The 144179-nt window shown below is 40.6% G+C and overlaps 1 protein-coding gene across 1 annotated transcript; it reads right to left on the reverse strand.

Annotated features, from left to right (window-relative positions):
- Positions 1-549: 549 nt before the first annotated feature.
- On the reverse strand, positions 550-63169 carry tspan9a (tetraspanin 9a). The gene is made up of 7 exons (XM_053319212.1): positions 62801-63169; positions 15568-15759; positions 13227-13301; positions 5292-5393; positions 4879-5010; positions 3753-3836; positions 550-621 (listed from the first exon to the last, which is right to left on the reverse strand). The coding sequence occupies exons 1-7, from the start codon at positions 63167-63169 to the stop codon at positions 550-552; spliced, it is 1026 nt and encodes a 341-aa protein (XP_053175187.1).
- Between the last annotated feature and the right edge of the window lie 81010 nt (positions 63170-144179).

Consider the following 144179-nt stretch of genomic DNA (forward strand, 5'->3'; position numbering starts at 1 on the left):
AAGAAACAATAAACTTGAAACTGTGAAATTTCAATGAAAAAAAACTAAATCAGTGAAGTAGAAAACTAGCATGCCATGTCGGAACTTTTCTTTCATTTACAAGGGAAAATGAGTGGGGGGAAAAATCCACTAGAGGTGAAGGGAAATCAGTTTAACATGTTCTCTTTGCCTCTGAGTGGGGTTGTGTGGGCATTAGTAAAGTCTTTGTTGTCTCAGAGTCTGTCCTTCCCTCCAGCAAATTGTTAGTCCAAGCAAAAAAAAAAAAGAAAAAATGTAGAGGAGTGGCAACCAATGGGATTCTCTTCTGTGCCAAAAGTAGGTGTCCCTTCTCTTCCAGTTGTGTTACTCTTTGGCAAAAATGAAGGGTGAGAGGAGAGAGCAGAACAGAGCAGGGACACATCTGTACAGAATGTCTGGGGACAGGGGTAAATAAGTTGTAAAGTGAGGGTGGAAGTGGGAAGGTTGGGGGGGTGGGGGGTGGGGGTTAATCAGAGTCTTATCCCATCAGGCAGTGGGGCTCCTCTCCATGGGGCTGCTCCCCCCCCAAGGCTAAGCGTCGTACTTCTTCCCCGTTCTGTGGATGTGGTGGAACAGCGTCATGGAAAAGGCCATACCCAAAAGCTGCAGAGGAAAAGAGAGGGAGTTAGTGAATTTGTGTCTGCATGATAACTTCCTCTATGTGTGTGTTTATGTATGATGCATGTGTGCATGTGTGGTCGTGTTTTTTTGATGTCGATGCCGTTGGGCTGGAGTGTGTTTTGATGCACAATAAATCCTGTGGTGAGGCACTAGCACATTTTCGCTCACTCGCTTTTTTCATATGGCCTTCAAACACAAGCTCTGGAATCTTTGTGATGGCGGGAAAAAAAATAAAAAATGTACAGCGTGCACAAGCATTAAGTCAATGAAGTAAATTGAGATGCCACTGAATCAAAGTAGCCAGCTATCTCTTTGAAGTTTCCATTACCCCTGATACTTCTACATCAAACACAGTCACAAGGCTGATCCTAAAACCATTATCTGGCGAAGTTCAGATGGCAAGAAAACTGCAAAGTACTGTACGGCGCATAGTTTTTAAAAAAAAGAGGCCATGTGACGTTCCTGCAAACAGACTCGACTGGGGGATTCCTACAGAATATGATTAGCTTGGGAAAGCTGCTGATTCTCTTCCTTTAGTTTTACTCAAAACCTCAATTCTTGAAGCTGCTCCAGAGAAAACGCCACCTTTAATCTGCTGTCTATCAAAACACTAAATGGTATTTGAAGTAAACATCCAGCGAGAGGAACTTTAAAAAAAGTCTTGGTGCTTCAAAACCAACCCAATTTTTTACATGTGGTTGCTAATATAAGCGGCTCAACATGCATGGAAACTTCCTGCTGTCTACTTCATTCAACGTGAGCGAGACAGCCTGACAGTCCCTCCTACAGGACTTTTCAAAGCCCAATCATCTGTCTCCTCTTAAGAGTATATATATAAATATGCTGACATTAATGAAACCATTATGGATTAAGTTATAGACATGCTGTAGGCTTTTGCCAAAATCTGCCATACATGCTTGCCAGTTCTCAGGGCCTCTGGCTATTATGCAACAGTGCAGACTTATGGGACTTAAGCTTTCCATGATTCTCTTCACTGTCATGTCCTTCACCTTGCCTCTCAGCTTGCTTATCTGACAGCTCAAGGTCTGTTTCTCTACTCTCCCACCCCTCACCTGAATCCGAGTGCGTATGTGTATGGAGAGGGGGTATAGATCATTAAAATTAATGTCAGCTGAGGCGGTGTTGTGGAGTTTAATTCAGAACGAAGACTTTATCAGTCTCCAAACAGGGCTGATATTTGTCAGTGCTCCACATGTGAACGCTCTGTGTGTGTGTGTGTGTGTGTGTGTGTGTGTGTGTGTGTGTGTGTGTGTGTGTGTGTGTGTTTGTGTGTGTGTGTGTGTGTTCGAAGAAGAAATGAACAGAAGGGGAAAAGATAGTGTCAGACGTAGAGAGAAGAGTCGATCTGTTAAAAGTGTAGGAAGACTGTGTGATGTTGGCATGAATACATAGTGATCTAAAGTTGGCCAATATATAATGTTAACTTTCCTTCAGTGAGGCTGTGAACTTTGACTAAAGCTCAAGCACCATACTTCCCTGTGGGCAGTATAATTGTGCAGTGTCATAAAAGTTGCTTTGCATGAACCATGGATTGATTTATTACAAACTGAAGACTTCACAGCAAGAGCAGAGTCACTGACAGGTCAGAGAGGGCAGGAAACATAAAATAAGAAAGCATTGTAGAGAGCTATGTTATGTACACATCTCCATTGGGGCGTTATATGAACCTTAGAGTAGGGGGCACAGGAGTCCATATAGTATATATCCTCCTATAGTATAAATCCATTCAGTCGTGTAATAACGATTACAAGACTGAATGGAAAAACAGTGCAGATAGATATTATTAGACAGGTTGGTGAAGGTTTGGAGCAGTACATAAGGAGTGTTCAAACTGTACACCAAGGGATATTTAGATACTACTATAATACAAACAATGTTTATAGAAAGATGTAAGAGGGATTCAATAGACAGCAAGTCGTCCTAGGTGTTAATGCACATCTGTAAATTGAGCATGTTTCAACTTTTTTGCTTATGGAAATGCGAAAAATGGAGAGAGACCTCTGGAGTTCTGAGTAGAGGTGGAAATTATGAATCATAATTAAAATATCCACAGACTACATAGTTTCTTTATTTTTTCCCGAAGTAAGCAACCACCTCACAGTTCAAATGTGCTTCAGAACAGATATCAGTAATGATGAATGCATCACTGTTGGTAACGCTGAGATGTTCGGCACTGAATCTGTCTTCAGTTCAGCCTTAAGTTCAGTTTGACAAGCTGTAATTGTCAGTTTTGTACAACAGTAGGTCTGTTCTTAACATTATGATTGTGTAGGTGGCTTTCACTCTCTTTCAGTAAAGTTACAACCAGACAGTAAGATACTGTGCAGTCACCCGTGACCTGAGCTTCACTGCTAAAAGCTACTGATTCAGTCAGCGACAATGATCATTCACTATAATCAGTATAATCTGGTTTGTTTGTACTTGTTCTTATACTGTAGTTGTGAGACCAGTCAGAGTTTGAATTGTCACACAAACACAGCACAGTGGGTGTGTGTTTCTAGCTACGGTCAGTAGCCAGTACCAAACATCTGTACAGTTCATACTCTGGCTGTCTGGAACACATGCAAAATCTCAACCTCTAAGAAAATGAAAAAAGCTGCTGCAAGGACAGTGTGAATGAGACGTGGACTGCACAGAGGGACATAAAGCAGTTCATAATAAAAAAGGAAGCAGTGCCACAGGAGGAATATCTATCAACCCTCCCTACAGCGCCTTTAATCTATAACTCTATACCTGCTCCCCTATATTCAGTATCACAGCTCTCTTATCTTCTGATGGACCCTTATACATGGCTGCAGCCTGCTTGGCACAAAGCCAGGTAGCTTTGATTCTCCCAGACGGGATCAGGATGGAGAACACAGTGGCTGCAACATTTCAAGATGAGTGGGTGCCGTGAACGCCCACAGAGCACAGACCTCATAACTTTCTCGGAAGAAGACAGTGACACACTCGACTGGAGGCCACTGGATTCACACGCTTTATTTTTAAAACATGTTGCCACAAAGGCAGACACAAACAAATGCAACCAAAATAGGGATAGGGAGAGAAAAAAAATAAGAAAGAAAGAACAATATATCATTGAGCTTCCCTACCTGCACTACCAAGATGACCATGCCTATGGTTCCCAGCAGGTGCTTGTTGTCATCCAGCCATTCCTCCACTTTCTCGAAGCAGCCCTGAAATGGAACAAGAGCTTGTAAGGATACCACTTTCCTACCATTTTTAATGTGGCAGAGGATGTCACTTCAGTCTGATCACCTCGAAAAAACAGTTCACATTTTTAAGAATAAATGCATCTCCTGCGTCTGAAATGTTCCTTCGGATGAAAAAACTACGAGGTGAGGTGTTAAAACAAGTGAATTACCCATGAGTGACGACTTTTATATCCCGACTCCTGGCTCATATGGACAGACGTGTGCATTAACAATGCAGGTACATAATCCTGCGCTTTAAAATGTATTCGCACCTGGGTTCACTCAGAGGTCAGCCACTAGAGGAGTGGTGGGAGTAAATGCCTGTTGGTTGCAGCTGCAAAGTGATGTTCCTTCCTGAGTGCGGGTGCTGAGGCGACATGTAAGAATCAACTGTGGAGTGTGTGGTCGCTGTCTCCTCTGGGCAGGATTACACACAAGCCTTCAGAGCTGCGGCTTCCCAGTGGGCAGGCTCAATGTCTGCCTATTCTCATTTTGGCAATTATATTACAGCTTTTAATCCTGCTTTGGACCTAAGAAGCACATGCCAGACCAATAGCAGATTAAACTTGTAATGGTGGTGGTGGTGGTGGTTGGAGGGGAGGGTGATGTGACGGCGAATATTGTGCTTCAAGGTTTTTGAGGAAAGGAGCTGTTGTCTCATGCATAATGGAAAAAAATTCAGCGTGATCCGAATTAAGCAATAAGAGTAAAACTTTAAAGCTACTCTACTGTATACTAGTGGGTTGTATGAGGACACGATGTACTGAAGATTCAAATTTTATAGAAGATTTATGATTTTTATGTCCCCCGTGAAGCTTGTACTAATATCAGTCATGGTGTGTTATATCAACATAATTAATATTTTAAGCCACGTATACATACACAGCTTCAAACATAAATTGAAAAGAAGGACAAAGCTGTATGGATCTGGCTGATACATTACCACAACTAACATCTTATCATATCACTGTATGTACAACTAAAAAAAAAACAACACATCACATCACAGTCAATGTCAACTCACCCTGTTCCAGAACATGGTGGTGGAGTTACGCCCGCAGTCCTGGTAATGCTCCTGGCAGCAGCGGTCAGGAACAACCTTCTCCTTGAGGGCCTCGTGCCAGTCGGTGTATGCTATAACACCACAGCACTTCCACTGTGCATGAACAAACACACACACACACACACACACACACACACACACACCAGACATGAGATTGGTTTATGCTTCCAGTCTTTCCAGGAAGACCTCAAACTAACTTTAATGCAAGTATTAAATTCAGTCCTTTGCTATGGAGTGCTACAATAATGGAGCGAAGCACGCATTAAACAACCAGCCTCGACATTTAATGTTGCATTAATTCTACAGCTACAAGCCAAGAAACACATTAGCTGGAATATTTCAGTAAAACTTTGCATTGGTCTCTTTCAGCCTACCTCAGCCTGGATGATGTTCCAGGCATTTCTCAGACCTATGTTGTTTTCTGAGTTGTAAAGAGCCAGCCCATCTTTCAGGTCCTGCTTGGCATTCTCACTCACCTGGGAATGAAAAGACATCATGGTTAGTGCATTGTAGGATTAATTATAGTCTTTATATTGGAGCGGGGAGTCTAGTCTTGAGCGTCTTTTAAGAGTACATACACATCATTCCGCTCTTTTAAAGCTGTCAGTGTCTTATTTTGCACAGACAAGTGCTAATGGTGGTGCCTTTGGCGTATAGTAAAGTGCTTTTTAGTGTTTTTAGAGGGGTGATCAGGCATTCTTTCATGAACTGACTAATCCCGATGAAAACAGAACACAGACAGCTAACAGTTAGCGACAACTGACCAGTAAACAGCGACGTACACAGCTCAGTAACAGGTAACCTTTTTTCCCCCCTGTCATGTAAAAATAGCCCTGCTCCAGCACTGTAGTGGACTTTTACATGATGAGCAGCAGATCTGACAGGTCATGTGTCACTTCAACTCTACACACACTGCTTCAATATGCCCTTTAATAACATCAGCATATCATTTTCCTTTTGACTGAACCCCAGCGTTGTGCTCAGAGTTGTGCCATGTCTGATGGAGATTAATATCTCATTGGCTGTGTTAATGAGATACAAAATCAGAGCTTTAGTTCTCCTGCAGTTCACTTTGCCCACGAGGGATTTGCTAACTGCCAGGACAGATTGAGAGGCGCTTCAGACATGGGGGTAATTATTACTTGAAAAATGACATGAACTGCCAGAGCCATGCTGTATTTCATCTACACAGGCTGCTACTACTACAGCCTACGACATCTACTACATCTGTACACTACCTGCAATATGAGTTACAGCACAACAAAAGGAACGCACCTCGCTTTAATAGTTAAAGCTTAGTGTCTAAGACTGTGCCCGGGAAAATAAATAAATAAAATAAACCCGGCAAGACTATAAGAGAAGCAGCATCATGTTTATTACCGCCTGACACAACACAATGCTTTCATACTCTCCACTTTCTTCATTCAGAGGCTTCTGCTCGGCTAGACGCTGTTTAGAGTGGTGGGAGTAAATACCACCATCAGTAAATCCCTCAGTTAAAAAAACATAAGAGAAGCAGGAAAATTGAAGCAGGCTAGCAGATAGTCATGGTTTTACAAGAGAAATACAAGATTTAAAGTCACTTGATGAATTGCCTGTGTAGCTCAGCAAAAATCTGTATTCTATATACTGTACTGTAGGAGACAAATCAAGCCTTTCTTTGATCATACAGAAAACTAGATTAAGCTTTATATTAAGTGGTTCAGCAATTTATTGGCGGGAACAAAAAGCCTCAAACCCTTGTTTTTTGAGCTGCAAGGCATAATGAAACTATTTGCTGAATTAAACATAAAAGTCAAACTGATTTTTTACTGAGTAATTAAAGTTTCCCTAGCAATAAAGTGCTTTAGTAATCATTAATCATGCAAAACCCATTTAAAACATCCTCTAAAAACCTTTGAAATAAGATTAGTATCATTTCAAATCACATTCTTTTCTTTTTTTTTCTTCTTCTCCTTCTGTAACTTTGCTGATGCAGGGGAGCATATCTGTGCGTTGCACCTCAGGCTGCAGGCCCCACTATATCTGTCCTAGTACAGGAAAATGAGATGAAGAGCAGTATCATCAATCTCTGCCTCTTACTTTGTTTCTACCCTCCATCTTTCTCCTCTCCATGTGTGATGCTGCTCGCTCATTACTGACTCCTCGCAGTAACACAGTCACTAAAAGAGCAGGGGGCCTCAATACTACAATAAAAATCATCTCTTGAGTCTCCAATAAGTCTCTGCACATCTTCCATTTCATGTGTGGAAGTCTTTGTTATAGCCTGAAATGAAACCTAATGATCCAGATTTACCGCTAACGAGAGGCAGACAAATGACTGCAGAACAAACACAAATTTGATCATGCAACACTCTGACCCATTTTCTCCATGCAAAAGGAACAGATACATACACATTGTTGTTGCATTAGCCTATTTTTTTCTGATAAAGAAAACTAACGCCTTGACTGAGGCTTATGTTGCTGCTGGTACTGGAAATGGCACACAAACATCGTATGTCAGCAACATCTAACTCCTGGTAAGTCTTCTCTGAAAGTTGCCACAGATCATCAACGCAATATCTCGTGTAGCATATTGACAAGGCCTTGAGAGAAAGCTCACACTTCTCATACAGTAACATACAGTAGATGAGTTGGTGCTTTCCTCTGGGCTGACCAAGTTCACACTCAGCAATACAAGGCAGCACATTCATCACAGAAGTCTACATGGTTGAGTTCAGCTAGCCAAGAGAACACACAAGAGTCACAGAGGGGGAGAGAAAGGAGAGAAAAAGAAGAAACCGTGCAGATATACATGTTGACAGGAAGGAGGAAGGCGTGGGCTTTCTATCCAAATTGGTGTTTGTTTTCTGTCACTGCACAGCAGCAGGCAACAGAGCGTGGGTGGCGGATTGTCTGATAAACACCTGTCACTTAGACGCTGCAAAAATACAATACATGCAGTCAGTGCTGAAATTACCAAACGCCAACATATTGAAGCTATATCATTTTCTTTGTTTCATGTTTTGAACAATTTTTTTTTTTTTTTAAACTTTGTCAGATTTGGGCCCTAGATTTGGTGAAATGTAAACACCTGGGGGACAATGTACACTGGGACATGTTAGTGAGCTGACACACAGCCATGCTGCTAACTCATTAGCAGGCTACATAACCATGACGAAGCCGACTGCTCCAATTTAAAAAAAAAAGTGAAATCTTTTTTGTCAGTTATTTCATGTTAACAAAAAATCTTCCTGTTAAGACAGCAAAATTCACATCCTGCTCTGGAAGAACCAGTAAGAAATATATCAGTTTTATCCTAGAATTGACTCTTTTGTATTTATTCTGGTTCCTCTCATTAGTTTTGCCTCTGAGGGCAACTGGCTAACAACTGCTGTCTCAGATGCCAGTTTGTTGAATGCTGTGAAGCATTTAGTGTTTGTCGCACAACACAAGAAATGATTGCTTATTTACAGTAGGAGGTGTGATGGGTGGATAGAAGAGCAATTAGTGTATTGTGTGTATTTTATTTACTTACCCGACTGCTATTTATCACTTTGAGCAATTACAATCTTCAAATGATGTTACTGTGTTGAATTACAATGTCTCTGCAGTAAAGTCTCACACCTAAAACCCCCTCAACAGATTACGCAGGTGGTTCAGTTAATATATTACCCCTATGAGAAAGAAGCTAACTAAACAAAAAAAGCAGCCCATCTGTGAAATTAGACAAGCGTAAAGATATAGCCAGATACAAATTGTTAGTAGGTTACCACCTTCTGTGCACACTGACAGGAGAACAGAGCTTACAGCTATATACTGAACTGAAAGACAACTGAGGCTTTGGTGAAAATGTGAAGAACAGTAAGTTCTCACTGAAAGATGACTGGAATTAAACACATACTATTTAATTTGCACATTTGCCTTCCTACAGTACAAGGGACAGATTCTTCTATACTACAGCTGCAACTAATGATTATTTTCATTATCGATTCATACTGTATGCAGATTATTTTCTCGATTAACTATTAGTCTATTCAATGTCAGATAATAATGAAAAACTTCCTACAACCCAAGGTGATCTTCCTCAAATGTCTTGCCTTTTCTGAACAAAAATCAAAAACACAAAGAGAATCTGTATTCATTATATGAAAGCACGTCTGCTTAAAAATGAATAATAAAATTGTATTCAGAATAGTCAAATCAAAATGATTGCTGATCAATTTTTGATTAATTGTTCCAACTCTATACTGTGCACATAATAACACATACAGTACTAACCATACATACTCTAAGAACCTAGTGCATTCCCATGATGATTCATGTGAGATCATATGGAAAGAAGTTTTTAAAATATGAACCTATTAAAGACTGTGACTTATTTTGACCACAGCACCACATCTGAAGTGTAAATATGCTTATATTGAATTAAAGTTGACACAATATTTTAATATATGATCATGAATATTATACAAATTAAGATTTTTCATAACTATAACTTGTAATTTTCCATTAAAGTAGACTCCACAATCAACATGATATTAAAACTATGGCTCTAGGGCTAGTTTAGCATCTGCACACAACAGACTTGCCAAGTAACAACATGGCAGTATCAGATATTTGCTGTTGTGGACGACGCATTACAGCAAGACTAAAACTGTACTTTTCTATGTGATCATGTGTCAGCTGGTTGAAAAATGTAGAGTATACATGGAAAGATGAACAAATAAAGTGCCAAATTATTATCAAAAACACGTTTGCTGACCTGTTGACTCGCTTGGAGCAGGCAGGCAAAGCACTGTGTGATATAATCTCAGTACACCCTAGGAAACTGTGATCCCACCGGCATGGACCTGTACTACTCCCCATTAGAGAGCTGAAAGGAGATTTTAAAATCGAGGATAAATAAATAAAGAGGCCATATTTCCACTTCGCAGGACTACTCTCCAAATTTTTTATTCCATGCTCTATTTTCCTCATGTCACCCCTCTTATCTTCAATCTTTAAACATGACTCATTCTGTGAAGTCTTTAAAAACTACACAATCCAGAACAAATTGTCACTTGTCTTACGGGTTTCTTCCAATGAAAGTAAGCAAGCCTTTCCTTCTTTGTCATGTGTTGTCAGATCTCGGAGACACTGTTGGCTTTCCTCCAGTCAGCTGCAACAGTATGGAGAGTGTTGCTTCACAACCACGTACTAAAAGTGATATCCTGCTGTCAGAACAGACAGTCACGCCCTGTCTTCCATCATTAGCTGTACCCTCTTCAAGGATAAACTCCAGATACTACACTTAATCTTTCTTTTTTCACATCAGATTTGTTACATTCACTCTCTGCTATACCTCTTTCCCCATGTTAAGTACTTTTGGACTCTTACAAGCTCATTTTTCACATGTATACTCTCAGGGCACATTGGTTCTAATCATCAAATTCTTTCACTCCCTAAGAACTGTGGCTAACAATATTATACTGTTGCTCCCATTGCATAGTCTGGGTAAGAGCTTGAGCTAACTGCCCTGAAAGCGTAATAAATGATGTGGAGAGAAGCAGCATCAGAGCCCGAGGTCCCCAACAGCACATCATTAAATGCAATATTTAATTCCCTTGGTTGCTCTGCAAGCCTGTGCTGCGTAGCCTGAGGTCAGGGCACTCGACAGTGCAAGGGGAAGACCCCTGCTACTACTCTGTAATTGGTACTGATATATGAAGCATGGTCAGGGATTGAACATATCTGTGCCTGTACACAAATTGCACAAGGCTTTGGGTTTGTGTGATAGCCTTACCTACTTTCCCAACCAGTATTTTATTTGTCTAACCTTCTTGACATCTTGATTCACAGTGACACCGCACGACACTTTCGGTGCATATGTTCTTTTTTTTAATCCTCCTGGTATACTATTTTTATATGCTTCTCCCCCCCTTTAACTTACCGCCCTAACACATTCCTCCTCCTTTCCTTTCATGCCTTAAATATCTCACGTCCTTTTCCCTCTCTTCACCTGCTTTCTCTCCATACCTTCCTCACTCCTGCATTGTCTTTGTTTCCCTTCCTCCCTACATCCCTGTGCACACGCTCCGGTGCTTCCCCATCTCTGCTTGCCAGGTTCTGTTTCCACGTTCTGAGCTAATAAACCTTCACCGCTGTTTGGCTTGGTGTGTTGGGTCGACGGAGGCACAATGAGGTCACTGCGTTAAAGACGGATCACTGTAATCTGGTTTGTGGCCCAGCCATCTGCTGTAGTCAGCTGGTTACTAACTGCAGGGCCAACCTTTATTATACTACGGCCTGTACATGGCATTTAATCAGAGTGCTTAACTCCACTGGGCTGTGGAGGGAAAGAAGGAGCACCTTCACATAAGCCATACCTGGAGGCGAAACAACTGGGGTGAGGAATAGAAGAGAAATTCTCCATTAAGGAGAATGAGGAGTGCTTCTTAAGCAGGATTAAACTGGTGGAAATGCAGAAATGGGGGTGAGACAGGCTAACTAAATGAAAGCAGCAAAATATGTTTTCCTCCAACAAAACTGAATGTTCACTCCTTCCGCACATCTCGTCGACAGCTTGTCACCCGCAAGGAGCACAGTTTGCAGAGGCGTCACTCATGACTTAAAGATGACCTATTTGAAAGACTAAAATATCTGTTTTGCAGGCCTCTGTCGATACACGTTTAAAAGCTGCCAACTACTGTCTTCCAGACTTGTTAATAAATGCTTTGTGATTAGAAGATCAAATAGGAGAAGTGAATTAGTGATTCCTCTGATCACAGCCTGTAGCAGAGGACGGGGAGCCTCACACAGCATACTAGATCTCACTGGAGAGAGGCAAGCCGAAAGAAGAGAGAAAAAAAAACAGCAATATCTGAAGTCGTTGTAGACACCGATTGTCCTTCAATTCATCTTGACATTCCATGACATATAATGCCATCTGTGTAATGGCACCACACAATTTCCTCAATTTTGCAGGACATCTTATTTGGAGGGCGGTTTGAAAATGCCATCTCCAATAACACATAATTTGCTGTAATGGCTTTGCTTCCCAATGACATCTGAGCACCAATAAAGGAAAATATATTTGGTAGTGATCAGCATTATTGTGGTTTCACATCCCATTAGGTCGAAGCCGAGATAAACACCCTGTAATTCAGGAAGATGGGAGAAACATAAAATTTGGTTGCTATTTACCGGATCTGGCGTCAATGACACATAAATCCTATCCCTTGCTAATGGAGACTCATTTCAGTTTTTGAAGAAATCCTCAGCCACTTGGGCTACCTTTTCCTGATATCACAGGTGATGTCAAGTAACTGCTGTGAATTCAAGAGGTACGCTATTTAAATTCCACTAGAGAGATCAGGGTTTGAATTTTTTCTTTTTTTTTCTCTCAAAGTTAAGCCGGTAATATTTTGGAGATAAGGCAAAAGACATATTTACTCCTGACAGGGTGTGCCTTGGAGACCTGATCCAAATCTAAGAATGGGGAGGCTGCTAAATGAATTCTTTTATCTGCCTGAGAGACTTAGTTTGAGCAATAACCTCAGAACAAAAAGGGAGAATTAACTGACAGCCCCTGGTGCCTGCGACATAGACACTTTGAATATATAAATAAACAGATCTATCAATGACATGTCCTTGAAAAAAGATAGAAGTCTTCTTTGCTTGTCCTGCTCAAGACATTTGTCTTCTTCAGGCTGAAATATTTGTGGAGCAACTTGATTAAGCATTGACAATGATGCAGTCTACCCGTGGATAGCAATAATCTCCAGAGATTTACATATCGTCATCTGTTGTCACCACACACACACACACACACACACACACACACACACACACACACACACACACACCCCTAACCTGAGACCAAGCCAGGGTCATGGGAAATGTGCTCGGGACCAATTACAGGGAGCCAACTGGTAGGGATTGGGCTGCATTTTAGGCCTAACCTTTGACTGCTGGGTTAATGGCAGAATGAAGACATTCAACCTCCTGCCTGAGGAACGACCAAATATAAAAGAGGAAACTCGGACACCCGGAAACAACTGGCATATAGATACATTTGTCACACTAACACCTTTTATTATTACTTTGTGCATTTGTGAGTACTCCTGTGTGTGTGTGTGTGTGTGTGTCTTCAGCCTTAAAAAACATAAACTGCCCAAGACTACAAACTGCAATGTACTCCTCACTGCCTTGGCAACATGAGTTCGTACTATGGATTCGCTGTGACGGCGAGCTAGATTGTATAAAGAAAATGTCATGAAGCTAACTGGAATGATAACAGATGTAAGCTTTAACATTCAGACACAACATGGAGAATAAAATGAACTTACCTTATCTGAGTACACAAAGAAGAGGATGAGTAGTATGAGCTCTGCCAGGAGAATAATCAGCAGGACAATGAAGAACTGTCAGAGAGAGGGAGAGAGAGTCTTGTTTTAACAATTGCTTCAGCAGTATTGTAAAATCTACCTTGTCATGCCAATGAAAACATGCTGCACATAAATCTGAGACTCTTGCTCATTCAAGGGAATACAGTGACTGGTACTGCATATGCCAGTGTTTGTGCATCTCATTAGATACTCTGCAACTGAGATTTAAAATGCATTTGATTCCTTCTGAGTAATACATGGAAAGCAACATAATCAGTCAATTTGGGTTAAGGCTACAGTTACTGATTTCAGTTTGTGCGTAGAATATAGAGCAACCTAGATTCCTCAATAATAAAATAAAACAACACGTACTGGGGAAAAAAGCATTGAAATGAGAAAAGGAAAGACAGAAAAGGGAGAGATGAGAGTGGAGGAGTGACAGAAGGAGGGAAATAGAAGAATCTAAAGTGCCGGAGGGCCTACGAACATGTGAGAGGATGAAGAAAAGGTTTGAAGACCTCCTAAGATTAATTTACAACACAGCCTCGCATCTCATCTACTATTCTCTTCTCCCTTCTTAATGCTGCTTCAGCTCAATATTTACCAAGCTCTTCTACACAGCATGGGAGGAGGCATGAAAACCTAGATTTTTAGAAAACACCATTAATAACAAACTCATTTTGGGAGGAAGGGGCAGGCTATTATTTTTGTCAAGGCCCAATTGACAGTTTTTTGGTTGGATATCTGGCTTGTCAGTTTAGCGTATCACTGTTGTGTGTGCCTTCACAGTCGGTTTGTCACATATTTTCCTGGTGCTGAAAGTTAAAGGAACAGCTTCTGTTGGCGCTCTGCTGGCAGTGAAAATATGAAAATATGAAAATATGTGTGAGTGCGGTCACATGCATGCACTGCTTTGTGGGCATATGTTCTCATATGCTAGCAATTCACACGTTCAAGGACCCAAGGCTTGTCGTTCCAGTTGGGTATTTTAGTGTTTTCCATCCCACTTTTTTTTCCTTCTTCTTTATTGTGTCAGTAAAGATTTTTTGGCAAAGAAAAAGACAGACTGGAAATTTACTACAAAGGATTAATCCGGAGAGAGTTGACCGCAGAGTAACTTCAGAGATAATATGTCAAGGTGGAGGCTCAGATCTGTTTGCTCCAAGAGATCTAAACCCACTCTGATGTTTTCAGGTCTTGCGAACTCACCTGCCCCCACCTTTGGGTGTGCTGGGCTGGAAAGATAGACCAAGAAAAAAACAAAAAACAAACCAAAAAAAAAAAAACAGACCCCGGCTCAGAAAGGAAATATTGTGGTCGATATGAAACGCTGCCATCCACAGATGTGGCAAGTGACCTAATGAGAAACATCAGAATTTTTAGATTTTCCATTGGGTCCCTCTTTTTCTCATTCCAGCCTTCTTTCTCACCCCCCTGCCCCTAGCTCTCACCCTCTCTCTGCTTCACAGTTGTTAGGCAGGTGAAGGAAGCCATGTCCAACACTGAGGATTTGGTGGGGCTTTTGACTGATGCAAGAGCTTCAAGGGATTGGGCTGTTTGTGATGTTAAGTACCCAGAACCCCAACTCCAGTTCTCATTTAAAGTTTTCATACATGAAAGTTTTTTTTTTTTTTCAGCAGATCCAAGCAAGCTCATTCCATTGGGTGAACTTTTGTAATTAACTTGTGCTTAAGATAAAACACTTATACAGCTTTGGGCAAACAGTGCAATGTCAAGGCAGAGTATTCTTTGTAATGAATAATAGAATATTCTCAACTATTGAGAACAAAAATTATCTAGTGCCTTTAGTGTGCTAATTCAACAACATTGGTAACACAAAGGCCTCCTGACTGGCAGCGCTTTCACTGGGCTGTGACCAAAGCAATAGAAATGGCATGAATGCCTCTGCGTTAATTTGCAGACAGGGAGATTCCCACCTCTCAGCCCTAATTTTCCTGTGTGAGCCCCTGAGGTTTGATACAATGCAGACTGAACTCCTCCTGTCAGTCTACGTCCCCCCGTGGTTCCATTTGGAAGAAAAATACAAATATGCTGCAGAGTTCTCGCTGGACTGTGACCAGTGCGTGTAGGTGTATAAACACAATGTGAGAGTCTCTGCAAGACATTTCTGTCAATATTTCCATGAGTGATGTGTGGGAATGTGGAAACAAAATCCAAGCAGGAGAGATAGTGTTAGAGGGAGAGTTAGTGTGTGCATTTATGTTTGAATAGTTGTCTGTGTGTGTGTGTGTGTGTGTGTGTTAATATAATGGACACTGTGTAGGTATGCAGATAAACTCACGCTCAGAAGCAGGCACTTGTTCTCCTTGATGGCACCCAGGCAACCGAGGAAGCCTGTTACCATGACGATGGCGCCGATGGCGATGACCATGTTGGCAGCCGACAGGGAGGGGAATGAGGGCGAGAAGGTGGCGAAGCTGCCTTGCGACACAGAGAGCCAGATGCCCACGCCGAGCAGCCCGCAGCCACATAACTGCAAGGAAAAAGATAAGGCAGACAACAAGGTGAGACAACAAACAGAGAGGTAAGTTGCTCTCCTTAGGGTTAGCTACAGAAATCATTAACAGCCAAGTTTAGTTTTAGCTCTCCCCTGGCAGAACAATATAGTAATATACAAAGTAATGTTAGCTCTAAATGAACACAAATCCCAACTCAAAAAGCCCAGTGCAACAGGCTCAATTTCCCTGGCTGCCCGGGGAATTGTCCATGCAATCATCCATGACCAAACACCCCTCAAAAAACAAGGGGTTTTACACCAATTACAACTATGATAAGCCAATAACTGCTCTGCAAGAGATTAGAGCAAAAAATTGGACTTGGGCCGTGCTGGTTCTGCACGTTTGAGCTGATTACATTAAATCCAAAACAAACAGAGATGTAATTACCGCCACCCCCATCCCCAAAATGAAAACTTCTTAGCTCCAAAATCCCCTGCAGTGGATTTGAACTTCACCTAGAGGGAGCAATTCCCTAATCTCTTCCTGTCACTTTGCCAAGCTCCCACTGATGTGTGTATGCTCTGCAATCTGAGTCCATTAATGCAAGGAAGTGTTTATGGAGGGCTTTGATTGGTGGAGTGAGGCATCCCGCCTGCTGACGTGTTGCTCCATCTATCACAGATAACAGCCACACAGCATGCCCCCCCCCACCCCTCCACTCTGTGAAATATAGGCTAGGATAAAAAGTGGTGACATTTTTGCCTGCACCTAATAGAATGAAATACCCAGGGCAATCTTACCATGGATTAAAAAAAAAAATCTCAAATGATGTAAAATATGGAAAGGCGCCATGGTAAATCATTGCACTGCCACCTTTTCTTTCCCTCCTTTATTCGCAGAGCTCCTCTCTTCCTTTCTCATCTTCGCGCCGCTGCTTCACATCACCTAAATGCCTGTCAGCAATATGTACAACAAACCTGCTGTGCACGCAAACAAACACACACCGTGCCGCTCACAAAAAAGACAGTATACACACATCATCATCATCATCACGTAGGAATCGTGGATAAATCTCAACTGCTTTCTTCTCTTTCTGAACACAATCATGAATCCACCACATACTGTGCTAATTTTATTGAGTTGACAAAGTTGAACTGACAAACAGCACAGCTGATAATAGACCTGGAAATGTGCCGCAGCACTTAAAGAATAAACAAGTGTAGCATAAGCCTGACAAACAAAGCACCTAACAAGTCTGCTGAGTGGCTTTCAGCGATGTTAGGTGACGATGTAAAAGAGTAACACTTAGGCTTCAGATGCAGGCCTCATGAAGTGATGAGAGAAGCTTCGGGTCTAATGAGTCCTATAGGATCTATAGATACATAAACTGAATCCGAATAACCCCATCTCAAGTGTCTGAGGAGTGTAGTTTCACTCTCATTAACCTATGACCTTTCAGCAGTGAGGTTTGACTTTGTGCAGGTTGACCTCATTGGATGAGCGTGCTTCAGCACAGGAAGATGAGTGATACACGAGCTCTCCTGAGAACCAAGAAATGACTAGGCAATTAAAAGCGAGGACAAAGAGAGAAAGAATCAGGGCTGCACGTAAATAGCTCAGGGTAGATAAAAGTGCCGCTTGAGAGTGCTCAAATTCCTGCAGATATTGAATGTGCTGCCCAAGGTATGATTTTATAAAAGATTGTAGCTGGTGTGAATAAAGTCTGAGCACTGCTGTCAGGGTTGGGGGGCTGCCAACAGAGCCCGACACTTGTTTAGTCACGTATAGATGGTGGTAAAGTTGCATATTGAACGTGTTCTGAGTAAGACCACACCTGAGACAGAAAGAAAGAGAGGTGCGATGGACTTTCAATCATCCAATGTCTAAATAATTCAAGCGCATCTGAATTCGCTGGGAGGCACCCGCTGGCCCTTTGTGCTTCCCTGATTAAAAACGGGAGAATGAAAACGTCAATTGAAAAAGCTGGTAAAGGTCATGTCCCTATGCAGAGCAGCTAATATAGGGGATCACAGCTGACACTCCTCAGAAGGCCAGATTATATAGAGCATGAGTAAAGGTTCGAGGAAACGGGAGGAATAGTACATTTAAGAGGCCGGCTATATAGATTGGATTTACAGCCTGGTGGGGGTAGCACCGGGAGATTTAAGCGTCCAGGTGGGTAGGGATACAGTGCCTTCACTTAATTGTGTTTAATGCCCGGTGAAGGGAGCTCGTCCAACTGTGTCGCTCTCTTAAGCGACTGTGAAACCACCTAGTCCCCCCCCCCCCCCTCCTCCTCCACACACATTCAATCTGTCTGATTTGTCTTTTAAAGTCTACCACAAGCACAGTCTAATCTCCATTCTGCTTCTACTACTACTACTACTAATACTACTACTACTACTACAACAACATGCTGTCAACAGACGCCTGAGTCAATGCCAAAGGAAATACCTAACAGTGTAATCTCCAATCCCATTGGTCATCTGACCTTGGCGTGTGTGATCTTGATCCCAAGCCTCACTGCTGAGCTCCTGATCCTCTTTTAATTGTGGGATGGTCATGTTTTATTATCCTATCTGCAGGTAAGGATCAAGGACTCCCCAAATGCTGAGGAGGCTTGTAAACAGTCATGGAGAAGATTTACTATTAAGGCAGTGCTGCAGTGTCATTGTTATTGTATCAGTGTGAGTGTAGATGCTGCAGGGATATGATTAAAATTTGGGCTGGATGAATACATCGTCCTATTACCATATTTTCTAGGGATGTGCGAATACAGAAATAAAAGTTTACATAATAATGTCCCAATGTGTTTGTGATCTGGGCATTGTGATGCAAGTCAATACAACGACTGACGCAATGACTTTTCTCAACTAAGACCACTGCCCACGCTTCTTATCACACACAGTTATCATCTGCCAATCACCCAGTGAGAATGTCCCACAGCACTACCAACCTTACCACTGTTTACATAAGATTATTTGCTGGTTGGTGTGGTCCCTCGTCTGCCAGTTTATCTCTGGAACTTGACGCAGAGGGACTCTATACCAATTATCTGTGCAGATAGAAACAACCAGCGCAGGAGCTTGGGGCTATTACTCTGCTTTCACTGTCCCTTCACTCCATGTGTGCAGCTCTACAGGGCACGGACCCATCATTAAGTAACTAAGGGTGATGCTTGACAGCCAGCATAGTCCACTACTAGTTCAACTTTAACGAGCTTCAACACAGGATTGACCTTTTTTAGAACTCTAGGTTTTCAAATATGCATTTCTGCTTTAGTTAGACACTGTCAAAACAACTTGGCTGCTTTGTCTTGTTGATGTTCCCATGCATACATGGAGTGCAGAGACGCTTACTTCATATTTATCATGTTGAAGGTTTCATTCATATTTGAGGCTGATAGGAACACATCTTCCAGCTGTGATAATGAAAATTCTTTGCAGTCTGGAATACAAACTGACTGCTCTTAACATTGAACTGAGTTTGGAAAGTTAATAACACTTCTACTAGGAGGGAGGTTATATTGGGTGAATGTAATTGTATTTAATACAAGGTCTTTTTTAAAAAGAAAAATCAACAAATAAGACTCAGACGAGGTGACCTTTTCATACATTTTGAGAACACCTCTGTGGTAAGCTAGAATGTAGTCCAATGTTTAAATGTCATTTGTGGGAGAAGTGACAACAGGAGCCCTGCAGAGGAGCGAAGTAGAGGATAACATTCACTTTTTGGTGGCGGAAATTGGAGGACATGCAATGAGACTCTATCTAGCTGGATGAATGAGACCCTGCTGTTCGGACCCTGTAACAAGCTCAGGGTGAAAATAATTGCAATAACACTGTGCGAAGATACTGTGAGCCAACTTTCCAAGCAGGAAGACGAGGTGAGAAGGGTCAACCATAAGGTGTGTGTAGCAGGGATAGAAGGCATTAAAGCCAGAAAGATTGGATGGACACGTGAGATGTGTATAAAAGAAATAGATATTGAGCTTTGAGGGAGAGAATAAGAAGAAAATAGAAGCTGACCCTTCATCCGAGTGGCTGGCTTGGAGAATTATCAGTTGCCGCAGTAACTGGCTCAGTGACACAGAGTCACCTGACACAGGACCCCACTTCAATCTCCCAGAGAAGAAGGGGGTCCGAGGGTTGGATGGGTGTTATGTGTGTTTATGTGGAAGCTGGAGGACTTTGACCTTTTCATACTCTGAACACTCAGAAAGGTCGCCATGGGAGCACGTCCTGTCGTAAAGAATGACAGCTTTTGTCAAATTACTGCTGTCCTCTGTGACTAGTCCCATCACAAGGGCTGAATGCCCCTGTGAATGAGTTTGTGAAGTTTTGAGTGAGTGACTGAGCGAGGTGTGTGTGTGTGTGTGTGTGTGTGGCTGTGAGTATGTGTGCTTTAGTTTAATAAAATCTTTACAGCAAAAAGCCACAAGTCAATATTTGCTCAATGAAGAAACCATCTTTGGCACAGAAATAATAATAATAATCTTCTATAGACATCTGCTTTGCCACTTTGAAAACCAACCTTATAATTAGAAAGCACTTCTACCATTACAGCACAATAAACCATAAAATTGGGGAAAATGCCAGACTGACTGCACTGCTCGAGGATGAAGCCACTTTATCATTTTACAATTCCCTTTGCCCTTTACCTCAACTCCATCTTTCTTTTTATTGGGAAGTTTTTTTTTTCTTTTCTTGCAGCACAAAATATATTCTGCTTTTGCTGGCATTGATTTTGCACTGAAATGAAGACAGAGGATATTCACCTCAGAAAAAAAAAAAGATTATTCATTTGTCGCCATGTGATCCTGCAAGCTTGTGATTCATGTTACCGTATAAACACTAATGGCCTGCCAACTGTAAGAAAAAGAAACAGAATCGCAGTCTGACAAACAGAATAAAGGTATTGTAAACATCAAATAGAAGTAAAAAAGGCCTAAAAGTAAAGACAGGTTATTTGTATTTGCTACCGAGCAAGTGGAAAAGGTCTTGCTATGAAACAGCAAGACATGCTGTTAAAGAAAAAGGAGTCATTTCGTGAGTAGTTTCAAGACAGTGTTTGTGTATTCCTGTCAGGAAAGGTTATATTTTTAAGATTTATTCATGACAAATAACTACTTTTGTTGTATTTGTCCTCCATGGTGACCACACTTGAGCAAACAAAACAAAAAAAAGCCAAGGTGACAAGAATTTTTTTCACATTATCACTGTTGATTTATTCCTTGACTCACCTTGTTTTTTTTAGTTTGCTCAAAAGGCAAAAAAATAAGCTATTCTCATTAGATCTAAGCTTCATTACACAACAGCTTTATCACACCAGACACAATGCATTAATAGCAATTTGAAAACTGTGCTTGGAGATTTGACACTGGCTATTAACAGTTCTTTGCTGGATCAAAGTGCACTGCACGACATTGCAATGAAAAAAGTAACTAATTTCAGCTGGCCACTTAACAGCCTCTGCAGCACAATTCAACACCCCACTGACCATTTGTGTGTTCAGCATGTTACAAATAGCCCTTTTTTAAAAACACACAGCTTCCCTTTGTCATTAGTCATGGTTAGCCATTTATCTTTGTTGCACGCTTTGATTGGTTGTAAATGATTAATATATAGTAAGAAGTTAATTGCACTAGCAAGAAATAAAGCTGTGTATTTAGCCATATTAGCGCATGTTAGTGTTTTGAAAATGCTCAGCATACTGATTGCCTGCAGAGAAGTAAATTATACTGTAGTTAAGAAGCTTTTATGGACAGTTTGATTTCACTATGAAGGAGCAAGCGACAAACTACAATGTGTAACTGTTTCATACCCAAAAACAGGTTCTTCAGTTGACTATGAAATATTTCGCTTGCAACAAATATCTAGATAGGACACTTCGGGCAAGGGAAACTGCTACAAGGAACATATTTATGAATAAAAACAGACCTCTTGTGTTGTTCTAGTGGGAAATAAACCTCTAACCCTTCCATTATGAAACCTATGTGTTTCAGTACAGCCCCCTACGCAATATTTATCCCGATGATGGTACAGTAGACAAGCTGATCTGTAGGCAATATACATCTTTCCAGTAAAAATCCCCGCCCCTGTCTCTTCGGGCTTCCTAGGGGCATCTTAGTCATTCCCCAGTGAATACTGTACAGCCAATGTGAGTTGTATAACAAGTAAATTATTCACAGGGTCTGCGATGGCGGCTTAGGGAAACAGTGCTTTCAGGCTCAGAATAAACACTGCATGAATTCAAAAGGCCGGGACAGATGCGGAGTGTAAGATTAAAAAGCTATATCTGCCTGGTTAAAGTTTCATTCACCCAGCGGAGTCCTGGCGGGCTCACACAATGCGAGAGATTACCTAGAAAATCATGCTGTCTGACGGACCGGCTGATAACACAGCATGCTACTTTCTATGGACATGCATCCTTTCATTTGTGGACAATTTAGTTTTTACGGGGGTCAAGTACATATTGTCTATACATTTCAAATTGCTTTTGGCATCTCCGAGGACTCTAAACACATGATGTGACACAGAGAAAAAGACTTGTCTTTTGAATTCTCTGCTGATATGTTTCCATAGAGAAAGAGTTCACACCATCCATCACATGCCTAGTCAAGCATACAGAATGGTGCAATTCAGTGGTGGTTATGGTTGGATGCTTTAGCCTCCTTTACCCTGTTTAAAGGTTCTTAGTGATGCACCTTTCTATGATGCAGGGCCTGCCATGTCTCTCTCTCTCTCTCTCCCGGGAAGAGCTGAAAGGCCTACTCACTGCAAAGTGACTCGAAATCAATTGCGCCAGGAAGGATTAAAGATAGACAAGCTGTTCTGTGCCGGTCCAGAGCTATCCCTGCTGTCTGCACTGACATATCCACACTCTTTCACACCTGACAACAGCCTCTACCCTTAGAGGACAAGACAAAAAGAAAGAGAGCAAGGACAATGTCAGAGGAAACGCTATTAGACATCCCTGACTAATTCTGCTGTTAGATCTCTACCATCTCAACAAGACTCTTCAATCAGCCTAAGAACCCAGAGGCACTTCAATTATGCATCGAGAACAAGTAGGGGAGGACCAGGAAGGGGAAAGTCATCCCATGACTGAAGCCAGAAAGCGAGGCAGCTCTGTTTGCCACTGTCAAATAGAGAGTGAGAGCGTGGATGGAGACTCAGAGAGACGCATAGGGAAATGGGGCCTGCAAGCCAAGCTCAGAGTACAAAGCTCAGAGCCAAAGACCAAAGCCATGGTCCAAGTGCAGAAAAAACATTGCCACAGGAGAACAGAGCTCCTTTACTTCTTCATGCTGTGGATGCAGCGCGGCTGCAGGGATGACAGCTGCCATTTCTTACTGCTATCTCTTCCTTGTCGGCTCCAAACCAATGCTTAGAAACCCAGTGTGCTCAGTCCTTTAAAGAGATGAAGGACCATAAAAATCCCAGTGATGTTCTAATGAGGACATTGAGATATAAATACATAAACGGAGCTGATAACAGAGGGAGACGTTCCTAACACAAGGCGCTAATTAAATGTGAATATTGCCGCTTGCTGTTGACATCAAAGGTGTTTATGAAGATATCTTACGAGGCGTTTGCGTACAATAAAAAGTCAATGTGTTAAGAAAATAAATATCTATTTATGTGAAGGCAATGCTTTTTTATGAGTGCCTGTTTTCTCCCACATAAACTGCCTTGCCTGTAGAGGCACACAAACATTTGGCTCGTATAAATATCTCACTCTGGTCTGCCAGTGCAGCCATGCCGAAAATCCTCAGAGGCGGGCAGACGGTTGGGCAGTCTCCCATTGAGTTTCACTAGTTGAAGGGCTTAATGAGTGTGCTGGCTCAGCAGAGGAAGAGCATGGCCAGAGATGTGTGTGTTAGACAGGTTGGACGCTCGACCTGTTCCCTGCACAGTACCTGGAGCAGAGGACCAAAGGGCCGAGGAAATGGGAAATCCCTAATGCACCTTATGGCAGATTTAGAACCTGACGCGTCAGATGGTTTGTTACAAAGACCCATCTGAGCAGTTGTCCTTCGAAACAGTTTGGAAAAGGGCAAGCACTTTCAAAAAATACTTGGCAGGTGATTGCAGAACCATCTGTGTATCTGTCTTACCTCGTGAGGCAGCTGGATCAGCAAGATCATGTGAGAATCCTCATAAGACACTGATTGGACAAGCGTATAAGGTGAAGCCTGACAAGATGGATTCTTGTGTGATCTTGCGAATCAAGCCGTCTCGCTAGGTAGGCTATAGTGTGCTGTAAGTAAAGCTAGACCTGTACACTCAGTGCATTTCTCTGGTCCTCTTCACTCCTCCTAGTATCAAAATGAGCCCAAGACTGTGAGTGAGAGAATAGAGAGCATTGGCTAAATTGACTTGTATGGCATTGGACTGTTCATGTACAATTCTGCATTTGTGTCCCCTGTTTTTCAAAAACAGCAAAAAAAAACTAAACAAAACAACAATCTCCACTAACATCATCAACAACTGCTGCATTTTTTTCCCCCTAATGGGCATAGGGACTTTATGGGATGAACTGAGGTGACATTGACTGGCTATGGAACTACCAGAAGAGCAAAACATGTTGTTCCAAATGTATTTCAAGTGCCTGGCAATTGCTGGCCTAAAATGAGGTGAAAAGCAGCCTTGGGATTTCTCCCTGGAAATGAACGAAGCACTTGGGCATTAGAAGCGCATTGTTAATGGTTTTATCTACAGGGTCTGTCTGCCTGACCTTGTGCAAAAACAGGCTGCTAGGTTCACTGTGAGCTGTTCAGGGAGAAAGGTGATACTAAATGTGTATGTGTGTGTGTGAGCATGCATTAGATGGTTTATTATCTCATTTCACTTGGAAAAAGCACAGTGTGGGCGCGTGGCCTTGCTGCAGGGGTGCTCTGGCTACTGCATAGCCTACCAAGATCTGACCTGCTACTGCTGACACTGCTGCTGGTGGAGTATAACATCCATTAGAGACACTGTTGCAAGCACATGGCCTTTAACATTTCACAACAATGCGATGAAGGCTTACCCACACTCATAATGAACAGGAAGAATTTCATTTGCCAACGGGTGTGGTGGCTAGAACCCAAAATGAATACAAGGGGGTTACGTGAAGCACAACTCTGTGGCTGTGCAGAAACAGGTCGTGCCTATCTGGCATTTGTGCTTTGCAGTGTGGTGGAACTAATTTTTAACAAATGCATAAGAGTAAAATTGTGAACATCTAAGCATATGTTTATTCCTGGAGCAGTGGTACTGTGAATGGAAACACTTCTGTTATGCAATGCAAGGCATTATGCATCCCTGGAGGGACAGAGAGAGATGAAGACGCAAAATATGCACATCCGCTTAAGTGAAAACCAGAGCACCAGGCGGATGCCTAGCGAGAAAAGAGGATATTCAGATTGAAAGACATATAATCAATAGTAACTCTGCATGCCATGCCACAGGGTAAATGACTATTTTCCTGTACTTATAAAAGGCTTTTTAATACGCTTTTCTCTTCATATAGCAAGTTATTCACCACACTGTTAAAGACAGAGCTAAGATACTGTTAAGAGAGAGGTTTGCTAATGTTATTACACCTCTTGCTATGAAGTGATAAAGTAGCCTGACTGTGTACTACTGAGCCTTTTATTATCAGTCCTGTTCCCTGTCACCTTATATCTTATTATTTTCCCCCTTTTCCTGCTGTAGGAAACATTATTTTTTTTAGCAATCTTTACTAAAGCATGTTGAAGTATGTCCCATAATTCATGCCATAATTCATGCTGTATTATGTGTCTTTGGGAATATTGCAGAACTTCTGGAATAAGAGACTACTTCAGAACACAGCCTCCTTCTCCTTTTCTCCCTTCTCTTTTAGTCAGTTTGCTGCACCACAAATCCTGGAAAATTGACTTTCTGCTGTAAATGTGTGCCACAGCTGACTTCATTTTAGAGATAATAAACTTAGATAGTGAGAAAACACGGAGTGAAAACAAGACCTTACATTAACCAATCCAAAGAGCCAATCTGTATTCATAGAGGTGTGGGGTGTCTGTGGGTGCCGTTTGAATGTTGATGACGCTCTGTCTGCATCTGCTTCTCATCCAGAGGGGAACAGGGAGGGAAGTGATTCTATTTCACCTTTGGCATGCCAGCCACAGCACCTGAATCTTGTTTAAAGGCCAAAAAACTGCTCATCCATCATTATAAAAATGTACTATGTAGACAAGACTGATGAACTGGAGAAAACATTGTAGCCTTGATAGCTGTAGTATTTACAAAAATTACTTTCTTAAAATACTTCATCTTTAACCACAATGAGACTTTTTTGTTTAGGAAAAAACTTTTAATGTGCCTCCAATTATATTACATTGCCATATAAGGATGCCCTCATCAGTGTTCTCTGTGGTAGATGGAGCATCTCTCCCTCTTTATACCTCTAGTCTACCTCAGAATCCAGTTGCTTCTTTCTATTCATTCAAAACCAGCTCAAATGGGATGATGGGGTGAGAATTAGAGGTATTGCGGTGCATCTGTGGGCTCTGTGAGGATATGAAACTTTTCTCAGAAGGCACCCCAAAGATATGACCTTCAGTCAGTACTTGAGAGCTATAAAGCCTCTTCGACAGTTTCCACTCAATACACACGCATACACACACAACACACTCCTGCTCTGCATTCATGCCACATGCTAATATGGATTGAGATCTGAGCACAACTGCTTAAATAACAGCCTCTCTACCACCACCACCACCACCACCACCAAACGTACACTTCTGCTAGGTGTGATCTTCCCTTTTTGACCAGTGTTAAGGCTGATTTATGCTTCTACGTTGGGTTGACGTCAAGCCGACAGCATACCTAAGCAGAGCTCTCTGTGTAGCCGTGAACCCCTAACGTGCACCTCCCCAGAAATGTAACTACGCGTCGAGGCAATGCAGACCGCCAGGGCTGTGATTGGTGTGCTTGGTAGCAACGTATTTCCGGTATTGGGAAATTCATTCCGGTCGCCTGCCTCTGCCCCGCCATTTCTATCTAAGTAAACACAAACACAATGGACCAAGTCAAAGAGCGTCTAATCAAAGAAGTTAGAAAGTATGAGCACTTGTACAATTCACCATTGCCCTATTACAAGGACAGCCAGATCAACTAGAGACACCGATAACCATTCAGGAAAGGAGCACATCCCCCTACCACTCTGGCGGTGAATTGCACCATGACAAAACACAACGAGATGGATAGACGCAGAACTTTGAGCACCGGCGTAGTTATGGCGTGGAGGTTACATAGAAGCATAAATCAGCCTTTAGGGTCAGGATATAGAGGCAAGGTTGATGGCACAGAGAAGCTGCCTCGACTGGATCTGCCCCTGTTCCTCTCCTCTCCGATCCACCCCTAAACGGCTCATTGGAGGCGCCTTTACAGTTGACATGTTAATTAGTGCAGAAGGGAAATGGACTGTGTAACTACTCTTTTCTGGTCAGCCAATGCCTCAATCCCCATCAGCCCCTCATCTCGATGCACTGGACCGCACAAAGAGACATATCACTAAATAATAGCGGGGCATCAATCCCTGTATTAATGTTATGATATAATCATAGTTGTATTATTTGCTGTAATCCACCTCGGGGCGGTAAGAGAATGGGACAAGGAGAGTAAGAGAAGGGAGAATAAATGAGGCTTCATTCAGGCAGTCATGTTGTATTGAGGATGCTGTAAGACGACTCCATCAGTGACCTACGCTGGACAGTCAACACACATCAACTCCCACAACTCCACTCCCCAGTCTGAGCAAATACAAGGTCAGGAAAAAGACCAGTAAATAAAAGATATAAGCTGTAGGCATCAATAAGATGAAGAAAGGTTAAACAGTAATGTTCCTCCTTAGAAAGAACAGAGTTTTCTTGTTTTGAGGGGAGGGGATAACTACCATGGATGACAGACTGAAAGAGGAACATTTGGATCAATGGCCGCTCAGACACAGTATTGGAATAAATCAATACTCATTAGATCTGCACTAAAGTCTGTCAGAAAAAAAATACTCTGTACTCTACAAACCTGCCTTGAACCTGTCATACTAACCCTTTCACCATTGTATATGTTATTCCCTGATGAGCGTGTGAAAGATAAGGAGCCTGTTTCATGTCGGAGCAATCCGAGAACTCTTGGTCAGCTGGTGCAGAGAAGTGTGAAGTCGCTCAGTTGTTTCAGTTGGTGCTTTAAATTACACCCCCATCCAGTATGTGCACACACACACACACAAATACACACCTCTTTGCATATCCCACAAGTGTGCATATTTTATAACACTTAGCTATGGATGGCTTCAAAATGCCCTGTAGGGATGGTTAATATGGGCAGGAAAAGTACTACAGTCATTCATTTTAATGACAATTTATATCATCTTCTTTTATGGTATAAGGCCAGACTTCTAATTTTAAAAGTTGTCCTATATATTCCTGACATTTCACTCAATCTTTCTTTTCATAGAATTTAATGTAGATGATATCGATACTACGATTTAACCACTTTCTAGTTATTGTCTATGTGGTTGAGATTCTATTTTTATCTGCTGCCAACAGTCCCTCTGGTGGATTAAATAACCAAGAATATCTCTTCAAGACTTGGACCACTATATTAGATTAGACTGTTATAATCAGTTAAACCACAGCTCACTTTGGTAAAGCACTGGCCAACTGTCTGAATGAAGTGTCTAAGTATCTGCAAGACTTGAAAAGACTGGAGAAAAAGAGAAGAAGAGAAGAGAAAAGAGAAAAAAAAATGTAATTAACTGTATAAAATGGATATCTGCAATACCAAAATGGCAGGCTTATGCTATCAGGCTTATAATTACTTCTAAACAAAAAGACCCTTTCATTTACCTCTTGAAAAATCATAAGCTCATCACTGCAGAGCATATTGTTAAAATGACAATATGTTCTGTGAATAGACTATGATTAAAGAAATTGTGCAGCGTTACGCTCACAAAGCCACGTGTGTGCCTATCTGCTGATTGCATGTGTGTGTATATGTCATTTTCCAGTTGCCACTAGTGACCCCCAGTCATCACTTGAAGAATTCTAGTGTCGGCAGTGGAGTCCTGCCTGTCATCAGACACGGGTTCAAAGACAAAGCTAACAGGGAGATTAGTTTCAACAGAATATTGTGTGTAATTTCTGTACGTGATTGCCACACTGCCACACTGGCTGTTAGCTTGGTCTCGAGCCAAGGCATGAGTCAAAGCGAGAGTGTGCAACATTTTGTCAAGTACTCTCAAATATGAAATATGGTAATTCTAAAAGACTTTAACCTTTCCCTTTTTTAGTCAGTGGAGCTGTACACAAATGTTGTCATCTCGCTTAAAATAACTGACACCATCGCATATCCACTTTAAATCACAGCTAATTAAAATCAAGGCAGCTGAAAGCCCCAAAGCAGGGACACAAAAAATAGGCAGAAGTGGGACAAAGCCTCAACATCAACATCATCAAATATGTCGTTTTTATAATTTAATTGGTCTCAAATTGTCTATTTTTCTTTTCTTTGGTCTCTTTAATATTTTTTACAATCTCTCAGCCTGTCTTATTAGCAGCTTGTCATTCATCAGTGAGGCAGTTTGAATGACACTAACCTGTATGAAAAGTGCTATACAAATACAAGTTTGACTGATTGAAGAGGGTTTTTGAGATTTTAACATGAGATTAGATCAGATAAGACGATTTTGCTTACTCAAAATGTTGTGATGATGTATTTGAGAGGGAGGCTGAGTAACTCTCATGTGGGTAAACTCTTGCTGGCAAACATGGGCTTTCACATAAGCTGACAGGCCTCCCAACTACCTCCCAACCTCCATCCTGAAAAACATGGTTATAGAGTAATACGACAAGATACAAATCTCTGCTGGTGTAAGAGGAATGACCGATGAACAATTATGAAAAAAAAAGCAAAGTGGGAAGTTGTATAGATGAGATTTTATTTGGGATTATTAATGTAATCTTTGCACAAACTGATCCTTGTTGGTTCACATGACTGCGAAACAGAAAAAATGTCATGTATTTCTCAAGCTCTTTCAACCTCTACCCCTCACACTCTGCTGTAAAACCTGTAGTGCAGTGTAGTTAGTATGCAGGGGGTGAGGGTTCACATCAGAAAGCTGTAGTAGAGGTCAGATTTTTAACTGTGACCTCATGTGTGGTAGCAGAGCAGAAAATCTTCAGATTCATTTACTCTTTATTGTGCGCATGTGTATGTGTGTCTGAATGTGTTAAATTTCCCTTTTGGCCCTTGCCGCTTCCTAGAATAGATAGGTGTGTGTGCCTGTTACAGAGTGTTTCATGCCTCTCTGGTTGCATTTGTTAACTGCGCCCTCATGGGAAAACCGTGGCCCCCGGCTGTTTTAGAGACCTGTTAAGCACGCCTGTGGTCCAGGTCAGTGTCAGGGGGCTAAGCTAGGTCAGGTCCCCGGAAGGAAAATGACACAAGTAAGCAAAAACTTACTGAATTATTTCCTGTCACACCAACTTCTTTTTTTTCATAGCAACACCCACTCATTTAAATGCAAAGTGAACAGGGAGGAGGAGAAGCTGCAGGCTGTAGGTTTTATGTGGGAGATGACAGCTGACGGGTTCGTCATTTGAGAATCTCCTTAGAATAGCAGTTATGAATAAATACCTGGAGTACATCCTGTGAGTTTGGAGCAGTCTGAAACTGTGTTATTCTCTTTTTTTTTTTTACAACCGAAAAAGGGACACAGAGTTCTAAGAGATCCTAAACTATAGTTATTATACTCAGTCAGGCACACAGTTATGGCAGTGGTTGATTTGCTGAAGGAATGCAGTGTCCACACAGGAAGCTTCAGGGACAAGTCAACCCTTGCATCATCTGGGTTGTCCACCTTGAATTTTATAAAAGCTACTATATTTTAAAAGGTTTCTCTGGATGGTAAAATAAATCTGATGTGGTTATTAAAAGAGGAATGTTGTATTTGACTTTTAGTATGTTTGGTTGTTTTTGTGAAGCCTTTACATCTGTGTAAACTACAGAGAACACAGTCATCAAGTAGATGTTTTGTAATATAGTGACCACCATGTTGTGTTCAAATGCCATTATTTCTGTTTGCTGCAAATCTTAAAAGTTCAAGCTTTACCAAGTCAGTACCACCTACAATACAGATGTAGTCAAGGTTATCATTTTTTGGTAGCCATCTTGTATTCTGAAAAGCAAAAAAAGGAAATTTGCTAGAGTTGAGGCATATCCAGTTTTCTCATCCAGTGCATTTCGCCATCACCAGTGTTTCTACAAGAGGACCTGAATTGCCACTTATCACAGAGAGCATTACTGTAGGTCTACATGCTGGGTCAGTAAAACCCTGAATCCCTCTGGCCCATATAATGCAGTAAGGTCAGCTCAAGTCCAACTAGCCGCAGAGCTGATTGAGGTGGTTATATATAGATAGCGCTGGCAAGCTAACTTGTACAAGGGACCAGGCTAGGGTGCTGTCACAAGGCCTATGTTGATTTAGGGTAAGAACTTTAATCTAAAATCAGCCAATGGCGTAATGGAGCCAGACCCTTTTCCATGACACAAACCAGAACAATATTTCCCTGGTGGGCTGAGTAGATGAAGTGAATCAATTCAAAATAAATGGAGGACGATGAGACATTAGTTGTGCGTGCACTAGAGGATGGAAGCAGAGGGTGTAAGAGGCATATTTCAAACAGCAGGGCAGCAGGGAGGGCATGGTGAAGGGGCGGTCAACCATTTACCTCTGTGACTCCATGGGAACATGCCTGTGGGATTCAGGGTACATGATCTGAATAGCCCAGTATTTTGGAAGATGTTAATGCGAGTGAGGCTATGCAGTGTATGTGAGCAAAGGGTTTTAGTCGGAGAGTGGCAGGGTGACCATCTTTTCAATGTCACAGGCACAGTACATGTCACACAGTCTTACAGATTCAAGCTACACAGTGTTTGTTTAATCTTAGGTTAATTAGAAAAGCTTAATGCATAGATCAGATGTGCCTTTTAAGCAAAACGTGTTATGCAAAATCCAGAGTTGCTTGAACAGAGAGCACCACCTACAGTATAAAGAGTATAAAGTGAGCTCAAATAATATAACAAAGAAATTTGCTCTTTCTGAAGTACATAGTAAAGTACCTTTTCTGTCCTGATGTGGAAAAAAGGTGCTTTTAAGTCAAATGAAATGAGACTAAATGAGACATTATAGTCCATATGGCATAGTTTTAATTTTTTCCCCCTTGTTTTTTTTGAGGAAATGTATTTTCCAGGAGGGAAGGAATGAGTGGCAGGCAGGTATGTCAGGTAGTAAGTACCTTTATTCATATAACCCCTTTACAATGCAGAAATGTCACAAAGTGCTTCACTGAGGAAAGTCTCATCTCATTCTTTCTTGCCAATTTACATCACAAGGGGATTCTTTGGTCGATGGGCTTCCTCATTATAAAAATGGAAAAATGTTCATTAGGTTTGATCGTCAGATGCTGGACACACGCTCGTGTGTGTGTGCAAAAAAGAAAAAAGAAATCCCATTCATGTGCATCCTGAAATGAAAATGAAAGTAGGAACAGAGGGAAACAGCTGGGCAAGACTCTTGAAAGTCATTTTTTTTTCTGTTCAAATAATAATAAAAAAACTATGAAAATAAACTATGTATCTCTAGGTGTGTATGGTTGTGTGTGTGTGTATTGTTTGTGTCATGTATACTGTATAAAAGGGCTGGCAGAGCAACAGAGGCGGTGGAGCTGAGGTGTATCTCTCTAAATGTCAGGGACGATTAATTAACTTAAGCTACATCTGTCATCCATGCTGCTCATAGTTAGCCTAATAAACAGACTTTCAGAGGTAATCCCTGTTAGCTGAGCACAAATAGGAGGGATTGAGGAAATGAAGACCTTCACGGCAGCCAGCCAAAAGATTAAATCTGACTTGGGAGTTAAGGGCTGACTAAATGGACTTCTTACAGTTTAATGACACCAATTGCCACTCAAATAAAAGAGAATGGTTTACCTAGAATGATTATTTTTATGTTTGGGAATTAGTTTAACTGTTAAGGAGGTTCTCCATTGTCAAGAAGACCCGGCCTTTAATCTCTTTTTATTCCTTGGATCTTGTTAGTATGCATACTTTGTGTCAGACTGCCTGACTGGAGGGCAAATGAGGGAATTACTGTACATGACCAATCTTTTCAAAACCTGTCCCGAATATCTACTCTTATATGTCGGTTGACTGTGAGTGCAAGGAAGCCTTTCATGTTGTGTAATAGGATGAAAGTTTCACATCTGATGGATGATGGTTTCTTTTCAGAATGAATAAAAATGAGAATGAGACGAGTTTCAGTGAGGAGGAAGAGAGTGCAACAATTTTTTTTTTTTTTTTTTTTTTTAAAAGGAATCTGACATTTGTTGAAATTCCAGAGAGGACATTTTTGTAAGTATACCTCTTAATTAACACAAAATAGCCATCCCTGATACCCACAAAACAAACTAATTTAGTCAGATCAAAACATACTTTTCTCATCACCAAATGAAAATAACCTTTACTAATGACCTCTCGGCTTTTGATTCTTTTCAAAAATTCTAAATGTCAGAGATAAAGATATTGGTAGACAGCCTGGTGTGATGAAAAGCCTAGCTCATCTTTCCCCAAAACAACAAACCCATTGTTCTTTTTCCATAGAAACATATAGGTATGATTCATCATTTAGTTGAAGAGCTAAGACCAAACATACTAACGTGCTTTTGCAGAAAAGCCACGATCAGACCCTCATTTTCTAAATACGAAGAAAAAAAAAGCTGATTTCCTGCTACACTTCACTACCACCATTAGTAACAAACACAACATTTGGAGCTGAAAAACTGAACCACAAGAGGAAAAGACTGATCTGACCTCTTTGTAAGTTATGAAGAAATAATACCACCTTAATTAAGTTGAGTGGTTCCACACCATTTACCCCAGAAGTCTTGCCCTGCTTTCCTTTCTCCCAAAGCATAGAATCACTCCTCCAAAGACAATAATCATTTCATTTTGCAGTGCTCTCCATTATGATCCTCCTTGAAAGGTTAAGCTGCATCCCCTGTGTCACCTCGTAAGAGAGCTCCTATTATGATGGAGAAGGCTTTTCAAATGATCTGATCATCTTTGTGCTCTTCATGGAGCCAATCCCATGTAATCTAACATAAATTCAACACTGGCGGAAAGGCTTTTAAATCATGGTTTGATCAGTTCCCTGTTGGCTGACAGAAAAACAAAAAGAGATAAAGACAATAAAGGGTCCACGGTGCCATTGGCTCCCCCAATTTACCCTCCTCGCACATTCTTTTAACACACAAATCACTGTATCCTCTTAAAATGCCTCTTGCATCTCATTTGTGTTCATGTCAACATCAACAGTGAACACAACAGCTGTGAGCATGGTTCCAGAGCTATGAGTCCATCCTGAAGGTCCTGTGGGCTGCCACTGATTCAGCCCTGAATGCTTTAAGCTTAGCTGCATATTTCATGGTCCTTAAAACTGGACTTTTAATGTACTGGAGTGGAACATAACATGGAGCAGCAAAGGAGAGGGGGGGGGGGATATGGTGCTGCACATAACAATATGCATACAGGCCATGGATGTATTACAGGCAGTAATTTTACTTTTTACAGTGAGCGAAGGGGTTTTCAGTTTTTCATGCTTTCCTCCACATTTCAGCACATATATTGGTCCATAATAAAGAGCACAAAAGCCTCAAATTGTGTGCCTTTAATTAGCAGAGAACATACAGAACTCTGCACAACAAAAAGCCACCTCCCACCATGTATTTTCTTTTTACTCCTCTAGTATTTTGCATCTATAATAAAATCTGAAATATTCATCAAAATCCAACTATTAATATGACTCAAGCAGGAAGATGTGTTAGATTAATATGTGAATCTTACAATAATGGTGTTAAAGTGTCACTCACAATGTATCCGGGATTTGCAGAAACATCAGTACTTATGTTCTGTTTGTTGCCCACAGCTGGCTGCGTGTCAAATTCTTTCCTTTGACTTTATTAAATACCTGCAGCATCACACAGCAGCTGAAACAATGAGCGTCTTTAAATCAGGAGAATGATTTGCGCATTGACACAGTAAGAGCAGCAGCAGTAACTTCATTAACACTGGATGGGTCAAGATCTGACTGTAATTAATGTTCATTGGCCTGCTACTGATCTACACCATTGACTGTATAGATAGAGGTCAGCTGTTACACAGAGATTTATACAGTGGAAATAATAAAGCAGCCCTTACGGATGAATTCTGAGCTCTATCAGAGCTATCAGGACATTTTTATTTAAAGTAGCTATAAGTCTAAGATAAGCCTATAAAACCCCGTACAGACTTGGTGCGATACAGCAAGCCTGGTTGTTGTAACACATTACAGTTTAAAGGCTGATTAGAAAAACACTGCACAGCAGTTTATAATACTCACAACTCTGGAAAGATATCACATTGTAACCCTGTTCAGTGCGCACATGTGTAATGTGTCTGTGTCTGTGGATGCCTGAAAAGTATGAATGGAACCATGTGCGTGGACATGGTTAACATGCATGCAAATGCACAGCTGTCCATGGATGTGGGACACATAAAGTATGAAAAGGCCACACACAGTTTTTGGCCCTCGCACTTCTGAAATGAATCCGGCACTCCTGTCTTAGAGGGACTATATGGTGTGTTGAAATAACACTGTAAGAATATCAGATAGTTTAGTCAAGCTCGTCTTAGATTTCGAATGATGTCAGAGAAGATTCTTATTAAATCAGATCAATACAGGATACGGAGTGTGTATTCACCTAAAACACAACGGGACACAAAATGTACAGGGTTTATCTATCAAAGCATGGCTTGTTAAATTATTTAAAAGAACAATTTGTTTTTTACCTGTTGAAACAAGAGCAGTTACTTAAGCCTTTGCTGATACAATTAACATATTCGAAAGAAAAGTCATATTATCAACATCTGTGACATGACAGATGTTTCTGAATAATTCAGAGCCCACACGTCATAGTGTAACAATGCTGGCGCTGACTAGTAAGCATTTAATTCCTTCAAAGCATACAATGTTTTAATTTCAATTGTGGCAGTGTTTGTTATTTTTGTGGCTTTCAAAAGAATCTTAACATAATAAATTTAGCACTCAAGTCTAATGCCGCACAGCAACACCCATTTAAAGGAAATAAATAACAGATCATCGTGCGGAACACATACGCCTTCGCTCTTATTCCTGCTGTGTGGTTGAATGAATGAATGCTGTGATGTTTTTTGAGTGTGTGCAGATTTTAACCCCCTGACACATGTGCTCTTCATCCCCATTAAAACAAAGATTTCCTGGGGTGGTATCATTGAGTGGGTCTGGCAATGGAGTGTTAGCCCTGAAGCCTGTTTGGGCAAAGATGGTGACACAGAAGAGACTGAAGAGTACTCATGAGAGGTATACTGTATAATGTTTTTGTTTTTTTTAACTCATCCCATTTTCATTTCCAGGAACGTATTAGCAAATGTGCTCCCTCTGTGCTGCAAGTACTGAGGGCAGAGGACTGAGATTAAACAGGGAGTTGTACTTAACATGTGCAATTACTGTGGCACCTGAGCAACACTGTGGTATTTTGGTATGTGGATGATGGAGCTTAATGCAGTGGCTTGAGCGAGGAGTTGCTGCTGCACAGATTCCTGCTCAGAGAAGATAATTTTGTGGGTACTACAGCACATCGTCCAAATATGTGGGGTGTACTCGAGGTTTGGGGAAGGGCTCTGCCTGGAGTGTTTAGATAGTGAGGTTGTCTAGGTCTCACCTTGTTTGACAGTCAATTATATAGAAGAGCCACAAGAAACTGCAAATGATATCATAGTTGGAAAGACTTTGAACTGAGGAAGTTGAAAATTCTTCATGGATAAACATTAAAAGATTCAAAATGCTCAGGAAGAAATGAAGCACTAGAAGTGATGAGAGATACTTTAATTAAGTGATATAGATGCAGAATCTATGCACTGAGGATTATGTCTGTGGTTTTGCACCTTAAATCAGTTGTGGTTTTTGCCTGGAAAGCAATATTAACACCACTGTACCAATGATGGAAGCAAACCATATGACAGCTGATCTGAATTAAGAGACAGAGTGTCATTACCCTTTGGAAACAGGTTAATTGCTCTGGCCTTTGCTATAGTGTCAAATGCTAGTAGTGCTGTGTCTTGTGGCTGATGAGTATGCAACCAGAGCTGGTCTGAAATAGGTCTTTGGAAAGTGATTAGTATTAATATATGCACATGATCTTATGGAAATGCAGTCCATAGTCACAACACTGACCCTGTGCCAGATGTAGTTGTTTTTGGAAGTGGGATTCTTTGCTCAGAAGTCAGAGAAGCAGAACCTTTGTGCTGCAGGTTAACTAGCTTTTTGCCTCTGTGTGGATGTCAGGTGGCAGTGGTGACAGAGGGCAGGTTCTCCCAATGAGAGGCCCGATCTATTAGGGGAAACGGGAGCCCTCATGATTGACGAGTTGCTCCATCTCATCCATCAGGCCTGGCACACAGAGGCCTGACACTGCCATATCACTCCCATGTGGCCAGGGCTGCTACAACCCTGAGCTATATTTGCTAGCTGACATTAATGCCTTGCTCTGCCCCGACTATCTAAGCCTCCCTCTCTCTCTCTCTTCTTCCATGACGCAGCAAATCTATGGCTACTCTATCCTGTGCTACTTCATTACAGAGGCTTCTACATTACAACACCTGATGACATCCCAAATTCTAGAAAGTTAGAGCAATTTAAAAGCACAGTAGAAATGCACAGCAGTTACACTATGAGTCTCCACACTTTCACAGCCTAAGGCTGGCTCGTGCACATGCAGTACATGTGCAAAGTGAAACTCATACAGAGGAACATATTAAATATAGGCAAGGAGCTGAAGCTACTGATTTCATCTCACAGAGTCTTCACCATAATTTGAATTTCTGTCGTAAAATAATTTGAATAACAAAGCTGGCAAGACGAAAAAGTTATAATGAGTCAAACATTCTTATCCTTACAGTATGTATTAAAATGCATACATGTGAACATATGTACCTAGTCTCACACACATATATATATATATACACATATATATATATATATATATATATATATATATATATATATATATATAAACATGCTATACATTCTTCTTACATTTACATACAGTACCAGTCAAAAGTTTGGACACACCTTCCCATTCACATTCCATTTGAATTAGAAAGTGTGTCCAAACTTTTGACTGGTACTGTATATAAAATATCTTTTTATATGAAACAGTAATCTTTGTGCAAGACTTCTGCAACTCCGAAATAAGCCATTCAGTGAAATTTAATTGGAGGTTGATGACAATCTGAACATAAAAAGGTCCAGAAAGGGAGAAAGACAGAGGGGGGAGCTGCCCGTAATATTGTACTCAAAGAAGTTGCTTGACAAGAGTTGCTATTCGTCTGATGAGACCTGTCAAGCCTGTTTACTTCTCTGTCGCATCTTCATCCTTATTAAAGTGTACTTGGCTGTTGATCCATGCTGTAATTTTAATTAAAACCCATAAGTAAGCAAGGCAGAGAACTCAGCTGTTGAAAGAGCCCCCTCCACTCCTCCAACCAACCTCCCATCCCTTTTTTTTTCAAACTGTGGAGACTAGAGAGGCGAAAGAGCCTCTTCACAGTGGGGAGTTATGAATAACAAACAACAACAACAACGAAAAAAGAAATAAAAAAATCCTTATGCTACTCTACATTCAGGTCAGGACTGAAAAAAATGTGCAGTGTGTGCAGCTCACCTTGAAACTGCAATTAAAAAATCACGAGGGCAAAGGCAGCTATCTTGTGTTCAAACAGTGGTCTATGAGTCTATAAATATATGCATAGTAGCTGCAGCTAGGCTCACAAAAGATACAGATAATCATACAGCATGAATTCAAACATGACTGCAGAGTGATGCTTTGTTATTAGACTGGACTCTGCGGCAGACTGAGTGAGAAGCTACGTCTTAAGTCTTAAGTGATGTTTTATAGATTGACATTAAGAACCAGACAGCTGTAAACCCAGCTTAGGGATGCTCATACTTCTCCTATTTAGTAGAAGCTCCAGCTAAGTGCAACATGAGGGACATTCACTCAAGCAACAGGAAGAAGGACCACTCTGGGGACCCTTGCATAATTCTCTTGCATAATTTCCCTGTGAAAAAACTCCTTGCATCATCTTAATGTAGTGTAATTAATGAGGACAACTTTGCCCTGGCTAATCGAAAATCTGCAAAGTCAGTCTCCCAATGGAAAGATAGAGAGAGAGACATGGAGTAAGTGAGGTGGGGTATATAGAGTGAAAGATAGAGAGCTTTTAACCTATCTCTATCCTCAAATAAACTCAGATGTAAAAGCCCCTGCAGTAAACGAAGAGCCCCTTCTGTATTCGTCACCACCTGAACAATATATTCCAATTTGAGATGGCATCTCCTGCCTCAGGCTTGTTGTTTGGGTCACTGACTGCTTAGAGAAAAGGAGGAGCAATTATGATTTGGTAAGAGAAGATGAAAGACTAGATAAAAATAAAGACTCTTAGTTTAGAGACACCACATGGGATAAATTAAACCTTGTGACTTATGTCAGGAAGACTCCTCAGATGGCCATGTCAGTTTCTATTCCTCTAATCTTGTGCAGTCCCCTACACATTACTGTGTGTGTGTTCCCTTTCTTTCCATTTGTCTTCCCTAAACACTGGCAGTTTGGGTGATGAATTATGAATGATTGTCAATATTTCTTGTGAGACAGGTGAAACAAGTAGGCCATGAAAAATCTGTTTGAGTGCAATGAAATTACTGCCTCTCCATCCAAAACACTTTCTGTGCTTTGGAATTTTCAAACAGCGTCACACAACACCCTTGCTGACTTTTCATTTCATTCAGTTCAACTTTGTCAGGCCTTTAAACTTTACTTATTTGGCTGAACTGAAGTATTTTGGTTTAAATGTGTTATGACAAGAATGCTGAAAAATGCATGAAGACATAATAAGATTCACTCCAGCATGCAGTAACATATTAGGGTGCAGCTCTGTCTGCATGTTTCTGTCTGAATCGGACCCAAGTCTGATAGAGTAGAGACCAAACCCGACACAAACCCAACAGGGATTCTGTTTTAATGTCTGAACCCAACCCGAGCACTGTCATGTAATTGTTGTTACCATGGTAACAGCTTGCCTGTTTACCCTGATTGCACATGTGTGGGCACCTTGTAAATGACCGTCAAAGGGCATTTAACAAAAACTAAACAACCTATAGCTGGACTGTTTTAACACACAGACTATGCAATGTCATCAGCAGTAATAAATAAATAAATACATTTGATTCTTATGATGTGTTGTGTTCATGCGTTTTCACGTAAATAACAAACCCCAACAGTGAACATTTATGTTCACGCTATATTTTACACTATATATAAGATAGTGGATGTAAAGTAGGCTAGCCAGTGTGACAGAACCCGACCCAAACCCAAAAAAATCAGCCCTGCCCAATCCATTAGCTCCCACCAGGCTTGGGTTGAGTATTCACCCTGTATAGCAAAGGCCTGAACAAACACTGAACATTTTGAAAAAATGCAATAAAAGAAAATCTAATTCAGGGTAACAAGAACACTGCAATACATTGCCACTATAACACTGTCCATTAGTCGCATGCCTCGTCATTTCATCTTGACTTATATAGTCATTACAGGACTGAAACAGTCCATTTGGCATTGTTGTGCACACTTAATTTTCTTCTTGATTGAGCCTGCCTATTAGTGCTCTCCAACCTCAGTACAGCACACCAGGGACACAGGATTGCTGAGGAAAATCCACAAAAAATAAGGTTGCATACTAGAGCCAGCCGAGCCTCTGGGGCCCGAGCGCACTCTTCAGCTCACTGTTAATTAACAGAATGTTTGAAATGATTTTGGTTAGTATTTTTGGTCTCTTTGTGGGAAGAAAATTTTAAAGTTATGAATAAAACATGCAGTGCAGTGTACCTTATCGTGATTATATGAGGACTGACATTACTAGCAACAGAGGCCAAGTGGCACTGTAGAAGGCAGCTCCTGTTTAATTTCCACCTCTGTGCTGCAGACACATGCACATTGAGATTCAGTGGGATAACTGCAGGTTGGGATTCAGAAACGGTCCGCCTGTCGTCCTGTGTGCCAAACATTGAGCAGACAGTGTGGTCCGATGAAGAATCACCTGCTGTTACCTTACAGTCCCTTCAATCCCTGCATCCTCCGCGTTTGGCTGATAGGTACTAGTGAATGATAAGGCACTGGAGGCAATAACCGCTTTCTGCTACATCTCCTCTCTCTGCTGCTATTAAACAAGCCGGACTTCAAGACAGGATGAAATGACATCTAAATTGGCATTTTTGAGCTGTTTTCTGCTGCACAGCATTGCAATGTTCCTGCTCTATATCTGTTTATCATACAGGGCTAGTGGAGTTGTGATTAAAATCCCTGGAAAAAAAATCAAAAAAAAGAAAATCAGTGAAACAGAGCTGATCTGTGAGTCTGCAGGCTAGACCAAGGCAAGGATGATGCGGTAGCAATAGTGAAAAAGAGAACGAAAGAAATATTCTGCTCATATAAATAATTGGTTTGATGTGGAGGTACATGTTATGGATGCAAGCCCTCCTCATCATTACTGTGGTGGATTGTCTTTTGTTATAATGAGATACCCTGTAATCAGAACCAAATCAGTTCCCCTGGGAAACAGCAATGAAAATTAAATGGTTGGACTTAGCATGCAGGATGAAAATGGAAATGAAGAACTCACGAACCAACAGGCATCTTGCACCCCATTGTGTATTTGTTAGACCTGATTACAATTAAAAACACACCCCTAAGTCTAGAGCTACTAATCTGTACATCTGACCCAGCAACCCTGCTGAGCTCTCTCTCCTCATACTGTGTACACACACACGCAGATACACACGCGCAGATACACACACACACCCTGCAAGATACGGTGCACATAAAAGAATATTCAGACAATCTGTGTCAACATGTCAAGACTCTATATTTCTCTCTCTGGCATCCTGATCACAGCTGCACACTGTAGATAATTGGGTTGTAATTAGATAGAGAACACACCATAGGAGGTCATGTAGCGCTGAAGTTGGCTTATCGCCACTGGAAATGTGCTGAGAGAAAAAGCGCTATGCTGTAGCTGTTCTGCATGATCGCATATCATGGATAGTCATACTAAACACACCAAAAACATACACAGAGTATATGCATGCATGCACAAGCGCACAAACAGATCCTTCTGTTAGTGGGCTGTTAGAAGAACTCGCTTTGACACATCACTGCATTTGGTTTCCACATTCTGCCCTAAGGGAGATGGTGCCTTGCCAAGCTGCGCACTTCTGAAATATTAAGGCTAGAACCCATTGTATGTTGCTAATTCTAGAAAGTGCTGAAAAGGGACAGAAAAGAAAGGTAAGAGTATCTTCTCATATATGTACATATTTTGGAACCAATATTCTTATTGTACAGAAGTGGTCGTATACAGTGCATCAGTACTGAGATCAAATAGAATACTGCCCTATCACATCCTAACTGATTATCCTCACTTGTTAATAAGACTAAAAAACATGACTGTATCTCAGTAAACATAACCGCACCAGCATTAATATATTCTTGGATGCATGAAGTCATACTGTAAGTGTCAGCAAATAGTCAAGCCAAATTATGCTCTTTCATTTAAATGATGGGATACGGGCAGTTAACCCAAATGCTACGTAATCGAAAATGTCGGAAATATAAACATTCCTTCCTGTTCTGACAGATGGGTCTCATCTTAGCATTAACAGGTTATTATTAACAACCTTAGTCTGCTTCTGTAAACACAGCCGAGGACAAAAAAATGTAAACTGAAACCAGGGGTGTGAAAAAATATCCATTTACAGGAACTTTTCCTGCACCTACTGTACAGTATACACTTCTCTGCTATCTCCCCGCATGAGTATCAATAATTAATGATCATGTCTCTGCCCCTGCCTAGTTATATTCTACTGCAGGGTAACTACACTGTACATACTACAGGAAACTGATGCCTGCCAAGGAACCTCCTGTTTTGCTTTTAAACTGCGTCTCATAATATCATTATGCTCGTTCGGGTTCATGTGATGAGGCTGCAAGAAAAAGAGCAGCAGAAGCCCTGTAGCTGATATATCCGTTTTGTTTATTCACAAGAGGATGGGTATATAAGTTGATTTATATTCCAGACAATGATAAGGTAAAGCCTCTTAGCAGCCACTGCACCCAGTGAGAGATAACCAGAGGCTGGATGTGAAGAGCATCCCTTCTAGTGCAAAAATGTTGGCTGCCTGGGAAACTCAGTGATCTGTAAAGCTCCACTCTCGAGAAGAATGATCAATACACTCCCATCTTACTATTTTCTCTCTCAAGCTCAAAGAAATTACTATCCACTGCACCGACACGGAGGAGGTGTGAAGCGCAGGCAGATAGCGGTGGGCGGTGAAGGTGGTCAATTCAATTATCCCTCTGTCAGAGCACATTTTCTATTCTAGACAGCCTGAAAAATCCTTCAGAAAGAGGAATGCCAAATACTTCGGAATGCTTGAAATATTTGAGTCTAAACTGCACATCATCATATTTATCAAACCCATTTTCATGTGATTTCATACCAGAATTAGGCTATTTTTGATTCAGTTTGAATTTCAAAAATATGTGCGGATTTCAAGGGCTGTAAAAGGGTTGACAATGCTAATTTCTCTGAAGGGTTAGCAGTCATCTTTTGAATATATGCATCCACTCATGTCTCCTCTTCGTGTGTAGGTGTGTGTGTCACTGAATGACACGGAGGACTGTTCTGTGAGATAAGTGCAAATACTGTGGAGAAGGGAGGTAAGGTATGCTAGTTAAAACCACAGGTTGACTGAGTCAGAGAGAAAGAAGTTTGGGTCGGTGACATGACCCAGACGCTGTGTCTCTGTTAGGAAATGTCAGGGGCAAATGAAATTCTAGACATGAGCAGACATTAAGAGATGATGGTCAAATATTAAAAATAAGTTTGGAGCAGTAAAAATGCATTTAACACATTTAAAACAGTCTGTTCTAATTGAGAGGATACATGAAAGTAATGGATTACCTTTCATATCACCCGCTGTTTGCAGCTCACAAGCAAGGCATATTCATCTGTGAAGCACATTTCAATAACAAGGCAATTCAAAGTGCTTTAAGACCAGGTTCAAGTAGAAAAGAGCTGTTCATGAGTTGGTGGAGGCTCAGTGTTGCTTCATGGCATTACAGGAAATGGGGATTCAAGTCTTTTCTCATATAATAATAGTTTTCAACCTATGAATCTCAATCTATTACGCTATTTTGAGATAAAAAGCTGCAATTTTTTAGTACAATCTGTAAGTCTTTCTTGTCCATCTTTGTAATTTTACTTTAGTGATTTCCCCATTTCCCAGAACACTTTGGGCAAATGCTCAAGTAATAGGCATGAATGTCAGTCTTGTCAGTGACTGGAGTCAAGTGAACTCACTGCAGGAGGGTTATCAACCCAATATAACATAAAATCTATGCAGTTTAGTGTAAAAAAAAAAATTCATATACTGAGGCTTCAAGATATGAGTAGCTCTTTATTATGACCAACATCTGAATACATCTTAACATTTAGCATTACTTTCCTTACAAGCCAGTGGGAAAATATTTATCGAGCTAATTTCCAGCTGGCAGGTAAAGAGAGCAATAGCAGCTGTGTTAAAGTTGCCACTGGAGAATACATGTGAATTCTTATGCATAACATAACACCTCTTGCGGCTGTGCTGTATTATGGTTTATTAAAGCTACCATCCGTAAAAAAAACCCTGATATCTCTGCCTGTTGGAAACAGTTAATCTTTCATGATTGTCAAATGCAAGAGCAAGAGGGGCATTCTTGAAATATTCCTTTCTCTTTGATTCTGAAAAAATGAAACCAAGATCTGATATTTAGCACAGATGTTGTTTAGAAAATAGAAAAAAGGGTATTTGCCAAAGCTTTTCTCATCTCTGACCTGCTAAGCACTTACTGAATATAAAAGAATATGAGAATATTAAACTAAATATTTGTTTTTAAAGAGTATTAAATGATTCAGGATGAATCTTTCTTTAATATCTGGGTCATGCAGTTGAAAATGGTCTCATGGAAATGATACATTAGGGCGTGTCTGTTGAAAAAGAGGTATAATTCAACATCAAAGACGAGCACATGTTTTTTCAATAGTTGCGAAAACACATTTGACTTGGTGAAAACGTAGATGGCGATATTCCAAATTGATAGTTTTTTTCCCCATTATGTACAATCACTCAAGTCAGACTAACAAATGGGAGTTCAAAAAGTTACACAGAGGTAATTATAATGATAATTGTAACAAATATGCTGATGATGTTTGTCGATTTTCAAGCAGACGCTAATCTATTCCAGGTTCTGTGCACTCCATCACGACCAGGTCAGCAGTGTTTAACCAATAATGCGGTGCACATCAGAGGGATGCAGAGATAAACAGAGTGGAAGGATGACTGGTAATGGACCTGTCTCTTCTCCAGGCTACTCCTCCTTCTATTCTCTCCGTCTATACAGGGACAGTTTTACTACAATACATATCAGTTCTGACTGCAACTCATCTTCCATTCAGACACAGAGTAATCCCAGGCTTCATGTAGCTGGCCAAACAACATCTGACATTTATCATTTTGGCTGGATACATGAAAGCATGAGGATGACATGACACACAGCCTTAGGATCCATTGTATTAATCAAACCTTGGTGTATACAACAAGGTTGTTAAGTTTGTGACACTGAATGGTTTGAACATTCAGTAAAGTTTCCATAGCAGGCAATGCTACGTGAATGTACTTAGCAACGATGGTGCTTTGGGTTAAATGATTACACACTAACACTAACAGTATCACAATAACAATGCTAACATTCTGTAGGTATTTGGTCATGAACGAGAAAAATCATAAATTTGACCTGATGATGGTTTTACTTTTTTTTTTTTTTTTAAGTCAGGGGATCACCAGAGAATTCATCATCTAAACAAAAATGTCTGAACAAAATATTGGTTGTTGCTGAAATATTTCAGGACCAAAGTAGCATACACACATACACACACTGCCATCTATAGAGCCACACCACTAATACGGTTCAAAAGTGCTGCTTAAAATACGTAGTGTCTGATTATCACTGCAGTAATTCAAACTTATTTTTGCTTGATTCATCATGCAATTCCAATTTATAGATTTTTTTACATGATGATTAATGAGAAAGTCAAGAAGATATACAGTTGACATGTAATACAAGGATAAAATTACCATTTAGATAGATGTTCTTACTTCAAACATCTCTCTTAAAGAAACCATGGCTATTTTAGAATTTTGAATCTCTATAAGATGAGCTTCAGAATAGGAAATGAGGCTATTTTCACCTTCATTAAGCTTGTAGGCGGTGCAGCATTTGAGTGCATGTTTGTGAGTATATCCAGTATATACATGAGTGCGTATGTGCATGTACACATCTGTCTCCTTGTTAGAGCATGTGTAGCTTGCCGCTGAAATTTTCACACCTATTTAGAGTCAAGACCTGAAATCCTCTGAGGTACCGTGTGATCTCTGTATTCACAGAACATTGTTCAAGTCATACCGCAAACCAATCACACTGCAAGCAAACACATGCCGATGAAAAACTGCGGTGGTGAGGGAGTGTTGATCCAAAGACTGTAGAACTAACGAGAGGAGGGAAGAGGACAAATACAGTACAAGCAACAGTACAAGGAAACTAGCAAACATTTTTGCTTAGCTTAATCTTTGGTCTTGGAGCAGCAGGCCTACTGAGCAGAAAAAAACTTCAGTTGAAAGTCAAAGAACAAAGCAGAAGTTCCCTAACAGCGACAAACGTTCTCCCATGTGCTAATCACTGTGGTTGGGTAACAAAAAGATCCCATCTGCAGCCCCAGGCAACCGTTAATTGAGGAAACAAATCTCTCAGTAAACCATTCTCTTCGGTCTACACATAATGAAATTCTCCACCTAAAATTGTTTATTTGACTGCCCTGACCTCTCTCACTCTTCATTTCCAGTGTAATGGAATAGCCTGCGGTAGGAAGATTGTGCAGAGATGTGGATAATATTAGAAGATTCGCCACTGCTGCTGAATCTGGTCCTGCTACAGCGCGCCGTCAGTGGAGCTGATAACCTAGTCACAGAAGATATCAGTTGGGTCTTCATGCTATTAATGCTCAACTGGCAACCTGCACTCCAGCAAAATATGACTGATTATGAAACACCACAAACTTTGAAGATCAGCTACAAAGTGGCTTTTAAAGGCTATATAGTCTCAGGCAAAGTCTTACATTTACAAGGAACTGTAGTGTAAAGGTGTAGTTTAGTACAAATGTTCTTATCATGACATAACATTTTAAGTTGAGTTTAGTTCCATTTTCCTGGATGATCAGAATGAAAGGATGCATCAGAGTTTTGAGAGTGAAAAGCTCTGCCTAATGCCTGGAAAATGAGGAAGGGACTGGCAGAGTGAATGTCTACTAAATTGGTGTGAAATCATTGGATAGTAGAGATACATCGAAGGTGCACATTTTATCTTAATTATACCTGCTCTCATTAGTTGCTCAGACTCTGTTCTATCTGTGCTTTGTTGCACTCTCTACACCCAGCTGACGTGAATGAAAGGAAAGAGTAAAAAGTCCTTTGAAAGTCAGTGAAAAACATAAAATCTCAGGAGGAGTGGAGAGACTGCACCAGACTGCTTTCCTTCATAAATTAAAGCACATTATCCACCAGCCATTGTTGCAACAGGTGTCTTGCTCCTCCCTCCTCGCTCCTCCCTTTCCTCTGCTCTGCAAATAACCTTCCTCGGAGTCAGCTTGTTTACCAAGAAATGTCTCCAGATTACACACACATTTAAACAAGTGCTGCACAGGGTGTCTCTCAAGTGGGCCACCTCAGATGGATCCAGATACAGTAAGCATTTAGAGAGTACTCCTTGCTGAAAGGCACCAGTGATAAACATTGTGCTCTGTCTTACACACTTCCCTAGTGATTGCCAAAGTGACAGGGACATTTTCAAGAAGAGGACTATCTGTTTGTCCACCTGTCAAACTATGGTAACAACATCAGAGGCGCCGGCCCAGTTAATTCGATACGTGGCTCCCCATTGTCTTGACATGCTTCTAGCATGCTCATCTCCCCTTCGCTTCGTCCTCTAATTGTCCTACACCCTGGGAGGTGTGGGCTGCACCAGGCTGGAAAATGGCAGTGACATGTCTGCTATACTCCATGCTTACCACACAGGTGATGTTTCTAAAGAGCCTGTCGTATTGTCACAGTGTGTCACCGCAGGATGACTGCCAGCAGATAGCAGGCCTATCTCGTTTAGACAGGAACAAATGAGGCAGAAGATAGAGCTGAAGCTGATCCATGCCATGACTTATCGCCATGTCCAGGCCATTTCAAACTGAGGTCTGCAGATTATAATAGCGTCTGCTTCTACGGCAATAATTGTGCCTCATGGCTACACGTTGAAATGTTTTCTCTCCATTATGTGTAAAAATAAAACAGTTCCAAAATATGTATTGGTTTATATTCTTTCCATTTCTGATTTAATATCAGAGAACATGAGGAGGGGTATTCTTGGTGCAGCTGCTGATAGGGACCATTTGTTCCCCTTGAGCTCCTTGAGTTACCCCTTGTGTGCATTGCATGGCTCACATGTGATTGCTTATCTCCAGTTTAATGAGACAGTGTTTATGACATGGAAAAAGCTGGCTCGGGAGCGGTCTGGTTGTAGATGCCACAAACCAGGCTCTCTATTGTATATTGGTTTTCCATAAACAGGGAGACCTCATGGGTAATCAACATGACAAGGGGACACAATAAGAAGGTCAACTGGTGACAAAGTTCAAAATAGACCACTAATAAGCAAATTAAATGCCTTGCTGAGATATGACTTTGAAGCCTCATTTGCATTCAAACCTTCAGAAATGACATCATCTTATCTTACCTTCCCTCACCTCACCTCACATCACCTTATCTGTTAGCTGCTTACTCTAAATGACCTGGTTTTTGTGACCAACGTGACACAAATTCAGTTGTAGAGTCCCCATGATCTCCATGTCAACTTTAATCACATATATCTTATTTGGAGTGGCCCCAATAGAATAGCCAGGTGCCAGCTTATGTTAACTGGAAGAGGACAGGAAATTAATTAGTAACAGCTACCAAGAATAAAACAGCAACTCAATAGAGCATAGATTTTCCTTTAGAGATGGTAAATTCTTAATGCCATGTTGTAAAAAATGCAAAACCCTAACAAGTCGTTTTACACAGTAGACTACAACATGATGGTCCATCTGCCTGGACCCGCTTATCACAAACTCACTCGGTTTATCAGCACTGCTCTTTTCTTTTTGCGAGAAAACAAAGGTTGACTTCTCTCTGTCTTCGAGTTGTGACCGCTTTATGTCCACAGAGTGTAAGAATAGGTCACATTATCAGTGAGGCTGAGACACAGGTTTAAATTGTATAAGAAATAAAGCACTGTGGCGTGAAAAGGTCCCCATTTAAAGGCAACCTATTTATTCACCTTCCTCCTATCACATCCTTCTCAAAGAGGCTTTTGTTAGGTGTGCTGCACTGACAATCACACACTAAAAAGAACAATGGGATATCAGCAAACTAGCTGAAATGTATTACTACACTGACTATGATAAAGAACCATCCATGCTTAGATGTGGTGTCAGCTGGGCTGGTAGGTGAGATCTGTCAGTGACTGACAGTACCAAAGCAAAACTATCACAGAGAGCTTCTTTTCATGTTGGGAAGTACACAAGGCAAATGCAGCAATAAAATGTACATTCATTCCAAGCCATGGCTTCACTTTCCTGACCTTGGCTCCCTTCTGGGTACATTGGAATTCAACTGGAAGCATTATACAGAGACACAAAAATGTTGACAGTGAACTGCATGCTGCACTGTGAACTCCTGTATAGTCCCATACTCACCATAATTGCTGGAGCTAGAACTGTGAATCTCTATGGACACTACAGCCTGAATGTGAGATGGACTCTGATGTAATGTGGACCTGGTTCCCTGAAGCTGCCCTCTCCATCTCTCTGTTACCACCATTGATGCACAGTGAAACTGTTTCAAAGCGTATTGATGTTTTGTTTTTCTTTCTCACCAGAGCACATCCCCTGCAAATAAATGTGTCGCTGAAAGAAGTTATTCTTGTCTCACGGATGAAAATGGAATCTGCTGATCATGAAAGAATTGTATGGGAGATAAAGCTGACCGCCCACCACAGTTAATATGAAAAACAGCCAGATTTCTCAATATTGGATCAGGAGCTACATCAGGCTAATAAAGTGATTATGACGTAGGAGAGTAGCGTGAAATGTGATTGGTTGTGAGGAAGATTTCTTACTATAGTGACAGTCAAAGCCTTTTTTCTTAGAATTTAAAAAGATGGGGTGACATGTCTGAGAAATGGTCCATTTGGCAAATTTGTCTTCAGTGTTAAAGTTTTTTTACTCATTGTCTCCACTTGTCACAGGTGTCTACAATGATCCATTAGAAAAGGTTTGTGGACCGAACTTGCCAGACATTTTTGGATTAAAAACTGGCAACACTACAGAGAAATCCCTGCAAACTATAAAACTGAGTGTGAACATGCTGCAGGACGGTATTCTTCCCCTCACATCTCTTTTGCAAGGTAAGCACTTCAATGAAAAATGAACTGTAGTGGAGCGGCTGGTGTGGGGCTAGGGGCTTTTGAAGATGGGAGAACACTTTCCAAATGAAGCAAACAGAGATGTGCTTTTATGTTCCAATTACTGCGCTCTTAATAATACTGACGGAGGCCGGCGAACAGACAAGCCAGCCTTCACATGTGAGATGAGGACTTGCCACTCCCCTCGTCTTCATCATGTGAATATTTAAAATTCATCATCATCTACATTTGCAACTCAATTAGACTGCTGTTTGAGCTTGACTTCTAAAATCACTGTTGCTTGAACATGACTACTGTATATGGGTGGACGCTGTTGAGATGTACACAGGGTTGCACAGATAAGAGTTTGATACATGTTGAATGAATGAATAAATAAGGTCTGTTAATGGTATTATGATTGTCTAATTACCCTAATAAAAACCCAGCACAGCTTTGCAGAATTTGAAAGCCCATGTGTTATAGATGAATAATGCAGAAAATGAACCTAAACTCTTCTGTGTGTGCTTAGCAAAGCTAATCAGGCTGGGGAGTTCTGAGCTGTCGAAAGGAGATAGCAACTTACTTATTTAGTCGGTTTAATTCTACTGTTTGACTTTCTCCCTATAGGTACACCTGTTTTTTATCTGTTCATCTAATGTTCATTTCTGTTACTCTTTACCTCTTTACCTGAATAACAATAAATATCACCGCAGCTGCTTGGTCCGGCCGCTGGGTATTCCACTGATGTCTGTTAATCCAGAACTGATAATGAACATTGTTAAAAAGTAAGTACACACGGTTTGAAAGTCTTGTAGCTTTTTGCAGTAGTACAGTACATGCCTGCATGTGGTCAGAGGTGAAACTGCTCCATAGAGGTCAGTACAACAGTGCTCTTACCTTATAAAAGATTTACTGTGGAGCTCCTTTTTAATCAAGTGTGAGCGTTCACCTGATGAGAAAACATCATTAATGATGCGCAGCAAATGACGAGCTAATAAAAAGCAATTCATCAAACACAGACGTGTCATCTATCTGAAAAAATAAAGTCAGGGAATCACAACTGTAAATCCATATTTTTCTGTAGGATCTCATTTTGCTTAAATATTTCAGTCACTGTTGTCTAAACAGAATTGGAATTCAGCATTTTTCTTTTATCTCCAAAATAGACCAAATGATTTTCAAGCTCGTCCTCAAGATAAAAACAAAAAATGACGTGATGTGGATGCCTGGGAGAGAGAGTAGGATCTGAGTGTGAGGGTGACTCACCTCTCGGGAAGCTGTCAACAAACATCAATGTGTTCACCTCTCTTGCTCTTGGGAAGAGGTCCATGCACCCCCACCCCTCCCCCCTCCCTCCCTGCCTTCATGCATCGCTTCTTCCCATCCCAGGAAAAGGACATTTCGGGTCTGCCAGTCTGTCCTCTCAGAAGGGGACCGGGGAGAAAAATCTGGCCAACCCCATCTGTCCCAGTTCACTTGTGAACAGTGTTCAAGAACAAGCGTGCAACCAGTGCAAGCAAACTCAAAACACTGCCATGACGGAGATCTGAAATGACGAGGCCAGTCCTGAAATAGCTGAAATGTGTATGAAATGGAAGGGTCATTAATGGGCTGACCCCAAACATGCTAGTGTGTCTTTTGCTGACATTATCACAGGATAAAACACAGTGTCGGGGATTTGTCTCCCCATACTGCACTAATGAGTGAATACACAGGCAAAAGGTCTGTGTTAATAATTACTCCGGCTCAAAATGGATGAATGAGATCATTCACTAAGGGTGGTGATGACCCCTTAATCAACCTCTCAAATTAGACTCCTTTCCCTAACCTCACTCTACCCACACTGAGCTCCTCTCAGACTCACTCTTTTATATTCTACCACCATCACAAGCCACCCATTACTAAAGCCTGGGTGGCTTAATAAGAGAAATGGAGACATCTGTGCAGAAATAATGACTACTGACAAGGACTACAAACGACACATGGTGAATAGGGGGGGGTCTCTAAACCAATTTCTCACTTTATTTGATCTTTAATTAAGAATATCCAACAATAGCAAACTGAGAAAAATATGAGCGTATGTATTTTTCATAGAATATTTCCATTCTTATTTAATATTATAGCATGTTTCAATGTTTGCATTAAACTACAAGGTAAATTATAGCCTACTGTATATTCTGTAAATTACAGAGTAAAGTGCAACAAACTGTGAAACTTATATTTTACACGGATTATTTATCTTTGCAGTTTTAAAATGGTATACTTACTGTAATTAATTTTAAGTATCTGTTATTAATTGAATTAGAGGTTCAAATGAAAATGAATGAAAATGGGCTCAAGGCAATTTGTATTTGCAGAGAGAAATGTAGACATGAATGTCCTTAACCCGATCATTCACCATTTCCTTTGAATAGCTGCAATTACAGTTGCAGTAATTGAATGGCTTGTACATTTCAACTACGCAACAAAAGTCCTCTGTAAAATGAAGTCCTCTCTCAAAAGTAAGATCTAAGACATCTCTCTGTGCCCTACATAGAATACAAAAGTGATGGAACGAGGCTGGTTTTACATGCTACCCCTTTATATAAAGACTTTGCATACTGCTGGCACCCAGATTGTTTCAGGACACATAAAACCCTGATGTTTTCTGGAACAGAGCAGATACACAAAGAAAATGCTCTCATTTTCATGTCTGGAAATAAGACTAGTAACTGCAAATTGGTGTAAAACAAACAAGAAGAACAATTTGCTTTCGTGGAGTGATAAGACTTGGGCAAAGTCAAAGGGACAGTTTAAAACTCTGCTGTGATAAGGAAGGGGATGAATATGCATGAAGGAAGACTGACAATAATCCCTATTAGATTTACACAGCCAATCAGTTATCTTGCTACTGTAGCAGTGAAGGATCTTGACTAGTTGCTGCATTTCCCTCTTCAGGGAGAAAATCAGAGCCGGTTGTGAGCACACCTCATGCACATCAAATAAGAGTCAAGCTCAAATTGGATCAGACGTAACGAGAGCACGGCAACAACCTGCTCTGATGAAGATCTAGGTTTCACTCTGAAAACAACAACATAGGCATCCATTTCAAATCACAACAAACAGTCTAATACATTGGCTGATGGTATGAATTGTGCAGAGTATTTCATATACTGCAAGAAAATTGCTCCATTAAAAAACAGCAATAAAACCATGTCTGACATTCCACGATTATGTGCTGTAGTCAAGGTTTGACATTAGCAAATATGGGTAGCATCAGCAGTGGCATGTCACACCGTCACTCTTACTAGCCTCTTTGGCAGGTGGCATTCCGAGTTGTGAACTCTTTTGTCATAAGCTGAAGCAGCGATGCAGATCGATCTGAGGAAAACTGCTGTCAGCTTGACTACAAGCAAGCATTGCTTTTCATGCCCCCTCCCCTTCTTCTTACCCGCTTGCCTGCTGCAGCTACGAGAGCATGGCCCGGCTGCTTACACACACACTCACAGATCTTGCTGCATCCACACACAGTTCACATTCACTTCCAGTGTTCTTTTTTTTCAGTAGAAAAAAAGAAGACAGGAAGACAATGAGCGCCACTTTCATTATATGCAACAAAGAACTATTGCTATGTCTCTATCTTAATCAATGACATGTTTTCATGCAAAAGGAGCTTTCAGAGAGTTGTTGATTAGGTGTTTACAGTAGTCATTTACATGTAAAGGGTTCAACAGTTGTAGCACACCATCTTCAACTTTCATTAAAAAAAAAAAAAAAAAAAAAAAAGATGTTGACTAGCTTGTAATTTTAGGAGATCAGCCTGATGCTTGTATGTACTGATGCTTCTCTATCTAGCAAGCTGCAATATGTTTTATGGCTGAGTAATAACGCAGCAGTAATCGGCGGTGGTTCAGATGAATAAAACAATATATGCTCTCATTTTTAAGGCATAAGTCTGTCTCTCATTTGTCAAAGCTAACAACGTGGATCAGTGTGTGGCTCACTGCGGGTTGGGGCTCCGCTGAAGATGTGTCCTGGGCTCATTACCATTCAGGCAATGAATGCCTGGTTCTCTGACCCAAATTCAAGATGACACATTTAAACAGATTCAAAGTCAATCTGCTACTCATATTTTCAACAGATTGTGGTGCAGTTGCCCGTCACTTCCTGGGTCTCTACATTTTGTTTATAGAGGGGAAGGAGATAGAATGAGAGGAAACAAGCTCTCATGGATGCTGTGGAGGTTGTTTCAGTGGGATCATGGTGGGAAAACAATCAGGCCCAATTGAATCAATTGAGGTAGAGGCCCTAGGGAAATAGGTCTTAGAGTCAGTCATCGATGTATCCTCAGTCTGCAGCAGATAGCCTCTGGAGAACTTAGGGAGCTGCACCCAGGACATTAAAGATTGTCTTCTGATGAACTGAGTTGCAGCTCATCTAGGACTTATAGTGTTACCAGGGAAACAGCCTTTCCAACTGACTTGACAACTGACTTTCCAAATGATTAAAAACAGTCGTGTATTAAAACAATGCAAGGGGCTGGATTGATGGGGGCGTACTGGTGAGACAATCAAGTATGATCCAGGAAATCCAGTTGGAGCTACTCATAAAGGCTCCAAAACACTGCACAGTTGTTTGTAACAGATTTTACAATGTTGCAAAGTTACCACGACAGCAACTGCTTTATTTTTACTTTTATGATTGCCAGGTTAACATCAGAAATATGGTGTTCATGTTACTAGTAATCCACCAGGACTGTGTGCTTGCACGTTTGTGATTGGCCAATGCAGCACCTCGCTGGATGACGTTGTGTTGTGTTGTGTTATGTTGTGTTGTTGGCACTCCTGCTGTGTCAATGTGCTGGATCCGTTCAAATGAAAGAGAGCACTGTGTTTTTTCACACAGAACTAATATCAGTCTGAACACCACACAGCTCATGGACTAGTTAGTTCATATATGCATTTCATATACTGTTATTTAAACATGAGAAGGGTAATTTTAAATGAATTTAGTTTTCCTCTCAGAGGACCAGGAAAATGATATTCTCCAAACCTCTTCGGCAGAGCTGGAGGTAAGGACTAACTGGGAAATATTGATTTCACTGTAATTTGCCTTTAGGTGTCAAAAAATGCTGACTAAGTGAACTAGCACGCTGTTCTAACATTCTACATTAATTGACTGCTTAGGTGCAGATTAGCATTGATTTGGTCTTCCCGTGGTGAACAGAGAAGATAGGGATAGATACTGCAGCCTCTGCTGTAGCACAGGAAGTACTGAAACATTTTTCATCTGTACCAGTGCTTGTTTGAAAGCTCCAACATATTTTGCTGCACAGATATTAAATGAAACATTTTGTGGAACACAAACAGAAATAAAGTGAGAATTTCTCTTCATCATCAGAAAAGGCAAACAAAGCAGTATGGAGGTAAACACACATTTAGAGATACAACAGAGTGAGACTGCAACAGCACATCAAAAGCTTGAGCTGACCAAATCACAGAGCTTATAGTGTCTGTTGTATTTGCTCACAGCTATAGTGAATCCCTACAAGTCCACATGTGCTACTCAATGTCACTAGCTGCACATGTGAAAATGTTCAGAGGCAGCTGAAGAGCTACAATGATTTCACTCATTTTCTAACATGGATTATACAGACTACTGTATTTTTGTACGTTGTAATGGTTTGCTTGACAGTACCAATCAATTTGAACCAAATTGAATTCCATCATGAAATGTGAAATCATCCTCAGCTGCGGAGCTAAGCAGACGAGCTTCAAATGCAGCTTGTTTCTCTGCATATTTTTCCAATCGCAGACAGTGAATGGAAGCCTTGCTTGGACTGTATTCAATACACATAAAGAATAGATAAGTGCTTTTTTGATCAATAATCCAAACATATGACTTGTGAAGATATTCCTCGCTTTTCAGTGCAGCAATATAAACACATTATTGAACATACAACACTGATGCTGCCTTCTCTATCGCCTGAGGTGCACGATTTGTCACATAGTTATTATAAAAGATTCTGCTTATGTTCGCAGAACTAATGACACTCATTTTTTCCCCCCTTGTTCTCCCATTCTGTCTTGTTCTGAACTCCTCTGGCCTATATTTAGAAAAGCAAGATTTCTGTTTCATGTGCAGGAGCACATAAAAAAGATACATCATACAGTAGGATTGAGGTGCTATATAGTTGTTCCTGATAAAATTGTTTACTGGCTGATACGATAGTGACAGCAAACACTGACACTGGCATGTGTGTTTTCTCATTTGGTGCTTTGGAGAATGTCAGATATGACAAACAGAAAGCAGTTACAGGAGTTGCTGTGACCTATCTGCACCTCCTGGATTTAAGAGGCACACTGGTTTGTAATTTCAATGAGGGAGGTTCTGTTTGCACTATATATTTGTAAAACTCAGAGAATGCAAAACAGTCAGTGAATGGTATATATCCAAGACTATGGTATTCCATGTGCTGTAGTTCCTGTATATATATATATATATATATATATATATATATATATGGTTTCATCTGTTCTGTTTTTCACCTGTCACTATAAGTCAGTACCTACCACACAGCAGAAACTCTCCTCAAACTGCACCTGCTTTATCCATCTGAGTAGCAACATTAGACTATATAAAAATTCTCACACAGGATTTATGAATAATACCCTGTGAGATCGAAAGACACTGGCATGCATATTTTGTGTGGGATATTTATTTGATCTCCACCTTAGTTATTAAACCGAGTAAAATGTTGCAGTTTTCTACTTCTCATCAGTGTCACCCTGTTACAAACCCAAACTAATGAAGTCTGAAGCCAATTCCACCAAAATTAATAGCGATTAGTGATGACGTGGGACACTTCATGACCTTTCCAAAACACCACCCACCTACTGTTCCCAAGCCAAAACACACACCATATTACCTCAAACCCCCCCCCAATTGATCTGCAACATGAGCTAATGAGCTCAGCGGCGCTACACAACACGATCGGGAAATCGAAACAGACGGAGAGACATGTAAATTAGAGTGATCTCCCTAGACGATCCACCGGACAAAGGCAGGCATATGAAGATATTTACCAAGCAGGTCAGCCAATCTGCATCAAGGCCCAACGATCTGTAGGGGATGCTAATTAGAAGACTTCATATGATTAAAATGCATGTAAATATAGTGATGTGCTCTATGTAAATATTATGGAAAAATCAATGGACCAGCTCAGCAGACAGTAGCTATGGAACAGTTATGAACATCTGAGCATATTACACAGTATAAATGCTTCACATGGATATAGATGACTCTGAAGATGAATAATCTATGACTGGTTGTATTGTGCTGATTAAACCTAATGACTGTCTATTCTGTATCATAGTCAGAGGTGTGAAATGTAGGTAGACAGACTGGACAGACTGCATTCTGACATTTCAGACTCAAAGCCAATTCATGATCCAGCCTTTTATGCTGCAATTGATGGAATTAAATGCATGTGACAGCACAGCATATACAGCTTGTTTTATCATCTCACCAAGCATACTCAACCCTCATCAATTTTCCCTGTGCCCATTCCGTGTTTCACCTCGCAGTAACTGATGGATTTCAGCTGTTCCCCTTGTGAAACAGAAAGGGAAAAAAAGGATAAAAGTTTGTTGCAACACACTTGAACCATAAAATATGACTGAACTTGTCGATACAGAAAATGAAAAACAGGCAAATTGCTTCAGCACTTTAGATTGAAATCCCATGGGAAAAGGAAAGCTTGTGTGAAACACTTTATGGAATTCCTTTCCACCAGACACAGACATGCAAGCATGCTTACAAACTACCTCGAGTCTGTCAATAGCTCCGCTCTTTGCAGAATCTGAGAGTGGGTACAACATTTGAAACCTTAAATGTCAAATTCAGTGATTAAATCGATAGGGGAACTAATCTTTTGTTGCCTCAGACCAAATGGTTTATAAATCCTGCTGCAATCCCCTAAGTAAGCACAGGAATTCATGAATGCTAAACACATTTGGTTTTCTCTCCTCCAACAAAAGAGTGGCTTTGATACCGCCACACTCTTGTACTTATAGGACAAGACTGCTGAGCTGACACTTTTCTTTTAAATATGAATATCAAATGAGGCTTTAGCTTGTGATATGGTGCGGTAATGGCACAGCTGGGACGAGCCCATTTAGATACAAACTATCTTGAACAAAGGCAATGTTGCTTGTGCGTTACAGTATGTGTGATATGAGACACGCGACTTGGCACGAGTAAATCCCTGTGTTGTGTTTTCAGGCCTTTTTTCTCATCTTTTTTGGTTGTTCAATATCACTGCGCAAGATAAATAAGTGCAACAGCAGACAATAAATTAAATCTTGAATGGAGCAGATTAACAATGGAGGCTACGAGTACAGAGGACACAAGGAGTAAGAGGCTGAAATCCTTGCTCCCAGCAGGTACGCCAACACTGATATGCTCACAAGGCTGAGACCAATAGGACTTAACATCTATCACCCTGTCATGCGGGTCAAACAGTCACTGTGTGTGTGTGTGTGTGTGTGTGTGTGTGTGTGAGAGAGAGAGCGCAACAGAGATCCCCTTCCCTACTAAACCACACACTTTGTCACAGCACAAAGACCATTTGCTTTGATGATTGTTGGCTTTAGCATAGAGCTGTCCAAAGGAACCATGCTCTCAATCCTAACAGCACCACCCAATAAAGCTCTAATCTGCACGAAACTCCCCCTACAGCTCAGACTCATCTAATCCCTTATAAGACAGAGGAGCCAAATGGTCATGAACAACTGCTGGGGGGCCTGAGGATGAGCGCATGTATGGAGATGCCTGGAATGCTTGCTGCTGTTTACCTTGTGCTTCAAGTTACCACTGGAAGCCCCGTGGAGCGGATGGTGTGTGGGTGTGTGTGTGTGTGTGTGTGGGGTGATGTCAGTGCGTGTACAGCAAGAGCATGGGTACATGTGCACAGTCAGAATGAAGAGACCCCTGCTGTACCTGGTGTCAGGTTACTGCAGCTCACCATACCCCCTTCAGTCCTGAGATGAGATGTCAGATCTTCAGAGGCAAACCTCCCTACCAGCTGCAGTAACCTTGTGATTCCTAGAGTGTCAGAGGTAGAGCAGTGCAGTCTCAGGGGTGTCAGGATACAACATGCCTCTCACCCTCCCCCTGTATGTCCCAGAGTGATCAGACACCCGGTTCTGACCCCTCAAGCAAACCCTTTATTCCCAGCTCCTCTAACCTTCAACTGAGTGCACTGTTGCCCCAGAATCCAGAGTACCAGTCAGCTGGCTGCCAAAGAGCCCCACCAGTCACATGCTGCATCCTAACCCCCTCTTCACCCCACTCTTTTCCCATCTGACACTGATTAAAATCCCATTTAACTGAACCAGGGGTGGGAGGAAACCTGGAGTATCAATCTCTGGGAATAGAGGAGAATCTGCATGGTGGATGCTCATTAAACGAACATTACCAGTGTAAAAATTCAATTATTGCGCAGCAGGGGGATGTACTCTGCTGGGGAAAGTCCATAGCAACTTAAGGTCCTTATGCCCCGCCACGCATGTGCACACACATATACACATGCATGTTGACACATGATGACAGAGAGAGTCCTCAAATCACTGCACACACTCAGGATGATTGTAATGCATTTGCATGGAAGACAATGAGCTAAGTTCCACATAAATCGGGGGGCAGCGGTCTTGAAATCCAAAGCCTCTTTTCCACCTCCTCATTAGTGGTGTGCAACAGCCGGTTATTAGTGGAGGGGTTTTGCTACTGTAAAGGGTTAAACACAAATTGAGCTTAGAAACAACTTTGGAAGTTAACGCCTTCATGGAAATCCGATGTGACACCCCCTCAAGAAGATACCAGATAACAATGACCTTAACATTATGACCTGTGCTAAAGGTTGACCTATAACAATGCACCTTCTGATCTATTAAATGATCCGAACAGGGCATAACTGACATGCAAGTAACTGAATGCCAATCTATTAATGTAGAATCTAATAAGGCCTTGATCTATCATATTTTGCCCTCAGGACTTTTACAAAGTGATTATATGATGTCTAAATTAATCAAATAAGGTTTTTTTTTTTTACCATGACTAATATATTCAATCAAAAATATGTCAATGAGCAAAGCTGAAGCAACATTACTTGTACATTTCCAGGAGGCAAGTTCTGTCTTAGCGGCTGGACTTTCTGAATTTCAATGTTAGTGTCAGAGTCAGTGACGGCATAGCACATATGGATTTCTATTTGACAGAACAGCATGTTAAAAGGTGTTGCTTACATTAAGTATGTGTTGGAGGTTGAAATTGACCTGATCTGCAGCGCAAGCTTGTCTTCTATAGCTCTTGATCTTCACTGTCTGCTCTGTATTACAATCCCTCCTTTGCAAAACTGGCCTGACATATTTCTTGCAAGAAGGCATAACAGTAAACATGTAAATATATGCGCATGTTCTTAAAAAGAAACCAGTAATACTTGAGCCTGTTGATCCGAGCTGCCCACTTTTATAGGTATTTGAAGGTTATTAAGCCCTTTTTGATGCTGGTATAAGTCAGTTGAATTGATTGACTTTTTCATTTGCTGAAAAAGCTGGAGAGTCAATTCTTTGAAAAGGCATTTTGTCATTTTATCTAGTTTATGACTAAAACATGTAATGTTTCTGATCTGTAACAGGCTGCACAAGCTGTTAAAAATAAGCTTTAGTCAAGGAAAAACACCTATTTTCTATTTTAATGATTAACCAATTCTTGATTATTCATGTGGGAAACAATCAATTCAGGAAATTGCTTAAAATTTGCATCTCCGATTCAGCTCCAATTAGTCATGAGCACTTACTGGCTTCAATGGAGGTGCTCACATTAAGGCAAGTCAATGTCTGTATTAATTAATTCAACATCAGCTGAACTTTTCTGACCCTTTTATTCCCTTAAACAAACACTGACTGACCAGCCCTCAAACCATTTGTATGTCTTGCCAGTCACCCTTGCTCTTGCCTCTCTGAAATGGGTAATGATATGGAGATATTGCCCTGAAGCAGTGCAGACCTCCCCTGCTTCAACTCTGAGCCTGGATGCAAACAGCGCTGTCCAGTTCTGTAGAAGGAGCAGACAATGAGACAGATCTTGGTTTGTGTGGTGCATTTGTACGTGTGTGTGTTTTCAATGCTAGCCTGTTCACAGCTGGGCTCCAACTAATGCCCACTCTGTTGCCTCCAATGTGCCCCAGTTAGCAAAGCTCACAACCCAGTGACATGGTGGGCCGTGGTTGGTAGAGTCCCCAGTGTTGGGGTGTTGGGATGTTTTTCTGCTTCACGCTTCGCTGCATCCACACAAAAGCCTTGGCCCCATAACCCATAAGCCTTATAATCCATTCTGTAAACATTGAAGGCATGCCCACTTTTACAACAAATGCCCATGCATGGGTACACAGCAAAGCCTGCCACACACCGGCCAGGTTTTCTCTGGGTAAAACCTATTGGCAAGGAGATCATTGTTTCTATTATTACTGTAATTGCTACAAGTATGGATAATTACAACACTTATGAATTACACAGATAAAGCCGAGAAGGTCCTGAAGAGCAACTCTACACTTTGGTTGTGATAATTATAATTTGTGGATAATTATTCACAGCTTTTAAAACAGAAGACATTAAACAAAAAAGAAGAGTGAATAATAAAATTAAGCACACAAATCAGATGAACTCATCCAGAATGATTTAAAGGTCTTGCTGACCATCTTAACCCACATCCCCTCTGGTACTATTGGGTTGCTCATCAATGTGAAATGTACTGAAGAGGCATATACTCTTTCACTAACATACCAATACTGGCATTGTAACCCTGTGTTAACTGTAAATCATATAACCATCTGATTGAGTGACCCTAACGAACCCTTGTCCTCCTTACCACCACAATCCTACCCCCTTCCATCCGTCACATACAAAAGGAGACCTGGTGCAATGCCACTGACTCTGTCATGACATCCAGGAATAGCAACATGCACAGGGAAGAACAGGCATAAACACCCTGATGTAATAATTAGAAACACATGATTGCACTGACAACCATCACTTTGCCATAATGTTTCCTGATTAACCTTTTTTTTTAAAAACAACACACATTATGCATATCTCATCAATATCCCACATTTCTGAGATATGCATAATGATGTTACTCTGTCAACATTATCTTTTAAGTCTTATCTATACATTTGTGTCATTAACATCAGCTAGACCAATGTTAACAAGTATGATGAAACAAAATAATGAACCACTTACCCAGAAGATGAGATTGAAGATGAACATCATATACTTCAAGCAGCAGAGGCAGCCTCTTGCCATGTTGCACTTCTTGAATTCTAAAAGGAACACAAAGGATAGATCCAGGTAAAAGACCACGTATTTGCTGCCTTTGGGGGAGCTGTACTTGTTCTTGGTCTTGTCTCCTGCGCTGGTGTCAGCCGCCGTTCCTGCCTGACCCTGCTGTGCGTTTTTGCGCGGCCCCGTGGAGCCGTAGAATGCACCGGCAGTGAAACCGCGGCCGCCAAATGGGCGGCCAGACGTGGAAGCTTGAGCAAAATCAGAGTCACGGCTATCTACTGAGGGGCTACGGTGAATGGCTGACTCCTCACTGCTGGACTTCTCCATGCTCTAGGGCTGCAGCTGCTGATGAAGGTCTCCCTGACGCACAGTCTACCATAGTCTCTGTGATAACAGGACAGAACAACTCGTGCTCCAAATCTCCACTGCTTCACACTCAGAAGCAAAAACAGATCAAAGCCACATCGAAATACAACTGCATCCACCTGGAAGCCACAGCTGAACCAGCAACTCTGGTTAGAAAGTCTCCAATACAGAAGTGAGTACAACTGAGCTATTCAGGCACCTCTGCCAGGCTTAAGTGTCTTCTGCTTGCTGCTGTTGTCTTGCTTTGATAGTCCTGAAGTAGCTGTGCAGAGGGGTCCTGTGAGGAGCATTACCCTCGTCTTTTGACAGGACTGTCTTTCCAGGAAGAAGTTACAGTATTCCCTCTATACCCTTTTGTAAAATCACTCTCCTCCTGTGCTGGTTATTGCTGTGCCGGGCTGTTCCAGTGGGAGTGATACTCCACTGAGTCTCAGCTGCTCCACTTCCACGGTCTCCTGCTGACCTGGTAACTTTTCTCCCCTCTTCACTTTCCTCTCCTCTTTCCACTGCCCTGCTCCTTCTCTGTCCTCCTCTCCTCTGAGCCGTCTCAGCCCGCTCTGATGCGCTCTCTCTTCCTTTGCTCTATCTCTCTCTGAGTGTGCCTGTCTTCTCTGTGCTCAGCAGCTCAGTCCTCAGCACTGCCTGTGCTCTGCTCTCTCAATAGCAGCTCTCTGGCTGATGTGCTATTATCGGCAGACGCAACTAACGGACATTCCCTATCTCCCAACAAGAGCACTGCCCCTCCTCCCCCAACTCTCTCTCTCTCTCTCTCTCTCTCTCTCTCTCCTCTCTCAGCCCCTCCCCACTGCTGAGAAGGCAGCCAATGCAGCAGCTGCAGTCAGACCCGAGCTCCTCCTCTTCACTCCCCGTGTCTTTAATAAGCCCATCACTGTGTTTGCTTTGACTATACATGTTCAGCAATTTCATCTCTGCTGTCAGGGGAATTGAGAGGCCAGAGATTAATTTAACAATATCAACCAATCAAACAAAACAAAAAAAATGAAGTGCCAAGGTAATTGTAGATGAGTTGAGGGCTGTCTGTGCGGGCGGGGGTGGGGGGATGGGGGGGGGGGTGGGTGAGCTGGAAATTGCTGGCTGGCTTTTTTGCATGCAAAGAGCTTTCACCAACACTCTGATGACATCAACATCAACACCTTTGTCAACACCTCAGTATAGCTTCTCCCACTTAAAAAAAAAAAAGAAAGTAGTCTGTAAATTTTATCGATTACTGTCGCTACACATTAACTGTTTAACCTTAACAGCAGGTGATTTATTCAACCGAAACGTAAGGCGAATCTCACTTGAGTGATTACTACATTTAATGTGAGTAATAGTGACAGTAGTGAGCTGCAGTTTGCTGTTAGTCTGTGTTATTCATCACTGCAATGCCCACATCCATATAAGGGGACCCAATTTACTGGCATCGTCCAGGCTTTGGAATTATGGCACCATCTGAAGTGCGGGAAAGGGGATAGTGGCTTTAAGATGCTGAACACTCGCCGATGCAAAGCCAGGGTCAAACACTGAATAGCCCTGCTGATTCACACACTAAGCTGATAAGATATTATAAAGCTTTGATTTTAAATTTATCTAGCCCTCTGATGTGAAAGACCTCCCCAGATATCTACATGTGCACATCATCAGAGAACAAAGGCTAAACGGTGTAGAATGATCAAGGCAGCTACTGGATAATTATCTCAATATTCAAGTAGTGTCTGACTGTGTGAGCTTGCCAGAGCTTAACTGTACCCTCAGTAGAGTGTAACAATTGTAATAACAGTATAATTGCCCTTATTGACTCCCAGAATCAGCTTTTTCTGTGGGATTGTGGAGCTAAAAAGGGTGTACTGCTAGACTGCACATTGTTCTGTGGTGGTAATGGACTTCTGTCAAGCTGAGTGCCTTGATGGCTCAGCCTACGGACAGATGAAGGGAGAGTTTCAACTGAAGGGTCTTAAAAGGTAAATCCAATAATACCAAATCAAGATAAACTAATCCAACCTTCTTGTGTTTCACTATTGTAGAAAAAAAGAACAGCCTTGAGGAGGTACATGTATCATGGTTGGAATACACAGAAATGATGCAAAATCAAGCAACAATGGTGCCTCCTAACAGCACATTTTAAAGTTAAAAAAAAAATATATATAAAAAAACCAACATTTGTATGTAAAACAATATTTACATCTGGGTACTTCAGTATTTACTTAAGTGCAGTTATTCAAAGTGCCATGTTTTGCTTGTCAAGAAGAAATGTGGATGTCACTCAAGAACTCTCACAGTTCAAAACAACATTACTGCTGTCAGAAGAAAATCACACATTTCTACAATTTCAGCTTTTCAGAAAATATAATAAAATGCTGTGCCCATTTTGAATCTTGGCCATACATTTTTTTTTTGTTTTCTGAGGGGCTTTGAAAGTGTTCATTGACTGAAATATGATGGAATGTTCAAAAGCAAAACATTTGAGCCTGGAATTTGACACCAGTACTTTAACAAATGATACACTTTATAGCCTCCATAAAGCCTCAGTGGTCTTCACCCACAGGTTTACAGCTCAAGAGACAGTTATATTATCTGCAAAAAGTAGTGACCCCGCATGATTAAGGTGTTTAATATGTCACATGGAGAAAATAGTGGCTCAGAAGTTACAAGCGACAAGATTTCCTATCAGCCCCTTTGAGTAGATGTAAAAAGCTGCAGAATCCAGCGCTTTCCATCCGGTGAGCACTCAGGCCCTTAACATCAAATTCAGTCTATGTCAGGGCTGCTCTCTCTCTGAGAGTTACACACATTTATTAGAGCTCAGCGGGGCTCTTAGTGCGCATGTTACTGATTCCTCAAGTAGCCTCAAGGACACATCCCAGGCCAGTTCCCTCCTGAGGCACGCACAGATCCATCCTTCGTCGACTCAATGGGGCTCTGCACTGCTGCATCATGTTGAGGAGGTAAATCAAGAGGGGAGGGGTGGGGGGGGGGAGAGAGAGAGAGAGAGAGAGAGAGAGAGAGAGAGAGAGAGAGACTCAGGAGAATCTATAGGATGGCACAGAGAAGTCGGGGCTTGGAGAGAAGACGAAAAATATGCAGTGCACGGCATAGCAAAGTAAAGAAGACCAGAGCAGTCAGTCTAGGCTAAGATTGAGGAGGAGGAGGAGGAGGAGGAGGAGGAGGAGGGGGGATGAGATTGTATTCAAACATTCTCTCTGATGCTGAGTAAATCTGGCAGCTTCTTCAACATATGTATGTTGCAAAGACTGACAGGACTGAAGAGATTAGAGTTCAGAGGGAACCAGCAGGGACTCTCCCAGAGCTCCTCAGACACAACTACACGAAAGGTAATAGAATGCAAACACTTAACCCTGGCCCTGTGTCAATGTACTGTGACTGTGAACAAATAACAGCACAGGATGGCCATGAAGTATGTATGCCAACCACTTTCAGGAGAAATATAACATATGGGTTTGATTTGTTATGTTACTTAATGCATGGTGGACAGAATTAGTATGCAAGAACAGCAGAGCACTGTATGTGGTCTAGAAACTGTAACAAAAATATTCCCGCCTTCAAACAGTAGGCGGTGAAGTGAAATGTGCCATCCTGATTAAATAATAAAAAGACTTACGAAATGATACCCTTCATTAGAGGCATTGATTTAAACTACCACTGCACGACTCAAATATCTTCTTTAAATGAGGAAATGTCTCTCGTCTTCTTGAACAGTATATTATTTCTCAGCTATACCATTTAATCATGCCTACAAATTATAATTAAACCTAAAATGTTTTATGGATTATTACATTCCTGTGTTATAAGAAGGAGACGTGTTCTATAATTCATCAGGACAAGATGAAAACTCACAGGCTTAATAGTCATGCCACAGGTATTTCGGAGAGGCCACAGCTGATAAATAAACCTCATAACCTGCTGGTTCAATTTGTGCGTTGGAGATAAACATCAAGTTGGAAGAAAATGCCACGAGGAAAAAAAACATATTTTCCAGAGTGGTACTGTATGTTTAGTTGTTTCATCATTTCAAGCCTTCTTAGTGCATTTATTGTACATTTATTGTAACTAGTTAATATATGTTCTGTTGTAGCAACACATCAGTAGATTTAAGTTATTTTTCTTAAATGTCCAATGTAGGTATATTATAGAGATAGAGAAAGAGTTCAGAGGTTCTCCATAAACAGGGAATAGCCAGTTGGCTGTTCCAGGTGGCCATGCACTAATCAAAACTGAACAGAGAAATATTAATGTCATCATAACAATAAGACCACATACATTCAGGTACTTTCCAGACATCAAGCTAGAGGTCACAGTCTGGCACGCATATATAAGCATACCTCATAACTACATACATTGATAAACCCGCAAACAAAATGAGTTATAGCCGGAGGAAAGTCCAGATCATATGCAAAACAGAAGACAGAAGATCTGAAAATGAATGGGAAAAGTTTTTTTTTTTAAATGAAACACACTCATGTAATAAAAGCTGAAATATGCTTTTGATCAAGTGTGTTCTTGTGCAAATAACAGAGTAGTTTGAGAGAATGTTTTTGATATCGTAAGATAATAAATGAATATGTCAGGTCAGACTGTGTGTGTCTCTGTGTGTATGTGTGTCTCTGAGTGTCTTTTTGGTGCCTTTGAACTATTTTAAAAGGGATGTATCATCATATAAACTACTTATTTATCTTATAATGCCTCCTCATGCAGCCCCTCAGTTCAGCCTCTGTCTCTAACAGACCGTTTTAGCTCCTGTCTCTTTAAGGCCCCGTTCTCCATGTTCTCTGTTCTGATTGAATTGGCCAAATCTGGTGATCTCTCCTTCAGCAGACTTCAGGCAGCTCGGAGGCTACGTAAACAAACAATAGTCATAGAATTTAATATAAAATTTTAAAAAGCATATGTCCCCTTTAAAACAACTACAAAAAAAAAAGACTCTGTTTACATACAATCTTTTGTCTTTATTTTTGGCTCGTCTGCAAAATGTCACATGACTGCAGTAGACTGCAGACTGCACAATGATAAAAACAAGAGAGATAATTACACATTTGCATATGAGATGAGAGACTGCTCCACATGTGGAAAAATCTACCATTTGATGGTGGAGGTCATCTAAAGTGTTTGCAGATATGATACAGAATTCTCAAACATATTTAAATCTTTGTTCTAGTTAAAATCTTTGGTGTATTGTGGCAGATTTATAGTTCATCACCTAAACTTGTTTTTAGTTTTTTAATCTAGTTTTCTTTTGAATTTGATAAATAAAAGTTGTTTTCATTCAATCACCTTTCATGCACCAAAGCCTCCCAGGATGCCCCTAAGACGAATGAAAAATGCGACCCACTATATTTAGCTGAATTAATAAACAGAATAATGGCTTTCATGGGGAAAATGTCAAACATGTTTTTGAAGTCTTTGATATCCTGGCACCCGAATGTCTCTGATTTACTGACTGGAATTGAATAATGACAATCACAGCCACTCAGTCACAAGGTCATCTTACACATGACGGCATCCCAAAAATAAAACACTGGCTCCATTAAAATGTCAATTGATGAAACCGAAGAGAAGAAAACGTGAGCTTTTTAAGAAGTGACAGTAGATGAGACTGTAACAGCGGAGGAATGTAACTGAGGTCCTCTCACAGTAATTCAAATATTCCAGACGGTGGACTTACAGCATGTACAAATATCTACTGAGTTTTACAAGTGAGGAAAAAGATATAAAGAACCTTTACTAGATAATTACTGGCTAATTAGTTGTTTGCTCATATTACAAAAGGATTTACTGTTGCATACTTTAACCCAGTCAATCTGAAACCATATCAGACGTGCAGACATATAGTATGTGACATGCAACAGCACATGATCTTGGTGTGAATGTATGATCAAGGCCAGGGCATAAGGAGAGGATTAAAACTACAAAGGGTCTCCTCCCACACAATATGTCACTGCCAGTGGCTTTTATATGCTCTGAACGTTTGGCCATGTCTGTTGCTGTGGACGCAAACACACACTGCTGTCAACATGATAAGTCCATCAAACCTCCAAAGAAGAAGTTGAAGACATCTTTGAATTGACTTCGACTCCGAGTATTACACCGCGATGCCGTGATGTGCTAACAAGCTATTAATTCCGATGTCTGCCTCGGACTACCAAATCAAATTAAAATCAGATGTCATCTGGCTTGATATTTATGGTTCTGTGTTGCCCTTTTATGATGCTCTGAATATTATCCTCTGAGATAAGGTTGGCCAGACAGTAGCGCCATTCTTCAGTCATTCTTGGGTGATTTGCAACAAAAAAGTCAATAAAGGTGTCTGGAAAGGGTGTTAATTAGGAATTTATGACCTCACGCTACCCTGGAGATCCAACTGTGCATGTGAGGGCTCCAGCTAATGGCACTAATACAGGAAAGGATCAAGCACAGATGATTTATATTCAAGTCAAATGCTTTAAACACTGACCACATTTTGGAGCATCAAGTTGGTGGTAGACACTGTTCCAAGAGACACATTTCATGCACTTACTGAACAGTTTTGTGTCTGTTTTGTTTGTTTTTTTATTCATTCTGTCATGTGGGAAAATTCCTGACAGTCATATTGAAAGGAGAGAACCAAATACTGAGAACCGGAGACTTGTGTCAGTGACACTTGTCAGTATTTAGGTGAAAAAGCAGCAGTTATGACATATTCATAGAACTGGAGACAGACGCAGAGGTGCACACAGGCACCCACATACACACATAAAAATAAAGACACATAAAACCCCAATGTCACAATCTGCTCCTCAGTCTCTCTCTGTAGGCACACTCTCATCCCCCAGCCCTCTGCATTGCTCTCTGTCTCTCTCTGTCTCTGTCTGCCCCTGCTTATCACTTCTCCTAGGCTGTGTACTTTTCTCCAACTCCCCAGACCTGCCATCCTCAAGCTGTCCACCAGATGCCCTCGAACTTTCCCTCCTTTTCCCACCTACACACCTGTTCCCGTCCCACAGTTACCTGGCCCACTCATCACCTGCAACTCATTCCCTCATCAGACACTCACGACTACGATCAATCCATTTACATTATTATTTGCCACATTGCTCCCTTGCCATGTGCTTCATGTCTTGCCCTCTAGCATCTGTGTTTGTTTCATCTGTTGTATCTTTGATCTGTTACCTGCCTGTTTGGACCTTGCATGTTTATTGGACTTTTTAATTCTTCTGCTCCTTGTCGGATTTATTTGGACTTTTGTCCCTTGCCTGTGTCACCATCCCTTAAGCCTTTCTATCTTAGTTTTGTTGATTAAGTCATTTAACTACATCAAACTGATTCAGACGTCTGAATTTAGAGCCTCCCCCTTCTTGCACCAACTGTGACGTCCTGCAGTCAAACCCCAGTGTGAACTTAATTCCTGCAGGCATGTCCACAGAGCTGTGGGAGATAAGGTAGGACACGAGAGACAGGCAGGGTTGTACAAGTAAAGTAAGTATACTCCGACTACAGGATACTACATTAGCATTTAGATCAGAAAGTGTCTCTTGTCATTGAAATGCAACACAGTATCACAGTGCAGTAAAGTCCAGTTCAATAAAGGCCGTTGAAGAGAGGTCAAATGCCTGTGATGTCTGTAGCAGCACGATATATGAATCCCAGAATAGCCTTGCGGATAAATCGGGAGTGACACAGTGTTCTGATAATGTTGATCAAAGAAGTGGAATAGCTAAGTCCACCAGTGTTCTCAGCTTTATGTAATATTTAAGAGAGTTATGACTATGTACAAAAAGATGAGAGTGTCAGCAACATGAATCTTATTCAGCTCACTGGGATTGCGAGGAGTGAGCCACTGAATTTAGGCTTTCCTCATCGATTTACTGGAATTGAGTAAATTCAACTTGACTGTAGGTTCACTGGAAGGCATGTTACTAGTTTTGAGATGGTAAATGTCAGTTTTTCATATTTTGTATAATGAAAGCAATGCTTCTAAAATCTACAAAATGAACATATGATCGACTGATTTAAAGGTGTACACAATCAAAACATTGTAATAGAGGTAAAACACTGACACTGGTATTAAAGGTAGGTTTATTGACTTTCAGTGGAATGGTATTGTGATGATGTGACCATTTCATGTTATTTCTCATCAAATTCCCAAATTAGTGACTGAGCAAACAAACTTAGTTATGGGAGGCTTTGTTTAACGTCAAAACCATCTGATCTCACGTACTTAAAAACACTAAATCCATGCTCTGAATATCAGTTTGCTTTTTTTTTTGTTACTTTAGAAAATATTTATTGACATCAGAAAATATCACAATAATGATTTCTACCATAGACAGTGTCTGCATGATACCTGTCACTCAGAGGCAGGATATAATGGAATAATGCAATCAGTGGTGTCAGTCAACTCTGCAGTTTTTGTCTTTCTAGCCTCAGCCACAACACATTCAATGTGCTAGAGAGCCTGGTGTGTTAGGTGAGATCACACACGATTAGAAAAATCCATATGCAGTTAGTTAATTTTTTTCTGAAGAAATGTATATAATTGGCACTAGTATTACTTTAAGAGGTTATGATAGCAGATATTACACCAAAAACACATGCAAAGGTATTAACTTTTAATGGAATAACTCTTGCATTCTTAAGGAAGTTCTTATGTGGTACAGTACGTGTTAGGTTACTAGCCTCAAGAGCCTGTAGAGTAAAGGGAAGCAGGTGATGGGTCTTTTATGTGCTGTAGGAAGTGAAAGAGAGATGAGATGAAGAGGATGTAGTTATAAATGCAAGTCCAAGTCATATGGAAAAAATGGCAACCGCAACGGAAGCGATGCCACTCAGAGCTCAAGTTTCCATAACCTGCGGATGCCGGTGGTGCAACAGAAAAACTATTTAAGGCAGTGGAGGAACAAGAGTATGTATGGTGGTTAGATCTTGATTTGCTCTGGAACCCCAAAACCCTGCGGGTGAGCTATGTTTGTGTGGCGCCTCATAAGCAATCAAACACATGTTTAAATGTCCTCCTGTGCTCCAGGGAAACAGGTTATAGGGCACACTGGAGAGTGTAAAGACATTAATGTCCTCCAGGTACCCTAAGGGGTTGGACAGGGTGAGATGACGCGTACAAAAATACAAAATGTAGGATGGAGACAAACATATGGACCATTAGGAGCCATCAGGCATGAAGCATGTGGTGTTTTCTGAACTTTTAGAGGTCCCAGGGTCTCCTTTATGTTGTACTAAAAGTCCCTTTCTCTCTGTGTTGTCAGTATGGCTGTGGTGGGTATGAATGCATATTAATGTCTGTGGCAAGTGGCAACCCCCACAGCTCAAGTCAGTGTATGATCTCTGGCTGTCTGTGTTGCTAGCTAGATTAAAGGGTCAGTCTATGCAGAGAGTAAGGTTTTATCCCTGCCTCCTAACCCACAAGAGGGTGGGAAACAGCTGGCGCCACACACACAGTACATGTCCGCTTCATGTGAAGACTGTCCAACATGAGCTCTAGTAAATAAGCAGATGAGCATGCTCCATCAAAGAATGTTAAAGAAGCTGCTGACACAGCGATAAGAGGTCAGATGGGGTTCATCAATATTTCAGTTGGCTGTTGCTGAAATGCAAACAAAGGAGGGGTAGGCTGTACTGCTGTGCTGGGAAAAAGATGGATAGATGTGGAGTTGGACAAGAAAGAGTGTATGATCCAAAAAATGTGAGTAGAAAGACAGAGCATGGGATAGCAAAGTATCCATCTCTCTGCTATTCATGCTACGCAGCGCTACGGCTCCTGGCTGAGGATTCAAAGGCAAGGATGGATTAAAGGCACAACAGAATGCCTGAGGAGCTTTGCCACTGTGTGCACTACAAAGACATCTCATCTCCGTCTTCCAGACTGTTGTTTGTAGCTCAAGGGTACTGATCGCTGCATGATCTTGAGTTGCCTAAGACATATACCATCGTCCCATTAACATAATCTCATCATAAAATGATATTTGCACGCCCACATATGACAAGAGAGACAGAGGGAGAGAGAGAGAAAGAGAGAGAGGTGGGCGGGCAGAGAAATTTAATCTAAAAAAACAAAGATCAAACCAAGTATGGTGGAAACCTGCAGAGAGGAGAAGATGGCCCACAAGAGTTCAGCTCTAACCCTACCAGCTGGATAGCACCACCCCACAATATGGTGTGCCCTTACTAGCCTGTGTGTGTTTGTGTGTGTGTGTGTGGCCCCTGGCGCAGACACTGTCAATATGGCTATGGTCATTCATGAGCAGCCTGTCTGTCACTGCCATCCAGAGAGTCAGGGCAATGGAGGGGAGAGGAGAAGAGAGGACAGGAGAGGAGATAAAGGTAGCAGACTGTGGCAAAATGCCCTGGATCCCTTTGCTTTTACAGGAACTGCCCTGTCGCGGATTAATGCCCTCCTCTAAAGAAGCAGCTGCCATGTCATTGTGTTTGCGTGGCAATCTCCAGATATGAATCAACAACTGCTGATAAAGCAACAGATAAAGCCTCACGCCACATAAAATCACAACATTTGTAGGATATATACCAATTTATGCACAGCCCTTTTTTTCTTATTAAAATCTCTTATGTAATCTAGAAGACAGAGCATCTTTGTGATCCGGTCTAAGCAGACTAGAATATGACACAGCAAGAAGTGGTGAACAAGAGCTGACGGACGTTTTATGTAAACAACAAAAAGCAACATACATAGCCCGTTCACCTCCATGGCTGGTGGAGCGAAAACAGCAGATGTCTACAGAGCTGCATAAATGGTGTGGAACAAGTCAAAAAGAGTCACTTTCCACAGTCTGCTTAATACTGAAACATACTGTCTGATCATCTTGAAAACATTCATAATGCAATGTGCAACACAAACGCACACCCACGACCACACAATCACACAGATACACAAAATCATATAATTACAAATATGGATACACATCTACATACTGTAGCTGAGCTGAATCAAATGCAGGGTTATAGGTTTCCCAAGCAGAAAATTGAGTTTGCAGCCCTTTGGCAATATGATTTAGACATTAATAAAACAATTAACTTTTTTCTGTTAATCAAATGATAAATTAATATATTACTTATACTGTATGCAACCTAGGAAAACATCTGTTATGCACATAGAAAGAGACCATTTGCCTCGCTGCCAAATAATCTTAATTAGAATGTGCAGACAGTAAGTGTCTCCAGAGTCCGAGCTGAAATTGGCTCCGGCTACTTTTCTGATTTCACCTACTTACATATTTCGTGCTGATGGCTCCCAATTCTGCTCATTCCATTTGAGGAGTGATGATTATAAATTAACTCAATATTCTTGCACCCCATGTCATGGTTTTGGCAGCACGATACTGGAACAAAATTGCCTGTAGATGATTTAAATGAAAATATTTTTTTGTTTGGCCACAAATCCCAAAACATAATGAAGGCAAAAGCAATTTATGCAGAGCATTAATGAATTGAACATTATTCATTGTGTGCTTATACATATAAAAATACACTATGTAAATAAGCAGCGTGAATGATTTTTTTTCTCAGAGGAAATGATTGCATGTGAATTATAACAAGATTAACCATGATATGCCCCAAAAACTTCACAGGCAGAGGGGCCACTGGGAAAGTAATGTGAGCCACTCTGCCACTCCGTCATCAATTTTACATCACTCTCAAGAGCACAAGGTTGCCCTAAAAATGATTCACTGCCAGAAAATAGATTTCCTCTGACCTATCACCCATGGCAATGGATTATAATATCCGCTTCTCCTCCACAGTGTTGGAATCATAATCTGCACACATCAAACAGTCACGTTACTTCAGTATGGAGAACAGCTTGCTGAGGGTGACTGTTTATGCCATATGCAGGAGGGCACAGTGTTACATTATAGGTTTGACACCATCATCTCATTTTCTGACGAGACAAGTACTTTTGCATGGATATGTGAAAACACACATTCACCCTCTCTCACAACAATATCACTTTCTTTCAAGACACCTTAAATAGTTGCTTGTTAAAGTGAGCCTGAGTCATGCTACATCTGATAATGTTCCCTCGCACACTCAGCCAGGTAAAAGCCAATATGCTGCAGCTGTTGCGGTGGGGTGACAGTGGACCGCACATAAAGACTCCATCACTCCCAAGCACAGCTCTACTGTTACACACACAGCATGGAGGGAACAGAAGAGATTTTTAACTCTCAGTCCCCACATATGAAACCAGATATGGGGCTAAGGCACAGCCTGTCTGCCTGCACACTAACAGTACATTTAATGCAGCGTCTCTACTCCCTCTCCTCAGTGCACACAACTGTATATTTTATGCTTTCGGCCCCTCTTGCTCACACATGCTCTCTCCCCTGTCGCTCCCTATCCACACATTGACCTTCAGCTGAGTGAGAAAACAGCCTCAGTAACTTCTTTACTCTACTGATTAGCATTCATGTATAAATAAACAATGCTACAATGTCCTTCCAGGGACACAGTGCTGTTTACTCCACAGTAATTGTAAGTTAATCATCATGCATACCCGTGCAGCCATTAATACTGCATTTTCAGCTCAATGGGAGAATATAAAATGTTAAGAATAAGGTAATTAATGTTAAAGTAATGGTCAAGTGCTCTGTGTCCAAAGCGTCAAATATCATGATTAAACAACTGATACTCATTCCCTGCCTTCAGCTGAGTAGCAGGTCGGTCAAATGTTATGTTTTTTCTTGACATAACACAGGATGACCTTCATATTAACCTGCCAAAGTGCACTTACTGTCACTCTGCCTGTGTGGCCCTGTTTTTGCATGTGGGTTTATCTGTCTGTCTGTGTGCCGGTGTAAAATGTGGAATCTGGGTGAGCCGGGTCAGCCGTCCCTCATTCAGTTCATCAGGAGTTTTATTTCCTGTTCAGAGTGTGCTCGGCTCCAGCCTGTCTCAACTGTGGTATTCCTGCCACATCACAGGTGGAGGCAAAGAGCAACTGCACAGAATGTTAAAGCACAGGGAAGCATTAGGGGAAGGGGACTGTCTTTGGTTTTCACTCTTTCAACATAACACACAGTCACCATCCATTTTAAAAAAAAAGGCTGCATCTCACGTAAGCACAAGTGAACGCTGGTGGGCGACTGCTGCAGAATCCATCAGTTTAACAAGTTTTTAAGACATTCAGACTGCAGGGAGACAAGATGTTTCCCTGATAAGGCATCACACACATTTGGTATTCCTGATAAAACCACAGGGTTGTAAGCACGACTAAGGCAGCAGTCCCTGCATTATGACTCATGCCAGTATATAAAGAGGCAGCAGAACAAACAGGACTGGAGTAAAAGGTCTCGCTGTCCTTTATCTAAACTACATTTTGGGTACAGGGACAGCAGATACCCGACTATCCGGTTCAACAATTCCACTCCTTTCTCTCCCTGGCTTTGTGCTGCATCCACATTAATATGCACAATATCAGCTCAAATTTCATACTGCAATTCATTATTGCCAAGCACTTTGTTACAAGGTGACTGCAGAGGGAAGGGAATGTGTTGAGATATATTTGAGAGTAATGTTTGAGCAAGTATTCACAACATGATACTTTCAAACTACAGCTACAATATAGGTCTAAATGAAATGTAAGCTGCTGTAATAGCTCATGCTGGTAAACATAATGCTTCATACTTTATGTACCTCTAACCACTACAGCAATGAATTTAAAAAAATGCAGTGAATAATCAGAGCTACACTAGGAAGTGCATTACCTCCATGCATTCTAATTATGATGTGTCTACAGTATCATTAGTTCATTAATAGATGCAATTTATGTCTTCAATCACAATAGTTTTCTCAAGGATATATGTTTTAAAGGATCTCAGCTTTTTTCCAGGAAATTATCAAAAGACAGTGTGTCTTTATGCTGCAACTGTCTCCACAACTCACAGTAAAGCTGACACATGCAGGGAAGAAGCTTTAATGGATATGTGATACACACTATTAAACAAGCCTCTGGGCTCAGATTCATGAAGCTTCTAGGAATATCAGAACTGATCTGGGATCACCGTTTAGGTCACGTGACGGCATTAGCTCCACTGTAAGATATTTAATGCATTCCTGATCCGTGTCTGATTTAGGTTTGTTCTAAGCTCCAGGCGGGACAGAGTGACATTGAGCGTTTGAATGTCAGCATTACAATGACAAGCTGAATCCGCAGGGTGTCAACATCTGTGACAGCCTGGAAATCAAGGTCAGAGGTCATTTCCGTCTGATCCACAACTGCCTGCAGCTTTACATCCAGCACCTCCGTTTTGTATTCTGACAGGCCTCTTGCCAACCCCCACCCCTCCAACCCCCAAATATCATCAATGCATTTCTGCTTATCATTGCACTTTTTCAAACGCTGACTGGATTTGCAGGGCTAAGGTATAGATGGTATAGAGTGTGAGGAACATACCGAATAGAGCAGAACGAACTTGCTTTAAACTCTGCTGAAAAAGAATTGGAAACAGTGACAACAATTCAACCCTCTCCATCTGTAGTGGATTTGATACACTAATCAAAACAGGAGACCTCAAGAAAGTATGAAGAAAACAAATAAAAACATGTGATTAGACAGATATGAGCACTGCAAAGCTAGAAGTGTCTGCAATAATATAATGCGCTGTGGGAGTCCGGAGTCATATACTGTGTGTAACAGGATGCAGTATGGGTAATTATGTATTCTTCAAAGAGATCGCTTATAAACATTCTTTTCCTTTTGCTGGTGGATCTCTTCTACACAATGTGTCCAGAGGGGCCAACATAGCTGCAGGGCACAGTTATTTTGCTTAGTAAAACAAATGTGGAAGAAACTCAATGTGACACTGATTTGATACGGCTCATACTGGGAAATGCAGAAAAGTGATTACTCAGCCAAGGACCCTGTTAGGAATGAAGTGATTTGAGATATACTGTAAAAAAAAAACTTTGTAATTCAGAAATAAATTACCATAAAACAAAAAACAATCAACCAATTTGGTCTACTCAGTTAACAATGTGTAAAACGAATTAATCTATAACACACACACACACACACACACACACACACACACACACACACACACACACACACACACACACACACACACACACACACACACACACACACACACACACACTCAGACCTACCTCTATAAAAGCTGATTATATAGTAGCACAGGCACAAGGTAAGAATATACTATGCACAGAAAGTGAATTAGTCTATCTGGGCTGGTTAACCCACAGCACTGTTACAGCACACAACAGCTCTTAAGCAACCCACACTACATAAATGGAGAAATCCTTTTGGTCTGTGATGACTCTTACAACAATAAATACTTAAAGGAATTACCTAATTAGAATAAGCTAGGCTGTTACTTCAAAAGTAAATGCTGGCTTAAGATGCCTGATGCAAGTTTCTGAATACATTAAAAAGGTGATTATAATGTCGCACTGAAAAGTTAATTAACTGGGTGATGTCAGTCCTCCACATGCATCACACATGACAGCACTGATAAGCTTTTAGTTTAACTCACTACGGGCTGGCACTTGTTGATACAGGACATGGACAGCCAGGGTTTAAAACTGCATGAGCTGCAAATTTAAGAAGCCCTCATTATTTTATATTAAGATATATCTGAGGCTTGTCTGTGAGGACACTATGGATAAAGGTAAATATCTGATGGAGGATAAGCCAAAAATGATCTGACCAAACTAAGAGGGATCATAGTGTACAAGTGTCATCACCAGATTGAGCCCTCATGCACATGGAAGGATTAATCCACGGGTTTGAGCTGACTGCCCTCTTGACTATGCCTTTCCCTGATAAGAGAAATCTGAGCTCAACACACAGTGCATGCAGGGCCAGACTGAGTTGTGATTACAGTATGGACAGGAAGTCTTTGCCAGGACCTCCATTTAGCTGGCCCTCCCCATCCATGCATCAATGCTTTATGCAGCCCTGAGCACGGGCTCAGGTCCAGACCCGAGGGATACTCATTACAAGGCTGGCACGCATATCTCAGCAACCCCCCTAAGACCCAGTTATTGACAACTTCAGCAAGGCAAATGCAAGATGACAGAATAATATACTGTACCCCTGCTCTTGTGCTGTAAGACTGCAGTGCAGTTATTTACAGTTTTCTGGTTTTCCCCCAGTGTGACTTCCACAACACCATCCACATGTACACTAGTGAATAGCAATGCAATATAATAGTAATTGAGATGTGTTCTTTTCGTCAATTCAGACAGTCAAGCATTTCACCAGACAGCATGTTTTGAAGATGGTACAGACAGAATGGAAATATTTCTATTTAAAGTCCCACATTATTCAATTTTCATGTTGTTGTTATAAATATAGTGTGGCTGAATATATAAATAATCTTCTCTTTCAGTCACAGCAAACAAAAGATTGTGCAACATGTGAAGAATATTGCTTTGAAGGGGAACCATTTCCATGACAATTTACCTCTTAAATATTCGTTTGATGGATACTCAGCAGCTGTTGCTTCTCTCCAAAGGAAATTTCTTTGCCTACTTTCCAGTGGAATGTCTGTATGGTCACGGATTACTAATGGGTTAAAAGGCAGCCATGAGCTGGTATCCTTTCACTACAATCTCATTTTCCCTTGAAATTTAGCTTGCAGTTCAGTAATTTGCTGTCCTCACACTCTAGCCAGTGTAGCTTGCTGTCTTCTGGTCCCTTTGGTCACTCAGCTTACAATAGGCTTTATTAGCCCAGTCAAACATATTATCATCCTTCAGCACTTCTTGACAAGTTTTTTTTCACAGACTAGGTCCCCAGTGACCATGACGTGAAGGGTACCTTTTATGCTTCAAGTACAATTTCCTTGTATCTTGGCCAACAGCCATACCATTACCATAGACCATTGGAGTGTCAGCAGCCCATTGTAGGGGATTTTCATGTGAATGATGTCCATGCTATTACCAGCTGGTGTTCTCCGTACAGTTTTAAAAAAAATGTCTATTATCTATTATTTTCTCAATGTAATTCCGACTAGCTCCAAGAATCATTTAAAAAATCACAATTAATTTGAAACCAAACTACAAGATTTTTTGGAGAAAAAACCATATGACACAAATTTTAAATTACTGTCTTAAAACATATTTGGAGGGAACCTACTGCCTCAGAGAAAGCTACGAAATGGTTGGTTTTGTTGATCAGTCCTTTCTGCCTGCTAGATATGAATAATTATGTCAGAGATGCTATTCCTATTGGGATGAATTGGTGCTACTCTGTATTCTTTGGATGAAATTCATACCAGGTAATGAATTTCAATATGCCAACATTCATCAGTCATTTTGCATTGACCGGAGTTAGCAAATGTCACAAAAAAGCGTGGACTTAAATGTAATAAAATTCACATCAAAAGATCATATTAAGGTCTCTAATAAACTGATGAAAACATGATGGCGTTCACATACATTTAAAATCATTTAAATGAACGCCATTGAAGTTGCCCTGATGCACACTTTACTGGACAGTTGAACTGAGTTGACCACTATTTTGCTACTTCTCTTCAAAAATCAACTACTGACGAGAAAGGGGCATTTGTTAAATGGCCTGCTGTTAGCAGCTTTTTAGACTGGCTCAATAGTTCACATCCAGCTGCTCCGCTCTGTCACTTAGCCTCTCCATCTTCCTCATTCCTCCCAATACTCTCAGCTACTCTCTCAATAAAGCACCACACTAGCGGTTAAAATAGACAAGCCTGCTTCAATATGTATCTTAGATGGACACAACAATTTTGTGACTTCCCCTGTGTTACCCATGGGTTTCTGAAGTGCTGCCATTCTCACTTGCCTCGCCATTTGACAGTGGCTTTGGTGATGAGGTTCGGAAGAAGGGTCATTTGAGGCAACTCTTTACTGAAGAACCAATGACATGAGCTCTATGAATTTATAATGACTTGGGTGGGTTGCAGAGGCAGAGGAAATAGAAATTGCAATGCCTTGATCAGTACAGTTGAACAGATATTTAATGGTATCTTCTGCCCATTTGCAACCCCCAGCAAAAGCACTAGAAGCACTGCTTACTTTAAAAGTGTCAAGAAAAGGAGGTGCCAAACATTTTGGCTACTAGCCTGTAATTTCACAGTTGATAATGAGCTACAGACAGGTTAGTAAATTCACTGCACACTTAAAGTTAAATGGACCCTAAATTATGCACAAGAAACAGACTTGCTGAAATGTTTTCAGAGTGCACTGATGTGAAATGTTGATTTTACACTTTTGGTAAAAATCAAATAATGAAAGACTAAATTGTTGCACAGTTGGCACTCACTCACAAACAAATCTGGAAATCTTTGGGTTATTATGAAACCAGCTAGAGCTCCATCTGCACTTGTAATCTGCATATTATCTTTGTTCTTTTGGACCCCCCCCTCCCCATTTTCACAACTTCCTGATGGCCACTACTCAGAAATGAGTCAAACAAGGGTATGACCTGATAATTACAGACATCCATGCTACAGATTTTGGCCAGTGAAGAGTGTTGGAAGTGTGTCGGATGCGATTCAGTGCTCTTGCTGATGAGGAACTTTTTTTTCCTTCTTTTTTGGGCAGATGAGAGGTCTGTGTGGCTACGACCCTGTGCTGCGATGCAGGTCACTGAGTTAAGTGGATGGCTGTCGGACATGTTCACCATGGCCAGTGCAGCAGCCCCCGTCGCTGGCATTTAGTTGGCACGCAGCAAGCTAAACAACTCATTGCTTCCTGCTGTAAATCACATCTCCTCCCATCCTTCCATCTGTGTTGACCCATGTCTGGTCTGCGCCCTCTACTAATTCCTTCTTTCTCCTCCTATGTGCTTTCCTGTCTTTCCTGCCATCCCTTTTTCCTCTTTTTGTATAACACAATTTCTTCCCAAAATATATTACGCAAGTCTATCCTCTTTCTCATCTCCTGCAACCGCTTTCAGCATACCAATTTCTCTCCTGATATCCCTCTCTCCCCCTCCAGCCAGCTCTGTTGGTGTCCTCACTATTTGGAGATGAAAGATGGTGGTCCTGCTGTCTGACAGCATGTTAGAGGCTGCTAATGTGAAAAGTGAGTGCACAACACTGCAAGATGTAAGTCATTCTGGCTTACACTTAATGATTCATTATTCTGTGTTGCCATAACTCCACTCAATTTAATTATTCCTATGTGAATTGTTTGCTAAACAAACATGTCACATTATGTGTGTATGCGAGTGCATGGTCAGGGAGGAAGAGAAATGCATGCCTGCTTGTAAGTCAGTGTGTATCCTGTATATATATATATTTTTTTGCTCTCCTTGTTAAACCACTATGTGTTCATTGATTTGCATGTGCATCCATGTGGATTTTCCTTTTTTTGTGTGTTTGTGCCTGGAAGGTCCCACACTGTCACATTTGGAAAGCTCACTTTGTCTGCCTCCTGTGTACTCTGTACACAAAAACGTGTGCCTTTCCCTGCACCACAGCAAGTCATGCATGTTTTCTGCCATCTCTACAGACAGAAAATAACAGTCACAATGAATCTGCAGCCAGAGGAAGCAGGGAAAAAAACATTTGGCGCATCAGAGGACTCCGACACCTCCACATGATTCCCTTGGAACAATGAAGCCCTAAGGGTTAGAGGCGAGGAAGATGAGGGGGAAGCATCCTCCTCCTCATCCCTCCTGCTATTGGCTTTTTTTCAAGCTATTGGCTTTAAGGTGTTGCTAGCACTGCTTGCTCTCCATCAGAGTCAAATATTAGTTTTCATGGGGCTGCAACATCAACATTTCTCGCATTGCTGCTGCGGATATGTTTGGTTGTTGAGATTTAATTAGCCACTTTTTCTTCCTGACAATTCTGAGATGGCAGCATGTCAAGTGGAAATGTCTTGCAGGGGAGATTAACAGTGTAATTCACCAGTTAGTTTTAAATGAGAAAAATATCAGTCATGATTAATTTAAGAACATTTCATCTTGACATCTTGCTATTTAAGTGTTTAGCATACACAACATTTCCTTGGCATCACTCACCTGGCATTCTATGCGCTTTATGTAATCCTGAAGGTTTTATTCAATACCAAAACATTTTAACATTCAGCTTTTCTTATGGGAGTGTTTTTATTTATCAAACAGACATCAGGGTGATGGATTAAGTGAGAAAATACATTGCACTGGAGATATGTGCACGTGGTGACACAAACCAAACCAGACCCTGATCACCTACTAATGTTTAAAACACCTGTTACCTCACTTGACTCTGCACACTTGTACCATGCATTGATGATAAATGATTGCTCATGTTTTCTGCCTGTGTCATGTCACTAGTGAGAGTGCAAAGCATACAGAAATATATGAGTCTCAACAGATGCACTGACATGAGCCCAGAGGCATCCTCTCTCTTTTTACCAAAATGCTACATTTACATATCATTCAGCAATGACCATATATTACATGTGCACTGAGTAGAAATGCATTTCAATATCTGGGTTAAAAACTAAGCTCATTTGACAAGAGATCTACAAGCCTTGCTAAATTTGACACAGTAGATGGGCTTATGGCTAAATCTCCTTTTTTCCCTCTATTGCACACACTACTACCATTTAATGTAGTCTTCTTTAGTTTCCCTAGTGTATTCATACAAATGCAGTAATAAAATGCAATACCAAGTAGCACAGAAATTGTGTGCATGCCGGTGTGAGTGTGCACATGTGATGTGAGTCCACTGAAGGCTGGACCCTTTCATATGAAACATATGAGATACTACAGTGGACAGACTGGATTCTGTGTGAATACTAACAACAAACACATCAATGCTAAACCACAGAATTACATTACATAAGTACTAAATAAAGTTAAGTTTCAGCCTCAGTTCTCTGAGCAGTCTACATGATCACTCGCCCACTCTGTCACTCTCTTGCTCTCTCGGTTTCAGTCTCCCTGTGACTCTTTTTTTAGTCAGGAAGCAAATGTTGTTTCAAGACCATACCATTAAAATAGAATCCCATCCCTAATAGAACAAATGCTTGTTAACCAAAGATGGGGTCAAGCCAGGTTGAAGGGAGCGGTTGGAAAGTCAGTCAACCACAATCACATCCGTGTGGATACATATAGTACCATATCATCTGTATGAAACACTATATGAAGTCTTGAAGAAAGCCAATTATTTGACACTTCATGAGATGTATTTTTATAGGATACAGGGGTAGTTACAGAGTGGGTACTCAATACAGTAGCTAAAACCAATGTGAAGGATAATCATGTTCTTATTTAGGTGGTGACAAATGAAAAGCGACAGTAGTCTTCAGGGCTAGTTTGACACTAGGACATAGAGTTGAGGAGACAGGATATGCTGCAGCATGTCTTCACTGAGACATAAGCTGGAAAGGTTACCTGAGTCCATGGCCATTTACAGATTTCGAAGACATGTGTGTAGTCATGTTCATCTCAGCTTGGTTGGAGCTGAGATTTTCATTTTTTTTTTACAAGGTGAAAGAGCAGGAACATCTTTTCTCCCTGATGGTAAAATGGTTTTACATAACATAACGACTGATAGCTTGTGACAAGGGGGGCTGTTTCATTCTGACACTTGAGAGGTTCTGGTGGCAGCGGTGCTAAAATTTCCTCCGTGGTCATCTTAGGACGAGGCTGATCCACTTCATTGAGCCGGCACAATTACAGGCTATGTCATGGCGTAAAGTAAGTTGTGATGGAGCTTTTAGAAAACAGAAATGCGCTTTCACCACTATTAGACATTCCTGTCTCCCCTCTGCTCGCCCTTTTCACGTTACAGTGCTCCATGCTCTCAGGGGTACGGAAGGATAGATTCACTACCGCTCTGTCCAAGTGCCTAATCTCATCTACAGGCCCATTACTCTGAATGATGTGAAGTGCAATGTAGAATAAACCAGGCAATCAGTAGGGTCACCCCAACCTGAAACAGAATGCACATGTAATTGCTGTCATTTCAGGAGGTTCAATTACCTTTTTATGGCATTAAATTGCCTGCAACATTACTATTGATCGGTTCTTATTACGATGTAATAAAAAAAGAAGAAGAAGGAAAAAGTTTAGATATTCCCTCAGAGAAAAACATGGTGCCAATATGTTCTACCTGGAGTATCAGACATGCTTTAAAAGTTTTAAAGCTATGAGGTATTTCAGCCACTCTCTTGACTTCCAATTAACTATCTGGTTTTAAGGTGAGACACTCTTCAAAGAGTAAACATAATCTCCACTATGTCCTGGCTCAGTCCTTTTAAGGAGGTAGTAAAAATAGACCTTGGAGAAAACTTGGGATATGACCTTAAGAAGCTGGACGACAGAGGGATAAAATAGAGGTTGGAATCCTAAAAAACATGATATCACAATATTACGTAGACAGAGTAATTAGCAGACACATCAGTTTCTTTTCTAGAAGATTAATTAATTTTGGAACCCTTGTTTAAGCAATCACTGATTCTAATTAGCAGATGGTTATGAGATGCAACCAATATCTGATTTCTAACGTAAAAGACTTTGTCCATTTAAGTATTTCTCTCTCTCTCCATCTCTCCCTCTATACTTGTTTCCATCCTTTTAGGTGTATTTTGCTGCAGCTTTAAACTGAACATGTGTTTAAAAGCTGATATAATCATAAGCAAGTGATTATGATTGATTACATCAATGGACTTTTTGCCATTGATGTAAAAATGAGCATGTAGCAAAAAAAGGCTTAGGCTCTGTAACCGTTACATAAACCAACCCCAGTACACGCTGTAATTACATGTGGCAAAGTTTCTACCCCTGGCTCTCAGATACAAAGTCTCGGTTCAGTTAAGGTGGAAGAACAACATGGACTCCAATATGGTAATGAGAAATATATTATGTTGGGAACAGCTTACTCTGATTCCAGAGTCATGCACTATAATTTAACCGTGTGTTCCAATCAGGTAATAACTCTGTCACTTCCATCAAGCATTTTAAATTACATCCAACAGTTCTCACACAGAGTGCAAGAGGACAAACAGCATGTTGATGATTAAACCCAGACTGATGATTAACACTTGGAAATGTAGTAATATGAGTAAACATTGTGTACGACCCTGCAGTGTGAGATGTGATTTAAACATTTTCAAACAACTATGAACAAAGCATTTACAAGTGTAATTTAATGTAGATTGCCAAGGTGTTGGCATGTTCAGAGCAAGACAAAGCTGAGCACACAATAGGCTCAACTTGTGGTTGCAGCAAAGTAAGAATTTCTCAGACAAACAGACTGGGCTTCACTTGTTTTGCTTCTCATAAATCCAGCAATGCAAACGGCCTAAAACAACCCCCAATTAACAATTTACAGCAAAAAGGGAGCTAAGACAGCAGTTGGCTTAATTAGTTTAGACAACAGTCTGGCAGGAAAACACAGGCAGCCAACAAATCACGAACATGTTAGTGTTGAGCTATATGAACCTACTGTACCCTCGCTTTGCTACCTAACAAGTTAGAAAATCCTCTTGCTCTCATGCATTCTGACAGCAAACTTTTTCATACATAAATCAAGATTCATTGTTTATTGAAACCTTAGCAATTATTCATGATTAGCATTACTTAGCAGTTTATTTCAATGTGACCCCATCTGCCTTCACACAATGAGACAGTCATATGGTACGATGGTCCGACAAGCCATTTTCCACCAATTTGAAGAAAAGTCCAGTAGGCCATATAGCTCTATACTGAGTGAAGTCAGGTTTCATTAAGATTTGGCTGATGTCATCAATAAGTCAGTATTTCAGTCTTTTTAGTGCTTTCTACAGTGTAGATACTACTGTACATAACAGATGAGCCTTGGCATTTTTCTAATCATCCCTCCTGAGAATGTAAGAGACACAAATTTAACACATGTTTAAGAACAAAAACAAAATGTTTTTGAATCAGGGCCATGTTTACTGTAAAAAAAATAAAGATTAACATAACATTTACTGTATGTGTGAAAGAATGACAATTAGGAATATGAGGATAAGTTCCTGCATTACTATAGGATATAGTATGTGGAAGCTTGCCTTGACATCAGCCCTAGTTCCAAGGTTAAAACATATTTTCCCCATACAGTAGCTCAAGGTAACACAGAGGGAGAATAGATGGAGGATGCTTAATTTAAATCCCTCTTCCCTTCAGCTGCTGTTTGACACTGTTAAATGCCTGATGCACCCAGACCAATGTGCAGAGTTCTCAGGCTAAACAGACGCAGTCACTGGGCTCACTTTGATGCACTGTTGTTCCTAACGAGGTACTGGACGGTGTCAGTATTACAGGCCCCAGTCCCAGTGGGACGCAGTGAATCTCCCCGCTTGGCTGCTGGCTGTGGTGCTGTCTGAGACCTGTCCAGTGGTGGACTTCATCCAGGTTTAATAGTCAGTCCAGTAGTGCGTAAACAGAGCGCTGTGGATCAGCTATCTGACCCCTTTGGCACCCCTACAATCCAAACTTTATGCCTCACTGCGAGGTGCTCTCATTTGTCCTGCAGTGACTGTTGGCAGGCATTTTCACCTTGTGCCCCAAAGGTAATGACCATGCAAGAGAGCTCTGCTTCAGTGCTCCAACAGTCCCACATAAAGTGACCTGTTCTGATGACACCATATTTAAATACTTCTACAGGTCAGTTGTAGCTAAATTAAAAGCTATAATGCAACCACTGCCATTTTGCTCTGCAAAATTGGCAAGACCAAATGTCAACAAAGTCCTGAGGATGCGAGGTGGATAATATGCCTCTAGAGTCTTGGTATTGAGAACTAGACAAGGATAAGCAGGATTTCTGTGGATTCACCACTAACTTGGAGGGAATGGTGGAGCAGGGGAACAGAACTAGGAGCTGAGTAAGTGACACTTGATTCCTTTGGATCGATGTCACTCATTTTATGACGCAGTTGAGTGTCAAGCAATGAAAAGCTGATGTAATGGCTGGTCGTTTTAAAACCCAAAGTGTTTCAATATGGACAATGTTCATGGGAATGTTTCAGTGGTGCTTATATGAACTGTGTTATGATCATACACATAATATATCTTACCAACAATCCCTGTTAAGCAGCAATCCGTGCAAGCCAATCACAGGAAAGACCGACAAATTAGATTTAATAATGTCATTATTTGTAGAAAATACTATTTAATGAAGTTTAGTAAAGTAACTAATGAGCTGCTCTGTTGAGTTCAGACAGAGGTTATTCTGAGACTGATATTGTGGCGCCAGTCTGCACTGCCTGCACAGTCATATCACAGTTGTCCTCTCAGCATGAGTCATTTGGCTCCATTAATTTTGTAAAGCATGAAAAAGAACATTCAACTTCTCGACTGAAAGTATCACAATCACCATAAACATGCACCCTTCATTTGGATTTGTCAAAGATTTGGTTTCATTACTGTTTCCAGAATGAAACAGTCTCACATCACTGCATTGCATTACGTTATACTCTACATGCTGTCGGTCACCTGACACCTACAGAGAAAGTGTGTGTCTCTTCCAGGAATTAATCCGTCACTAACATGACACCTTACCATCTTATTGAGTGTCTTCTCATTTCCATTTTATGTAAAGCACTTGATTTAAGGCTAAGTTTGACACTGTAAAGTTTTTTATGATAAACAGAAAATAACTCATAAAACACTGTGACACAGGTATTGTCTTTTAAAACAGGAGGATCTGTCTGTTCATTTATATTGATTGGCATTTGATTGAGAAATGCCACAAGTGTTATATTACTTCCTGATACTGTGGTTTATTGACAAACTGTGCATCATCTGTAATTAATAAACACCATGTGAACTGAGCCTATTTTTAGTTTATAGTCATCACATTCTCCTTAAGGCTGCAGCAGATTATTACTAGTAACTGCTGTTTGTGCTGTAAACATGTTAAAACTTCCAGCTAAATTTACTCATTTCATATAACTCCAACTTTATACTGTATGAAAGCCTGGCGTGAAGGACATGCACATTATCATGCATACATTGTTGTGTATAACAATGCACAGTACAGTTGGAAAGTAATAAGGAAGTGATGCATTTTTCATTGTGTTGACTCTGTACTGTATTTGAAATGCTTACTGCCTACAGTAATATCTAAGTGTTACTTTCATGGCCAAGCAGCACATCATTATCTAACTACACTTTGTGAGGCTACAAGTAATATTTTAAGAAGCCCAGTTTACAAGTAGCCGATGTGCTGTGTATTTCCTCACAGTGTGGAAGCTGGTGCTGCATGCCCATTATAGTTTAGGGAGCAAGCCTGGTTTTGTCTCGCTCTGTCTGAAATCAGGGGCCCATTGTTTCAAAGATTAAGTATTTTGAGTAGTAAATCTGCCATGGTTATAATTGTAAAATGAAAATGTGCTGTACGAGAACCATGGAAGAGAGGTGTTTAAAGAGGTACCCACAGACATCAGCAGACTCTTGGTATACCATGATTATAATGTACTGCAGCTAAACTCCTTCTTGCTTATTCCAAGGGTTTCTAGCCTCCAGTATTGGTATTTAGCAAGTGAAGCACCTAAAGTAAGGCTGTGTGCCTGATTTGGGGTGGACATGACACTCTTGGGACATAAAATCTGCCATAGCAGCCTAATTTGCATGTTAACACTGTCCTGCTGCATTCTCATGCAGTTGGAGGAGTATGAGTTTATAATTCTTACATTGTTCAACCAATATAAATGACAGGATCCTCAAACACTGATGAAGCTGAAAGTCAACACAATGGAAAACAGATCAGATCATTGTCCTTTCTGACAGCACTGTATGAAAATGCACTAGATATGTCAAAGTATAAGATTAATCTGTGCACTGAAGCACTTTCAATTGAGCAAAATAAAGGAAAACATGAGAAATTATTTGAATGCTCATCACAGTTATGTTTATGTTTGGGGAGGTAATTCAGAGCCCCTAACCAAAATCTAACATGTTCATTTCTTGAAACACACAAAAACACAGAAGCTCCCCAAAGAGCAGAGGGAAGCAGGCTTAGTTCATATTACTTATTTATTACTCTCTGCTTTTGCAGATTCACTCATACGAAGTTTTACAAACACATAAGAGGGCCTAAAATCAATTACTATGCAAATAGAATGCAATGTTTCCTCCCTTTTTATGTAGTTTACTTGGGTGTTTATGTAACTGTACCATATCCACTTTGAAAACTAAGAGTCCACTTTCTCATGTGTATCAATTATTCTAGATAATCAACAGCCTCAGAAACAGTTCATCATTCCCGGGACAGCATATAATACAAGAGACAATTTAATGTCTGGACTGATCAAAGGAAAGAATAAATACCTCTACTGAGCCTTATGAATATGCTATTGTTGTGAAATATGTACTGGTAATGAAAAAGTGCTGCTATAATAACTGGAAAGTTTTCTCATGGACAGAAAATCTCACCTACACACATTAAAACCATAAAAAGTCTGTGAACCTGATGACAAAGAGTAGAAAGTGTCAGAGAGAGAGAAAAAAAAAGAAAAAAGAAAAAAGAAAAAAAAAGAAGCAACATTACAAAATGATCTATCAGGACATCTCATCAATTTGCTTCACCTCCATCTGCCTGGAGGAAGGAGGTGACATGTGAAAAGAAAAGTACAGACGGAGGCAAGCAAGGTCAGAGGTTCAAGAATACCTGAGGTCTTGACATTAAAGCGATAAAGAGAGGCTAAAATGAGCTCAGCTGCTGATTCTTTTCATACTGCAGTCAGAGTTATGATTCTTTAGCAACAGCATTGAGCAATATCTTTCATTTTTTCTTCCTCTTTTAAGTTACTATCAGAAGCCACCCTGCACCTACAGAAATGTTTATCTACTGTATTCTGTGGAAAAGTAATTTCCAAGTGCTGGATTCAAGGCCCGTCTTTGCAAGCTACATTCATGTCAGTCCTGAGATGCCTTTTTTTTCAGAATGAGGATTTTAGAAGATTGAGTTTTCTCCTTGGAGTTAGTCCTCTGAGAATTACTGTTGGCCAATGTGGATTCATTCCACACCACGTCTGCAGCACTGGGTAAGAATTGATGAGAAAACTGAAAAGTGAAACACAGAAACAGACACAGACAGAAGTCGCAGCATACAGAATGCAAAGTGAACTGAGGCATGAGAAAAAGCAATTTTTGACATATTTGGCTTGCAAAATCTTGGTGGGAGAAAGCAATAACTAGAATGAAAAGAAGACAGTGAAAGAAAGAGAGAGTTTAAAAAAAAGCGAGCTTGAGTGATAGAGTGTTTGAAAAAGTCTCACGGGACAGCAATTGTACTTCCAATATTTTGTGTAGCAGATCCCCCATGTGAAAAAGGCAGCTGATGATACAGACTGATCTGATTTGGCTGATCTGATTAGAGAAGAATGGGTGCATTTAGCTAATGAAACTTGTAACCTGGTGAAGCATTAAACTAATGAAACAGCCCTGCCCTGAATACGGGATGTCTGTCTGCAACAAAACCATTTTGAGAACCAGTCTCCCAAAATGTTGCTGTGAGAATGGCTGTCTGCTTCTAAGTCAGCCTAGGAGGGTAGCACCACTTGATCTAAACTACAGAGCAGTGACTGATTGGCTGACTGCTGGGGAGACTGGCAGCAGGCCTGCTGAGAGCACTGAGAGGGGAGCAGGTGTGTGCAGGTTTATTGCATGTGTGTTGCTGGTAGGTGGTCAAGATGTGAGAAAACACTGTGTGGAATCATAAGAGCTGGAACTTGGTCTATGTGGCAGACAGACAAGCAAGTATTGTAGCAGATATTCTGATGGCAAAGAAACACACACATGGCACACATGTATGGGTGATTAGAGAGAATATGTTGCATTCACCAATATGGTCATATTTATATACTCATTGGTATAAATTAAAATCAATAGTGGTCCGAACCTGTGGTACAAGTCATGTACAGATGGTCTGCCTCCATCACCAGGGAAAAACACTGACTGACACATACATCCCATCTTTGGAAGTTTGTATTCATTAGTGGAACTTGCCAAGTTTTTAACACCTGACTGAACTGTGAAAAAATAATCTTACTTCAAAGCTCCACTGACACCTTTTTTCCTCACAGAAAAATAATTTAATTGAAATGATGTTATTCAGTCTGTAATGTAGCCATATTAATATCTGAACTGATATGTAGCTTAATAAAATAAAATAAAATGTAATATAGACTGCTATGTTCATTTCAATATTCATCTAAAATTACACGGTCACCCATAAAGTTGGAATAATTTCGTTTTCTTACACATTCCTCTTTTTATTTTCTACGGGCAACCGTGTATATACAGAGACTTCCCTTTACATTGTGACAAACTAATATAGCAGCTACAATGTGAGACCAATATTTTTCTTCCAAAAGGAATTATATCATATGTCAAAATGTTGATATCAGAGCCGGTGATTTTCTACCCTGGATGACGGTGAACATTAACTGGCTGACGATCAGGAGTTGGGCTGCTAGCAGCTGAGATGATGCTGGGTTCACCTGGCCAGTGGCTCAAAAAGCATTGCAGCAGTTTTATAAACAGCTGTTATTTAGATAAACACACCACAAACTGGAAATCAACATTGTTACTGCCTGAAAAGTGACATTAACAGTCCTTGTGAAAAAATGACAGCAGTCTGGTTCAAAATCTCCACTATGATGCCATCACCCTCGGGTATCTATGCCGGACCACAAGGCATAGTTATGCAGTCCTTCCCTCAAACCTCTCCTCTGTATACCAAAACGGTGACAGAAAGTTGAAAACTGAAAACCAGTGACGCTGAAAAAAACCAGACAGCATAAAAAGAAAGAAAAGTCACTGAAAAGAGCCAGACATGAAAAACACATCATAATGCCAAAAAATATCTGAATATAAGAGGATAATAAGATTTTGATTTTTTTTTTTAAATAAATGTGGTTTATTTTTCAATGGAACTTGGTTTCAGTGTTTCAATGCGAATTCTTTCTTTTTCAGTTCGGGTATGGTTTATAATGCTAAATTTTATTTTCAATGCCAAAATTTAACTGTGGTTATTCTGGCTCAATCAACTTTCACAAGTCTAAAAACACTGCTGGTGCCATCAAGGCTATCTTGAGACAGAAAGTCAGAAAATCTATGTTACATATTGAGGATATAAAGTTTAAAAATGGAGGACATTTATCAAGCAGAGATCATCAAATGAAATGCACCATAGAGTAGTATTATGGCACCTTCTATCAATCTATCTATCTATCTATCTATCTATCTCTATGCTTCTTTTTACTCCTGGGTAAGATTTGTGTGAATGCATTTTGCCTACAAATGGACAACAAGCAATTTGTGGATGTCAAGTATGATCCTATCTCACAAACATGCACCTACTCATGAACAGGTGACATTTTTTAGATTGAAACAAGCATTTTATAAGCGTACACAGTGAAGTTTACACAGCTTGATGATGACAACTTGAAACACTGGTATGAGCAAGCCTAACAGAAAAAAGAGGATTAGTTCCATTTTTGAACTTACTTTTTAAAAACTTTATCTGCCATTCCTTTTTGTTTATTCCATATATTGATGTTCATTCTCCTCCTTATACCACATCTGATGCGTCTAACACCACAATGTAGTCAGTCCATGTTTTGCTGTGATTCTGAACATCCAAAGAGAAAGTAAAAACCATCTAAAACATTAGCAAAAAAAAAGCACCATCATTTTGAACTGGGAAGCAATACAAAAGCAATAAAATATCTATGAAACCCCCCCCCCTTACTTAGTTTTAATATTACAGCTTTTAGGATGAACGAATGTGCCTTCTGTCTAATGAGGGTCTGCTGAACTACCACCAAGTATGCAGGCAATGGACCTGTGTTAATGAAAAGCTATTAGCAGCATTCTCCATTTAAACAGCACATGCCACATCAATTTAGAGCATTTTATTCTGTACGCCCAGGGCTTTGTATTTAATCCACTGCAAAAGCTGCTGCATTCCCGTGTTTGTTGCAGGTTTTTAGTTGCTTGTACCTCTATGGGGCCATTGAGCATGCTAACGACAGCCAAAGGAGTGTTGTGGAAGTTATTCTGTAATCCCTGAGAGAGAACAAACCCCCATCAAGCATACAAATGACTCGAGAGGGTGGGGAATCTTTTTTTTTTCTTTCGGAGAGAACTTATGCTTGTTGCTTTTTAAACAGTATAACCCTCCATTCTCCTTGGGAGGTGAGGGTCCTGCTGTGCTAAAACATCAATTCATAAAACATCGGTTTCAGTCAAGATATCTCAATGGTACTGGAGACTACAGGGGACAAGAACAAAGTGTTTGCGGACGTGCAGCAGACACAGAGTGGTATGTATGGGGAAACCAGCTGTATACATCTGGGCCTTGCCACTGATCTCTAGCTGCTAAGTCAATCTAAAAGTCAAGCACACTCACTTCTTTTCTTAACTACTAATAAAGTAAAAGCTCTCTGCTGAGACTATTCCCCTACACCACGTCCAAAATGTGTTTTGCACGCGTCTGCACACATGCTTCATCTGATAAAATACAGCACAAATTTCCATAAACACAGGTGTTGCTGTACTCATGTAGATTGGAGGCCTGTTAGAACACTGAGGAAACATGATTCTCATCAAGACGTCTGCTTGTGCAGTGCAGAAACCACACCGAGCCCAGAACAAAGTCACAGAGCAGGTAAAGGCTATAAATCACTGCTCAGTCAGACGAGGGACAGACACAGACAGTCTGCGCCTTCTGTCACACTCTCCTCACAACGGCCTACAGCTTTACACACATATGAAAATATTCACATTCACACACACACACGAGATCACTGTCCACTGGGCCTAAATAGAAAAAAAGTGGTTTATGGGTCTAAAGGAGACGTCCAGGGTATTGTAGTTTTTGATTTACGATGGCCCTGTGGCCGGATTGTGATGTATTGCAGAGGCAGGGCATTTTACATTGTGATGAATACTGTTGGGTGTGGGACCAGATAAATTCTGAAGACACTTTAGGGGGTACTGCATGCCAGGTGCTCAGCCTTGAAGGTTGCCAAAGAGAAGCAAAACCATTATTTAAAGAAATACCTGAGTTTTTTTTTTAAATCATTGTTTAGCAAGCCACAAACCAAATATTCCCATATCTTTTAAAAAGGGTGAAGAGGGAGGAATACTTTTTTTATGGCAGTGTAATATGAAGGAAGAAAATAATAAGTCTACCAGGAAGACAGGAGTACATGATTTGAAAAAGGTTGGAAACTAACAAAAAAAAAAATCACAATGGATTGCTCATTGCCAGTTGGGGTTTCAATTCCAATTTATGTGGTAGCTCATGGCAATATGGAGCAGGCACACTCCAAACTAAAAAAAAAGAAATCTGCAACTTGCCAATTGGATTCCCCCCCCCCTCCTTCTGCCTCTTGTTCACTTCTCAACCCACATTTATTCCTGCAATTCTTCTTTCATCTCTGCCCTTTTCTCTCCATCTCCATCAGCTCAGGAGGGAATGCGAGCACAAACAAATGTGTGGGTATGTGTGATGCTTCGTATGGGTGCAGGACAAAAGGGAAGAGAAGGGTAGAAGAACCTTGGTGTGTTGTGCACTGGAGAGACCTCGCAGTGAGTGGATGCACATCATAAATCTAAATATCTAAATAGAACTGATTTAGAAAGTATGCATGCATAAGGCATCCTAAACACATGACTGACGCTGATAGCATAGCAAAGGGCAGAAATCTGCTTACATGTATAATAAATCAGACACAGGTGAAGGCTTCTTGTGATATAAACGCTCAGTAATGCATTACCACTGGCAGTCCGCTCATGTGGCGGAGGGCTAGTCGTTAGAAGAAGATGATAACTGTGCTGGCAGTTTAATGTCATAACATGTGGTAATCCTCTTAAGGCTAGGATAGTAGATGATCTCCAGACAAAGGGAGCCTTACAAGGGACAAGCAAAGCCCTTTGTACCTTATCCCCATCACTCTCCCTCTTGCCTCCCTGATGGGGGGGCAGCTGCTCCCTAAACACAGTAATAACAATAACACACAAAAACACATATGCACATGTTACAATGTGCAAGGATGGGGGGGCACCAGTTAACCCTACCCCCAAGCATAATCTCTCTATTCATAAACAGAATGTGTACATCTCTTTAGGTGCTGAGAGGGCCTGACAGACACCTATGGGGGTGGGGCTTGGTACAGAGTCTCACTGCATGTACCACATCTGGCTTCAGATGGACATAGACAGGAAGTTCGTAGTACTGATACAATTCTGTCACATTTCTGCCACCCTCCAAAATCTGAAATCTCAAAGGAAATATACAGTGTGTGTTATGTGCAGTGCAGATGAACCTGGTGTCCCTTCTGCAACTCGCTATTTATGTCCATTGTCAGTATTCACCGCCAATCCAGACAGCAGTGTACCCAGTGAGCTGCAAAATAAGGGTGTGAAAGTGGGGGTGGGAGATAGTCGTGCAGTGAATCTGATTTATAGACTGTAAACATCTTGATTGGTTCTGTCCAAAGATAAAGAAATTGGCCCACCAGCATCTCTAAAGCTCACCTATGTTATGTCTTGTTTATTTAGTGTTGTTTATGGGGGGGGGTTACAGTTCATATGCCCTTGAACTGTTTCTTGGCTTGGAGCTGGGACTTCATCCCTGTGATGCAGCAGAGATTCCAGGAAGCGATTTCTGCAGGTAAAGTCAAGGCTTGCTGACTTGTCAGTTACCTGCATGATTGTAAATAAAAAACCACACACATTGCAAAACTTATACAGCAATCAGGTCAGCCTCCTTTTGTCATGGACTTTGCTTCTGCGGTGAAAGGTCACCTCTGATCTCCTTTGAGCCTTGGCATTAGTGGCAATATTCAACAGTATCACTAAGAACAACCCATCTGTCTGTCTACATGAGCTGTATGCAGGCCTCTGCAATTCACATCGACCAGCCCCCCCCATTTGAGCCCAACACACATACATACACATCTCAAACCCATCGAGATTAAAGCAACCACAGACCTATATCACTACATAAGCCTTTGTTTAGAACAATTTCAGCATCTCAAATCACAACAGTGTCAACATCCTCTCCAGGATGGCATTTCATGAAAAGAATCAAAGAGATTACATCAGTCATTATTCAATGTAGAATATTACATTTAGATATACAATGTTGATACAAGGAAGATCTTTTTCTAGCAATAAGATTAAAATACAAATATGGTCTCTATTGTCAGGGGATTAGTGTGAAGGTGAGTATACAATAATCCTGCTGGTAAATGGAATATGAAGTACTGGAGCTTTTAATGCACACGTATTAAAGCCAATACCTACAAATTACAGGAGGGAGACCAGATCAGAAAGTAAAGGATCAATTTTAAAGGAAAGTGTTAATTCAGCTGAATAGATAAAAGATGAGACATTTATAATTGTCATATGTTCTGATATACTAGCAGACAGGCATACACACACACACACACGGTGTGCACACATGAACACACACACACACGCACACACACACACAATTAGGGCTTGACAGAGGGCACCTCTACAGAGAAAATACCCTGGATCATTGGGGGTTGAAATCTCACATTAATCCTTACTCACCCTTCCAGCCCTGCACATTAAACACCACACACTCCGCCCCACACACACACACACACACACACACACAAATCCACAGCACAGCACATAGCGACTCCGTGGCGGCTACCCTATCACCTCACCATGGCGACACAGATCCGTGTAGACACCATGCAGAATCGTATCCCCTCTTCACCTCATGCAGACACACACACATCACACATCGCACATCACACACACATAGACAGCCAGAGACATGCACACCACATGCCTGCCTAAAAGACATCACTGCTCTCTACAACTCCTACAGAGCTTACAAAATCGCTTTAAACATGGGACAAAGGAATGCATGAGTAGCTTAGCACTAACCATTTAAGTATGAAACCACTGTTTCTAAATTATCTCCCTTAGAAATCAAGCACAGGACACAAGTGGAGCAAGCAAGGGGAGAAAACATTGAGCGAATGCAGCAAACAGGTCACAGTCTAAATACGAAGGAATGAGTTGTTTTCATCTGGAGGATCAGATACCTTTTTTCTTTCTCTTTGGTCTTTTTGGTGCTGATGGTGATTTCATTTGTAGTGTGAGCTAATGTTAGACACATTTCTAGTCAGAATCCATTTAGAATCCGTCAGTCCATAGAATATGCATATTTTGAATCTTTTAATGTTATTTACTTCAGAGAAATGGGATACATACGAAAATTCAGGCCCGAACGTCACTTGCGAGTCAAGGACTGAATTTCAATTTCTCAATACTAATTAACTAGGGTGCTGTATTTTCCCTCGAAATATATTTGACTGCTTTTGAAAAAAGTGAAGATGTGTTTGAAATAGGGGTCTTTAATCTACCCACCTGCTTATTTTTTACTTTCTTATGAGAAAATACCTAAATGATACGTTAAAATGGACACTTTTAATGGGATCAAAGGCTCACAGTAATGTTATTCCACATTGTATCTTGTTCCTCTGAGTAAGGTTTGATGATAACATTATAAGTTACATAGTACCCTTCAATCAATATGCACATGTTTCTGTGACAAACAAGATTATCTGTATCATCTTTGTTGATCCCTCAATGGTCATTGAAGCTCTTATAAAAGGCTCCTGCTCATCTCAGCTGCATTTTCCATCAATACCTCCCTGGAAGAGATTGTTTTGGTTCGGTAAGCCAGAGTGTAAAATGTGTTATCTACCTCAAAAGGAAGTAACCTTTTGTTATCAGTGTTTGCTTCACAAATCCAGAGACTCTATCTGGCAGGATTATTAGCGGACAGATGCAAGACATTTTTTTATGTATTTCAGCTAATTAGAAGATTAGCTACAACAGTGGGGTGTATGACTTATAAGATGCTGCTACTCAGGCAAAGATGGCATGTAAATTGAAGTAAGTGGAAATAAAAAATATAACCCGCATGTGATTATAATTGAGTATGAATATAAAATCACATGGGGTGTCATTAAGTGGGAAAATGTACTACAAAAACTGATTGAGTTATGTTATAAAGCTGCATCCATCACCAGGAATCTAGTGGATAAATATAAAAAACATGGAAAACATCAGGCCTCATGCAGTTCTGTCCTAAAACTCTCTTACTTTTCCTGTGAGGTCTGCTTGTACGAGTACTCCAAATCAGATTTGACAGACTCTCTTAACTGTCTGAAAGCACTGTAAATCCCTCATTTCATCCTGATGAATGTCACCTGTTCATAAGTAGAAACACATCTGTGAGATCTGAACATTAACATAATTCATGCCCCTTAAGTGTCCATATAAGGCCACATGTTGTGCTCCATTAGTGGGTGAATTTCATTGACAAAAAATGTTACCAAACAGTAAAACAAGAGTTTCAAACCGCAGCGTCACATCCTGCTGTCAGAAATCAGCAGAGAAAAACTTAATCTATTTAGGAATGGCAGTTGTAGATGACCCAAAATAATTTTCATTCAAAGCAGCTCTGCATTGTAATGGTTTGGCATGAAGTTAGATGCTTAAAAACACCTTTCTAAAGCAAAGTGGTTGTGTGACAGTCACAGAGATAATAATGCACATAGCCACTGTGACGTCACCTATTGATTTGTGGAATCCCATTCTGAAGCCTACAGTTTGAATATTGACCATTGCCATCTTGGATTTTTGGAGCCAGAAGTGACCATACTTAACTGTGAGAATGCTATGGTGAAAAACAGGCTTAAAATCATTCAAACAAAATGTAAATACTGTTATAAAAAACTGAACATCCTTAAAGTGTCTTCTAGCACAACAAAATGCTAATCTTTTTAGGCAACCAAAATGTTACAATCAATGTTCATGAACTGAAAACACACAGAAACAATAATGGTTATGGCTAAGCCTATACTCCGTGAATCCATAGTCACATTACCTAACCAACGTTGTTGCCGTGGTAATGACTGGTTTGTGATGGTACCCACCAGTCACTCAGAGCAGAAACAGAAAAAGGCAGCTGTTTGAGAAAATGTTCCCAACAACTATAATGTAAAAATTGCTGGGTCAAATAATACTAATAAAAATCATAAACTATAAAAACTTTCTTATTAAATTGACAGTCATGATGATGACGATGATAATAATATGGTGACAAGAATACTAATTTTGTATTAATTTTGTTTTAGTATTTTAGTTTATTCCAGTATCATATTTAAACTCCAAATTCATTCAGAAGACATTATAATTCAGATCAATTCAAGTGTTTTCCCTTTGTGAAGAAAGGCAGATACTATCACTTCAGGACTACAACAGGTCTGGAACACTTGTAAATTCTGTTCATAACTAATAAAAAATTATAAGTAGGAGATAACTGATGAATACCATTCATTTTCTTAAATAGAGTGTGCGTGCCTTTTAGGAACGAATCTGTTCTACAAGTGGTTCTTGCATAAAGTCCAGTGACTCATAAGACACTTTAATAGAGTTGCAAGGAGGGAGGAGATATTTCAGGCACTCCTGGAAGTAAAAATCCCATTTATTTTTCCCATAGACAAGGATACATGACTCACTGTTGGAGCACTTCTACAGCTTGGGTAGGCATGTAAGTCTCCTGTTAAATCATAGATACTGCATTGGAAAATATCTGGTCCTTTGATAACCAAAGAAAAAACAAAAACAAGGTACAAGAATGTCTACATAAAAACGTCAGTGTTGAAGTTAACTATGACTCCTCAGGTACATTTCACCAAGAAACATTCAATCTCTGAGCTTAAAATTCAGTCACAAGTGCTGCTAATGATTTGATCCACTTTTAATATCTGGGTCACCTTTAAGTGAAGTTAGCTACTATGGTGTTGTGGTTTGTTTATAACTTCAGCGATGATATATTTTCAATTTATTGCTGCTCTAAAATTTGAGATGAATTGCTTTTCAGAGTTTTCATCCATAGACATTATTTAAAAAGTTGGACTCTCCAAATGACTGATACCACAACTTTTAAACCCATGACTGGACAATTGTTGCTGAAATTACCACAGTGGTCAAGACTGGGCCTCCAACATTTTTTAAGCATAAATGATAAATGTCAGTTACTGATTTTTGTCTTGGAACAGAAGATAAATGTTGTCATGTTACCTCTCTTAACTACAATTGATTGTTTCTCAGAGACACTAATGGAATAAAATACTAATTTGTAGAGCAGAGTAACCTGCCAACTAAAATATTTTGGCTGATCTATGAGTGATTTCTCATTTCACCACCAAAAGCCTTTGTACTGTAGAAAAGAAGTGCAAATATAATACACCTCCTTTAAAAAGGATTCACATCTTAACAACATTTAGTCTTTCAAATCAAGCACAAAAGGTACATGTGTCAGTTCCCAGACAGGCCATTTATCCATTAGTAGGGATTAAAAGGTAACAAGCAAACAAATACAAATGGGCCTTTGTCTATCCATTATTGGCAATCGTACTTTATGAGTCTCAGCAGCTCCCACACTGCGAGGTTGATGTCATGAAACATTTAAACTGAAGCCACACAGAGACCCATCAGCGTGTTAAATGTGTGGTGGGAACAGATTTAGAAGATTTAGAGTAATGGAATAATCACCGTGAAGAGGCACGACGGAGCGGAGTCATGCAAGACTAGTTGTGGCGACCTTGGCTTTTCGTCAATACAATCAGCTGTGTCTATCACGAACAAACAACACAAGGTTTGCTGCCTTTCAAACAACTTCAAATCAAAACCAATCTCAATTGTGATTAAAGCTCATAGATTTTATACCAGACGCCTGTGAATGAAGACAATAACAGTGAAAGAGCATAAATAATGAATTTAGAGAAAGATTTTCTTTTTTAAAAAAGCCGAGCGACTTCAAGTCTTAAGAAGGAAAAAAAAAAACATTGACATCAGATAAATTCACATTCTTATCTTAGCAAGAGATATTGTAACCTTTGAAGTCATTTTACAGTCATTATAAGCAGAGCTGCGAAATGTTCACAGATGATTATGTTTTATGATTTGCCCCTTGGGCTATGTGCATCTCTGTAATATATGAGAACATACATGCAGCTGTTTCTTCATGTAATTTGGTCCATGTGTATCAGTGATGTATACTGTCTGAGTGGTGTGTAATTGTGTTGTCACTGAGGTGTGGAGAGAGCTGCTGGGAGAGGCAAAGAAAACGTGGAGTGGGGCTGCTATAGTGTGTTGGTGCTCACTGAGGTGAAAAGGTCAGTGCTGAGTGTTGTCTTCACCCACAGGCCCTAAAAGAGGATCTGTTTGTCTCAATCAACAAAGACCATGGGGGAGTAAATGGAGAGTAGCTTTGCCATTCAAGTGGAAGAGCACAAGAACACTCATGTTAACACACACACGCATGCACACACACACCAAATCTATTAAAACTTATTCCATGCTTTCAGCTTCTTTCAATCTCTCTTGCTCTCTGCCTCTCTGAATCCCTCACCCTCCTCCTATCTCCTACTCTCTGTCTATCTGAGTGGGATTTGTGATCTAAGATCAGTGTGGCCGTAATGCCCTTCTCAGTACACTGACAGATGATACAGCCTGCCCTTTGGGCTCCAGTCGGAATGGCTACAGATCAATACTTGAGTAGGCTGCCTGTCAGCATTCACACAAACATGCACACATGCTCACACACAGTATATGCACACACATGTACACACACACACACACACACACAAACACTCACACTCTCTCTCACACACACACACACACACACACACACAAACACGCGCAAAGCTAGCATCAAAGCCCATCTGAGTCGGCTGGTATTTACCGGAACAGGACCTGGATGTGTGTAACACAGCAGGAGGGGACATTCTCAGGATAGTTCCCAGCCTAGAGGAGTATTGTGATTGGAGGATGACGCATCTGTGGATTTCTGCTCACAGATTCCTCTGGCTCAGTCAACTGGTTAAATTAAGCGGTTTGGATAGACAGACAGACTGACTGACTGACTGACTGACTGTACAAAGCAACAGGTTGAAGAAACAATCAAGAGGTGTGTGTGTCAGGGTGGCCGTTTAACCTCTGAGGGAACATTTGTGTGTGGTCATTTGTGAATGACACCTCAATGAGCTCTGGTATGAATAGTGTTTTTGCTGAGGCTCCATTAGCTGAGAATGTGCAGTACAAGATGAGGACTTAAACACATATTTACTCACTTAAACATACTACATATAAACTATTTAAATCACAGTGTTTAAGTATACATAATTACATTGCAAGTTTCTTTGTAATATAATGAGTTAGCTTTCTTTATTAAAAGGGAATGTGATTTTGGGTCTCGCTCCTTATTGAATGAAAGGTTTTTGGTTTGTTTTTTGCAATAAGGCTATGATGAGCTCCACCAGGCTCCACTCAGGTACAAATAGGCAGCATAATTACACTCCTGGCTGGAGAAATTAGAAATCTTTCTCCTTCCCAACACAATTCTCCTGTCCAGAGACCTTCATTTGATAACTATAATGAAATGTAAATGTATTGAGAACTATTTGTTGGGTACAACATAAAGAAAAGGTACTTCATATTTATGTTTTTTTTCCATTTATATTCATTCAGTAGTAGATCATCATATTGCATTGTTATGAGACAAGCTATTCATACATACCAGCATGTACAATATAACCCAGTGCACACAAGCACACACGCTGGTAGTTGTATATACATACAAAGTGTAACATTATTTATTTTGACAATGAGGACTGTCATGGGGTAATTTCAAATTCATGTCAAATGTAGATCCTTTCCAAATATACAATGCCTCTGCACGCTCACACCATATTTCCAAACAGAACCAATGTGCATTGACCTGTGCAAATAAACAGTGTCCATGGGAGAGCCTGTATTGCCATCTTTCCATCTTGTGTTGCATCACTGATCCTTGCTACATAAATAACAAGAAGAGTGCACTCAGTACTGTGCAGATCTCAACCAGGTGTGTCTCCCTTACAGTCAAGATAGTGTTTTTTCATGCCTAACTTTAGTGGATTATAACATATCAGGTACGGAATTAATCTGCAGATGCTCCTATTCAAGACTAAACAAAACCTTTCTATTGATGTCAGCTTCCTGCCTTATTTTTTTAGCCTAACTGGTTGCTAGAAATGCAACATTCCAAACTGAAGCAAATGTTGATCGCTTGCCAGTTAAGAGGAATGAATGAGTAGTCAGAAGTCAATGGCAGTATAAAATTGTTTTTAAAAATGTCCTTGACGAGAGGTCCTTGAGCCATAGAAGTGCATAAAACATATCAGGCTGATGTGTCTATTAGTATGCAAGGTTTGCTGTTAACAAATACAAACATGCATACACATACAGACACACAGATGCAAGAACACACACAACAACCAAATGCATGATCTCCCTCTAGGCTAACCCTAACCCTGGTGGAGATAAAAAAAAAACAGAGATATATAAATAATGCAAGCACATATTTGACGCTCAGCATAACACTGCCACCCCCACATTTAGAGTGTCTGCCACCACCCTCTCTCAAGCAGACAGTAATTTATTGTCTCCCAGTGCCATAGCAGAGTCAATCAATAGCCAATTAAAGACAGGCATATAAAGTCTCCGGTGGCCAACAGTGCATGTGGTACTGTTTGGCCGGGGAAATAAATATGTAAATAGTTCACTGCCGGAATAGTGTCAGTATCTTTCACCAGGCACAAGAGGGAGGGATATCAATAAAACCACACACACACACACATATAGACCTCAACACTCCTCCACGGTCAGTCCCATCACCTCCCAGAACTGTGCTGCAAGGCCAGTAGTGGTCAGAGAGGCCCGAAGGAGCCATTACCCCACGCTGTCTTAATGATCATGAATAAATGGTCTCTCATTTAGTCACTCACAATTTTTTGCAATGTTTAGGGAAGTAGAGCAGCATATACACAGCAAAATAACTATATTTCCAAATTCCCTGTTTTTGTTGCTTTTTGTGTAATTGTACATTTAATCACAGTGAACACGAACCTCACAAACCCCAATGGGCCAACACTTCCTCTTATTCTTTTTTCTGCTGCACAGAAACTTTTGTAACACCTTCGATGATGAAAACAGGGTATTGAGGATGCAGCTGGTTCCAGATATATATATATATTTTCTGTTTCTGACAGGCCAAAAAGGTGTTAAAAAAGAAAAAAATGGCACAGTAATGCTGGAGAAGTCAAAGACAGAGCAAACTGGAAAAAACAGACAACAAAAATTCTCCCCGCAGACAACATTACAAACATGGAGGACATTGAGGCTATCATCTGAGCTTGCTTTATCTTGAGTTGCTATGTGGATATCATGCTTTGATATGCAAACAGAGATAGGAAGAAACCCTTCAATTAAATACAACTGATGATGATAAAATAATAACTCTTTTTAAGCTTAATTTTAAGCTTGGAACAACATGGCATTATCACATTATATTATAGCAACATAGTAGACTTGAATTAGGATGTTGTTTGATCTGCTACAAAAAGGATGACTAATCTGCTGCCAATACATACTTAATTCAAGACATAACTCAGTAACAAGATGGCATTATTAACAGTATATTGACCTTTCCAGGAGTAATAGACATGATCATAAAAAGGATTAATTGAAATTAAGGACACTTAAAACCATTACACTGATGTATGGAGCAGCTGGGACTTGGCAGCAGTGCAATGCAACTTTACTGTACTTAGTTGCAGTTCTGAGGTACTTGTACTTTACTTGAGTACTGTATTTCCATGGAATGCTCCTTTATTTTTCTACTACACTACATTTATCTGACAGCTGTTTATATCAATCATTTAGTAGTATATGATACATACAAAACCCATGAAGAACAATTAAAATACGATATATGCAGTGCAAGTATAAAGTAGTTTCAATCAGCCCCACCTTATGCAGCTACAACTTTTAAATGTTGCTTTAATGTCAATCCATCAACAATTACATCTAATAACATATTTCATAGTAAAAATAACTTTACTTAATAACTGTAATGTTGCTTAAGTACAACCAGGGTTACCTGTACACCAGTGAGTACTGCAGCAGTTGCCAGGGGCTAAAAAAACTGAAATTACAAGATTTCCAAATACTGAATCCACTTTAACACCTGAACACCACCTGTTGCTTTTGAGTGTACATAAAAACTAATTAGCGAGCAATAGGAGAAGTTGAAATAGTTAGCTACAAGCAACGGATGCACCTGTATCCTCATAAGCTGTACAGAGCACACAGAGCAATCCCAGGTGTAACAGTGTGGCCTGAAATGAAAGACACTGCAAAACAACTCTGTCTCCAAATGGATGAACAATTGAAATAGCTTAGAGTTAGCTTAAAGTTAACAATTTAAATGTCTAACTTCTGCCACTATATGCAAACTTGACCAAACCAAATTAAACACTTACATCATCTATTGAATGAAAAAAATATTGTAAATAAATCTACTTTTCTATAGTTAATAGTGTGATAAGACATCCAGTTCAAAATCATGAATGAACACATTTGGACCATGATGAGTGATGCTGATGAAGGAAGTCAGGAAGAGCTAACTGGTCTAAGTGATGGAGGAGGAACAGAATAGAGTTTCATGAAATATATAATGATCCTTCTGAACTACTGAACAATTCTAGAAACAGGGAGAACTAGTTTGAAGGTGCAGTACTATACTGGAAGAGAGCTGTCTGTCACTTACACATATGTGCAAACAAACATACTGTACAGTGCTCAAACACCCTACTGATATAAAGCCTATTGTGGGATGCTTAGATTTCTTGGTAACAGAGATGCACTGTGGGAGTTAGCCTGATGCTCAACACACAAAACCTTGACCCCTTCAGTCCAAAACCCCATGAATAATCTCCTGCCGCGGAACTTTACACCTCGATACGGGGCCTCTTGAACACTCATCCCCTTGTATGAATAGCATTGCACACTCTTGGCTCTACATTCCTCCTTCTGCAGGCTCTGCCACCACAGGCACCGTTGGAAGAGCCTGACAGTTCAGCTTCGCTTTGATCTCAAGGCACAGGTTATCTGTTGCGTGGCTAATTTTAGTTAGCTCCTATAAGCTATGCTTCCCTTTGAAGCATGCAGCAAGGACTTCTGGGTGGTTATCAGTGTGGCTCCTACACTTTTAGGGTGCGGGATTCATTCCCACATCTATGAAGGTCTTCTGTAATCTGGAATAGATTATACACCTTGCTACAGCCGTATCCTAATCAACTCTGTGCACAGAGCAATTTCAAGTGCACCAATATGGGCGCTGAAATTGAAGAATGAGCTACAGTGCCTTTCCATCCAAGGAGGCTTGCTGAATAAATAGAACAATACGCAAGAGTTGTCTGAGGAGATATGCTATTAAATCCTTCTGGGACATAAGGGGCTCTCAGTTTAATTTTGCTGCAATGTTATCAGATTGTCATAGCAGATGGAGAAAGGGTGTAGCAGGTGAAGGCTGAAATCTTACCTTTCCTAGGAGGGCGAGAAGTTGTAATAGAGACTGTCTGCCCTTCCGGCTGCGGAGGTCAAAATTCTGCAAAAACAAACAGTCAGTCAGTTTATTTGTTCTTACTGTCAATAAGAATTTGTGTTTGGAATAGCATTTTTATGTTCATTTCTTTATATTTATTCACCCCTTCATTTATTCAATCAGTCTAGTCTCCTACAAGCTTGTATTCCCTCCTTCAGCTTCACCCCATCCTATGAATGATAATGTCCCAGAGAAACAAGCTTACTCAAACAATAAAAAAAGGAATATAAAAACATAAGCTTGTATCTGACCAGCCTGGAGTTGTTATTAAAATTTGAAGAGCATCAGCAGCACAACCTCAGGGAGAGTGTGTTTACAGCAGGTTACACAGTAGTACACTAAAGTTGTCTCCCTGTGATTTTACAGAGTGGCCGGCCAGCTGGTCTGAGCTTCACTCAAGACAATAAAGTACTCAGAGCCTGACCTTGCACAGCGTAGCAGAAAGCCTGGTCACAACACAAACACGGGGCAGCATGTACGGGTGAATGTTAAGACTTGAAAGCAAATGTGCCTTTCCGTTTCACACCTATGTAGCAGGGCACATATGAGATTCTCTTTCTTTATATTTCAATGCTGTCTTTGTCCAGCACACTACAGAGATCAAACACATGTAGGTATACAAGAGGCACAGGAACATACACACAGGAGAAGCTGTGCAGCTAGGGTAAGGTACACAGAAAATCAAAGCGCTGCCTTTCCTCTCCAGCATGAATGATGGTTCTCCAGGAGCACCTTCAGATGAGAGGAGCAGGAGGTGTCTGCAGGCTGATTTAGCGCCTCAATCTCGTACAAGAGGGGTCACTTTTCCCCCTGCAGGATGACTTACGAGGGCACAGCCGCTGCTTTCATTTCCATTTTATTGTGAGGAATGGTGGCTAAAGTTTCTCTCTATCTGTTGTAAAAGCGTTTGCATAAGCTTACTGAAAGACAATGACCAGTGCCAGTGCCAAAAGCGCTATTCCTGTGTAATGTTCTCTACTAGGATAGTGATAGTAGTTCAATATAACAATCTATTGGAGGCCTCCTGAGCTTTGATAACAAGCTGAAATGTTTTTTTATACACAGGAAAATGGGACATAGCACTGTACATTGAAGCAAAATGTCTGTGCATGATTGGTCAGGAGCAATGAGTGCACACACTGTATCCTACTAGTCAGGTGTGAACCTTAGCATGCAAATGAGAATGATCTTACTGTGTTTTTCTCCCATCTTTTCAGAAACTCTTTTCATTACAAACACATTTATTGCAGAAAGAATTTGAAGGCGAGGACAAGAGAGAAAGAATTGGCTGGTGAAAGGAAACTGAGTGTAATGTTTGTGTGAGAGAGTGTGGCAGAAGGCGAGCACTGATACATAATAAGGAAATAGAGAGATAACAAGAGAATGCGGGGGGGAAAATAGACCAAAAAAAATAAAAATAAATAAAACGATCAATAGAGCGAGAAGGAGTCTAATACTGCACAGAATGAAAGCAGAACAAACCAAAGAGTGACACAGCCTACAAAAACAAGACAGTTTGTTCCTCCCATTAGCGGGCAGAATTAATTAGGACTCCATTGACACACTGTGTAACAAGACAAATACAATTATGTTACATCATTACTCCTCATCATTACGAGCTTGCCTCCTTCCTGTTCCCTCTGGGACTGAGGACAGCCAAGTGGACAGCCAACTCTAAACAGTGGCTGCGGAAAAAACAAGATGGCTGTCAGCATTCATTTAGCAGAGCGCTGGAACAACATTTCCACAGAACGTCACACTCAGAGGATAGATATTGGTTCCTGGTCATCAGGCTTTGTATAGTACAGCAGAGATGTAGCAGTGTAAACCTATTGAGTTAGTAATGGTCCTATAGCAATAAACAGGACATAATTTGGCTTGAGATGTGATCACTCAGTCCTGTGAGCTATATTTACCATCTGTGGCCCTTTACCCTGCGTGTGTGTCCGTATGCAGCATGTGGACCATGTGTGTACGAGTGAATGTGCTTCAATGTGTGCCCCCTTGCAATCGCGCAGCAACTATGATGATAGCTAGTTATCCGGAGAGACATACATGACATTCTGTTTTACACTTTGGACACTGAGAGCCTTCTCACAGCTTTATGGGTGTTTGCATGTTCGCATTCAAACACAATTCCTCAAAATCTGACAAGGGGAAGAAAGCTGACCTTGGCATTCCAACATACACAGTCTTCTGTTCTCAAGGCTGCAACAAATCAAGAATCGAAGAAAGAGAAAAAAGAAATTTAATCTCAGGGGATCACTTGAGGCACTCAGATGGTCGTGTTTTTGACTGAGTACAATATATGGCCTTGCAATAAGGATCACAAAAGCAGACAACCTTGTTTTAATAAGAAAGCAGGGGGAGAGGCGTTGAAAAGCCACTGCTGTGCTGTGTGTGGTAATGGGGTATCATTTGTCTCATGGGAGAGAGCAGAGTCCTGCAGCTGTGGCATACACAGAGCTCACACAGCTGTGAATGAGGCGGCGGCGGCCAGCGCTGGCACACAACAGTAAGTCAGCTGAGAATGACTGGCTTTACTCTAGCCGAGGAAGAAAAGTGTTCAGGACATGTAGCATTTCTGCAGAAGCCAGGAGGTAAACGTTACCGTAGCAATAATAACTTTCAAGATGAAATGTTAGTGTAAATGGATTTCAGCATAAAAATGGACAACAATAGGCTGAAAATACTGCCGGTTATGATACGGAATCACTTGATTGGATTGATTTCAGTAATTTTTTCATTCTTTCATACGTCCAGTTGTGGCGCATTTAATGAAATTAGTGTGAAGTAGGCTGTTTTGGCTTTTTTGTGAGCTTTACTATGCCTCAGAAGAATCATGCCATCCAGGGTTTAACACCCTGTAAGGATTATGAACAACAAGCTACAGAGAGCGTTCCATCCATTCCACACTCAATCTGCTTTTCTTGCACAAATGCATAAATTGAGACATTACAATGCTTAATCTCTGTTCCATATGCAGTTTGGTTAGTGGACAGTGAAATTGAAATGACAGGAGGTGGAACGGAGCACATCCGGGTAAAATGAAGGTATCACTCCTTCGTTTAAGGAACTGACAGGCTATTGATCGTTCCTTGGCTAAGCCTTGAGGTTCAAACACATGTCTCACCAGCATGTGCATACCTGTGTGTGAGATAGACGTGCAACAAATGTACTGCAGTTGCCACACGGCTGACCTTGCTGTGTTAACATAGCCCTGAGGGTAATTCTCAACACCACCATTTATTGTATATAAGTGACATATTTATGCACACCTTTCCCTTTCCTCTCTTTGCTTCTTCCTCTCTCTCTCTCGCTCTCGCTCTCTCTCTCTCTCTCTCCTTCTCTCTTTCCCTTCACCCAACAGCTGTCCCTCCATATCTGTCTGTTCAGATCAATTCCTTTCCAGCATCACTCCCTCCCTGTATCCTCTCCTCTGCCCATGACAAGATTTCTCTGGCAAAAGCCTCTCCATAGTAAGTGGTGTCCTGGTTTAATCCTTCTCTACAGTGCAGGGGAAGGGGAGAAAACGTCACTTTCCAAATCCTCGACAGCTGCATCCGTAAGGTCGGACTCTCAGTCCATCATCTCTTTGCATTGTCGTTGTGCCTCAGTATCACCCAGCTTCACCTCTTCACGCCATCGCTCACAGTAGGACAGGGCATAGAGGGCATGACGCCTGCACCCAGGAATGCTGGAAAGGAGCCAAAACAGATCCCCTTTCATGGAGTATACGAGCAGCGTGGATGCTTGAGCAAACACGTTGCGCCGTGCAACACACACACACACATGCTATACTTCGGGCACCACGGGGATGTGAAAATGAAAAACGGAAAACAGGGGGATCTTGGGGTGAAGCAGACGGCTTAAGTTTGTCTATACTTGTCTTTACTCTACTATATTTCCAGCACTGTATGGAGGCCTTATGGTTTCATCAGAAATCTGCATGACTAAGTCACAGGCATTTATCAGTTTGAATTGCTGTGTAATTCAAGACAGTGGGTGGCTTGGCCAAGCTCTGATTGCAGGCTGATGTGTGTGGAAGTTAAGTTGGGGGGCTGCAGGGGAGCTACTGTAGTCTCTGGCAGTGAGCCAAACTGTGTGGCATTGCTGTGTGATGAGATCTACACACGGAGGTTCCTGCAGAAGCCGAATTATACGAGGGTGAACGGAATTCAATGGACAACTTTAACAATGCTATTACTTTCTACATAGAGACTGAAAAAGGCTGTCAGCATAGCTACAGTACAGAGAACATGCTCAATTGGAAATGGAACAGAGAGGAAATAGAGTTTTAGGCTGTCAAGGTGATTGTAATAATGGGCTTGTTTTCATTTAGCTGGATGGTTCATCTTCAAATTTCGTATATGAAGGAAGAAATCATCGGCTTTAATGGTGCATTACTTTACCTTGAGACACAATTTATTGTCTGTTCTTTTATAGACAATTTAGATGACAAGAACGAGCTCTTCACTTTCAGTCAGTGTACTGTGGTGCTGACTACTTTGCTTTGAGGGGGACACACATGCACAATGCACACATACGCCGTCACTGTTAGAATAGGTTCATGGTTCAGCTATGCGCCAAGGTTCATGGTGTGCTGGTGAGGAAGAGTTATGACAGCTCTGCTCTATCTCATCAGCCTAACTGTCAAACCACACAGAACCATTTATGTGTGTGCGTGTGTGTGTGTGTGTGGTGGTCGTGAGGGAGCATTGCAGAATTGATGTGGGCTCTTTCAAATAACAAATGCCTGGAAATGGGTGGAGCCACAGGAGCCAGATTAAAATTTAAATAAGCCAATTAAAACCTACCGGTCGAGCAAGCCTGTCATAAAAATAGGGTACATGACACAAACAAGGGGGAAAAATAAAAATGAATGGCACAGAGATTTTTATGGTTGACTGGCTTGACAAATTTTCACTTTTTACTTTATGTTAACAATTCTCTTTTTAGAAAAATAACCTTTTGTTTATAAGAGAGACACTTGCCCTTTAACACTAGCTTTAGGTTTGGTTTTCCAGCAGAATATGTCCTGTGGTGTGCACCCGTGGAACAGATGGCTATCTCATTGGGAAACATGTGGCACAAAGCGAACAGTTAGAAGAAGAGGGAGATACTGTAAGAAGGCCCTCAGGCAGGCTTGTTATGATTATTGACAATTAGCCTCTCATTGGGAAAAGAAAGGAAAACAAGTCTTCAAAGGTTACACACATTAGGACTAACCTGTAAACCCTGCAGCAAGCTCCTGCTTTGTCATCAAGGTGGCGAGAACTGCTTTAATGCTAAATGCTTTCAATTCTTTTTTGCAATAATGCAATCTAATTTAACTGCACTGGATCAATCCTGCCTTTGAGGTTGAGCCCCTGCATGTCTTCCACGTTCATTGTCATTTAACACACTACGCTGTAAATTCTGAAAACTCTAATAAGTATGTTTACAGTACTGACGTCTTATTACAGTAGATAAATATTTAGTTTTCAGGCGGTTTGCATCCTGCTTTTTCTTAATTCCCCGTGGTCTCAGTGTCTGAGATGAGTTTATGTGTGGGAGTTAAATAAACAGATGGACTCCAAAGAGGGATGCAAAATGCAAAACAAATGCAAAGTAAATCACAGTGAAACAACGAACAAATAAAAATAAAAGATACTCAGTTATGACGAGTGAAGCAGAAAAAGTCATCTTACAAATTTACTGTTTAATGAGATGGTGTCCAAATTCATAAATCTCATTCTCTGGAGTCATTTGTATGGAACACATGCAGACTGCACATGCTAGATATATATATGTGCCATATGCTCATTTCACATGCATCATCATTCGTCAATTATGCAGTATTTTGTACAACCCAGTGCAATCCAATGAATACAACAACAATACAAATGTATTATAATTGCTGACCTGTACTCCCATAGGGGGGGTTTACAAGCTTGTAGCCTGCTGATGACAAACTGAACTCATTCATCCATGTAGCTTGTCTACAGCTGCAGACATTATTCCAAATACTCTGTTTTTACCACCATTCCACCAGTCAGGTTTCCAGTGCCAGACAACAATTTAGCCTACGCAGTGCTAGCTGGCAGAGCTGATATGTTGCTTTTATTTTCACATATTTAATGCCAACTGCGAAGAACCGAGTCCTATATTACATTGCATCCACTCCCCGCCTTTATGACACATCCAGCAATTGCATCACAAGCTGTTACTAGTTTCATGTTACCCAGCAGCTAAAGCACCTACTGTAAGAACACTGTAGATTAATATTTTTGTACTTACTGTAATAAATATGCCAAGAAGATTTATTGGGATGGAGGTCCTAACAGATCCTTACACCCGCCTAGAGATAGCATCTAGAGATTGAGAGCTGCAGATCTCCTGAACACTGGAAAGATCTTGAGGTACCCAAACTCCACACAAGGCCATGTTTCAACAAATAATCTCTCCATTTTCTACACTGCAAACCCTCCAACCTACTATCCCCTGTGGCCCTGGGCAACCGTGACTCTAATGCACAAGAGAAGGTTTAGAGTCTCAGGGGAGTCATGAGAGCAGATTATCACCTTAGTCAGTAGATACACAGTGGTCATCATGTACAATCATCACCAGAGGTTTGGAACGGTTCCAGGTCCGATGCCCCTTGTGTTTGTGTGCATGTATGTGTGTCTACATGCCTAGGTTGTCGTGTGGATACAGTTTGCCTGTGTCCAGTGCAGAGGCCATGCCAAGTTGGCCCAGCAGGCTCTAGCTGTTGATCCTCTGTCCTCGTCCTAAAGGAATTTCCTTCTTGATCCAGCATGCAATCAGAGGCATCTGCAGTGTCCACTTTGCCAGAATTCCTCCGTCTCCCCCCAAACGCACACAGACGTGCTACAGCATCTGTTAGGACACACACATGCCAGGGAGAGGCGCAGCTGTGCACCCATCAACCCAGACACACACACACACACACATTTTTTGGAAACATACTCATCAGAGATCACTGCACACAGGCGGCTGGGAAGTGAACAAGTGCTCCAATGCCACAGGGGTGAGCTGTCATCACCCATGACCTAACAAAATCCATCTCATCATTGACTAGCATATCATCACCAGTTGGCAAAGTTCACAGCCCTATGTTCTGCTCAGTTCAGGACTTCAAACGCTGCCTAAGATTTAAAAAAATCTGAAACATTTGAGTTATGATTGAATACATTTGCCTTGAACCGGACATTCCATACTGCTGAATGAGGCTATTCACTTACTCTTTTAATTGAATAGATAAACTGTTTTGATGTGAGACCAAAAGACAAGAAAATATATCTTGTTCCACGTTTGATGTTTCATGCAGCGCCTCAACCCGTGTGCCCTTTACCTTCTCTAACAGGACAACAGAATAAGTGGAAAATAGATTAATAGTTTCTGGCTGAATACCAAGAAACATATCAGTCTGACACGAGATGCGGTATTAGTGGTTCATATCCTTCATGCTAATTTCCAGAGAGTCTGTCTGCTCTGAGTAATGCCATACTGGATTTATAGCTGATAAAACCTCTATTATTTCATTTCTCTCCCCGAGTTTTAAATTAAGGTAATAGACAAGCTAGTGGTACAGACTCAGAGAATTAAAGCTGGGGCCGAATGAAAAGGGAGGCGGGGGGTATGATAAGTGCGGACAGGGAACAGTGAGCAGCAGATGAAATATGTGCTTGGAAAACATAATTAGCAAAAATGGCTGTCATACACTCCTAACCGGCTGCAGTGCAGAGGACAAAACCCCACTACAGACTGTCAAACACAGATACAGCAGACTAAAGATATCCTACAATTTCTTGTCTTAATTCTCTATACATGTTCAGAGAGGATTATGTGCACAGCAGCTATAAAAAGACCTTACACACAGCACTGCAGTAATACTATCAGGCATGGACAAAGTGTCGAGAGAAGAAGACAATTCACATTGATCACTATTTCACACATATTGCTTTATTCCACAGAGTGTAGTTCTGTCAGTGGACAGATGAAAGCCTTGATCCGTACAGATTCCAGAGCTGTCTTTATTTAACAGCCATCACAATCTCCACATTGACAGCAGGTGTTGATAGGCAGAAAATGCACACAGCATGTATATGTTTTTTCCTATTATGGATACTCTTTCTGTGTGTACATTAGATTATGTGAACAAATGTGTAGACGCAGAGGATGCCAATGAGTGATGTTTGGTATGTCCATGTCTGTGTGTGTGTGTGTGTGTTTGTGTGCGTGTCTTGGCAATGTTCGCAAGCTCCCTGCAGGTGTTTAGATCTACACAATTCCCCACTGGTCCTTCCCAGCTGAGGCAGGGGCACAAGGCTCATCTTCCCCTTCCTTCACTCTCCTCTCATTCTTCAGGCCATGTTCGGCAGGACAGAAAACACTGCCAGCCCCATGTGTCACGAATCCGCTCGGCACTGTGTCAGAAGACACAGGAGAATGTGAGAGGAAAGATGAGAAAAGATGAAGTGCATGTAGACAAGGGTGAATGATTGAAGAGCGAGGGGATTTAAGAGACAGCAAAAAACAGGAAGAAAGAGAGAAGTAAGGAGAGTAAGGAGATTTAAAAAAGTGAGGAAATTGAGGGCAAGTGGCGGTGAAGCAAAGGAGAAAAGAGAAAATGTATTGGGAGTCTACAAGGGGGAGTTTATGTGACTTTTGACATGTGATGGGTTGCACTATGCACCAAAGCCATCTCCAGAGGGTTTTAACAGGTCTGGTCCGACATCTTAAGTCTGGCTCTCAAAACAAGCAAAGACACAGTCACATCCGCTAACCGTCCACAGAGACAAGCATGAGTCTGTAAGTCTTCCTCTACAAACTGATGACAGGATTTCACATGAATTCACAAAGCACCAACAGGCTACACTAAATAAGCAAATCTTCACGGCATTGCTACTTGTAGCTGTGAGTTTGTGTGCGCGAGTGGGACAAATACTACATGATAAATTGCAGGTGAACATCAGATGTCAGCTTTCTGATATTTGTTTTGTCTCTCTCAAGCCGCTCAAACAATCCAGGCATTATTTAGGTTCCGCAGCTATAAGGGCAGAAATGAGATATAGCTTGAGGAAGTGTGTCTTGGCAGGGACATTAATACCAGAGCCACTGCTGGATGGATACATGGGCTGATGGTACATTTCAAAATTGGAAAATGAAAATAAATAAATAAATAAATATATATGTAGGCCTACACAGAATGATTTATTGGACACAATGGATGGAAAGGAGATACAAGAGGATAAGAGGGGGACTCTCTGCAGTAAGCTCGGCATATAACAGTAAATTGGAGAGTCTCGTATGTACAAGGTCAGGTGATTGAGAGCTACATCATTTGATGATGAGTGTTGAACAGGCAGACAGAGAGTAAGTGAGCCATTCATCCACCTCTGCAGCTGCCCTGTGACTGAGAGAAATCCTGCTCTCAGGCAAGTCCACATATTATCACACAAACTGTCCTGCACTCTCTGTCTCGCTCTGCTCTGCTCTGCAGTGCTCTTTTAGCTCTGCATTTGCAAAGAAAAATAACAGGAATTCCACAGATAAAACTTTTCAAGCCTTCTTTCTTAACGCCCCCATCTCTGTGTTTCTTATTTATCAGCGTATATACAGAAATGGTGAACAACAGAGATGACTGGATTGTCTTTGTCTTATGGCTAAATCATGTTGTGGATGGGACAGGTCCTCCACTGCGGTTTTGATCACCTCTCGGGGATCGACAGAGTGACTGATGGACCCATGTCAGTTCTGCTACCTATTCATCTCCCCACAAGGAGAGGGAAGGCAGAGACAAACTGATAGTGGATTGCAGTGATGCAATGATAAATCCAGAGCGAGACTGTAAGCACTTTTAGTTTGTGCACGTAGGAGTCTGGAAAGACAGAGGTGGCTTGCAGCAGGAGGATTTTTAATGATACGCTTCATGGCTGCGATTTTAATGTGCCCCGCTAATTATGATATTGCCATGTTAGCCTTTTCCAAGCTATTCCACGTAATGAGATAGAGAGAGACAGAGGGAGAGACAAGGTATGAGTACCCTGTCCTACACAATGTGTTAGTATCATTTCAATCTGACACTTAGCAAGGGGTAGTGATGAATTAAGCACCTTACCGTCTCCCTGGCACCTGGCCACTGATTGTTCTTTAGGTCTCCTGTTGACCAAAACGTCACTCTGAGCTCCACAGGGGCTCCTGAAGGGGATCTTGACACACGCACACACACATCCACACCCACACCCACTGGGACATGCAGTACTGTACCATATGTCTGTGACTGAGGAAACTATTCTTTCTCCAGATGTGCATTTTGTGTACGTGTGTGTGTGAGTGTTTTTTTTCTCTCCTCATTAGAAAAGGATCATTCTGCGGCCAAGTGTCACCTTCATCATTCTGTCATGTATCCTGCAAATTCTCGGAGGTAATAGGAAGGGATAGCCTCAGGGAAAAAATGACCCATTGGAGCTATTAAGAAGAAAAAATAAAATTAATGCAAAGGTGACTTATGGACAAGAAATCTTTCCGGAGGTCTCGAATTTCTCAGACGGGGACAATCTATTAGAAGATCTCCTGGATGGCAATTCAGTACAGAACACAGAGCACAAATCATGGAGTTATAAATACCCATTAAAATGCCATCGAATGGTGACTCCAGATGGCAGGCAATTGTATCAAAAGGTGCACACTCTATAGAACATGTGTGTATTTTGAGGGAGGACTGGCCTGTATTTGCTGTGGGTGTCACTAACGGAGTTATGGCATTCTGTGCATGACAGCGATGAAAGAAGTGGCGAATGCATGATGACAGAAGGTGCACACTGTATAAAGACTGACGCAAAGTGTCAGGATCAGTCCTACCCCTCATCACTCACGGCCCACTTTCTCAACACAGCTCTCCACAAAATGCCAAGTTCTCTCTTCTACACCTGAGTGCTTAACTTCAATGCATATTAATTCACTGTCCTACACGCAGGCAGAGATTAAGGGCCAAACTGTTAAAAATAAGATGGGGGGGCTTTCATGTAAAGCCTCATCCCTGTGTAGAACAGGCTTATGTTTAAGCTGATAATAATAACAAATTTAAAATGCAAGCTAGGTCACTTTCAGCCTCTGCATTTTTAATGTTGCTGATCAGTCTTCCCTATAATAGAGCCAAGTGATTTGTCAAAAAGGCAAACAAAGGTTATAAAAAATGCTTGTGCAAGGCTGATTCACTCTATCAGTATTTATCTATGATTTTGTGGCATCTGCTACTAATCTTTCAGTCTTGAACATTTGTTTGCTTGTCCATCAGCCAGAATATTTCTCAGCTGGTAAACTAAGCTAAAAAACTCTGGGTGTCAATATCTTCTGAAAGTTTTTTAATCTATTTTGTGTATTGGATTTGCCTGTGCGTGGATACTATTAACATACAGTATAAAATTCACTGTCACCCACCCACTGATTTGTAGCACTGCTATCTGACTGACCATCAGTGACCACCCAGGCACTGACAAGTTGGGGTATGTGGAGTGTCATCAAGGCAATAGAGAGCTGGAGACGTCTAAAAAAAGAGCCCACCACACCTGTGGCTCAAGTGCTGTAGAGTGAAGATAACTCTGTCTAGACAATGGGTTATTAAAGGAATTAGCTTTATTCTTATGTAGTGATGGCTGGGACAAAAGCAGCTGATGAAGAACTATTCAAACACAGCTTTTACGGCAAATTATAGGTCTGCCACCCACAAATTAGTGGAATTGCTCAGATCTTGTTGGAAGCAACTGGGCCTACCAGTGTGGCATGCTAGGTTACTGGAATTCAAGTTTTAGATACTACAAAACCATTAAAATACAAAGTAGTAGTAGGGTAGTAGTAGTATTATTTTATTAAGGGGCCTAACATTATAAAAATATACATTACATACATGTATTAGTCCTAACAGACATAGCAGCCAGTGTACAGAATGTTTACTACTAATTAAAACCATATTTCAATGGTTGTAATCAAATAAGGCAGGACAAAAAACACTAGGTTTGAAACAGCAGTTTTAAAAGCATCTTATTTCTGCGGTGTAGACAGATGCATAAAAGATTCAACATTGCACAATACAGACCAATGTTGATGAGCATTAGGAAAAAGGCTAATAGCCTCAATTAAATTGATAACATAAAAGAACAACATCTAGTACTCTGTGCTGCCAAGGCTGAGGTAACAGAAAATAAGCTTGCTCTTCACATCATTTGCAGAAGGATGAAAACTTTGGTTTTATACCTGTTTAATACTCCATATGAGTACAACTTGACATCTGAATTAATGTTTGGAAATTAATTCACCAAATAATTAGAGAATAATGAGATAAAAGCTGCCTGGACTGGTCTCAACTGAAGAAGAAGATTCTAACCGCCATGTTACTACAAGGAACTTTCATTTTATAGATTTTGGTACCCCCTGTGGACAAGAGCAGGAGTGTTTCCCAGAATGAAAACTGCTTTTCCCATGAGCAACACTGGTTCATGTCATAAAGATCTTGATCTGGCTAGTGATTGATCTAGCTAGAAAAACACAGCAATACTATTTTTCTTTCTTAAACACAGCTGTTTGCAGGATGCATAGCGATGGCATAATGTGTCTGCTTGTGGCTATGTGAGATTGATAACTATAATATGAAGCAAAGTAAACTTTGTTTTAGTACTGTTCATATACCTGAGTTACATGTAAGACTGCATGAATACCAAATCTGTCAATGCAGCACCTTCCCACAGGGTTGTGTGGAGGTGAGTGTGTTTACTTGTGTTTTAGAAGGTAACCACTATAAAACAATAATGTTCTATTTCTCTGATTCACTGCTTTATTCTTGCTACTGCTAGTCACTCTCTTTATTCACTCTCTATAGTAACTTGCTTTTACTTTTAACGTTACTAAAAGAAGAGAAATATCTTATCATCTTACTCGTAACATCTTTCTACTCCCACATGCTACAATGCAACACATAACAAAATCATAGGCTCTTTCGGACTGCATCCCATAAATCACTTTGTCCGACCTGGTGGCACATTTACAATAATTGTATAGAAACTGCCAATATTTTTCTGCTGGTCTCGTTTGCCTATGTGTGATATGAATGCATCAATATGAAACTGAGACTGTTTCATAACCTGTTAAAAGTTCCTTGTAGTTGCCTTAATTGAATTTAACCCCAGCAATGGTCCACTGAAAGAATACTGCAAGATCATTTTAGTGAAGAGCATCTGTACTGTATTATTTTCACTCACTTCATTGATTACCTTTGTCAAGAAGTGTCAAACACAGAGGAAGGCAGCAGACGTTTTATTGCAAGGGAGACAATTACTGTAATTCAAGAGGGATAAAATATTTTGATTGTGGATATAAAATAGTACCGTATCAACCTACTAGAGCTCATAGTTCTGTATAAACCTCCTAGAACACTGCGCTCCCAGCATGCAGCCTTACTTGTGGTTTCTAGTATCTCTAAAAGTAGAATAGGAGGCAGAGCCTTCAGTTATCAGACTCCTCTCCTGTAGAACCATCTTCCAGATTTGGTCCGGGGGGCTTTAAATGTTCCTTTTTGATAAAACATATATTTAGGGCCGGCCAGGCTTGCCTTTGACCAGCTCGTAGTTTATGCTGCTATAGGCTTAGACTGTCAAGGGACTCCCATGAGCCCCTCTCTCCTCCTCCCTCTCTCTCTATCTATCCATCTAAACCAATTTACATTGTGCTACATGTGCTATTAATGCATTCACTAACCAGAGATCTCTGTGCTCTCTCGTCTCACAGGTAACCTGGGATTGAAGACGTCAGGATAACTGGTTCCTCTCCTGCACCTACTATTTTCAATGTTGATTTTCAGTGTGCTTCTCTCTCCTCTCCTTTCTCTCTCTCCTTTTTATTTCTCCTTCTCCTTCTCTCACACTCTAACTCTCTTTCTCTCCCTCTCTCTCTCTCTCCCTCTCAACCCCAACTAGTTGAGGCAGATGGCCGCCCACTTAGAGCCCAATTCTGCCTGAGGTTTCTTCCCATTATAAGGGAGTTTTTCCTTGCCACTGTCGCTAAGTGCTTGCTCATGTGAGAATGTTGGGTCTCTTTTAATTAAATTAAGGAGTATGGTCTAGACATGCTCTATGTGTAAAGTGCCTTGAGATGCTATATAAATAAACATTGACTGATTGATTGATTGATTGATTGATTGATTGATAAAATATCCACATTCATTACTGGCATCTTTCTCAATAAAGACAAATGAAATGGCAAAAAATTATAATAAAACTGTCAGCTGCTGAATGAATATATTGTATATTAGCAGTAATGAAGCCCATCAATTTGTTTTCCTATCAATCAATTGCCAAAAATGTGATGACTGTGAATTTGGGTGTTTGTATAGTCCACATCCAATGAAGAAACAAAGGCCAAGTACTGAATTTGCATCATCACAAAACAAGAGCAAAACACATAAACAAAACAACAATGACCATGTATAACTACGAAGTGCAGATAGAATCCAGGCATTGGTTTGTTTTGTTTTCTCTTATTTTATTTTAACCATTATTTCTTACAGCCAAATCATAATCTCTCAGTTCCAATAAGAATTTGCCAATATTCAAATGAAAATTAGATTCACAACAGCCAGGCTCAGCTACTGCTCATGTCAGAGGGATTTGAAATTAAGATGCAGGCTAAGGAGACAAATACTCACCCCTGCCAAAGTCAAATAAGAAGCAAGGCAGGAAAAAAACAAAGCATGCTGTTGACACTGCATTCCCTCACACACCACGCACACAATGTTTCATCTGAACCTCCTGCCATTTCAAAGCCTGCATCCTTAGCTCTTTCAACAGATGAAAAGTGGGAAACATTTGGTTAACACTGAATTATGTTTTATGGCACAAGCACTATTTGCTTTGAAGGGCTAAATTATTTGTGCCGTAGTTTCCGACAAACTGCACAGATGGCAGCCTTTGTTATTCAGTACTGCAGTCCTCATCTGAAATATTACAGCTATACCATAAACCTGCAATTATAAACAGCAGGCATCAAAGTCAGTGGTGAGTGAGCAAGAATAGCATATGGATCATCATCCATTAATGGAGTATAAACACAAAGTTAACTGGCTCCAAGGATCTGATAATATCATGGTCAGGTATTATAATTTTGACAGAAGGATCTTCTTTTCCCGGAGTTAATAGGTAGAGATGATACATGTTTAATTGTTTAAATGCCAACATAAGAGCCATCAAAGAGATCTATTTTTATCTCTGGGGCTTCATGATCTACAAAGTAATTAAATCTAAATCTTGAAGATTTCTCAGCTAATTATGAGGTTTCTTTCATTTACTGCATCACTAAGGTACACTGAGTCTACCTGTCAAACTGTTGAATGGTTTTGTAAAGAGATACATATTGAACAACATATTTAAATGGACGTGGATATTAGCACTTCAAAGTCCTGAAGCTCTTTTTTGATCTTCACCTGACATTGCTTGAGGAGGTATTAAGTAGAGGAAATGATAGGGAGATGGAGCAGGGCTCAGTCAGGACTCTGAAGGAGAATGGTGTGATGTATTTAAGGACAAACCACTATCATTCAGAGATGCCAAATCCCACGCGTGTTAGGAGGCAAAATAATAGCTTTGCTGTAGCTAAACCGTCTGAATAACATCAGAGAAACAGCTGCGTATCAATCATGAAACATCTATTCGATCATAGACCATCACTTCATGACATGCACTATTGCCTTTGAAACTGAAAATAGCTGCGCAAGCCAACAGATGCTACCCTAACAGAACCTGAAAATAAAGTGTGGCTGACTTATCTTCCACCCTTCCCCCACTGCCATCACATTGCAATGCGATACATCTCACCATTTGGCCATTCAGCCTGCTAAGGTATGGAAAGGAGGTGATTCATGTTGTGATTGCAGCACTGCCCTCCATGACTATTCCAGAAGGGTAGAGAGGACCAGAGAGGGGTAGCCAGAGAAGGCCCCAGAGCTGCGAACATCCCCCCAGCCCTGCGGAGCTGCCTGCCTGCGGCTGTGGCTAAATTTACTCCCTCCCCCCCTCCCCTCTGCAAGCATCCCAGCACATCACGTTGGGATTCTATTACTCTCCTGCGTCCCAGCATACAGATAGTCATGTGAATGCCGGCCACAAGCTTCTGCGGCTGGCAGTGCCCTTCCTGCCCAAGCATTCAGCCCAGTTAATGCCAATCGTCTCCACCCAGCTGCCCAATCGCTCTCTCACACTTCCCCTGTCTCTTTATCTCCACTCTTCCTCACTCATTCTCACCCCTTCTATGGCGTGACTCTTAAATCCCCCTCTTCAACCTTGTTCCCCTCCAATTACGGCTTCTCTCATCCTGAGAGCAGGGGTCAGTGGTGGATGAGCTTCGGACTGAGACTGATGGTGGGTAACGGAGAGGGAGAAATGAACCCCGGCCAAATGGGGATCAATAAGGAGACAGGGCTGAAGAATGGCTCCTGTTATGGGCAGAGAGGAGGAGGATGGGGTTGAAGAAATGCCATTGCTGCCACATCAGGTCAGATCACATGTTTGATATCCCAGTACGTCTCTTCCATCGGTGGTGGGCTGTCAGCAGCGTGACACGAGGTTGAATATACACTTCGGTGATGTTTCCGAGGCATGAGGATAAAGTGCCCTGCCCTGTTGAAAAACCCTCTCCTGACTAACCAAGTGGCTAGATGACATCGTGGGGACGATCCAGCTCGCAGATCATCAGTTCTTACTTGGCCATGTATGAGAGTGTTAGTCGTTGAGCCTGAAATAGACTGACGTGCGTCAACGAGGGCAATGGAGTCATTAGCTATTCCTTTTGAACAGCCAGCTCAGTCTGACTGAGCAATACACAAGGGTAAGCACAGATTTCTGAAGCCAGCTTATGCAAATTGCATAAACAGGTTGAACCCATCCCAGGTTGAAATGCATTGGAAAGGGACAGATAAAGAAACAGAGCAAGAGGAGAAAAAGAATAAAAGATTGTGTTTCAAGCAAAAAATAATAAAAAATCAACAAAAAGACACCCAAAGCTTTTGCACCATGCAGTCTTTCTGCAGACATGACTATGAAGCATGCTGCAAACTCCCCTCCTACCCATCCAAACAGTATGAAATCTTCACTCACTCATTTGCACATTTCAGGGTCACACTGACCTCTAGTGGTGTCAACAAGAACACAGGGATCATGACAGCAGGCCATAAATGAGAGATAATTTGTTCTTGAAGTAATTTTATCAGAAAATTGATTGTCAGTGACACTGGTCTAGCACTTCTCAGGTGATATGGATAAATAGCTGCTGGGAACGGCTTGTTTCAGCACCATGTGAACTGCAGTCTCAGCCTCCCTGCTTTCCAATTATCTACTCGTGAACAATATCTCTTTCTCTCCTACTCTCTCCCTCCCTTTTTGTTTCTCCCTCCCCCTCTCCATCTTTCTCCGTCTCGCTCCTTAGACACCTTTAGAAATTTTCAATTTGAACACTATTGATTCTGTGGGTTGGACCCACCACAAAACCTTGACAGAACTTAGAACTGCTCTATTTAGTGGGGGCATCAAAGTGTAACCTCTCCCTGCAGCTGTTTAATGAAGTTAGAGGTTTGGTGCGGAATGCATTGGTAGATATTTTTAAACAACAACTTAAGTGTCTCAAGGGTTGGATAACATCTTAAATTGAATTTCTTCAGAGCGCAGATAAGTGTTTCTTTAGCAAACTGTGTAAGCTGTTTTACCTTTAAAATTGTGCCTGTGCAGTGCAGAACAATGGCTGCTTATTCAATCAGCAACATGGAAATTTGAAAAACTGCTATCTATAAACTGCTAGTAATTGTGAAAAATGTTGTCCAACAGGATGGAAAGCATTACACACTGTACATGTGCCATTAGACCTGGTAAGAAAAAAAATTATCATGTTATATTCCTCAATGCTCACTAGATGGCGCACATAGCAAGGTAAATTTCATCAGCGCTGCTGTTCCTTCATCATCATCCTGGCTAATATGGCTAAACATTAAAGTCCAATCACTAATTATATCCCATTAACTCATGAAGTCCCCTTGACATACAGGCACCGCATCATACCAACCACATAGAGAGTACAATAAAAGTTATTACACTCAAAGCACCTGTGATTATTAGAACAGTCATATCTACATTACATTTTAGATTGGCCCTCTATATTGGCCGTCACAGAATATGTCAAACTGATCAAACAGCTGTCTCCCCAATTCAGCTTGAAGCCCTATTATTATCAAAAATATTGGAGAATACGGACATAATTATGTTATAATGGTAATGCTGATTTGAGGAAAGTTATTGTGATTGTTGGATGACTCAGAGTGATAATTTCCTTGATTCTTTGACTGTCACTCATGGGTGGACCAATGGGGAAATGGATAGCATGAAACTTGGGGCTAATTAGAAGAAGGTTTCTACTGCACCCAGTCACTGCTGTCAGCCTGAATGAAGCTCAAGTGTTTGATAATATACTGTAGATTGGACAGATTGCCACAATGTTGACATCCCGTCTATCAAGTTTCTTCTCCTATGTTATGTTATGTTATCGTATATGTTTGACAGAGATGTAGCAGGTTCAAGATGAATGGGTTTAATCAGAAGTTGAGACACACAGTAGAGCCATTAGATCATTGTTAGCTAAACTTACAATGGAGCCAGTGACAGCCAGTGTACACGAGGCCTGTTGACACAATCAGCTTGAATATTAATGTTCTCCCTCGCTCTCTTGCACTGGGTCTTTATCTTTCTCCCTACCACGGCGAGATACAGACAGACAGTGAGCAGGAGAGAAATGTTCATAGGTATTGTTAAGTGCTCTCCTCTAGCCACTAAAATGTCATTCATCAGTGACTCTGGGACTTTTATATGCTATTCAGGTCCTCACATGAGACCGAGCCTAAATGTTGAACAACCACGACTGGTACACAAGCAGTGAGAGAATGTTTCAAGAGGCAGAGCTTGAATGAGGAGCAACCTTGGGCTCAGTTGATTCAATACAGAATGAATGAAGGACAGTCTTTACAATGTTGGCTAGCTGCTGCTGCAGTGAGTTCAAGCAAGCAATAATAAATTGAAAAGTTTTCGAGCATGCATAGTGTTGAAATAATCTACAAGACATCAGTGACCATAATAAACTTTTTTAAACTTTTCAGTTTTAATGCATCCAATTCATCTTTTTCGAATACTTTGTTTCTTTCATCATTCTGGTTTTAGATCTTAAATCTCTCTCTACATGGTTTTTGAACCGCATTACCACAAACACTCACTGCAATTGGAATCAATGCAGCGAAGGGCATTTCAAGGGTACACTATTTCTGTTGCATAGGAAGAGAGAGATAATCAGTCATTTGATAAGACCAAAATTAGCCTGAGCAGTTGTGGGAGATTAATACCTGCTCATCTGTGTCCATTCTGAGAGCTCATTAGCCACGCTTGAAGATATGGAATTATAACTTTCATATATTATATCATCATCTAGATATTTTGCTGGCAGAGAGCCACTGTAAATACTTCAAAGATGCAGTAAGGTGGGCAGACAAAACATTGAGAAGTTTTAAAATGAGGCAAAAGTGAACTGTGCAAAGAAATCTTGCTTTGACCCAGTTTGATGTTCTTGGTGTCCCAAAGCTGACACAGTCAAAGAAGTGGGATGGTATGTTTATCATCATAACATCCACACACTTTGATATATACTAATTTTTGCAGAATTATTTAGGGAAAGTCATCTTTTTAGGTATCAAACAAAGTTTACTCTTCTCTACTTCTGAATCAAAATAAGTCCTACATTTCATAATGATACAAAAATGTGGTAATTATGCTAAATTACCTAAATTGAAAAACCAAAACAATGTCTCATAAATGCATTTTATAAAACATTGTTTCAAGTGTATATCACTTGGAGGGACATTAATACAAAGTTATTGCAGCAGAATAAACATGCATCATTTTTATTCAAAGTCAATCTGCTCAACAATGTTCCAGTTGGTCAATGTTCAGCAGCATCCCTTACAATTTGATTAAAAGCCAGGATCTCTCTTTGAACCCATTTGACCCTGCAGAAACAAGGGTGTTGTGTTGTGGTCTGCTAACACAGCCATCAAACACTGAGGCTGGGGAGCCACGCTGTGAAGCAAAGCCTTGATGTTTTTACAGAAAGATCATAACTGAGGCTGTGAAATACAGTGCCCTTTTCCCTCTCCTTCAACCTCCACTTCCTTTATCCTCCCTTTCTCCCACTCCCCCCTGTCCTCAGTCAGGGTTTACGGTATGTACTGAGCAGTACAGCCTGAAACCCCTTGATGGCTTCAGCTGAGCCTTTTACTCTTCAAACTGAAAGCAAGAGAATGTCCTAACCAGTGCCAGTGACTAAAAAGACTACAAGCAGCCGATGTCATAATAACAATGTTCAGAGAAAAAAATGTCAAATAAAACAAGTCATTTATTGTGATTAAAGGAAATACCAGCAGTGGGATGGGGATTCATGCCACTCTGGTAGCCCTTTTATAGACAGCTACGGCCTTCAGCAACAATGAAAATAAAGCAAACAATGACAAACCGAGGAGAATGCTCCAAAGATCAGCTATCAGGCTCAATATATTCATTACAAAGCATATTATTTGCCATTACCAGTTGATCATGCACATTTTACAAGCTTCATCTTTATACATCCAATTGATCCTCATTAAACCAGCATTCTCAGTTCTTAAGTCAGAATGCAACCTGAGCAGCAAGCAGAGCAGAGGCACTAAAGCTGCTACAGAAATACACATACACAAAAGTGAACACCAGCTATATACGCAGCTGTGCACGTACACAAATATATATTAAATAATTGAACATCTACACATTCCAACTCAAGTATAAGAAGTAGTTGCAGTAAACCTTTGAGTTGGCAGAATAAGTTAACAAGGATTTCCCTTACTGAGCCAATTTAAACAGCAAAGTGAAGGAGTTCAACTAGAATGTAAAAAACAGACCATTAACTCTTGTCCTTGTTGCACTCCTCTACAGAAGAAGACGGTGAGCAGAATTTAAAAAGCCAAGTGAATAAGCGTAACAAAAAAGAAAACAACTTCTTCTGAAGCTAAGCATCTACTATGCCTCACAGGGATTTATAGCGACAACCCTGGGCTATTAATTTCCCTTTCTCCAAGCATAAAAAGCATGTCCAGACCAACCAGTCTCCACGGACGACTTCCTTTATTGTTCAGAGCTGACTGAGGACCCAGATGTTACTGCCATTGAATAGAAATAGGAAAGTGCAACATTTTAAAATTGCAGGTGTTTATGAAGTTTTAACCGGCTGTATGGATCACTGATGTGTATGTTTGAATAGCTCTCTCAGAAACAGCTCAAAACTATGAACACTTCTGCAACCATGCCACAATTAACCCTAACCTATAAGTTAAATTTGGTTACATATGTTTGGATATAGGCAGATGGTATGCTACTGACTGCAGGACCCAAAGCTCCTGCCAGAGGTCACTACCACACTTCACTGTCCACTAGCTCTACTGACCAACTACAGTCGCCAATGAGCCTAATTATAATCAAAGTGTTTGAGCAGAATATTTAAGTACGCCAAGTTTTTGGAGCAAGGGACCCTCAGAGGCTTCACAGCTGCTTACTGCTGACAAGGTACTTCATCCTGAAAAGTGTGACCCAGAATGAAGAGCAGCAGCCTGCTTCCTTACTGTGCTGGCTAGCACCTGGTGCCTGTTTCATTCAACCAGGATTGAGGCATGAAAAAGGTTAGCAACTTAGGTCATTTCCCCTGGTTAGTTTTCATATTTGAATTGTTGATTATGTGTTGAGTAACAAGAAAACTAAAAGCACCTGTACAATGTAAGGGGATGCGACACTGTTGCAGTAAATTCTACATCACAATGAAATGTTTCAGTAGATTACTCTAGTTATGAACGCTGAATGCTGACTACATTTTTTGTTGTACTGGACCATATCATAAGAGTAATGGGCACTCAAGCTCTAAATACACTTTATCCTACATTTCCCATAATGCAGAATGATAACATTTTCATCAGAGCCCTCTGTCTGGAATACAACCACATCTTTCAAACTCCATCCCTGCAGTATGTCATGCAGGCTTTCTGACATTAATATGAAATTTCCAGTGCCGAGCAGAACTAACCCTGATGACATCACTGTAACATCAGAGAACCACAGAGGACATTTATATGACTGTTTTCCCAGAGGAGTGGTACTCCTCATGGTGGGTGAACCAAACTTAATGTGTAAAATTGTTGGAGCGCTCCTAAAAATACTAAACAAAGCACACCTTACAAATCAATAAAACACCATCACACACTACAACCTCAAAAATTACAATCAATACCTCTCTGATCAGGCGTTGCAAAGTGTTGCCCTGTGTTTGCTATCACCTACTTGGAATTTTCCCTTTGATCGCTGATTATGAATGGGCTCCTCATTACTTGCATCACTGCCATTAAATTAAACCAACTCCTGTAGCTATTGTTGTCTGAATGTGTTCTGGCTCTTGAACCTAAACCTTGAGCCAGTCAATAGCCATTCTTACTCACTAATGTTATAAATGATCCACTAAAGTTCAAGGCTAGAGGACAACACATAAAATGACTGCTTGTCTAGATCAAAACACTCTCTATCCTGCGGTCTTCTAGCTGTACTACTGATGTGTGCTAACCTCATATGTCTAATATATGTCAAATATGCAAGCACAACATAGCCTACAGCTGAACTCCACAATGATCAAATCCCTGGCCAGACATATTTATATGGCATGACTGTACTGCATATAAAATAGAGATTCCTGATATTAGATAAAAGCAGTCCCTTATTCAAACAGCTGTGTCATACAGATGTAACTGCCAGTCTATGCAATATGTTATTTGCACATTGAATACAAAAGCATTCACACTTAGTCCATAAACTATAAAACATTCATTAGCAAGCTGAAATATTGATGCAGAGACACTGTGCTTGGAAACACCATTATCATATCAGGGAATTTGGAGAAGAATATACATTTTCACGACCATAGGTAGATAATAAATGATTCTTGGCATTTATTCTTGCTGACACTTACTGACCACACAGGAGACTTCTAACTGCTTTTCCATGTGTGTCTGCAGTTCTGATGATGGAAATAATTTATGCCTTTAACCATTTGCTGGTAATGGCAATGCTGGAGGTTATGTCTCTAAAATTGTGTAAGAGCATGTATGTGAGTCTGCGGAAGGGCTATTTCCTGTAGACACCCGCTGCAAGGTTTGGAGGTAGGCGGACAGGAAGTACACCCATACCAGAACAACAAGTCAACCCCGGACAATCTGTAATTTATTCCCAGGAGCATGTTTCCTGGAAGGTCAATTGTCTATTCTGTTACAACAGCCCAAGGCAAACTGGGAAATACCCTCAACTTCCTACGACAAGAGAACTGAGCCGTTGGACTTGGCTGTTTCGGCCTTATTCCTTCGTTATGTCCTCATTTCCTGAAATTTCAGACTTCAACCATATTCGTGTTAAATTAAGCGACCAGAAGGAAAAAGGTTCATCCACGCAAAGTGAGAGAATCCTTTTGCAAACAAACAAATACTTAGCAGTGATTGGAGTTTGATAGGATAAAGACAGAATTAGGCCATCCAAGGGAACTAAAAACCAGGCGGAGTGGAACATGGCGTAATTTCTCACCAGCTCAGATGTGGTTGGAAACAGAGGCAGTGGGTTCTCCAGCTCGTCTGTGACAGCCTGTCAAACAGAGGAAGAAAAACAGGGACTTAGAATGACTCCTTTGATTAAATCAACGTCCAATTGGAAAAATTCACTGAGTGATAATGGCGCACACAGCTAAAAATCAGGGGTGTTAAAAGGTAGATGTTTGGAGAAATGGCAGAGCTATGTGACAGTGGTACACACTTATGCAAGTTTATGAATGACTATACAACACAACAGCAGTCCTGACTGTAGTACAGCTGTTGGTTGACACGAATATTTGTGTGGGAATGCGTTCACTTTAATTCCCAATTAAACATCTATATTAAACACAATTCTACAATAATATACAGAAATGACCTATAAAGCCCATGACCATACACAGCCTCCTTCTTCATAAGGCAGGGCCATTACTACTGACCACAAATTTAGCATGAAGGCAAATCTGAGCCATTGGAGATGACAGTAAGCACCAAACAGAGAGGAAAAATATAGTCTGTGCCATAGCACTTCCCAAGCATCCCACAGATGCTATTTATGACCACTATCGAAATAACTGACTGTCACAAGATCAAATAGTCCAACTGCCTGGTAATCATAGTCACAGACAACAATTTTAGGCATGCTTTTAAGCATGTTAAGATGAGTAAATGACAATGTGTTTAATGCATTAGGTGACCTAATATGAGCGCAGGTTGACAATGCAGGCGAGACCAGAATCGGGTCCTATGAGCTCACACTAAACCACAGACCACAGGCCACCGTCTGCTATGACAGGCTCTGCACCAGACAGCCACCCAGTCTGTTTTCTTGTGGAGCTGTCTCTTCCACACAATGTAAAGTCATCCAAAACCAGAGCCAGTGGCCTCTGAAGCTGCAGAGTGTGTCTACAACCTGCAGCTTTCCACTTGCCATACTCATTGAATTTCTGGTCAGGCAGGTGTGCCACTACAAAGCCAGAGCTTCATTTCACATTTTAATGTCTGGTTCGGCTATAAGACACATGACTGGAAGAAATTATGGAAGGTCAAAAAATAAATAAAGAGGAAGCAGAATAGAGGCAGGAGGGGAAACATATGATGAGAGGAAAAAATGGAGAAAAAAAGAGCAAACATTAGTTGGAGACGTGGCATTTATTTACTCAGTTTTCCCCTCACGTCAGCCAAATGCAAAGTCAACAAGTCATTAGGTTTATTTTTTTGTTGTTGTGGCTTCAAAACAATATACTTGTGGGGTACAAGTAAAAAGGCCAGGAACTGACATTTCCCTTCTACATTTTTAATCTTCCATCAGCGATAAAACTGTTTTCTTTTTCTCAGAGAACACTCCACTGCTTTTGTTTTTGGAGCCAGCACTTAGTCGACCTCTGAGGCAAACATCTAATGTAGAATCTATTAGCTGATTCATTAAGGGTTGCAGGGAAAACTGATCCAAGATCTGAATTACTGCTTGAGTGAAGAAACTTGCCACCACACTGATCTTTTCTTTTTTTTTAAAGTCAGCCTTGCTGTTGAATTAAAACACTATCATGGATATCCAACATTGAGGATTGAACATCAAAGGAAAATATGTCTTGAGTCATACTTCTGAAGCAATCACTTCAGATAATAACAAGAACAAGGAGAAAACTTGCCCTTAGGGTCATGCACTGTAAATTTTCACTTGATGGAAGTTTGGCATTCATGTGTAATGTGTTAAGAGTGATCTTGACATTTTGTCTGCAGAGCATCTCAACACATGGTACACTGTGAGTCATGTCAAAGCTTCCTATAATTAAACTATCCATATTAATGCCTCACTTTCAGCTGCACCTTTAATAACTATTGCTGAATATTTCAAGTAACAGCTGTCATAACAGTTTGACACAGAGATGCGTGTTAAGTTGGATTGATTTCATGATACTATCAGCACTCTGAGCGTTTCCCTATGAGCTCTTCCTGTAAATGGGTAGAGTAGGCAGGTTCGTGGGATGTCCCACTGAGGTTTCAGCTGCTTGTGATAGAGACAGGAGCGTGAGAAGCTCTTTCAGTGTATTTTTAGTGCTGCCTCTCCCTCCTTGCCTCTCCTTTCTTCCTTCTCTAGATCCCAGGGGACTGCCTCTTTTTTAGGCTTTGCCCATCAAGTCTTTTATTTCTCTATTTCTCTGTGACACTGGAATCTGCCAAGAGATTTCACATGGCTTAGGCAACACAAAGTACTGAAAAGAAGATGCCACTCCATATCAGTATTTTTTACCCCCCAGTTTCTTTTCATTTTGAGGTTGTGACTATTTACTGAATGAACAAGTGACTGTCAGTCCAAACACGCCTACAAATAGATGAGAAGAACCTAAAACTTAAATAATAAGAAACCTCAGTGCCATGTAGGTTTATTATCTAATTGTTTTATAGCTGATATATTCATTTGAATTATGTGTTGAACATGTGCAATACACAGCAGAAATTATTAGTCAGTTCATAGTCAAACAACAGGAAAATAATCAACAACTCCAGTGTGAGTATTTGCTGCCTTCCTTTTGTCTTATTTGATAGTAAACTGAAGATGTTTGGGTTTGGACTGTTAATTGGACAAAATGATTAATTGATTTTAATCAAGAAAACAATTGGCAGAGTAATAGATGATAAAAAACAATCACTACTTGTAGCTTTAACACATATATAACTGCAATATCTACAGAAAAACAGTAACCACAGAAAAATACTGTACTGTAGTGTCTTCCTTTTAACCACAATTCCATTTCCTTCCTTCAGCTGACTATAAGCAGAGCACAGAAAGTTACAGTAAATATGTTCTAAGGCCTTTCATTGTGAAATGCAGTCTTGGGGTCACAACAGATTCAACAAAATGAGCATCTGCTTGCCTGCAAATCTCTCTTTCCCCACTGCTTACCTAGCCGATGTGTTTATTTTTCTCCCATCTACTGCGCTATCTGCATCCCTGCCTGCCTGAATCCCTCTATGCCCCCTGGCCTACACGTCTGAGGTTATTAGGACTGAAATTGTACCCTGAGAAAGTACTGCAGTGCGGACAGCCTGAGCCAGACAACCCTTCTGCCCTCGGGAGCAGTCCACATTCCAAACAGGAAAACTGAATCAGGGGAGATAAAACTCTATTTATATTCCACCAGGCAAGCATCCTGATCAGATGATCACATGATGAGCTACTGTATGGGGTATGCGATGAGATTAATCACAGTCATAAATGTGATAGTTGCGATTATGGACACACACAGCTAATTTTATTCTTTAGGTAGTGCCCCTTTTTAACAACATCAATCTGAGTGTGTGTTGTTTTGTACAAGATGGAAAGCTTTAAATGAAGCACAAAACACTGATTTAGCAGCAATGAGCTTTTTTTTCCAAGCAAGGCATTCCATTTTAATGACCCACAGACATCACCAAAAGAAAGGGATTGGACACACACAAAGCTTTGGATGAATACCAACACAAATGTGGTGGTCATCAATCATTCAATGGATTTGTCAGATTTAAGCACTCACATGAGCAACATACAACTTACATCAATTATTGGTAACTTTCTTCCCATAAAGAATTGATGGTGATGCCGTGAGTACAACCAGTGAAACAGTAACTTAAGCAACTGCACTTGTATTTTAGAACATAAGGTTTATTTCATCAAAATGCAGGGCTTGTCTAAAACAGGAGAGAAAAAGAAAAAGAAAAGAAAAACATGAGATGGGGTCACAGCAGGTCAGGCTGTTGGAGAGGATTGACTAATTGATGCCCCAAGCCACTCGTGACCTGAGTTAAGAAACAACAGACCTATCAACCTCGAGGGAGGCTGAAGTGACTTGGTTAGTCCATCTGAATTTTTCACTGTAAAAGCCCTCTGTCATACTAGTACGTCACTCAGCATTTCATTGGCCTGCTGTGACTCTACACGATACTATCAAGGTCTTCAAGACCTGACATTTGTTCAAGGTAGTGCAGCACACAGCTGTTACTGATCACACACAGCTCTTAAACCACTTACTGTCAACTGTAGATATCTGCATGGAGTAGTACATACAATAAATTAATTGTTAGTACATTAGTTGTTTTTACAATCTATGAAACAGAAGAATGATTTCTAGCTGTTACTATACTGATTACATGAAAATTAAGTAATTAATATAGTGTACATGTTGAACTAGTGCATCAGTTAACATGGAATAATAGATAGATAAAACTTCACAGGTACAAGAGAAAAAACTGTTTTCCCTTCTTTTGAATGTGTGTCTGATTCTGTCACCAACTTTGTTATTAATATGGGATTATTATCAGCTTGTGCTATATTAATGTCATGCACAAACACAACTTGATGGCTCACTGATGTCATGACTCAACAGAATTGTTCACAAATGTGTTTAAAGTCATTGCCTTGATCTATTGAAAAAAGTAGAAGACATTGCTTCCTTTGTGTTATGCAGGGGACAAAATTAGACATAGATGTGATTATATTAGACCCAAAAAAACATTTTTGAGTGATTTATTGTTTTTAAATATTGTGAAATGGATCTTCTCAAAATGTCCATATGTAGAAGGTAACCTGGCATGCCATAAGGTTTGTTACCGAGAACAATATAAGAAGTCATTCGTGTAAAAAAGGCCTACTTAAAAAAAATAAGTGATTGGACGAACCATGTATCTATCACCGTCTATCACTGCCTTACTTGCTGGATTTGTGATGCCAACCACCAGTGGTTTAGACACAAGCACTTGAAGCCTGACAAGATGGATTCTCACTTGATCCTTTTGATCTGAGATATCCAGCCGCCTTACAAGGTAATGTAGAAGGCTAATAAAAATCTACAGTATGTCATAAAATACATATAGGAGATGAAATTCAAAATCTCTACTGAACCATATTATACTGAACCATATTATTGGCCTGCATATTTTCCCTATTAATCACAAAAGACATCTGAGGGTTAATCCACAAAAAATCAGTTAACTTGAAACAGAAATGATCCCTAATGAGAAGAACATGTTGGATAAAATAAAACTGAAAAATAAGAAACATTCATGAAAGATAGTTAATAAACAGCAGCTGCAGTTTGTTTGTTGCAGAAATTATCTAGTCCGCAAGCTGACTGATATACAGGTTAGGTACTGTATAGAAAGAGCCCATATCAGTCAAGTATAGCTTATTATAGATATAAAATATCTGGGTATATGTAAAATACATTGTTTCAAAAAGAAGTGCTCAGGATAATGAAAAATAATAATTATCATATAATCATTATGATAATAATAATAATCATATACCAGAACAGTACATTTTAAAAATATTCTCAGTCCAATTGTCCCAATCCTACAGATATATATATTTTTAATGTATCCAAGGTGACTTAAAGTCAAATGATTAATATATTCTTTTCATTCTTTTTTTTTTCTTCCGAAGATTGATCCACAGGTTGAATTAGGGTTTTATTGGACATGCAAGGCTTTTGAAAGATTTTGTAGATGTGGCATAAGGAGACAGATGTGAAGTTGTGTTAGGGTTAGAAGAATAGAAAATTAATTTAATTAATTACTGCTACAATGACTCAAACTGATGACACTTCAGTGTTCACTCCGTGAAGATACACGGCTTACATCCATAAAGAGACACATGAGTTTGAAAGCACTGCACATTTGCAGCAGCCAAATAACATTACATGCATATTAAATAGTTAGACTAGGCAGAAAATGGGAGCATGTATACACATTAACAGTTATGTTGAGCCAAGCCAAGTCTTTAGTCAAGTACTCCCTTAAGAAATGATTACAGAACACTAATCACCAAGGAGGGACAGGCCAGTTGTTGAAAAGAAACGAACGTCAGTGTGGCCTAAAGCACAGTCTTCAGTCAGAAACACAGCAGAGCTGTGACTAACAGCAGCTGGACTCTACCACAAACCCAATCATCAGAACTAAACTCAGTCAGCAGTGGAAACTGTGTTTGACAGGGGAACTATTGTGCAAAACCTGGACACAATTCAGCAAAGTACTGCGTCTTTCATGACACGGTTTATGATTGTTTATGGAGTTATCACGGCTTGATTGTAAAACAGAAGTTAGTGAAAACCTATCTAAACATTATACATTCCTTATATAATGGTAAAAACGCTTTATTCCGTCATGAGACATATTTCCAAACCGATTGCCTTGCCATAGCTGGATTTGCTTTGGATTTGAACAGAGTGAGCTAACTTTGTTTGTATAAACTTATTTCTTGGGGAAAATCAATGTGTGTTCTATGTGTAATAACCAAGGAAACTTCTGTGAGACAACTTACGTATTAAGAGGAGCCTTATGTGAGCCTTATATGACACCATCTAGCTATAAAAAACACAAAATGACTGCACACACGCCTGTAATTGTTATGTCTTCTCAAGCTTCACGGTTATAATTGGATATCAAATAGCTCTGATATACAATTAGACAGGCCTGTCTGCCCCAGAGCCAATTTCATGCTTACTGGCAATCCCCAACAACTAGGAATTCAAATACACAGAGCTGCAGTCAATCTGGATTCTTGAGTGCTATATAACACTATTTACAATTACATCTTCCAGGGAAGAAACTCTTTACCAAGGGTAATACAGCAGCAGCATACAGCATCCCCCTGCTGTACTGCATCAAGACACTAACAAAAGCCAGACAGTGGCAGGCAGATCTCATCCCATATGAGCTGTATCAGGCAGAACTTGAACCAGCAGTCCAAGCGGCACTCTCACAGCCGAGGATTCAGTCAGTGAGCTCACTGTGGTCAGTCAGAAACATGGGACATCACTCCTGACCACAATGTCTAAAAGAGGAACAATACTTGTGGAAAAGCGTCTGTGAAAATCCTCAGTACAGAACTTTCACACAGTTCAGGCAGAAAGCAGTGCCACCCTGTAGACCTGCTGTGACTACCATTTTGTATTCTATCTGAAAGGAATAATACAGGTCTTAAAAGGGAGCTCACCTTAACTTAATCAAGTGTCCTCACACCCACAATGAGGACATTCGCACAGTTCACTGATGTCCCATTTGTAGCCCCAATTGTAAACCTGAAAACTGTTCTCTGAGTGAGCGGAGTATAAGCCAGTCTATTCAGCATGCATGCTCTGGGTTCACCTGATTTGCATGTTAAACGGCATCTCTCAAAATATGTGAATGCGTGTGTCAAACAAGCTCAGTGTGGGGGCAGAGAGGTCACTGTTACCGCCCTCCAGTGGTGTTTAGATAGAAGGAAAATGGAGGAGGAGGGAAGAGGTTCATGGGTCAAGCACACTGCATCATTTCAGCAAATGCCAAGCAATCTGTGAGCCAGCACTGAAATAAAAGAGCCCCCTATGTGCATAACACACCTGCCAGCAACACCCTACAGGCATGTGTGACTTAACCATTTCAAATCACGCAAAGGAATTGTTCACAGATTTATACCAAGGAGGGTCCCAAAGCTGTAGTTGCTGTAGTTCTGTTGAATTTATGAGGATTTAATTTCCTTAAAATAACTGTCCCACTGAAACCCAAATAAACAATCATGTATTATTGGACTGTTAGCACAACATCATTATGTTTAATCACATTCTTGTCCACAGACAAATTTCATTTTTTAAATTTTCTTTTTTGCATATTCAGCTGACCTGCTGTACACTAACAAAAAGGCTCTTTATTTTCGCTCTACAATCTCAATAATATGAATTCAGTATTAGTAAGCCTTACCAAATAACAGTCTTTTCTAACTCTTAAGAAATAAAAGTGAAATACTTGTTACATTGTAGGGAATTTATTGGAAACTAGAGGAGCCTTATAATAAAGTATTTATCTTCAGTTTTACACATCCTGGCATCATAATTTAAACAGGAGATAAAGTTAAGAACATAAATGATCCCTGATGTAACTGATGTAATCTTAAATTGACACAACTGATGTAATTTTAAGCTTACCTTCACATGAATTTTACTGTTATTTAAATCAAGGTCAAAGTTGTTCACACAGGATTCAAACGGTGCTTATTTTTGTTCCCTTTACATAACCACAGAGAGTAATGTCATCTGGATTCTATACTTAAGCCACATACCATTCGGGTAAAATGATAATTGCTAGCTGCATTTTGACTTGTTACTTCAGGAAAAGCAGAGGTGTTATTAATAATATCAATTATAGCAGCATTACATAACACAGAATGTGGAAACATCGGTAAACACAACACCTTTCGTCCAGAGAGGGAGGGACAGCTGCAATCAACAGAGAGACACTGAAGGGCAAGGATGTGGACCTAGGCATTTTGAATAAATGCTACTTTTTTAAATTCTCAGCCTCGCTTGCTTGCAGTGATGGTGTATAGATCTCCTAAATTATCTGTCTCCTTTTTTTAATGGATTTCTCAGACCTATTATCTGTCATTCACATGATTTATGACACCCGCATTTTAATTGGTGATTTTACCATCGCCTGCATATTGAGAATCAGGCAGATACCAGAGCCAGAGAGCTTTTAGAATTGGTGAAATGTGTTACTTTTAATTTTCTCTTAATATTAATTTGTCTTCTATCACTCATCTGGCTCTGTCAGACTACCACTGTCTGATTTTTTTTTATCATTCTCTGCAAAGTACTGCAGAAAGTCTTGTTGAAAAAAGCTGCCTTACCCCAAAAGTAGGGGTGTAACTATTAATCAACATGGTTGATAAAAATCGACGATAGAATTTGTTGCCAATGAATTTAATAGTCGATTATGTCATTGTGTGTGTTTTTCCATGTTGTGGAGCTAAACTAACATTGTCCTGAGCTGAGTAGCTAAGGAGTGACACATCACACTTCCTTCATATCTCTGCCCAGGATTGTACGTGTGCAATAGCAACCAGGAAGCAACAGGTAAACAAAACAAAGCAAAATAGTTCCTAGCCAGCTCTGCACAGACAGTCTTGGCTATTAAAATTAATATACAGGGTTTCCTCTGTCTATATAACCCAAATGCTGCCTGTCAGACATCTCGGTAGGAGCACACGGTCAGCGCATCTACAGTGGCACAAGCTAGAGTTATTTTGTAGTTCGTTTCAAGAATGGCAGCAGTTGCAAGCAGTTTTTGATTTAATGACTACATAATTATCTTTGCGAGATGAATGTAACCCGTATTGTGAGCTTCATACGCCATCACTAAGAGACTAATGTTTGCGGAACGATATACTCCAGCAGTAACCAATTCCTAATACACTACTGCGTTAAACAACTTAAACCAACTATGAGATGAAATACCTCAGTGCTCAGTCTTTCTCACCTCAACACCTCCAACAACTCTCAATAGGAGACAAGACTTGCCAAGCATTTACCACCTTTGTCTAAAAAATTTAGAAGGAAACCCCTGATATAAATGTGGTGCTGTAGTTATCTGACCGATCAATTAATCGTTTTGTTAATCAATGACTAGTCAACTATCAAAACAAAACAGTCGTTAGTTGCAGCCCATGTCAAACCATGACACACGACACTGAGATTGCAGAACTGCTGAGCACAGATGGTAAAAAGAAAAATTTGTGATAGAGGTACTCATCGAAAAACTTAAAAGTTACAATACGGCAATTCGAACATCATGGCAAGCAAATTTATCAAACCTGATTGACATTAACATTTAAAATCCCAGTAGATTATTTGGTAAATCCCAAAACTAACTACATTACCAAGCTCCCAGGTTTTACATGTGAAGAGTTTACTGCCTACTTTAGGAGAAAATAATCAACATTGAATCTAGTATCTGCTAAGAGAACAAGCACACAACTTTTACCTATATTCTCTGTACAGACTGATGTTAGGCTGGAACATTTTGACCTGGTTGATGCTGAAACTCTCCAGAAAATAGTAACAGAACTGAGGCCCTCAACATGTCCCCTTGACCCAATTCCTACCTCCCTTTTTTAAACTATTTTTAATTCCATATCTGAAGACATATTTGCCATAGTAAATCACTCTCTATACAGCTTGGTGTCTTCCCTATTGATTTAAAGATAGATAACCTAGATATTGTAACACCCAGCAATTTTAGACCAATTTCAATCATCTTTTTAATAAGTACCTTTTTAAACTCAAACACTAAAGTAGAAATGTTTCAATCAATAGCAGTTGTTGTTTCATATCTATAATGTTTTGGATCACTTTTTGGTTAATAATGAGAAAGAAGATAACACTGTAGCATTTATTATATGGCCATTCATTGTTGCACAGATACATTATATGGTATATTTTTTCCCTACATTTAACCTGAACTCCTAGCCAAAAAATACCCCAATGTATGTTCTCAAGTAGACATTGCATTATTTTCTATTATATGGTGTTGTCTTCAGACCATCATCATGAATGTTGACAAGGATAGTGATAGACAAAGCAACACCATGGGCAACTTCTGATGTTCAACAATACCCAAGGAGTTGCCTCTGCATACTGCATTGATTTTTTACCCTCACTCTCACTTTTGCTTGTTGTCTACAGCGTTGCACACAAAATTGCCAAAGCCCAACCAACATCTATAATGAGGGAAGTTTATGGTGACATTTTTTGCCCTTGCTAGGTTGAACATGAATATGGGTTTCTGGGTGCTGAATGGGATTGGTCTGGTAAGTAATCTCTGGATGGCATGTGGTGGAAGGATGTACTATAGGGATCACTTTGCCTCTCTGATGGTCACTTGTGGGCATGAACAGGGCAGTGTGTATGTCTGTCTCTTTGATATGCTTCAGGTGGGGAAATGTCTCTCTGTATAAAGACAGTTCTGTCAAATCCCTTCTGCTACTGTTCAGGCCACCTGTGTAATGACTCCGGAGAGCCCTTTAATTCCAACTTGAGTTGCTGTAGCTCCCTCCTAAGTTCTGCATTCTTCTCTCTCATTTCTCAATACACTGAAAGCATATATTATGGGGCTACTTGATCCTGCTGCCAGAGCCTTGGCTGATATTCAATCCGTCTTTGACCATGCAACCATGATTAGAGGCTTGGCGTACTAATGAAGTTGATCTCGATGGACATGCTGCACCAGCAGAATCTTTATCATCTTCTTCATGGTTGGGATGACTTGGCTGTGATGACCGCCTCAGACATTCTGGTCCAGTGAGGTCATAATCAGTTAAATGTCTGCCTACACTCCTGAACTTGCTCTGTTTGTGACATTGCTGTAATGACCCATAAATCCGGCTTGACTGACAAATGAAAATAGCTCTACGATACAATCTATGCTTATGCGGAGGGTTGACTCACTTCCGGGGTGTCCAATTAGAACTGGCACAGTCAGTTTCTTAGTAGAAGGGTTAAATCACAGATGTCCTCATTTCTACACGTACTGCTCCTTTATTGTTGCCCCATTTAAAAGGCATGTAAGGACAGGTGGGTTTATGTGTAGTTATGAAACAAATATAAATGATGTGAGTATGAAACAGTGAATAATAATATGCTTGGGCATATGATATGGAGGAAATTATGATCACAAAATCAACTGACCAGTCAAAGTGTTGAAATTTAGCTTAGTGCAAGGAATAATTCAACCAAACTACACCAAATATAAAACAAGGAAAATGACCTATAAATACAGCATGAAGAGGAATTGGGATATTAAATACCAGAGGTAGATTTAGCGAGAGTATTATATTTAACTTCACTAATTACACCTTACCCATATGTCATATAACTCTGTATTTCATCATTACCTATGTGTCACAGTAGTTAAGTACAATCATAGCAATTCCTCAAAAATCAATCCTAATGTGGTCCACTGCTACACAACACTGAACAAAAAACTATCTTTGAAACCGTTACAGAAACTCTGTGATTCAAAACACTTAAAATCATACAGCAATGTCTTGAGAGTTAATAACTCCACTCCTTAAACAGAAAAAAACAGAAAGACCTTCATCTTTTACTGTCTTGTACGCACAAAATGGACAGCACACCAATAAAATAAGGCAACTGAAGTCCCAAAACCAAGCTGTCAAATGTTACTTTCTTCTGCCAACAGTTTGCAAACACACTCTTAATTAACAGAAATTAAAGCTGCACTTTCTAGTATCATCTTGTGGTCTCTTTTACAGCCAAGGCTATTATGAGATAATGCCCAATGTCTTTAATTTGATAGGGCAGGCAGGCATGAGTTTGGTTACAGGTCTTGTATAAGTCCTGTCCTTGACCTGCACATGTCAAGGCCTGGGAAGACCTGGGTCACTTGTCCAATGGGCCAAGTCAGTGATGAATATTGTTACTGAACTTTTATGGCCTTAACTTTGGTTCTCCATTTCTGTCTGGCCTGTAGACTTGGTAGATAATTGTTTGAGAAAGAGATTCAGAAAGTGGTGGCTATGGTCAGCTTTTCAGAATCAGGGTAGACCATTTGAGGTAGAAATGTGTCCTGACCCGCCAAGAGGAAACAGTTGAGGGTTATGGGGTCCAGGTCTGCAATGTCAGCTGAGGTATAGCCAAAAGACTTTGAATTGAGAATGCTTTCAATCTCCACTACAACTTATTTGTCTAATTGGGATCAAACCTTTTCAGGTACATTTCAGATATGCCTGTTCAGGGCATATACACATATCTAAAGTACATAGAAATATCCTCCACATTATCAACACACAAAACCCAATCACTCATACCAGGATGTTTACGTATGAATTAAAATGGGTCAATACACTATTCAAACTTTCACTACATTTTTTCCAAACAATTTGGAGGTCAAGACCACCAAAGTAACCAAACCGCCATTTTAGCCTATTATGCAGTTAGTGGATAAAAGTAAATATACTTCT

This window comes from Scomber japonicus, chromosome 5, assembly GCF_027409825.1.
Source record: "Scomber japonicus isolate fScoJap1 chromosome 5, fScoJap1.pri, whole genome shotgun sequence".
In the NCBI taxonomy this organism is placed as follows: domain Eukaryota; kingdom Metazoa; phylum Chordata; class Actinopteri; order Scombriformes; family Scombridae; genus Scomber; species Scomber japonicus.

Bases quoted from the DNA above. Each gene is read 5' to 3' on its own strand.
- tspan9a (XM_053319212.1), bottom strand. From the start codon at position 63,169: ATGGAGAAGTCCAGCAGTGAGGAGTCAGCCATTCACCGTAGCCCCTCA. The intron at 5,011-5,291 runs GTAGGCTGAAAG...GTTCATGCACAG, and splicing joins GGAACATCATCCAGGCTGAG to TGGAAGTGCTGTGGTGTTAT. The intron at 3,837-4,878 runs GTGAGTTGACAT...GTTCCATTTCAG, and splicing joins CCACCATGTTCTGGAACAGG to GGCTGCTTCGAGAAAGTGGA.